This window comes from Bos indicus x Bos taurus, chromosome 16 (assembly GCF_003369695.1).
Source record: "Bos indicus x Bos taurus breed Angus x Brahman F1 hybrid chromosome 16, Bos_hybrid_MaternalHap_v2.0, whole genome shotgun sequence".
NCBI lineage: Eukaryota > Metazoa > Chordata > Mammalia > Artiodactyla > Bovidae > Bos > Bos indicus x Bos taurus.
The window spans coordinates 38,473,631-38,617,809 of record NC_040091.1 but is presented as its reverse complement, the minus strand read 5'-3'; the positions used below and the strand labels follow the sequence as shown (position 1 = coordinate 38,617,809).

At 40.9% G+C, this 144,179-nt stretch overlaps 3 protein-coding genes and 1 long non-coding RNA gene across 18 annotated transcripts in view; 1 reads left to right on the top strand and 3 right to left on the bottom strand.

The window, feature by feature from the left end:
• DNM3 (dynamin 3) overlaps positions 1-18,289 on the bottom strand; it is a 649,041-nt gene extending 630,752 nt beyond the window's left edge. For 7 of the 11 annotated variants that reach the window (XM_027564824.1, XM_027564820.1, XM_027564823.1 and 4 more), the window contains exon 1: positions 17,960-18,289. In XM_027564824.1, the coding sequence (XP_027420625.1) occupies positions 17,960-18,120 (161 nt within the window). In that variant the 5' untranslated portion in view covers positions 18,121-18,289. The remainder of the gene's footprint in view (positions 1-17,959) is intronic. The other 4 variants (XM_027564826.1, XM_027564819.1, XM_027564822.1 and 1 more) reach the window with 1 other exon arrangement.
• A 56,699-nt stretch (positions 18,290-74,988) lies between these two features.
• On the bottom strand, positions 74,989-91,319 carry EEF1AKNMT (eEF1A lysine and N-terminal methyltransferase). Of its 2 annotated transcripts, none has more exons than XM_027564814.1 (8): positions 90,834-91,284; positions 86,570-87,329; positions 85,097-85,296; positions 83,498-83,693; positions 81,207-81,374; positions 79,697-79,912; positions 77,096-77,227; positions 74,989-75,466 (listed from the first exon to the last, which is right to left on the bottom strand). In XM_027564814.1, the coding sequence occupies exons 1-8, from the start codon at positions 90,984-90,986 to the stop codon at positions 75,192-75,194; spliced, it is 2,100 nt and encodes a 699-aa protein (XP_027420615.1). In that variant the 5' UTR covers positions 90,987-91,284; the 3' UTR covers positions 74,989-75,191. The 2 variants fall into 2 exon arrangements, with proteins under 2 accessions (XP_027420615.1, XP_027420616.1); XM_027564815.1 differs by having other exon boundaries at positions 75,003-75,466; positions 90,691-91,319.
• A 6,835-nt stretch (positions 91,320-98,154) lies between these two features.
• LOC113906533 lies at positions 98,155-105,856 on the bottom strand. Its single transcript, XR_003514909.1, has 3 exons — positions 104,742-105,856; positions 98,824-98,968; positions 98,155-98,382 (listed from the first exon to the last, which is right to left on the bottom strand). It is a non-coding gene; the product is annotated as an uncharacterized LOC113906533 (long non-coding RNA).
• A 99-nt stretch (positions 105,857-105,955) lies between these two features.
• VAMP4 (vesicle associated membrane protein 4) lies at positions 105,956-135,191 on the top strand. 4 transcript variants are annotated; one of them, XM_027564812.1, is made up of 8 exons: positions 105,956-106,129; positions 108,893-109,009; positions 114,602-114,648; positions 118,487-118,534; positions 124,037-124,137; positions 125,408-125,487; positions 128,761-128,812; positions 131,087-135,191. In XM_027564812.1, exons 2-8 carry the CDS (start codon positions 108,944-108,946, stop codon positions 131,113-131,115), a joined length of 423 nt encoding a protein of 140 aa, XP_027420613.1. In that variant the 5' UTR covers positions 105,956-106,129; positions 108,893-108,943; the 3' UTR covers positions 131,116-135,191. The 4 variants fall into 4 exon arrangements, with proteins under 4 accessions (XP_027420613.1, XP_027420610.1, XP_027420611.1 ...); XM_027564809.1 differs by having other exon boundaries at positions 118,484-118,534; XM_027564810.1 differs by lacking the exon at positions 105,956-106,129 and adding an exon at positions 106,256-106,439 and having other exon boundaries at positions 118,484-118,534.
• The last annotated feature ends 8,988 nt before the right edge of the window (positions 135,192-144,179 follow it).

Sequence of the window (144,179 nt, the reverse complement as noted above, 5' to 3'; positions counted from 1 at the left end):
CTTCAAAGCACAAAAGTTTTTAATTTTGACGAAGCACAAGTTATATTTTTTAAATTTTTTGTTCATTTATATTTTAATTGTCATAGCTAAAAACCACTGCCAAATCTAAAATCATTAAGATTTACACTTGTGTTTTCCTCTTATAGTTTAAACTTGTACACTTAGGTCTTCTATACATTTTTAGTTTTTGTATATGATTTGAGGTAGGGGTCCAAATTATTCTCAATTAAAAATAAATTTTAAAAAAAGAAAAGTTTTCACCCAGATAATGATACCATTTAATTTTAATTTTGTATCAATCATATCATGGCTATATGGAAGTTAGATTGAAGAGTTATGGATGGGGAAAGCATTAAGTCAATCCCTATAGTCCAGGAGATAAAAGATGCTAACTTGAACTCAGTCAATGATTGTAAGAATTAAGCATCACCAGTTGTAAGAATGAAGCACAGGTGATGAATTTTAGAGATACTTAAAAAGTAAAGCTGTTTGGAGATCAGGGACCTTGGCAAGGGCAGTTTCAGTGTACTGATGAGACATGAAAATACATTTCATTCCTTATCCACAGCTGCAGAAATAATAGAAATTGCAGCAGTGATAAGCAGCCAGACTTTGGGACTACTAACAGGAGCACCAAAGGAGCTTTTGGAAAAACACAGATTACTCTGGTTTAACACCAGACCCAATGAGTCAGTCTCTGTGAGTGGAACCCAGGAAGCCACATTTTGACAAATTCCTCAAGTAAATCATACACGTATATTTACACATGTACTTGCTTTTGGAATGCTGAGATGGACTAGCCTTTCAAATATAATCATCCCTTGTAATTCAAATATATTTGTTCCTGGGCTCAGCAAGAGTTCAGATAGCAAGGGCTGGAAAGATAGGGAACTTCCCGGGTGGTCCAGCAGTTAAGACTCCACACTTCTACTGCAAGGGGTGCTGGTTCAGTGCCTGGTCGCAGAACTAAGATCCCACATGCCAACAAGGCACTGCCAAAAAGTTTAAAAAATGAAAAGATAGGGAAGGAAAGAGCTAAGCCAACATAGCTAAAGAGGGGAGATGACAAAATAGGAGAATCATAAGTAGACTTCTATCATTAAGAAAATGGAAGGGAATTATATCCAGTATCATATAATAACTTAGAATATAATCTGAAAAAAATGAATCTCTATACTGTACCTTGTGGCTCAGCTGGTAAAGAATCTGCCTGCAATGCAATAGACCTGGGTTCAATCCCTGGATTGGGAAGATCCCCTGGAAAAGGGAACAGCTACCCACTCCAGTATTCTGGCCTGGAGAATTCCACGGACTCTATAGTCCATGGGGTCTCAAAGAGTCGGACATGACTGAGCAACTTTCACTTCACTTCACTATACTGTACACCTGAATCTAATTCAACACTGTAAATCAACTATACTTCAATTTTTTTTTTAAATTTTAAATAAGAAAAATAGTAAAGTTTGGGTGAGAGAAGGGACAGTTCAAAAACTAAGGCACAAGGGCTACCAACAGTTTTCCAGCCTTAGCTGGAAGCTCTTAAGCATTCATTCATCAAACATAATGTTATTTCATAAGCGTCAAATAGAAATATCTTTCTAAAAGCCATGATCTTTATGTCCAGTACCAACCCATCTTAAGTTGGGCCAACAATTTAATTCATGAAAATTCAATAAAAATTAAGTGTATAAAACAGAATTGCATAAGTTACTATGCGGAATACCAATAGAAGTTTGCAGTCTGCCTCAGGGACCAAAAACTACAACTCAGTCATAAACCTTGAGGTGCTAAGCAGCATGGAACAACTTAGAGAACCATCCAGAGGTCAGAGAAGGCTGCAGTCTGTGACTTCTGGCCCCATCTCAACTTATCAAAGTCTTATTCTCTCATGTTCATTTCAAACCCTGCTTATTCACTCAGTTGTGTCCGGACTTTTTGTGACCCCATGGACGATAGCCTGCCAGCCTCCATTGCCCATGGAATTTTTCAGGCAAGCATACTGAAGTGAGGTGCCATTTTCTTCTCCAGGGAATCTTCCTGATCCAGGTATTGAACCCATATCTCCTGTATCGGCAGGTGGACTCTTTACCACTGTGCCACCTAAGAAGCCCCTTTTCAAACCCTACTTCTCTCAAGAAATCTTTCCTGGACTCTCCAAAGACATGTGATATTTTCCTTTCCACTCTGCACCTCTAAAGGTGTCCAAATTCTGTCTAAACTTTCACCTCCAGTAATAATCATAAACAAATAACTATGTGATAGCAAGAACCTTCAACATCAAGAACCTTCAAAGACGCTCAACCTGCTTCCCATTTACACCATGCCAAGAAGCCAGTCAGTCTTTATCCCCAGTCTCTATCCTTCTGGTGATGGAATACTTACTGCTCCCCAGGTGACTCATTCGATTTCTTAGCTGTTCTGCTGAGCAGTCTTCCTTACATTAAGTTTAAATCTGTCTGCCTTTAACTTTCAACCATTTATTCAAATTCTGTCTTCTGGGGACACAGAGTCAATTTAATTCCTTTCCAACTAATGACTCCTCAAACATTTGAAGACATCATCCTGATCCAGCCAACTACTTTCTAATAAATGCCTTGCATAAAAATTGTTAGCCTCAGTTCAGTCACTCAGTCCTTTCCAACTGCTCCCAACCCCATGCACTGCAGCACGCCAGGCTTCCCTGTACATCAGCAACTCCCGGAGCTTGATCAAACTCATGTCCATCGAGTCAGTGAGGTCATCCAACCATCTCATCCTCTGTCGTCCCCTTCTCCTCCCACCTTCAATCTTTCCCAGCATCAAGGTCTTTTCCAACGAGTCAGTTCATCACATCAAGTAGCCAAAGTACTGGAGTTTCAGCTTCAGCATCAGTCTTTCCAATGAATATCCAGGACTGATTTCATTTAGGATGGACTGCTTGGATTTCCTTGCAGTCTAAGGGACTCTCAAGAGTCTTCGCCAACACCACAGTTCAAAAGCATCAATTCTTCGGCGCTCAGCTTTCTTCACAGTCCAACTCTCACATCCATACATGACCACTGGAAAAACCATAGCTTTGGCTAGATGGACCTTTGTTGGTAAAGTAATGTCTCTGCTTTTTAATATGCTATCTAGGTTGGTCATAGTTTTTCTTCCAAGGAACATCTTTTAATTTCATGGCTACAGTGATTCTGGAGCCCAAAAAAATAAAGTCTGTCACTGTTTCCATTATTTCCCCATCTATTTGCCATGAAGTGATGGGACCAGATGCCATGATCTTTGTTTTTTGAATGTTAACTTTTAAGCCAACTTTTTCATTCTCCTCTTTCACTTTCATTAAGAGGTTCTTTAGTTCTTCTTCACTTTCTGCCATAAGGGTGGTGTCATCTCCATATCTGAGGTTATTGATATTTCTCCCGGCAATCTTGATTCCAGCTTGTGTTTCCTCCAGCCCAGCATTTCATATGATGTACTCTGCATATAAGTTAAATAAGCAGGGTGACAATATACAGCCTTGATGTACTCCTTTCCCTATTTGGAACCAGTCTGTTGTTCCATGTCTGGTCCTAATGGTTGCTTCTTGACCTGCATACAGATTTCTCAGGAGGCAGGTAAGGTGGTCTGGCATTCCCATCTTTTTAAAGATTTTCCACAGTTTGTTGTGATCTACATAGTCAAAGGCTTTGGCATAATCACTAAAGCAGAAGTAGATGTTTTTCTGGAACTTTCTTGCTTGTTTTGATGATTCAACAGATGTTGTCAATTTGATCTCTGGTTCCTCTGCCTTTTCTAAATTCAGCTTGAACACGTGGAAGTTTACGATTCACACACTGTTGAAGCCTAGCTTGGAGAATTTTGAGCATTATTTTGCTAGTGTGTGAGATAAGTGCAATTGTGAGGTAGTTTGAACATTCTTTGGCATTGCCCTTCTTTGAGATTGGAATGAAAACTGACTTTTTCCAGTCCTGTGGCCACTGCTGAGTTTTTCAAATTTGCTGGCATACTGAATGCAGCACTTTCACAGCATCATCTTTTATTATTTGAAATAGCTCAACTGGAATTGCATCACCTCTTCTAGCTTTGTTCATAGTGATGCTTCTTAAAGCCTACCTGACTTCATCTTCCACGATGTCTGGCTGTAGTAAGTGATCATACCATTGTGATTATCTGGGTCATGAAGATCTTTTTTGTATAGTTCTTCTGTGTATTCTTGCCACCTCTTCTTAATATCTTCTGCTTCTGTTAGGTCCATATCATTTCTCTCCTTTATTGTGTTCATCTTTGCATGACATGTTCCCTTGGTATCTCTAATTTTCTTGAAGAGATCTCTAGTCTTTCTTATTCTATTGTTTTCCTCTATTTCTTTGCATTGATTGCTGAGGAAGGCTTTCTTATCTCTCCTTGCTATTCTTTGGAACTCTGCATTCAAACGGGTATATCTTTCCTTTTCTCCTTTCACTTCCTTTTTCATGTCTTTCACTTCTTTTCTCAGCTATTTATAAGGCCTCCTCAGACAACCATTTTGCCTTTTTGCATTTCTTTTTCTTGGGGATGGTTTTGATCACTGCCTCCTGTACAATGTCACAAACCTCTGTCCATAATTTTTCTGGCACTCTTTCAGATCTAGTATCTTGAATCTATTTGTTACTTCCACTGTATAATCATAAGGGATTTGATTTAGGTCATACCTGAATGGTCTAATGGTTTTCCCTACTTTCTTCAATTTAAGTCTGAATTTGGCAATAAGGAGTTCATGATCTGAGCCACAGTCAGCTCCCAGTTTTGTTTTTGCTGACTGTATAGGGCTTCTCCATCTTTGGCTGCAAGCAATATAATCAGTCTGATTTCTGTACTGACCATCTGGTGATGTCCATGTGTAGAGTATTCTCTTGTGTTGTTGGAAGATGGTATTTGCTATGACCAGTGCGTTCTCTTGGCAAAAATGTGTTAGCCTTTGCCCTGCTTCATTTTGTACTCCAAAGCCAAATTTGCCTGTTACTCCAGGTATCTCTTGACTTTCTGCTTTTGCATTCCAGTCCCCTATGATGAAAAGGACACCTTTCTTGGGCGTTTTTTTTTTTTCCTAGAAGGTCTTGTAGGTCTTCATAGAACCATTCAATTTCAGCTTCTTCAGCATTACTGGTTGGGGGATAGACTCGGATTACTGTGATATTGAATGGTTTGTCTTGGAAATGAACAGAGATCATTCTGTCATTTTTGAGATTGCACCAAGTACTGCATTTTGGAGTATGTTGACTATGTGGGCTACTCCATTTATACTAAGGGATTCTTGCCCACAGTAGTAGATATAATGGTCATCTGAATTAAATTCATCCATTCCAGTCCATTTTAGTTCACTGATTCCTAAAATGTCAATGTTCACCCTTGCCATCTCCTGTTTGACCACTTCTACTAATTTACCTTGATTCAAGGACCTAACATTCCAGGTTCCTATGCAATATTGCTTTTTACAGCATTGGACTCTACTTCCATTGTCAGTCACATCCATAACTGGGCATTGTTTTTGTTTTGGCTCTGTCACTTCACTCTTTCTGGAGTTATTTCTCCACTCTTCTCCAGTAGCATATTGGGCACCTACTGACCTGGGGAGTTCATATTTCAGTGTCATAATTTTTTGCCTTTTCCTACTCTTCATGGGGTTCTCAAGGCAAGAATACTGAAGTGGTTTGCCAAATTTGTTAGCCTCATTACCCTGATAACAATAGCCTGTGCATATCAACCCTTGTACCCTTTGGGGTCACCAAGTTCTTTGAAGGAGCTGTTATATACAAAGAACCTCACATTTTCTTGCATGTAGGGGACTGTAAATGACAGAGTGAGTGAATAATCCATCTGCTAAAAGAATTTTCAAACATGTTCTTTTTCAACTGGTTTAATCACTTATCTACAACCAGACAAGTTTCTTAAACTCTCTCTGCCCTCAAAAATCAGAACGACATCATGTAAAGAAAATATAACCCAGAAATAATCTGTCAGATATGCAGATTAAACACCTTAATAAATAAGAAACCTTGGTGAGAGACAATTTTTACTATATGCACTATTGGAATGTCAGAGGTGTAATCACATAGGCATATTCCTTTTTCAATTAATTTTAAAAAATAAAAATAATAAAATTATCTTCATTTTAACTCACCTAGTAAAATAGTATACTGTGAATTTTGTCTTCTGTTATACAAAGATATGTCCTACCATGGAAATACAGAACAATTAAATAAACGACTAGAAGTAACATTAGATTTAATCTAGTCCAGAGGCATTCAACCATTTTGAGGACAACCACAGTAAGAAATACATTTTATACTGCAGCATGGTACACATAAACAAATATGCAACTAACACAAAAGTTTCACAATACAGAACTTATCATTACCTGGAAAGAACTCTGATACTCTTGTTTGAAAAAAATGTATCCAGTCCAACATCCACTCCAACCTCAATAAATGTATTGATGAAGAACATATGCTTCAGCTTGGATAAACATATACAGTCACACAGCTAAGTCATTCATTTAGCTCCTACTACATGCCAGCATTGTTTATAGAAGGTGACAAATGAAGTGCAAGCACTCCTGACATCATGGAAGCTGCAAATGGCTGGACAGACAAAGGCAACCAACTGTACAGTAAGATCCCCATGCAGTGAAGTATGAACAAGGACCACTAAAAAGGAGCCTCTAAATCAGACAGGGAGAGTGGAGGAAGACCAGTGGGATGACAGTAAAGACCAGACTAATCCTAGCTCTCCTTGATTTCCATCATGTTGCCTCAGTTCATCCAAGGTATTTCTTTTAACAAACATCCAGGGAACATCTACTGTGGGTATAAATTAAATCCACCTCAAACTAAATAACTCACAAATACTCATAACTCCCTCCTTTTTAGATTCTATTTGTGTTTTTTCTTCAAATCTTTTCTCCTTCTTAAAATATATGAAAATAATGGGCTTCTGTTTTATTAACTAGAAAACAGACACACATACACACAAAGCTCTAAGCCTCCTCTGGATAATCCAAAACTATTCTTACACAAAGCTTGAGGCATACCTAGAAACATAAAGAAAATGTAATTCCAAATGGAACCAGTTAACTAGCTCAGAGATAAAACTGGAGGTTAACAAGTTGTGAAAATGTCAATTAACTCAAGATATGAATCTTTCCACTGAAAATAAAGTCATGGGTATTACTTCAACACCTACTTCAAGAAGTTTGATACTTCTGTAAGGTCTAATAGCACCTGACACTATTTTTCTATCTTACCTCCTGATTCCTTGGCTATAGGTCATTTCTCTTCCTTGACCTTCACTAATATTCTTGCTAAGTTGTCCTCCTTCATCAGTCAGACTCAGTTGTTTTTCCCACTTCTACCTTCATCTTTGCCTACAACTTCATCTAACATTTCCAAAAGATAAAGATATGCTAAGAATGGTTTATCAATATCACAGAATTAAATACTTTGCTTAAAATTCATTCTCTAGGAGAGTATCTGAAAATAATTTCAGCAAAATTCCTTTTAATTGTATTATCTCTATGTGATTAATTCTATGTTCATTATCTCTGGTATTTGCCATTCAAACCCTAGCATGTTACTTAACTTTTTCCAGTTCAACCATCCATATTTCTAAATTGAAGTTAATAAAACATGCTTTTACCATACTCTCAGGGATACCATAAGGATTAATAAAAATAAATGATAAGTACTTTGGAACTCTTGGGAAGGAAGAGTATACAAACTGGACTTGTATATATCTGTTTAAATATACACTGGAGTGATGCTAAATGTGGGTAATACTTTCTTTTAAAAAGATCCAAATATACTTTAAGATCCAGAACTAAACTTTGTAATTTTTAAATCTTTAAGTTAGATCTAAAAGTAAGCATTTTGATGCAGCTGTGATCTTCCAACATGCACAAAAAATTTGTAAATAGACATTACTATCTATTGTCTTTCGTAAATTTGCTTTGGTTTCAGAAAATGTCCAGTTTAGATAAAAGACTTAAACTAATAGCAATCATTTATTGAATGCACTATTACAGGTCATGCACATTAAACACTACTATCTTTTCTCCTAGATTTACTTGTTTTAAAAAGTTAGAAATTGTCCATTTCTAGATAAAAGACTAAAACTAATAACCATTAAACAAATGGATTCTAGTACCAATTCCAACATGCAGAGGTGGTTTCTCACGCCAACAATAAGCAGTGCTCTGGACAACAGCTAGGTATCCTACAATTCAACTCAGTTCTGACACGATCTACCTGGAGAAAGCCTCAGACTTCACAGGTTGACAGCTCAGTTCCACAAGACCACCCTCTCCTGCAACTTCAGGCACCAATCTAAAGCCCAGGTTGTTAGAAATGTTTCTAACCAACTAGCTTCAGATTTGGAGAAGGCAATGGCAACCCACTCCAGTACTATTACCTGGAAAATCCCATGGGCAGAGGAGCCTGGTAGGCTGCAGTCCATGGGGTCACGAAGAGTCAGACACGCCTGAATGATTTCACTTCCACTTTTCACTTTCAGGCATTGGAGAAGGAAATGGCAACCCACTCCAGTGTTCTTGCCTGGAGAATCCCAGGGACAGGGGAACCTGGTGGGCTTCCGTCTATGGGGTCAGGCAGAGTCGGACAGGACTGAAGCGACTTAGCAGCAGCTACAGATTAGATGTTCCCACGACCTCCTCCTTGGTCCAAACAACTTGTTAGAGCAGTTCAGAAAACTCAGAGAAGCATTTTATTTATTTTACTACTGTTTCATTATAAATAGGTATGTATCAGGAAGCCATATGGAAGAGACATATAACACAAGGTATGGGGAAAGGGCAAGGAACTTCCATTCCTTCTCCAGGTACACCACTCTCCCCAAATCTCCATGTGTTTGCCAGCCCAAAAGCTCTCTGAATTTTGCCCTTTTTGTTTTTTTATGGAAGCTTCATTACATAGTTGTGATAGATTAAATCATCAGCCACTGGCAGACTTCCCTAGTGGTCCAGTGATTAAGAATCCACCTTGCAATGCAGGGGACTCAGGTATGATCCCTGGTCCTGGAAGATACCACATGCCATGGCGCAACTAAGCCCAAAAGCAGTAACTATTGAAGCCCGCATGCCCTAGAAGCCATACGCCACAGCAAGAAGCCCATGCACCAGAACTAGAGAGAAGTCTCCACTCACGACAACTAGAGAAATCCAGCATGCAGCAATAAAGACCCAGCACAGCCATAAATAAATAAATTTTTTTAAAAAGTCACTGGCCATTGGTAACTGATTTGACTTCAAGCCCCTCTCCTCTCCCTAGAGATTGCAGGGATATTGGGGGAGGAACGGGCACGGGGATGAGACTGAGACTTCTAACCCTCTAATCACAAGGTTGGTTCCCCGGGCAAAGGGCCCTCATGCTTGGGTGCTTTCCAAAAGTCACCTCATTAACCTAACAGAAGACACCTTTTTTCAAAACTTAGGAAATTCCAAGGGTTTGAGGAACTATAAGTGAGAAACTATGAACACAGACCAAATATATTTGAGAATTATATTTTGGTCATGTGAATGATGAAATACATGTTTTTCTAATAAATCACAGTATCATAGAAATCACTTATTAAATGCTTATTATGGGTCACACACTTTACACCATCTTACTTGGAACCCAAAAGCACATAAAACAATGAAATCTGTATTACTGTCTCTATATTGCAAATGAGGAAGTTAAATCTCAGTGAAGTTCAGTGCCTTGCTGAGACGCCATGTTTGTATCCATTATGGAGTCAGAGGTGGGACTAATGTGCCTAGCAGCAAAACCTGCCCTCAATCACCAGAATATGATGACTTCTTTCCAAATTCTGGCTTTTTCAGGGTCTAAGAAAACAAATACATTAAGTGAGATTAAAGCACCCATCCAATTATTTAAATGGATTAGTCTTTTCAATTTTAAGCCACAAAAACAACAGACAATAAAGTCCTGCAGAAGCCCTACTCACTTCTAATAGGTATGAATGTGTTATTCCCAGAGATAGCACGACCTTTAAGCTGTGGGAAATGAAAATAAGACACCATCACAAAGAAGCATTGAGACACACACTTTAAAGTCCTGGAAACAGAGAATCTTCAGCAGGGATGTTTACAGGAAAGACAAAATCTAAAGCAATACTGTATCATTCATATAATTCATGGATTAAATAATTCATTCTTTCTCTCAAAAATCTCACCCACTTCTTACATAGTAACCTTTTCATTATATTACTTAACTTACACACAACGTTTCAGCAGCTTTCCCCAGTTTAAGCAAGGCCAATCAGTGACCAACCCAGGCACGACTTTCTAGATATGCACAACTGGTAGGAAAATATTAATAAAGTGTGAAAACATCCACTATTTCATACAGTCTTTTCCCGGGCCCATCTGTTTCCCAAAAGTTACAATTTACTCTAGTGTATGAGTTGTGTTTGGTTGCTCAGTAGTGTCCAGCTCTTCGAATTATAGCCCACCAGGCTCCTCTGTCCAGGAAATTCTCCAAGCAAGAATACTGGAGTGGGTTGCCATTTACTCCTCCAGGGGATCTTCCCGACCCAGGGATCGAACTTGGGTCTCCAGTGTCTCCTGCATGGGCAGGCAGGTTCTTTGCCACTAGGAACAGTGTATTAGCCTGAGAAACATCCTGTTCCCTGTCTCTTTACCCTATTATGTATGAAGGAAAAAAAAATTCATTGCTGGTCTACCATCAAGAGAAGTAATGGAGAGGAGTAACAAGGAGAAGGAAAGATTGGTCCAATGGAAAGAAATGGGGAAAGAAGGTAGTGAGGATGAGAGGGAGGTACTTTAAAATGATAAGAGGAGAAAGAGAAGATGATGAACTGCCACAGGGCTCCCAGTTCTAAACACCAAGTTCCAAACTCAACTCTGATTCTATTTCTGACCTTGGGCAAATCTCTTGTTTCTCTGTATCCTAATGTAGCTCCAAGAAGTGAGCAAAAGTAAAGCCAGAAGAAAGTTTCTTATAGAACCTATTGAAATGCCTATCTCCACTACTGATTTTAAAAAAGCTAAGCCAGCTCTGACCAAAAAAAAAAAAAACCCACCAATTTAGTATTAATAAACTTTCTAATTTTCTAGAATGGTGTTTAACTCAATAATACAAATCACTTAGTATCAACCTTCCCTCTGCCTGTATCTTCCTTTATAAATACATTCTATTCTCAAGTTTGCTTCTAGAACATTTTCCGTAACATTTTGTCTTCTACTTACTCCACTCCTTTAACTAAATGCCTTATTCTTAAAAAATAGAATTCCACCTCCCTTAAGTATTAGTGCCTTCAAGCTCCTTAGTTGATCTGATCCATCCCACCCTCAGTGTATCCAGTTATATTTTTAATCTCCCCAACCTCTATTCTTTCCTGCTACTCTTCTCACAGGCCCTATGCAACATACAGTGTCTCTTTGTGATAAACTGACAATCTAAATTCAATGCCTTGTTGTCAAGTCAAACACTGAGACACAGATTACCACCTCCCTGCTTTAACATCGATACTTCAGTGCATGCAGCCTTGAGCTAAAATGATACCGGCTGCCAAATGACACTGATATCTCCAATACTGTCTATTTTCCTCTATATCGCAGCTCAATTTCAGAACTGTAGTTTTTCAGAGGTTTTTCTTTTCTGTAGGAATAAATTGACACAGTATAAATTATTTTGTCCCATTTAGTTTTCATTATACCCAACTGTCTTCATTTTTAACAAAATCTTTGAAAGTTGTGGTCTCGTACCTTATGCTGTCAATTCTCTTTTTATATCAGCTTCTGTACATTCATACTTCCTTCTACATTCTTACCCAGGATACCTAGAACTCAATAATACCCACTCATTGACTTTATTTGCCCACATTTCTCAAGAGTTATCAACCAGAATCACACCCAAGACTAAATCCCTGCTTGGCCACTTGCTAGTCATGTGACCTTGCACAAATTACTTGTCTCTCTAACCCTGAATCACCTTCCTTATTAACATGGGGATATGAAAACAAGGTACAGAAGGCATGAAATGTGTCTAACAGCATCCATGCCTGCCAACAAGTAAGGCGAAACAAATCCTGGCCTCCTCCTTCCTTCCACTTTACAATGTTCATTTTTACTATAACACAATCCTTTAGAATTTTTAAATTAATGCTGAGTGTGAGAAAAAAGCAAAGCAGATGTAGACAAACCTTTGGCCATCTAGAAAATAAATGGATTGTTCTATACAGTATACTAGCACTGAGTTCTCTTGATGTGGCTCTGGTGGAAGAGGAAAAGAAAAACTCTTCTATTTCTTTTAGCTGCTTGCAGTCCTTTCTTAAAATTAATTGTAATTTAAGCAAAACATCATAATTTAACTCTACTTATTAGGCCCAGCACAAAGTACTGACTACCTAAGACAAACAATTTACTAAATGTATGTCCCTTTGGTAAAGGACCCAAGAACCTACTCTCTAGAATAGCGAACTATTAAGTTCCCATTCCTTCAAAGTTTTGGGTAACAACATCTCCCCAACTTCATTCTTAAAGAAGTTAATCCAGTGCATTTTTTTAATATCTGTTCATCATAAGTAAATTTCAAAACAGAGATATCCTATCCAGTCCAGTTCACCTAGGCATATTGCTTCTCAGGAATTATTAATAATTGATTGTTACAATTAAATCCTACAAACTGAATTTGTGATAACCTAAAAGAATATTGTACAATGTGAATACAGTAAAAATATCTTTGTTATTTTTATTTATAATTATAATTTGTATTTATAATTTATATTTTAATTTTAAAAATTTAAAAATATAATGTATATTTATAAATATATATTTAATTTTATAAAAATTAACTGTTGGATAAAACAGAGTTCATGTTTCTGACACTTTAAATAGGCTCTTGGGAACCATGAAGTATGATTTTCAACAATTATCACATTTTAATTGTTAGCACTCATTTATCTAATAACTTTAATACTTGGAAGCCATTTGTTGAAAAATATTCACTAATCAGATGCTTTGATATTTTTTTAAATAAAACTATTTCTGAATTAATAAGTTCACTAAAATGCATGCTCTGTGCCTAATCTTATTTGCAATTAGAGAACTATTACTGCTTCAATTTTTAAAAACTCTCTTGAAATCAGTCAAAGGATTTAAGACTAAATTAGTATCTAAGACATATAAGTGGCTTTGAATTTTTAAAAAATTATCTGGTCATGTCTCTTCAACAAGAGCATCAAATGGTTCACTTTTAAGGTTCTCTAGCAAAACAACTCTAATTTGATAAATCAACATACCCATGTTTAGAAACTTTACAACCAAATAAATATACCTTACATGAGATTTTCACATTGACATGAACTCCCCTCAACATACTCACTTTATCTTTTATTTGACCCCCACTCATCAAAAAACCTACTTGTGCACAATGGAAACTCTATTTTACCATTTAAGCTAGAATAAAATAATGTGAATCCTCTGCCTACATAATTAGCATTCAAGAACTAATGTTTCTAACAAGTATATCATTAAAAAGCATTTACACATTAGCAACTAGTACAGTTTCACTTAACACCACTATAAACAAGTTATATTCCCTCTCAACACATACTTAAATAATCCAATTACATCTTAGAGCTCCCTTCAAGAATGTCTAATATAGTAAAGAAAAATACTTATCTCTTAACTCATGTTGCTTCTACTTAAGGGGTTGCCTCAAACTCTCTGTGAAATGAGGCAAGACAGACTGATGTAAATAAATTATGAATGAAATTATTAATATAGCAGTTTCTTATTATTTTAGGTGGTGATTTGAAGTGTGATCAAAGAAAGACATCAAAAGTATTTATCAGAGAAAATGGTAAATCTCAATAGGGAAGAGTTCAATACAGCCCAGAGGTTTTAGAACACAAGTATAAAGCCCAGATACGTCAAGCTGAATCCCAGCTCCATTGATTTTATGTTAAATTAAATTCAACTTCAGCAGCAACCTAAATGCCCACCCACAGATGAAGAAGGTGTGGTACATATACATAATGGTACATTACTCAGCCATAAAAAGGGATGACATTGGGTCATTCACAGTGATATGGATGAACCTTGTCTGTCATATAGAGTGAATAAGCCAGAATGAGAAAAACCAGTTATCATGTATTTACACATATATGTAGAATCTAGAAAAATTGTACTGATGAAGCTATTGGCAGGGCAGGATTAGAGACTGCAGAGGTACAAAACGGAGCTGTGGATACAGCAGGGGAAGGAAAGGGTGGCATGAATTGAGAGAGTAGCATTGACATATATACATACCGTGTGTAAAATAGCTAGCTAGTGGGAAGCTGATGCATACAGCAGAGCGAGCTCAGCTCTGGTCTGTGATGACCTACAGAGATAGGATGGGGCAAGGGGAGGCTGGAGGGAGGCGATATATGTATACAGATAGTTGATTCACATTGTTGTATAGCAGAAACCAACACAATATTGTAAAGCAATTATGCTGTTGTTTAGTGGCTAAGTCTTGTCCAACTCTTTGCAACCCCATTGACTGTAGCCCACCAGGCTCCTCTGTCCTTGAAATTTTCGAGGCAAGAATAATAGAGTGAGTTGCCATTTCCTTCTCCAAAAGCGATTATACTCCAAATTTAAAAAAAAAAAAAATCACCTTCTCAAGTTACTCAAAGTCTTTAAATCTCAATTTCCTCTTCTGTGAAATGGAACTCTTAAGAGTATCCTCCTCTTTGGGAGGTTGAGAGGATTCAATGAGATTATCTATGTAAAAGCACCTAAAACAGCACCTGATGCATTATGAATACTCTATAAACATTGACCATTATCATCATCTCACTGCACTGTTAAAAAAAAGGGGGGGGGGCATGTAACAGTAGTTGAATAAATTCTTCTACACACAAACAAGACCAATGGACAGACCCCATGCCATCTAATGAACCCCTATATTCAGACCACCGAGTCTCAGCTTCTATTCATTAGACCTTAAGCTGCCTCTCACTGAGAGCCTATATCTCATCTGAACACCCAAAAGAACAATTTGGTTTCTCACACTATATTACATTATATTAATATGTAAATTCATCACTTTAACAAGAAAATCACAAACAAATAGTTCATTCAAGACTCATTTTATTCATAACAGTCTCAAAACTTGTCCCTAAAATTGGATTTTAGTTATAGTTAAATGAAGTAAACAAATTCACATCCAAATTCATTCAGTGGTGTCAAAAAAAATCAATATAAACAGACAGAGAAAGAGACAGTCCACTAAACATGGATTGCTAAATGTTAAGAAGAAAATTCATCATTACTTAAGAGGATAAGCTTAAATGGTGAACAAATGCTACTAATTTACCCAAGTAATGAGCCCTTGTTTTATGACTGCATTCAATAACTGCATAGAGGTCAGAGCCTTAAAATGAAAACAGCTATATGTAAAAGAGGAAAGTTTCATTCTTAAAGAACCTTATCTTTATTGAAAAATTTCTGGATAATAAAAAGATAAAAGGTTACAGTGCAATATGAGCAGTTTTTTCCACCTAGAATGAATCTCCTAACAAAATACTCCAAAAAACTTAACTCCTTTTTCCCTAAGGTTTGTTTATAATTAGAAATTAGATTCCTCAATAATTCAATGACTGAAACTTTTACTAAAATCAAATTACTTCTTTAATTAAATTTTCACCTAATATATAAGTTCTGCTGGCAGGTGTCATCTCTACAGATAATAAAGCCTTGCTATATTTATTAAATCAGTTTTTTCTTTATGCTCATCCTTTCCTTTGACTTGACATTCTTATAGTATTTAATTATTGGTAAATTAAATTACCAATAAATTACTAAGGTATTCTGATAAATACTCTGGTGAACATAATATTTACAACGTCCCTATTTTTCATTCTATCATAAAGAGTGTTCAAGCTAAAATATTTTACTCTTTCAGATTTTTAAAATTCTCATTTGGAAAGAGGATAGCTAGTGAGGAAAGATATTTACAATTTTATTAGCATCAGTGACTATGTTCAGGATTTGAAAATCTCAAGAACAGAATCAAGATATGTGCATAAAATCGACATTAGGTTCAAAAGTTCTTGCCGCAAAAAGTGCATTTATAAAGCAGATTCATCCAACTAAATATATGAAAGATGCATAAAATATGGTCATTGCATTTTAATTACTTACAATTTTAATCTTTAAGTATTTGTTTAAAAAACAAAAGTAGTTAAATTATTATTAAGGCTTCCTGTTAAATGCTCTGGAATTTGTAAATCTCCAAAAAAACCTCATCAAACCTCACTTTCACTATAGATACCACTTTAAATTTACTGAATTTCATTGACAATAAATCAAAGACAGTAAAACCCTTATGTATGTGACTGTTTTGTGTACACGTTTGAAATCACATAGTCATCCGTCTCTAGACCTTAAGTCTATGATGACGTAGGCAAAATGCTTTACCATCACTTTTCTCACTACTAAAATTAATGATAAAACTGAGAAAAGTGATTAAGTGACTTAGTCAAAGATAACAGCCAACTGTCAGCAATTTTACTTTTTTTAAAACTAGGTTTCTTAGCTTTCTAGTTCAAACAGGAAGGAAAAAAAATATCCTTAAGAGTATCATCTGAGAGAGAGAGCAACATCTGAGAGAAAAGAATATACACTTTATGGATACTACCATTCCCAAAGATGTGGGAATATCTAAATTTTACACAAACACTAACAAAAAAGAAAAGAAAAGCCAAAAAACAAACCACGAACCTTCTGAATTCCAAATCACTAACTAGTCAAACAGAAAGAGTCAAGTACAGTCTCTGTATTGTACCGTCGCTGGCCCCCTCCCTCAGCTGTTGTACATTTCTACCTAGTTTATTACTAGGAAACAGATTTCAGCCTTCATAATGCTTTCCAATGGGCTTTTCTTAGCAAATGTCTGCACTCCTCAGCCAAGGCCGTTAAGGTAACTTAATCTCTCATGCACTGCTCAGTGCGGGGGGCGGGGATGCTGATTCCCAATTTAAAAATGAATTATTTGGGTTTTTCTGAATTAAGAGTAACTACGAAACCTGGAATCATAATTTCAATTCAGCTGTTAACTTGAAGGTTCGCAGGACAAATAAAAGCTTAGGGAATCGAAGATGATGCTGGGGAAGGGGGTGCAGAGAGAGTACGAGAAAGATGCTGGTCCATTCCGAGATGATGCAGGAATGACATGGCACCTGGACAACACAAGTCCCAGTGCACCCCCCTCTCAGAGTCTCTGCCTCGGTTTCTCTCACGTATGCCTGGAGCTGTGAGTAGGTGCACACGCAAACAAAACCACCTTTTATTGTTGGACTCCTTAGGAAAACGGTGGGGAAGCGTCGCGGGTTAAAGCCTCACCACAACAAACGATTTCTTTCTCCTCGAACCCCGCCTCCCCTGCTAGGGGCAGGCGACGACTGTCTCGAACAGTAGACAGCTGACAGGAGCCGAAAACCAGGGCGAGAAGGAAAGCATCTCCAAGGGGGGAGGGGCAGGGAAATGAACCCCACAGCCTCGCGGAGAGCCCGGGGAGGCTGACAGGAAAAGGAGGAGGATATTGAGCCGGGAAAACAGAAAGGGGACTGGGAAGCGCCCGGGAGCGCTACGCATTCAGGCCGTCCCCCGGGCTGGCGCGCACCGGGCGGGAGGGGGAAGTCATCCTGGGGCGGACCCCCTCCCCGACTCCCAGACCGGAGGACGGGGAGGAAATGGCTTTGTATCGCAGGATGAAAGGCAGACAGGAGGGCCACCAGGCGGGGAGGGACAGAGGATGCCCGGAGCCGGGACGACCCCGCCCGCCCTCACTGACACTGCCGCTCTTCCCTCAGATCCGCTGCAGCCCCTGGTTCAGCCTCGGGCTCCTGCCCTCGACGCTTCAGCGGCCTGAAGAGGGGTCGCCCCCTCCTCTCACCCTCCCCCTCGCGTGCTCACCTGCCCACGAAGTTCTCGAGCACCGAGCTCTTGCCGGCGCTCTGGCCGCCCACCACGGCGATCTGAGGCAGCTCCAGCAGGCAGCTCTGTCCCAGCGCGGAGAAGGCATCCTGCAGACGGTTCACCAGAGGGATGAGCTCCTCCATCTCCCGATTCCCCATTGTGCCTGCGCCGCCGGCTGCCCGCTAGTCCCTGCTAGTCTCTGCGACCTGGCAGGGAGCCGGGGCCGCGCCGCCCTCGCCGCGCTGGGTTTAGTCAGCCGGGTACAGCCAGACGTCGGATCCCGCCACTGTCCGGCCTCTAGTGCGCTCCTGACAGCAACGGCCCCGAAGCGCGCCTGCGCAGGCGAGGGGGGGCGTGGCCTGATTTCGCGACCGCCCCGCCCTCGCCGCGATGGGCGGCTGCTGTGCGCTAGGCTTCGCAGCTAGACATCCCCGCCCGGCGCGCATGCACTGCCTCCCAGCTGCGGCCAGATGCCACCGCCTCTGTCATCTGGTGCCAAGGTTCAGAGATAGAGTTAACAGCACTTGGTCAGGGAACGGCATGAAATAGCAGCACCAGCCGACAGCACCGTTCCCTTTCAGTAGCTACTATAAGCCAAAGTCCAGTGGAAAGCACTCTACTGGTAACAGCTCAGCACTGTCGCCACCGGCCGCAGCAGCAGCTCAGATGCCACCACCAGCGCAATGCCTCCAGAGTGCACCTCCCGAAAGGAAATCTCTTGTTCTCACGGCCCACTCCAGAACCCTGGCTTTTCTCGGGGTGGCCGGCCTTTTGGAGTCTTAAATTCTTCAATCTGACATCCGTTTCAGGCCCTGCGTATTCTGACCCTACCTAATCATACAACTTGAACCGCTGGGTTCTTCTAGCCCTGCAGAAGCAAAGGTAGAGTCCATTGTGCTTACCTGGCACCACTCGCCCTCTTCAAGTTCATTCTGTCCTTTGTGACTCTTCACTCCATTTCTCCTCCTAATCTACCTCCTATGGGCTCTGTCAATAACCATGTATTCTGCTCCCATTCTCTTAAATTTAGCGAACTAAGTGACTGCGTTGGATCTTATGCTTTGTGTTGGGGACACAGAAGGATAAATTGTCATGCTTCTCTCAGCCTCCTTGGACAGATCCTCATTTCAAATACTCATACTACTCAGGATTTAATTCATGAACGTTTTAGTCTACCTAAGGACTTCCCCATGGCATTAACTACACATAATGACTAGTTCAGTTCAGTAGCTCAGTCGTGTCTGACTCTTTGCGACTCCATGAAACGCAGCACACCAGGCTTCCCTGTCCATCACCAACTCCGGGAGTTTACCCAAACTCGTGTCCATTGAGTCGGTAATGCCATCCAGCCATCTCATCCTCTGTCGACCCCTTCTCCTCCTGCCCCCAATCCCCCCCATTATCAGGGTCTTTTCCAATGAGTCAACTATTCGCATGACATGGCCAAAATATTGGAGTTTCAGCTTCAGCATCAGTACTTCCAATGAACATCCAGGACTGGTCTCCTTTAGGATGGACTGGCTGAATCTCCTTGCAGTCCAAGGGACTCTCAAGAGTCTTCTCCAGAACCACAGTTCAAAAGCATCAATTCTTCGGGGCTCAGCTTTCTTCACAGTCCAACTTTCACATCCATACATGACCACTGGAAAAACCATAGCCTTGACAGGACAGACCTTTGTTGGCAAAGTAATGTCTCTGCTTTTTAATATGCTGTCTAGGTTAGTTATAATTTTCCTTCCAAGGAGTAAGTGTCTTTTAATTTCATGGCTGCAATCACCATCTGCAGTGATTTTGGAGCCCCCCAAAATAGTCTGACAGTGATTCCACTGTTTCCCCATCTATTTCCCATGAAGTGATGGGACCAGATGCCATGATCTTAAGTTTTCTGAATGTTGAGCTTTAAGCCAACTTTTTCACTCTCCTCTTTCACTTTCATCAAGAGGCTTTTTAGTTCCTCTTCACTTTCTGCCATAAGGGTAGTGTCATCTGCATATCTGAGGTTATTGATATTTCTCCCGGCAATCTTGATTCCAGCTTATGCTTCTTCTAGCCCAGTTTCTCATGATGTACTCTGCATATAAATTAAATAAGCAGGGTGACAATATACAGCCTTGACGTACTCCTTTTCCTATTTGGAACCAGCCTGTTGTTCCATGTCCAGTTCTAACTGTTGCTTCCTGACCGGCATACAAATTTCTCAAGAGGCAGGTCAGGTGGTCTGGTATGCCCATCTCTTTCAGAATTTTCCCCAGTTTATTGTGATCCACACAAAGGCTTTGGCATAGTCAATTAAGCAGAAATAGATGATTTTCTGGAACTCTCTTGCTTTTTCGATGATCCAGCAGATGTTGGCAATTTGGTCTCTGGTTCCTCTGCCTTTTCTAAAACCAGCTTGAACATCAGGAAGTTCACGGTTCACGTATTGTTGAAGCCTGGCTTGGAGAATTTTGAGCATTACTTTACTAATGTGTGAGGTGAGTGCAATTGTGCGGTAATTTGAACATTCTTTGGCATTGCCTTTCTTTGGGATTGGAATGAAAATTGACCTTTTCCAGTCCCGTGGCCACTGCTGAGATTTCCAAATTTGCTGGCATATTGAGTGCAGCACTTTCACAGCATCATCTTTCAGGATTTGAAATAGCTCAACTGGAATTCCATCACCTCCACTAGCTTTGTTCGTAGTGATGCTATCTAAGGCCCACTTGACTTCACATTCCAGGATGTCTGGCTCTAGATGAGTGATCACACCATCATGATTATCTGGGTCGTGAAGCTCTTTTTTGTACAGTTCTGTGTATTCTTACCACCTCTTCTTAATATCTTCTGCTTCTGTTAGGTCCATATGTTTTCTGTCCTTTATTGAGCCCATCTTTGCATGAAATGTTCCCTTGGTATCTCTAATTTTCTTGAAGATATCTCTAGTCTTTCCCATTCTGTTGTTTTCCTCTATTTCTTTGCCTTGATCACTGAGGAAGGCTTTCTTATCTCTCCTTGCTATTCTTTGGAACTCTGCATTCAGATGCTTATATCTTTCCTTTTCTCCTTTGTTTTTCACTTCCCTTCTTTTCACAGCTATTTGTAAGGCCTCCTCAACAGCCATTTTTCTTTTTTGCATTTCTTTTCAATGGGGATGGTCTTGATCTCTGTCTCCTGTACAATGTCAGGAATCTCTATCCATAGTTCATCAGGCACTCTGTCTATAAGATCTAGTCCCTTAAATCTATTTCTCACTTCCACTGTATAATCATAAGGGATTTGATTTAGGTCATACCTGAATGGTCTAGTGGTTTTCTCCACTTTCAATTTAAGTCTGAATTTGTCAATAAGGAGTTCATGGTCTGAGCCACAGTCAGCTCCTGGTCTTATTTTTGTTGACTGTATAGAGCTTCTCCATCTTTGGCTGCAAAGAATATAATCAATCTGATTTCGGTGTTGACCATCTGGTAATGTCCATGTGTAGAGTCTTCTCCCGTGTTGTTGGAAGAGAGTGTTTGCTATAACCAGTGCATTCTCTGGGAAAAACTCTACTAGCCTTTGCCCTGCTTTATTCTGTATTCCAAGGCCAAATTTGCCTGTTACTCCAGGTGTTTCTTGACTTCCTACTTTTGCATTCCAGTCCCCTATAATGAAAAGGACATATTTTGGGGGTGTTAGTTCTAGAACGTCTTATAGGTCTTCATAGAACCATTCAACTTCAGCTTCTTCAGCATTACTGGTCGGGGCATAGACTTGGATTACTGTGATATGGAATGGTTTGCCTTGGAAACTAACAGAGATCATTCTGTCATGTTTGAGATTGCATCCAAGTACTGCATTTCAGACTCTTTTGTTGACCATGATGGCTACTCCATTTCTTCTGAGGGATTCCTGCCCACAGTAGTAGATATAATGGTCATCTGAGTTAAATTTACCCATTGCAGTCCATTTTAGTTCACTGATTCCTAGAATGTCAACGTTCACTCTTGCCATTTCCTGTTTGACCACTTCCAATTTGCTTTGATTCACGGACCTAACATCCCAGGTTTCTATGCAATATTGCTCTTTACATTATCAGATCTTGCTTCTATCACCAGTCACATCCACAACTGGGTATTGTTTTTGCTTTGGCTCCATCCCTTCATTCTTTCTGGAGTCATTTTTCCACTGATCTCCAGTATCATATTAGGCACCTACTGACCTGGGGAGTTCCTCTTCCAATATCCTATCGTTTTGCCTTTTCATACTGTTCATGGGGTTCTCAAGGCAAGAATACTGAAGTGGTTTGCCATTCCCTTCTCCAGTGGACCACATTCTGTCAGACCTCTCCACCATGACCCATCCGTCTTGGGTGGCCCCACACGGCATGACTTAGTTTCATTGAGTTAGACAAGGCTGTGGTCTGTGTGATCAGATTGGCTAGTTTTCTGTGAGTATGGTTTCAGTGTGTCTGCCCTCTGATGCCCTCTTGCAACACCTCCCGTCTTACTTGAGTTTCTCTTATCTTTGACGTGGGGTATCTCTTCATGGCTGCTCTAGCAAAGCACAGCCACTGCTCCTTACCTTGGATGAGGTCACCCCTCCTGACCTTGAATATGGAGTAGCTCTTCTCGGCCCTCCTGTGCCCATTCAGCCACTGCTCCTTGGATGTGGGGTTGCTCCTCTCAGCCACCGCCCCTGACCTCGGACGTGGGGTAGCTTGTCTCGGCCACCGCCCCTGACCTCGGACATGGGGTAGCTCCTCTCAGTCGCCCGCCCCTGACCTTGGGCATGGAGAAGGTCCTCTCATCCATACTTCTTCACAGTCCATTGCAGCTGCCGCGCTTCTGCATGGTCCATCTAGATAATGACTAGAGACTAGTCTAGATAACTCTTCTGAGCCTTATATTGTATTCCAAGTTGGTCCTAGACCTCACTGCCTGAGTGTCCCACAAGTACTTCTGCTTAATTTATTCATATTTGGACTCATTTTTTCTAGTCTCAACATTTAATGCTATAAACTTCCCTCTAACCATAAAAATACTTGTATAAAAATGCCCATTAAAATCAGAAGACTAAGAACCCAAATGTCCATCAGTAGGTGAATGAATAAACAAGTGTGATATATGCATACAGTGATAGATTTTATACGACAACCAGCAATGACCAGCTCAGTGGTTGGACAGAGAAGAAGCTCCAAAGCACTTCCCAAAGCAAAACTTGCATCAATTAAATGTCATGGTCACTGGTTGGTGGTCTACTACCCATCTGATCCACTACATTTTTCTGAAACCTGGTGAAACCATTGCATCTGAGAAGTATGCTCAGCAAATTGATGAGATGCACTGAAAACTGTAACACCCGCAGCCAGCATTGGTCAACAGAAAGGGCCCGATTCTTCACGACAATGCTCGAGCACACATCACACAACCAATGCTTCAAAAGTTGAACAAATTGGGCTACGAAGTTTTGCCTCATCCACCATATTCACCTGACCTCTCACCAACCGACTACCACTTCAAGCATCTTGATAGCTTTTTGCAGGGATAACTTCCATAACCAGCAGGAGGCAGAATATACTTTCAAAGGGTTCATCAAATCCCCAAAAACAGATTTTTATGCTATAGGAATAAACAAATTTATTTCTTACTGGCAAAAATGTGTTGATTGCAACGGTTCCTATTTTGATTAATAAAAATGTGTCTGAGCCTAGTTATAATGATTTAAAATTCACACTCCAAAAGCAGAGTTACTTTAGTAACAGCCTAATATCTCCCTGGAACCCATCTCCTCTCTCTTCATTTCTTCTCTCCGTGTCTTATTTTTTATTGTCATTGGTTGAACAGCCACCTTCTTCTATGCTTCCCAAGTCTCTGTACCCTGAATAGATAGATCTTCACATGGCACTTGACACGTTGCATTGAGCCTCTAATTTACATCTTTGTCTTCCACTAACCTGGTAGACAGAATAATGGGCCCCAAAATATTCTAACCCCTGGAACATTCTAATCCCTACAATCTGTGAACATCTTATCTGCCGTGGCCAAGTGGGACTTTACAGATGTGATTAAATTAAATAGCTTTGGATGGGGAGATTATGCTGGATTATCTAGATGGGCCCAGTTTAAGAAAAGAAAGCCTTTCCCGGCTATGTCTTCTATGCACCACAGAAGAGTGGTGCAACTTTGCTGGCTTTGAAGATGGAGAAAGTGGGGATCACAAGCCAAGGAATGCAAGCAGCCTCACGAAGCTAGAAAAGGTGAGTAAACAAATTATCTTTATCCCCCAGAGCCTCCTGAAGAACCACATCCCTGCCAATACCTTGGTTTTAGCCCAGAGAGACCAGTGTTGGACTTTCAACCTACAGAACTGTACGTTAATACATTTGTGTTGTTTTGAACCACTAAGTCTGTGGTAATTTGTTAGAGCAGCCATAGAAAGCTGATATACAACTAATGACAAGCTCCTTGAGGGCAAGATTTACCTTTGTGATTCTCAATGCCTAACACAGTGCTTCGTACCTAAAAAGACCACAGTCTATTGGGGACATAAGTTATTACAATACAATGTTCTAAGTGTTCTTAGGGTGCAATGGACTAAATTGTACACTCAAAATCCATAACTGAAGCCCTACCCCCACAGTGTAGCTGTATTTGGAGTGAAGAAGTAATCAGGATTAAGTAGGGTCATAAGAGGAGAGCCTTGATGCAACAGGATTAGTGTCCTTCTAAGAGGAGACACTAGAGAGCTTGCTTGTTTTCTCTCTGTGCCATGTTAGGACACAGTGAGAAGACGGATATCTACAAGCCAGGAAGAAGATCCTCACCAGGAACTGAATTGGTCAGCACCTTAGTCTTGGACTTCCAAACTCCAGGATTTTGAGAAAATAAATTTCTGTTGTTTAAGCCAGCAAGTCTATATTTGTTATGGCAGCCCAAGCTAAGACACAGGTTTGGTTAAAGGAACATGAGATGAAAAGCAGTAATTCTACCTAGAGAGCATCATGGAAGTTTCAGTGGAGAGGTGACTGTTGAGGTGAGCTTTAATGAGTCTGTCCTGCACTCTACATGCTGTGAGGAGTATAAAAGAGTGCTTCATCTGTGCTTCAAGTATCTTGCACTTCACTATAGGAGACAAGGTTACATGCACTAGACAGAACATCTATTGTCCTCATACACATTTGAAGTTCATGTATGGTGAAGCGACGTATGCCATCTCTATGCTCCAGAACTTAGTAAAAGTCAGCCCTGTCCACCTACTTCAAGAAACCATCCTGAACTACTCTTTCTAATTGCTTTCCTTCTTTACTCCCTATTTCCAGAATCAATCCTACAATAACTTGCAACCAAAAGGAATTAAACACACACAGACGCAGACACCACTTTTGCATAAATTAATCTGGAAGAAACAACTAGCAAGGGAAAACTTGAAAAGCAGGGGGAGATTTTGACAGAAAGACAACCTACACCTTTGAGGGTGAGTGCAAAGCTGGAAAGAGGAGCCCTGTCAGGCACCCCAGCTTCCTGACTGTGTCACAAGATATCTCAGCCCTGTTTCAGCCACAAGTAATTAATGCCACCTCCTACTTTCTAACTCTGACACTTGCTTCCATGCCATCTTCTTGGCAAAGCAGAAGATTCCAAAAGTTGACAGCCTTCTTTAGGTGTGGTTCTCTAGCTAAGAAATTAGAATTATTTATAAACACTTCAGAACTCTTATATTTGAATGAATATTTTTCTTCAGGGTCATTTTGAGAAGCAACAAGCTTACTACAATAATACCACATTTCTCTTCTTTTGAAATTGACAAACCTTACCCCAAATATCAAACTCAGTTTTCCACAGTCACTCATCATTTTAGATGAACAGAATGTTAGCCACAATGATCTACTACCTCATTCATAGGACTTAGCACCAAAAAACTTTTGGCTATTTTTAAGAATTAAATATATATCTATATACATGTGTATATACATACTATATACATATTTTTTAAAATGTGCTATAAGCTTGAAGGCAAGCTCTAAGAGAGGAGTTAGAAATTTTTGAAATGATAAAAACATCCCTAGAAAAATGTTTAACCTCTCAAAGAACATCACATACTTCAATATATGAATTCAGGAATTCATTTTTTTAAATCAGTCACATTTCTGCAAAATCATATTCCATATATTTCCTGCAGTGCCTAGCTTGATGGCCAATAAATATTTATGAAGCAGAACTGAATAAAAACTTAAGAATTTGTCATGTTGTCCATTTTGAGCATCATTACATAAATAATATTCTTAATCTGTGTACTATTTAAGACCTATTCTGGTCCTTCGAAACATTATCTCATAGACGGATTTTAGGTCTTACTGCAATATCAGCCTGTCTGAGGGCATCTTTTGAGTTCTATTAAACCCAGTGAACATCCAATATAGGTATACAGACTTTTAATACTGTAGCCATTGTAGTTGACATTTATGCCTCTCAGGGTTTCTCTCCTCTAGCCTGTGGGGTGATGAGAGGGCAAAGACTCCCAGTTTCATTGTCCATATTTTTTATCAGCTGTCATCAAGAAGCAAAATAACTCTGGAAGCACATTCCAATCTCCTACACCTATAACGTCTGTCAGTTTGAGATCCGACAGATGGAAACTCACCAGTAGTCTCATGGAAGCATAGCTAAATCTACACACATGCAGAGCAGAAATACCAATGGGCGAGTATAAGAGAAGGGTTAAGGAGAACTCTCTATATTAAGTCTGATTTAGTAGCCAGTTTGTGCGTCCTTCTGTCAAGTAGGTATAACTGTGTTCTCCTGTAAACATAATCCCTATATACTAACGTTAGAATAGGAATCACATAGGATTCTTTTTTTTTAGGACATAGGGTTCCTTTTAAAAGTGAAGGTCCCTCTAGTGCTTTTAAATTCTCATGTATTGAATTATAAATCTCTCTCTACATACAAATGTGCATATATATAATAACACATATTTCATAAGCTATAAATGGCCATTTAAGGTGTTTGTGAAGACTTTTTAATGACACAAAGAAATGTTATGACTGAAATATTAAATTTAAAGAGCAGGGTACAAAATTTTATATGATGTATTATCAAATTACATAAAAGACCATGTCTAGGAAATAAAACTGGAAAGAAATGTGTCCAGAAATTTAATGTTATTCCCTCCAAATAGGAAAAGGAGTACATCAAGGCTGTATGTTGTCACCCTGCTTATTTAACTTATATGCAGAGTACATCATGAGAAACTCTGGGCTAGAAGAAGCACAAGCTGGAATCAAGATTGCTGGGAGAAATATCAATAACCTCAGATATGCAGATGACACCATCCTTATGGCAGAAAGTGAAGAGGAACTAAAAAGCCTCTTGATGAAAGTGAAAGAGGAGACTGAAAAAGTTGGCTTAAAGCTCAACATTCAGAAAACTAAGATCATGGCATCTGGTCCCATCACTTCATGGGAAATAGATGGGTAAACAGTGGAAACAGTGTCAGACTTTATTTGGGGGTCTCCAAATCACTGCAGATGGTGATTGCAGCCATGAAATTAAAAGACGCTTCCTCCTTGGAAGGAAAGTTATGACCAACCTAGATAGCATATTCAAAAGCAGAGACATTACTTTGCCAACAAAGGTCCATCTAGTCAAGGCTATGGTTTTTCCTGTGGTCATGTATGGATGTCAGAGTTGGACTGTGAACAAAGTTGAGTGCTGAAGAATTGATGCTTTTGAACTGTGGTGTTGGAGAAGACTCTTGAGAGTCCCTTGGACTGCAAGGAGATCCAACCAGTCCATCCTAAAGGAGACCAGTCCTGGATGTTCATTGGAAGGACTGATGCTGAAGCTGAAACTCCAGTACTTTGGCCACCTCATGCGAAGAGCTGACTCATTGGAAAAGACTCTGATGCTTGGAAAGATTGAGGGGAGGTGGAGAAGGGGACGATGACAGAGGATGAGATGGTTGGATGGCATCACAGACTCGATGGACATGGGTTTGGGTGGACTCTGGGAGTTGGTCATGGACAGGGAGGCATGGCATGCTGCAGTTCAAGGGGTCGCAAAGAGTCGGACACGACTGAGCAACTGAACTGAACTGATGAGAAAGTATGGGGGAAAATTATTGTCCTTTTCCACTTATTTCTCAAACTCTCTATAATGAGCATATTCTTACAATTTAAAAAGTTGAATAAATGCCATCTGATGGAACCATAATGGTTTATATACATACCACTGTATCAAAAACAGAAGTGGCATAATGGAAGGTTAAAGGACCTTTGCAAATAGAAGCAGGAGAGTCTGCAAGCTCCCCTATTCCCAAAACTTTGCCATTCACTGACAGCAGATAACCAGCTAACTGTAAAATTTTTTAAGGGGAAACATTTCTGTCTGATTTAAAGAGAAAAAATGTCACAAGCCCAGGCCACCATGATGCCACGGACTACCACTAGCCAAGAGTTCATTCTGTACACAAAACTGCGGACTATTCACGATTATAGGAAAGTAGTTACATGCACTGAATTTGGTTTGCTTAAAGCATAGGCCATAATCTATGGCATCAGCAAGCCAGACAAAAAATATTATACTTAATATAAATACATTTATATGACATTCTAGACAAAGCAGAACTAATCTACATTGACAGAAAGCAGTGTGAAGCTGAGGGTGGGCATGTGGAAACTATGTCTTGACTGATGGTGGTCACCTGGTTGTATGTTTGTTAATACTCATTAACTGTATGCTTAAAATGGGGCATTTGGTTTTATATAAATTATACTGCAATAAAAATAAATAGCCTCTGGCATTCATGAAATGGTAATATAAAGCATGATAGTCTGGGGACAATCCAAATGATAGCCACAATCCAAAATAAAAGCATACCTACCCTTCACCAAAAGCTTGTAATGACTTCAAAATTCTGCCAATGTAGAGGCATTCTTAAGAAATTTTGAAGTATCATGTTAATGGGAAAACATCACTTGTAAATGGGAAAAAAATACCTTAAGCCATTATTAGCTATATGTTTCCCTGGTGGCTCAGACAAGGAAGAATCTGCCTTAATGCAGGAGACCTGGGTTGGGAAGATCCCCTGGAGGAGGGCATGGCAACCCACTCCAGTATTCTTGCCTGGAGAATCCCCATGAACCAAGGAGCCTAGCGGGCTACAGTCCATGGGGTCACAGAGAGTCAGACATGACTGAGCACACACGGCACAGAAAATATTACCATAGTGCCAGCTCAGAAGTGGGGGTCTGGAAGTGGGGCAGGGGGACAAGCCTGGAGAGAGCCTCATAAACACCCCACAGAGAGAGTGCCCTAAGACAGCTTTGCCTGGTTTACCCCATCTCCTCTCTCTTATTTTACAGAAGTGTAAACCTCAGAAAAGTTCATCCCTGATCATACATGCAACGCCCAACTGAACCCCAGTTCCCTCCCTCCTAGACCTTTTGCCAAAGACAGTGGTGATGAACAACACTGACAGCTTTTGTGTACTGCTTTATAGCCTCAAACCATTTTCATGTCAGTTATTATATTTCATTAGACCAACATAGCTGCCTTTGAAGTAATAACTAACAGTCAAATAGCACCACCATTCCCTCTTCTGTTAAGGAAACAGAGAACCTAGAGAGCTCAGGTGGTTTGGCCAGTGGCACACAGCTAAGAACTACTGGAGATCCTTCCTGCATTTTCTTCAGGGGGGCCATACGTGGATCCCCGTGTGAAAAGCTTGAAACAGGGAAAATTTAGTGCCTGAATTTGCCAACCTAATATTGATATTGAAAAATGCATGGTAAACTTATATGTAGAATCTAAAAATACAACAAACTAGTGAACAAAAAGGAAGCAGACTCAGATCTAGAGAACAAACTAGTCGTTACCAGTGGGGAGGGTGGCAGGGGCAATAAGAGGGGGTAGGAGAGTGGGTGGCATAAGCTATTGGGTATAAGATAAGCTACAAGGATGTACAACACAGGGAATATAGCCAATATTTTGCAATAACTGTAAACAGAGTGTACCCTTTAAAATTGCATCAAAAATTTTAAAATAAATTTGAAAAAATACGCAGGAAAGTACTGTTTGTGAACAAGAACAGCTTTTATCTTTACATAAATTATTTCAATTGCCACAAACTTAAGTCAGCATACGGGGATTCAAGTTCCTACTAGCTATGTTATCCACCCTCCTTGCCCTTAATTTCATTGTAAAATTGGTATATTAATATCCATTCCTTTAAATTCATAGAACTATTGTTCTATGAAATCAAATAAATTATGAACATTAAGATAGTCTATAAACTGCATAGTACCAAATCACTATTAGATGTTTTACTTGTAATTATCCAAACCTACACAGGGATTATATATATGTTTTATTAATTACCAAAAGGCTTTTCATTAACTAATTTTTAAATGACTTATGTAAAAAATATCTATATGAGAAAATACCTTCAAGAATCTTACTAATTCATGGGTCTCAATTTCAGGATTCTTTCATCTGGTAAATAAGAATTGTGAAAGAGTTCACTTTTAGGAAGAGCCCAGAAATAACCAAATGGGAAGTGTAGGGGAAAGTAACATTTTGCTAGAGATCAAGCATGACGAAGTAATGGAAACCAAGATGAGTTTTCACAAATAGATAAGAACATCCAGGAAGCAGCAAGTTTGACTGCAAAAATGGGCCAAGATTGACCTTGATGTAGAAATTACAACTAAGTTTAATTGCTTTACAGCTTTTGTTGTTCTCCATGTAGAGCTGAAAAGGGCTTAAAGTAGAATCAAGATAGCCAATGACGCAAGGATATTTTTGTGTGAGACTGAGAATTTTCAGAGTCTCAGTCAAAAGTAGGCAAACACGGTATCTCTGAAACCAAAGATCTTCAGAAATTCCCACTCTCTGTGGAGGCTTCTTTTATAGTTTCTGTAATGACCATTCAAGAAGGAATTCCACTCAACCCTGTTTCTCTCAGCCTGAAGACCCTCCTCCAGCTAGCATCGTCACTTGTCTTCAAAAAATATTTGCAGATCTAAGAATTAGTCCTGTATCCATGCTTTCAAAGAACAATTCATTGTGAGAAGTCAATACTTTGAGGTCTCAGAGCTGAACCTGGAAAAAAAAAAATCAAAACAGTACACTCTTGATTTTACCACCACATCACTATTCCATGCACCAGTCATTCTGATAAAATCTTCTCTGTGCTTCCCTATATGACCTTCAAAATCTTCTTTTAGAGGAGCTAGAAGAAAATTTTCTGTTTTCCTTTCATTCTCACATAAATTTTAGGAGTATAAATGCTGCCTGCTATGTGCTAAGAGAATAGAAAGAAAAGAAATCACATAAAAAGTAATAAGCATCTTGGACCCCATTTATGTAATTTATTTATTTCTATTGGTGAAAAGTTCAGAAAATACCTTATTGCTGAAGAAATATATTCTGAAATTTTTCAACTGGGAAGACTGAATCCCAACCTCAGTGTGCAATGCCTCTGATTCCATTAGGGCATGCTCTACTTATATTCTGCTGCAGGACAGGAATTTGTCACACATACACACACACACACTGGGACCCTTCAGGCCATTGACATCTGCAAAATGACAGCTCCACCAAGGAGGCCATGGAAGCAGCAAGAAAACAATTGCGTTTTCTGTGAATGAGCATGCATATGTTTCAGATGAGGCATTTATCATCTATCCTAATAAAATTTTTTCTTTCTTCCTTTTCTTTTTAAAATCAGTCTTCAGCAGTGGCTCACTGGAGAAGGATCTGGCTGTAGTGTTGGTGGTGGCCCTCCATCCACTGACACCATTTCTCTCACAATCCAAAGGGATTAAACATGGCCATAGAAGGGAAAAGTTTCCAATTGCCAAGTCTTTCATGCAATTGAGGTGGGCTCTTCAAAGATTCTTCTGTCCTATCCAGATGTCTTGATCCAAACAGAAGAAGAAAATCAGAGAAGTCTCTTTTAGGGCAATTGGTTAGAGAATTGAGGGACAATTAAGTCTAGTCTTGTTGGCTGAGGGCTCTTGTATTATCTGCTTCTTCTCCCTGTTCAAAAATTAGATCCATTTTAGACAGGAGAGAAGTAGAACATCTACTACCTGCTGCAGGCAGAGCCCAGTTCATAGAAATAGTCAGAAGCAAATAAGACAAAGAGCTTTATCATGCTATCGTTGATAATCGTTATGTTAAATATAGAACCTATATTATTTTCATAAGTCTGCTCAGCTCTTCTACCTCCATCTCCCCCTGCTCCTGAAATCCCTCCACTGTGCCTTCTGCACCCCGTAGTCTATTAGCAGTAAGTTCTCTTTCACCTTCAACTTTTCTCCAAAGTTACTAACAGAAACCTTATTCTGCCCTGAGGCAGATAGAATCTGTAGAATCTGTCTACAGATTACTAGAGTAGTCTCTAGTGGTAGTCTCCTTCAAGTGATCTAAATTCTTAGGACTAAAAGTAAAGTATGTATAGTCCATGCTCCTCATTGCTATTTCTAAATCATTGTCTTTCCCTTTCCCTAAAATTTTCCAGCTTTGAATCTGTATCTTGGTCTGTTATCACCTCCCCTCCCTTTTGTAGACATCTACCCACTTCTTGGTCGTTTTCTCTCATGTTTCAAGACAACTGCCACTCTAACAACATGCATGTCTTAATTCTTAGTGATTCCAATTCCATGCTGTTGATACTTTCAATGCTGTCCTCTTTGCTTTTCCTCTCTCCTCAAATTATTTTGTCCTCTACCCCATCTCAGTCCATCTCCCCTTGTCATTACCACATCTACAATTACCATAATCTCAGATTCAAACATCCCACACTCAGACCTCCATCCACTTCTCTTTCCAGTTCATTCTCTATTCTATAGAATCTATAGTGCCCACCTGCAATAATCCATCAGCCCCACTAGGACCTACAGTCAATTAATTCTACCATCTGTTCACTGTTCCTCACCCCCATTATGTCTTTGTTTCCATTATCCTGTTTAAATGCCATGATTTGTCATTATAAACACTCTCTTACTTATACCCTCCACCCTCTTGCTTTTCTCTCAATTTATCACACTTAACAAAACCCAGCCCTGGGAAAATCCAACTCTCCTGCTACTCTGTGCCTGCACCCAAGAAGCTGAAAAATGGCTAGGAAAAGCACACAAACAAACATACCATCATGTTGATAAGGAACCACTTTATGTTAATATCACTGAACCTCAAATAGACCTGGCAATACTACAGCCTTTCAATAGCCAATTCACTCTCACGCATCTAGATGCCAATTTCATATTTCCTCCTTTATCCTTGGTGGTGGTTTAGTCACTAAGTCATGTCCAACTCTTGCGACCCCATGGACTGTAGCCTGCCAGGCTCCTCTGCGACCCCATGGAATGTAGCCTGCCAGGCTCCTCTGACCTCCATCTCTTCCCCACCCTCATTCTCAATGAGAAATTATATCCTATTTTTTGGCCATACATTCTGCCTTCCCTAGTTTTTTATAGATGGCCTACTGAAAATCCTAAGACAGGAGCTCCACATATACACTAGATTCTACTCTCAATTCAGTCACAACAATTCTCTTTTCTTTACTGCATGATTAATTTCTCTATTGGATCATTCCATCAGCATATAATTATTTTTTTCTTACCTATTTTAGTTGGTGGAAACTCCCTCCTTCCACGTGAATAAGCAAAAAGAAAAAAGGTCATTCTTGATTTCTGGCTTTCTCTCACACCCCGTATTCAGTCCATCAAGACATCCTTTTGGCTGTATCTTCAAAACAGATCTAGAACCTGACTACTTCTCACCATCTTTGCTATTACACTCTAATCTAAGCCACCACCATCTAGCACCTAGATTATTATAACAGCTTCCTGTATGGCCTCCCTACTTCTATCCTGACCCTACTAACCATTCCCAATGCAGCAGCCAAACTGATCCTTTTAAACAAAGACCCCATCATGCCCCACTTACTCAAAAAGCTCTCAACTGGTTTCCCATCTTACTCAGCCTGAAAGACCTACAAGGCCCTTCACTCCTGATCCCCCCGCCCATCCTGCTTCCCCTCTGCCTTTACTTCCAACTCTCCCTTTTACTCGCTTTGTTACTACAGTGACAGAGTTTCTTGATGCTCCTTGAAAACACCCAACACATTCCTGCATGTGGACCTTTTCACTTGTTCTTCCCTCTGCTTGAAACATTCAATTCAAATGGTCACAGGCTCATCCACTCACTTCTACATCTGTGTTCAAATATTACTTTACCTGACGATTGCACTTAAGATTGTACTGCCTCACACACAATTTCTACTTTCCTTTCCTCTTTTGTTTTTCTCCATCACATTTTTATCTTCTAATATCCTATACAATTAACTCTAAGTTCTTTGTTATCTGTTACACACAGACACACACACAGCTAAAAGTAAGCTACATGAAGAAAGGAATGTGTCTATCTTGTTCACAGTTATATATCCAGTTCTAGTAGGGTGCATGGAGCATCGGTTCAGTTCAGTTCAGTTGCTCAGTCGTATCCGACTCTTTGCAACCCCATGAATCGCAGCACGCCAGGCCTCCCTGTCCATCACCAACTCCTGGAGTTCACTCAGACTCATGTCCATCGAGTCAGTGATGCCATCCAGCCATCTCATCCTCTGTCGTCCCCTTCTCCTCCTGCCCCCAATCCCTCCCAGCATCAGAGTCTTTTCCAATGAGTCAACTCTTCGCATGAGGTAGCCAAAGTACTAGAGTTTCAGCCTTAGCATCATTCCTTGAGCATAGTATATATTTAAGTACGTGTTGAATGGATGATTTTAATACCTTAACTAGGAGTTCTATATTATTTTATACCTATCTGTGTGTGCAAGTCTGATAGTATTATAAGCTTCCTGATGTTCAGAATCATGCCATCTACTTTTCTGACTTCCCTCCACAGCACAAATCATGGCTTCCACAAGATGAGTTTCCACATTAAATACTAACTGAATAGAACTTCAGTATATATAACATCCTGATAATCCAAGCCTTTCCCAAATTCCTCACCAACAGAACCTGAGAAAATAAAATGATTGTTGTTGTCTTAAGCCACTAAGTTTAATCAGAGTCAGTGATTACATAGCAAGAACCTATTGTCACACTTTTACAACTTTTACTTTTGGAAGACACAAATAATTCCCATCTTAAATTAGCTATTCCATACTAAGTTCTCTCTTTCTCTAGCCATTAAGTTGCCAATAAAATCACTTAACCCCCTGCATATATTTATTGGTCAAGTAAACTATTTATGTTCCAAATATGATAGATTCCCAAACTACATAATAATCCAATTACAATAAAAATGTATTCTTTGCTCACAAAGTATAGAAAAGTGAGTAAGTTATGGCGTGGTCTTCCTTTGTGCAGTCAGTCTAATAGTAGCCCCACTAAATTCAATATGTGGTTTCCAAAGTCACCCTAGAAGTATTCCCCATTCTAGCCAATTACAAAAAGGAAAAAACATGCAGAAGCATACACGGGAGGTTTTTATGGGTCAGTCTTAGAGGCACACCACTTTCTACAAACATTCCCCTGGTAGGATTCAGTCCCATGGCCAGCCCCAAGTGTTAGGAACACTGGGAAGTATAATCCACCTAAGTGCCCAGTAAGTAGAGTTGCCAGTCTAAGGTAAACTATAAAACAAAACAGTGTATCCTGTATTTCTCTGCAATCCTACAAGGAGAAGACAACATTTCTGTTGAACAAATAATATCCAAATGAGAAGCAGGAATGAAATCTCACTGTATATTCTTAATATGTCACAGTCTCGATTGACATCTACACACTACTATATTTAAAATATCAATAGATAACCAACAAGGACCTATTGTATATCACAGGGAACTCTGCTCAATATTCTATAATAATCTAAATTGAAAAAGATCTATTCTTGAAAAAGAATAGATAATGTATAACTGAATTACTTCACTGTACACCTGAAACTAACACCACACTGTTAATCAACTATGCTCCAATATAAAATTGAAAAGACAGGACCCAGTCTCAGAATACTTAAGACCAGACACAACAACTCAAAATCAGTGCAATTGCAGATTGCACTTGAGAACTCAAAGGAATGGTAAGACTCACTTATAAAAACACAGAAGCAGGGAACTGCAAAGAAATGGAAATGAAGTCTCTAGTTCTGCTAAAGATAATGATCATATCTGGAAAGACCTTGTAACTCATCCACAGAAAATCATCTAAGCATCTAATGCAGATTCATGCAATGACTATTTATCAACCTGATTTATTTTTCTGGCAAAATGACCTTATATGTTGCTAATAAGAGACAGAAGATAGCAGAGAAATGACAACAGATTTTAGGAAACTTCTTATGACATGGACACCATCAGTTCTCCTTATCTGATTTCCTCTCCTGACTAAGATAATCGTTTTGACATATCTGGCCTCCAGAAAAAAACAATTATTCTTACAATTTTCATTCAAGCAGGCATGTTCAGCCTACAAGATGCCCCCTACTGATTAGGTGATTAACTTCAAGAAAGCTGAGTTCAGGTGACAAAATGAGAAGAAGATCATTCTTCTTGAGAGTGAGACTGAAATGCTATTTGTATGAAGATCCAGTCTTGGATCTGGTGATACAGTGGTAAGAATCCACCTGCCAATGCAGGGTTGATCCTGTATCAGTTGCTCCCTGATCTGGGAAGATCCCACATGCCGTGGGGCAACTAAGCCACAACTACTGAACCCTACATGCTCTGGGACCCAAGAGCTGGAACTGTTGAACCCACACGTTGCAACTAATGAAGTCTGTGAGCCCTAGAGCCTGTGCTCCAGAAGAGAATCACCGCAATGAGAAGCCTGCACTCTGCAGGCTAGAGAGTAGCCCCTGCTTGCCAACCATTAGAAAAAGCCTGAAGGCAGCAACGAAGACCCAGTGCAGCCAAAAAGTTAAAAAATAAATAACAAATTCTTTTAAAAATTCAGTCTTGGCTCTCAAAAACATTTCAGAATATTTCCAATTTTTGGAGGAAAAGATAAATGTTATGGATAAGAAGTTGAGCTCTAGCCATAAGAAAAAATTACAATCAAGATAAACCTAATCAGGGTCTGATTGGAGACATGACCTTAATACCTGGTCCAATACCAAATCAAGTGAGGAGCTTAGTGCTATATTATTTAGCTTTTTTAATCTCTTCTAAATCTAAGAATTCTAACCTACTTATAAAAAAAAACTAGCACACAATATGGTTTCTATTTTCATACCATTTTCGACATTGTTTTAATGTAGGTCTATTTTTGTAGCTAACAAACCTAGCTGTGAAACTATTCTGGGAATGATACGAAACTAGATATGAAACTATTCTGGGGATGCTAAATTTCCTCTTTCCCTAATTGGATACATATTACCCTACCCATTTGCCTCAAGAAGTTGGCATAAAAAGAAGGAATGGCCCTAATGAAGGAGAAATCCAGTCCAAGCCAGATGTATGGAAATGGATGGCTTCCATGGGAAGATCCTTACAACTCACAATGAGTTCACTTGTGGGTTTCTTCTTGAAATTTCTCAAGGGACCTGCCAATACTTATAGGAGCTCATCCTTATCCCCCACACTAAAGCCAATGGGAAATTCTATATTAAGCACAGAAGGTTGTCTTAATATAGAATACAAGTCAGAAGTACCATCAAATGTCAGAGGTCGCTCAGCAACAATGGCAAGATGGAAACTCGTGAGTTTCAATTGCCCCATTTTAAGAGACATTCAACTCCATGAAGTGGGAAATTTGCTATCCGTCTCATTTGTTTTCCTGGAGTAGATTTTAAATAAAACTTCAGAGCCAAAAAATTCAATGTTCTATTAATTGCATTTGTTGTTGTTTAGTCACTAAGTCCTGTTTGACTCTTTGTGACCGCATGAATTGTAGCCCACCAGGTTCCTCTGTCCATGGGATTTCCCAGGCAAGAATACTGGAGTGGGTTACCATTTCCTTTTCCAGGGAATCTTCCCGATCCAAAGATGGAACCCATGTCTGCTGCATTGGCAAGGGGATTCTTTACCACTGAGCCACCAGGGAAACCCATAATAGCATAGTTTTAATAAATATTGCTTCTGAAATGTTTCTTCATCTATTTCCATATCCACACCACCATCCAGGAGTTTTTATTAGGATCTATTTGCAAATAGTAGCCTATTCCACTATGACTTAAAGAGAGCTAAGCAAATCCATATGAGAGAATTTACCATGTAAATTATAGTACAGATCCACCCAAGGGCAGAAATGTACAGCTCTAGAATATTTCTGTTGAGTTAAAAATCTAACAGAGAATGAAAAGATGCTCAGTCACTACAGAAATGCAAATCAAAATAACACACTAAGATGGCCAAAATTTTTAATGGGAAATAAGTCTTGGTGAAGATGTGGAGAAACCAGAATCCTTCTACATTGCTGATGAGAATATAAAATGGTGCTATTGCTATGGAAAACAGTTTGCTATTTTCCTTAATAAGCTAAACACTGAATTATCATGTTAACCAGTAAGCAATTCCACTCCTAGGTATATAGCCCTCCAAAACTGAAAATAGGTATTCAAAAATGCCTGGTATACGAATTCCATAGCAGCATTATTCACAATAGCCAAAGGTGGAAACAATCCAAATTTCCATCAGCTGATGAATGGATAAACACATTATTTAGCCATAAAAATGAATGAGGTACTGATATATGCCACATCAGGGATGACCCTTGAAAATTTTATGCTAAGTGAAAAAGAAGCCAGACATAAAATGCTACATATTGTAGGTTCCATTTATATAAAATATCCGGAATAGATAAATCCAGAGACTAAACCCAGACTGGCAGTTACCAGGGACTGAGAAGAGCAGGAAATGGGGAATGCAGACTTAATGGGTATGGAGTGTTTTTTAGGATGATGAAAATGTCTTAGAACTAGATTATGGTGATGGTTATACAACATTGTGAATGTACTAAATGCCACTGAATTAAATACCACCATGTGTAAAATAGATAGCTAGAAGGAAGTTGCTGTATAACACAGGCAGCCCAGCCCAGCACTCTGATGATTTACAGGGGTGGGATGGGGAAGGGGTGACGGAGGGGAGAGATATATATATATATATATATATAATTATGGCTGATTTGCATTGTACAGAAGAAACCAGTACAACATTGTAAAGCAATTATTCTCCAATTTAAAAAATAAATAAAATGGTTAATTCTATTTTATATGTAACAAAAATAAATGGAAAAAAGTAAACAGGCAGAGCCCACTTAGGCATACACACACACACACACCCCCCCACCCACACACACACCCCGGTCACTTGTGGTCCTTTACCAGGGTTTGGCAGTCTCGTATGTTAGGTGGACAAATCATTCTCTGGTCACCAGAGGCCCCCTGGTAACCCCCACACCCTCAGCCCTGAGCCTGGGGGAGAGCTGGGGTTGAAACAAACATCCTCTATGACCCCCAGGCTTCTGAGTGGGTGATGTTCTCCTTTTTCTTTTTCAGGGAGATGACAGGAAGTGCAGGCTGTGCTTTTGTTCCGCAACCTTCAGCCTGTTTCAAGAGCTCCTACCAGCTACAGACTCATCTCCAAGCCCAAGAAGCCTCAGCATGGCTCCAGGATGTCCAGCTTGTGTCCCCAAGAGCTCAGTGCCAATGCTTTGTGCATTCATTGCAGTGTTTCTGAGCAGTTCCACATCAGTATCATTTCCACTGATATTTGCACAAACAAGTTTGGACAACGTTACTTTAACATTCCTTCTCATTCCTACATCCTGAATTCTTGACTAGTAACATAAACGGGACAAGTGCTTGAGGGCTAAACACTGCCTCTACGTTTTTCAATAACGTGACAACTATTTGAGAAGACTATCACTGCCCTTACTCATCTCTTTCTACTGAGTCCCAGAAATGAAGAATAGACAAAACATGTCTGACACGTCATAAGGCTCTTAATAAACTAAACATCTTCCGGAGAGCAATCATTTTCTGTCTGGAAATTTTTTAAGATTGCAGTCTATGCACACACTAATCTTATGCAAATCACTTATCAAAAGCATATGCTAACCTCACTCACTGTGGCTCCTCTTTTGCATGCAGTGGTTTTTGAAACACCCTTGGAAGAACTCTCAGAGCCCAGTGCTGAAGAGAGTGCTGTAATCATATGTATTCTCTTACTTAATAAAATGGCACAAATACCAGATACTTCTTTAATGTTTCAATTAATAAACATTTCTTGAGGGCCTTCAGAATACCATGCCTGGCACTGGACATAAAAGAAACAAAAGAGACAAGTCAAAAGAACGCAAATATTTCATTCTCTTTTTGAAAAGATCTATTTCTAAACATGGAAGGAGAACAAGTCAACAACCTGGACAGGTCAAAAGCTGGCACCTCAGGATCTAGATTCCAACTCAAACTCCATTCTTCTGGACCCCTTTTCTGACTGTCCCTAACCAGCTCTAGTCATCTCTAACTGTACTGCTTCATTTTGTATATGTGACTGCATTATTTTGTGTGTGTGTATGTATTCACATGATAGACATGGATATCATCATCTCTTTCTATGCACTCCATATATAGATAAAAGAGTACATGCACAGGCACCTTCATATCTTTCTAACTATAGTACAGGCTTTTGAGGGATAAGTGGCTATGCCTTGTATCTGTCATCACCTTTTTTTTATAGCCCACCCATCTTCGTGCCCATGTTCAGCATCAGGTGTGGGATATAAACTTAATAGGGTCTCAAGAGGGGCTGGTGCCATTAAAAAGAATGAAACAATGCCATTTGCAGCAACACTGATGGTCCTAGAGATTATGCTGTGTTTGGCTGTGTTAGTAGCTCAGTCATATTCAACTCTTTGTGACCCCATGGTCTGTAGCCCGCCAGGCTTCTCGGTCTATGGAATTCTCCAGGCAAGAATACTGGAGTGGGTTTCCTTCTCCAAGGGATCTTCCCAGGAATCAAACCTGGGTCTCCTGCATTGCAGGCAAATTCTTTACTATCTGAGCCACCAGCCCTGTGCTATTATACAAAGTGAAGAGGAAGACAATATCATATGGTATCACTTATATGCAGAATCAAAAAAATATGCAAATGAACTCATCTACAAAATGGACTCACAGACTTAGAGAACAAACTTATGGTTACCTATGGGGAAGGATTTGGGGGAGAGATGGAATAGATTGGGAGTTTCGGATTGACATGTACATACTGCTACATTTAAAACAGAAAACCAACAAGGACTTACTGTATGCCACAACGAACTCTGCTCAATATTCTGTAATAACCTAAATGGGAAAAGAATTTGAAAAAGAATTGATACATGTGTATGTATAACTAAATCACTTTCCTGTATACCAGAAGCTAACACAACATTGTTAACCAACTGTTCTCCCATATAAAATGAAAAAAATAAAATTAAGGGCTGGTAAACCAACTTGGAAGTAAGGAAATTACTTTGGTCACTACATTCTCTTCCTTGAAACATAACAGCTATTCAACAACTTCATATGCAACCTTTACAAAACCATTTGGGGCTTTTCAAAACTTTTTACCTACATTATCTCATTTCATTCTCATAACAGAGTAGGTTGTGCAATTTCCCCATTTTACTGATGAACAAAACCAAGAGCCAGAGAAGAAACTAGCATTTCTAGCTAGGAGGTTGTACTATTCTGTTTGCCCTTCCAGATCCTCTCTCCTCTTTCTCCACCTGCTCCCTTTCCCAGGAGGCTGACCTACCTCAAATGCCCCCTTGCTCACTGGCTTCCAGTTAAAGTTGGCCAGTGGAAGGATCTAAGGAGAGAGAGCCGAAGGAGAGTAAGGTTGGATATTTGTTTCTCTTATTCCTTTTCTATGTTGACCAGAAATCAACTGTGACCCTTAAATGATGACAACAGCTCCTCTCAGGTGGCCCTCTCTATATTTCCCCTCCCTCCCAACTCCAGTAACCACTCCCTCTCTTTGGTTCTTCAACCTGATGATGGCTCCTCACTTTTGCTTTCCAAGAGACCCCACACCATCCTTGCTGTTTCCCTCAACCCAGGCCACACCTTGTAAATAATCTTTCTTTTAAGTGCTCCTCAACTGCCCAGTATGAATGTGCCATCTTCCTTGCTAGGATCCTGAGCAATGTAATTAGTACTAGTCACACTTTCTACCTCTTGCTCAATCCTTTGGGTTCCGAGTCTAAATGCTTGCTCACAGTAATATCAAATCAAAGCGAGGGGCATTATCACATCACATAGGCCACCTGTTCCACATCAGGAACTTCCAGGAGTGCTGCTGCTGCTAAGTCGCTTCAGTCGTGTCCAACTCTGTGCGACCCCAGAGACAGCAGCCCATCAGGGTCCCCCGTCCCTGGGATTCTCCAGGCAAGAACACTGGAGTGGGTTGCCATTTCCTTCTCCAATGCAGGAAAGTGAAAAGTGAAAGGGAAGTCACTCAGTTGTGTCCGACTCTTAGCAACCCCATGGACTGCAGCCCACCAGGCTCCTCGGTCCATGGGATTTTCCAGGCAAGAGTGCTGGAGTGGGGTGCCATTGCCTTCTCCATCCAGGAGTGCAAACACTCCCAAATGGAACCTGCTGGTTCTGCTGGTGAGGTCTGTAGCATAGAAGCCTGTACCTGCAGACAGCTGTAACTTGCTCTCAGTAAATAAGTCAGCCCTGGCCATCAACATTAGTGGAAGCAAGACAATGACTCATCAGAGAAGCTGCAGTCACTTGACCCCCCATGACTCAGACATATATTGTTAACAGTCCGTTGAGCTGCATAAAAGCTGAATAAACCAAGGCTCTGGTTCATCCAGGTTCCTGGCAATTAGTGAGGTAAAAAGCACTAGAAATCCGAGTCTATTTGGTTCTGTCCTCAAATATTCTCCCCCATCAGTCCTTCAGTGTCCTTCTGTCATCCCTCCTCTTTCCACCCCACGCACACAAAAAAGCACATTGCTGAAAATGAATCAGATAGAGGTACACAAGGGCTGCACTTCTGAGATAACAAGCACAAGGCCACCAGCCAACACTGCATTTTGCTCTAATCATTTTGTGATGCACAGAATCCACAGCTCCAAAGTCAGCTTTCTCTTGTCTTCCAGTTATAGCTTCAGCAAGGAACTCAGTTTAAGAGGCAAGTACACTCGGCTGACAAGTTTCTCATCCAATTTTTCCACCTCAGTTCCTCTCTCAGTTGAGGATTTCTCAGATTTTATGAGTTTGAGACCTATACCATTGATCTGACCTTGCAAAAGTTTTGTTATATTAAGTAGATACCATGTTCAGAAATAACATGTTCAGTGAAACAACACTAATTACTCAGTGCCAGGCATTGTGCTAAGGCTTTTACTTTGTTATCCCATTCAATTGTCTTACTAACCATCTGAAACCAATGTGTGTGTATACATGTGTGCACATATGTTTTACAGGTTAAAAAACAGGCTCAGAGAAGTGATTTAGTGAAGGTCACGCAGTTATTGGTTTTTAAAAAAAAGGAATTTGAGTCCAGGTCTACCTGTCCCTCAGTTCCTTACTCTTAACCATTTTTCCATTTCTGTGTATATGTCATCATTTAATTTTCAAAATTCAGAGTTCTTCTCCAGACAAAAACACTTAAGGAAGCACATGCCCTTTTAAATTTTTTCAATTAAGTTTAATACTCATTTACTGAGCCCCTACTGTGTACCAGCCACTGTGCAAGGTACTAGGGCCGCAAAGGTAAAAAAGACAGTTTCTGCTTTCCAAGAGTTCACAATATGAGGAAGAGCTTGTGAATTTCTTTTAAGGCTTCTGGTTTCCCTTTGACTCTGGTACTATGTAAGAGTGAGTTTTTGCCTTTTGTTTATGTCAGCCTCATTCATAGCTGAGGGATTTCTGCTTCTTACTCTATGATTGAGATAACAGAATAGGTGATAACATATGTGTATATTTTAGAAAGAAAGAAAACAAAGAAAGGAGGAAGGGAGGGTGGGAGAGAAGTATTAAAAGAAAGAAAGGAAAAGAAGGAAAAACTAAGTTAATCAAGGTAGAAGGGAAGGTGGGGGGGGGGGTGGTGGTGATTAGTAGGGAAACTCCAGAAAAGAGGTGAGTTTTGCAAAGAGAGATGTAAGAACCCCTAGGACTTTTATTGGAACGCATTGGACGCATGCTTGATATTCACCCATTAAAGTATGAAAAGGCAAAAAGACAGGACCCTGAAAGATGAACTCCCCAGGTCGGTAGGTGCGCAATATGCTATGGGAGATCAGTGGAAAAATAACTCCAGAAAGAGTGAAGAGATGGAGCCAAAGAAAAAACACCCAGTTGTGGATGTGAATGGTGACGGAAATACAGTCCATTGCTGTAAAGAGCAATATTGCATAGGAACCTGGAATGTTAGGTCCATGAATCAAGGCAAATTGGAAGTGGTCAAACAGGAGATGGCAAGAGTGAACATCAACATTCTAGGAATCAGTGAACTAAACTGGACTGGAATGAGTGAATTTAACTCAGATGACCATTATATCTACTACTGTGGGCAAGAATTCCTTAGAAGAAATGGAGTAACCATCATAGTCAACAAGAGTCCAAATGTTCATAGTCAACAAGAGTCCAAAATGCAGTACTGGGATGCAATCTCAAAAACAACAATAATCTCTGTTCATTTCCAAGGCAAACCATTCAATATTACAGTAATCCAAGTCTATATCCTGACCAGTAATGCTGAAGAAGCTGAAGTTGAACAGTTCTACAAAGACCAACAAGACCTTCTAGAACTAACACCCAAAAAAGATGTCTTTTTCATCACAGGGGACTGGAATGCAAAAGTAGGAAATCAAGAGATACCTGGAGTAACAGGCAAATTTGGCTTTGCAGTACAAAATGAAGCAGGGCAAAGGCTAATAGAGTTTTGCCAAGAGAAAGCACTGGTCATAGCAAATACCCTCTTCCAACAACACAAGAGAAGGCTCTACACATGGACATTGCCAGATGGTCAATACCGAACTCAGACTGATTACATTCCTTGCAGCCAAAGATGGAGAAGCTCTATATAGTCAGCAAAAAGAAGACCGGGAGCTGACTGTGGCTCAGATCATGAACTCCTTATTGCCAAATTCAGACTTAAATTGAAGAAAGTAGGGGAAATCACTAGACTATTCAGGTATGACTAAATCAAATCCCTTAGGATTATACAGTGGAAGTCACAAATAGATTTAAGGGATTAGATCTGACAGAGTGCCTGAAGAACTATGGACAGAGGTTCGCGACATTGTACAGGAGGCAGTGATCAAAAGCATCCCCAAGAAAAAGAAATTTAAAAAGGCAAAATAGTTGTCTGAGGAGGCCTTACGAATAGCTGAGAAGAGAAGTGAAAGGTATGAAAAAGGAAATGAAAAGAGAAAAGGAAAGATATACCCATTTGAATGCAGAGTTCCAAAGAATAGCAAGGAGAGATAAGAAAGCCTTCCTCAGCGATCAATGCAAAGAAATAGAGGAAAACAATAGAATGGGAAAGACTAGAGATCTCTTCAAGAAAATTAGAGATACCAAGGGGACATTTCATGCAAAGATGGGCTTGATAAAGGACAGAAATGGTAGACCTAACAGAAGCAAAAGATATTAAGAAGAGGCGGCAAGAATACACAGAATAACTATACAAAAAAGATCTTCATGACCCAGATAACCACTGTGGCTTGATCACTCACCTAGAACCAGACATCCTGGAATTCGAAGTCAAGTGGGTCTTAAAAAGCATCACTATGAACAAAGCTAGTGGAGGTGATGGAATTCCAGTTGAGCTATTTCAAATCCTGATAGATGATGCTGTTAAAAGTGTTGCACTCAATATGCCAGCAAATTTGGAAAACTCAGCAGTGGCCAAAGGACTGGAAAAGGTCAACTTTCATTCCAATTCCAAAGAAAGGCAATGCCAAAGAATGCTCAAACTATCACACAATTGCACTCATCTCACACACTAGCAAAGTAATGCTCAAAATTCTCCAAGCCAGGCTTCAACAGTATGTGAACCATGAACTTCCAGATATTCAAGCTGGATTTAGAAAAGGCAGAGGAACCAGAGATCAAATTGCCAACATCCGTTGGATCATCGAAAAAGCAAGAGAGTTCCAGAAAAACATTTACTTCTGCTTTATTGACTATGCCAAAGCCTTTGACTGTGTGGATCACAACAAACTGGAAAATTCTGAAAGAGATGGGAATATCAGACCACCTTATCTGCCTCCTGAGAAATCTGTATGCAGGTCAAAAAGCAACAGTCAGAACTAGACATGAAACAACAGACTGGTTCCAAATCATGAAAGGAGTACATCAAGGCTGTATATTGTCACCCTGCTTATTTAACTTACATGCAGAGTACATCATGAGAAACTCTGGGCTGGATGAAGCACAATCTGGAATCAAGACTTCAGGGACAAATATCAATAACCTCAGATATGCAGATGACACCATATGGCAGAAAGTGAAGAATTAAAGAGCCTCTTGATGAAAGTGAAAGAGGAGAGTGAAAAAGTTGGCTTAAAGCTCAACATTCAGAACCCTAAGGCCATGGCATCTGGTCCTATCACTTCATGGCAAATAGATGGGGAAACAGTGGAAACAGTGTCAGACTTTACTTTCTTGGGCTCCAAAATCACTGCAACCATGAAATTAAAAGATGCTTATTCCTTGGAAGAAAAGCTATGACCAACCTAGACAGCATATTAAAAAGCAGAGACATTACTTTGCCAACAAAGGTCCATCTAGTCAAAGCTATGGTTTTTTCAGTAGTCATGTATGTGTGTAAGAGTTGGACTATAAAGAAAGCTGAGCACCAAAGAATTGATGCTCTTGAACTGTGGTGTTGGAGAAGACTCTTGAGAGTCCCTTGGACTGCAAGGAGATCCAATCAGTCCATCCTAAAGGAAATCGGTCCTGAATATTCACTGAAAGAACTCATGCTGAAGCTGAAACTCCAATTACTTTGGCCCCCTGATGCAAAGAGCTGACTCGTTTGAAAAGACCTTGATGCTGGGAAAGATTGAAGGCGGAATGAGAAGGTGTCAACAGAAGATGAGCTGGTTGGATGGCATCATCAACTCAATGGACATGAGGGTGAGCAAGCTCAGGGAGTTGGTGATGGACAGGGTAGCCTGGTGTGCTGCAGTCCTTGGGGTTGCAAAATGTTGGACACAACTGAGCAACTGAACTGATTGAACTGAAAATCACCCAGGATTTTTTTTTATTGATGCATAGTTATTTACAATACTCTGCCAATCTCTGCTGTACAAAGTGACTCAGTTTTACACATATATACATTCTTTTTATTTTCATTATGGTTTAGAGAAGGCAGTGGCACCCCACTCCAGTACTCTTGCCTGGAAAATCCCATGGGTGGAGGAGCCTGGTAGGCTGCAGTCCATGGGGTTGCTAAGAGTCGGACACGACTGAGTGACTTCACTTTCAATTTTCACTTTCATGCATTGGAGAAGGAAATGGCAACCCACTCCAGTGTTCTTGCCTGGAGAATCCCAGGGACAGAGAAGCCTGGTGGGCTGCCATCTCTGGGGTCACACAGAGTTGGACACGACTAAAGTGATGCAGCAGCAGCAGTGAATATAAATGCCTGTGCTATATATTTGGAACTTGTTTATCCATTCTAATTGTTTTACTTTAATGTTTTAAAATACAGTCAAGATTCAAAATTAGGACAATATAAAAGAGTGTGCATTTTAAAATCTTGTTCCCAGGTCTCTGTTCATCATCCCATCTACTCTTCCACATCCCATACTCCCATCTCCATCCCTGTGGTAAGTATTTATAGGTCTATTGTATATCCTTTCTCTGTTCCTTTATGCAGATAAGTGAATACAACTATACAAACACACACATTCCAAGATTTCCTGAAGATGCATGCATTTTTTTTACTATGCTAAAGCATATGTATTAATTGGGAAAATAAAATATTATGCATTTTAACATCTGAAAGAATGATTTTCATGGGTTATTGTTAGCCTTCATGGATGGAGTACCTCCTACATACCATTATATCTAATGCTGACAACAATTTCATTGTATAGATGAAGAGAAATGCGAGTTGAAAAGGTCAAGTAACTTGTCAACTTCAGACAGCTAGTGGCAGAACCAGGAGAATGCCTCCTCCTTCAGCATCCTATTTTGGGGAAAAGGTCCAAGCATTCACCTAATTACTTAAGCAAAAAAAAAAAGTCCTATATCCAGTCAATCACAAAGCATATCCAGTCTTATTTGCATGAACCTCTATATTTCAAATCTATCCTTTCCTCTCTATTCCCATTACTAGCTCCCTCAATGACCCTCATCATTATCTGTTTGATATACCATCATACCTGGTCAAAAACATTGGCTTTCTCACAGGTCCTTTTTCCTCTAGGTGATGTTCCCTGCAATTTATCGTCCCTTCTTCTCCTAGAGTGAGCTAATACACAAATACAACAGTGTCTATCTGCCTCAAATACTTCCATGCTCCCAATTGCTAAGAACATGAAACCTAAACATTCGTGTGGCATGGTTGGGTCCCAGACATGTTTCCTGACCGGATATCCCACCATATACCTTATGATACAGAAAAAAAAAAAAAAAAACAAAGTGCTACAAGTCTCTAGAGCCCTCCAGCTCTCCTGCTCTGGGGTTTTGCCCAGCTGAATCCTCTGCCTAGAACACATTTCTTTTTCTTGGCAAATTCCTCATCCTTCAGCTTAAGTGATGCCTTTTCTGGAAGCTGTCCTTGCCTCCCCCAAACAGACCTAGATACTTTCTCCCTGTGCTCCCATTGGTTTTTGTTCATACCACATGACAGCAGTCATCTCATCTTAATGAATGGACCAGAAATTTCCTTTTCTAAACAAGCAACCCAAGTAATGGTTGCAGTGGTCTACCAGGCTCCTCCGTCCATGGGATTCTCCAGGCAAGAATACTGGAGTGGGTTGCCATGCCCTCCTCCAGGAGATCTTCACAACCTAGGGAACGAATTTTTGTCTCATGTCTCCTGCGCTCGCAGGTGGGTTCTTTACCACGAGTGCCACCTGGGAAGCCCCTTTCATTACGCACTACAAGCATTTTATTTTCTTATTTTTAAATTATATATTTCTATACTTATAGATTAAATGCACTCAAAATAGAAATGTTTAAAAGGTAAGATACAAACAAATCTAAATAGAATTTAGAATTTCTAATATTTTCTTTTCACACATAAGTGGACTGTCTTGCGCATCCTCACTATGGAATCTGCCTATCAATAAACTGAGCATCTTTTTTAATGGTCTCAAGGGCCACATGTAAGAAGATCTCCAACTACAAAAAAAAAAAAAAAAAATCAAACAAACATCTATTGAGGTCCTTCTATGTACCAGACAATGTGTTGGACAATTTCATTCATATTATCTCACTTAATCTTTTCAAAAGCCTTGTAAGATAAGTATTATTGATCTTTAAGATTGACATTTCATGAGATCCATGTAACTTGCCTAATATCTCATAAATAAATGATGAAAAGAGAATTTAAACTCAAGTAATATTTTTCATTATATTGTGTATATCAGTTAAGAGTGTATCTTGCTACAAGTAACAGAAATTCAATTACAATGATTTAACCAAATAGTGGTTTATTTTTTCCTATGACAGAAAGTTCCCATGGGTGGAATCAAGAGTGGTAAAAAGTATCTAGAATGGCATCAGATGCGACAGGTTTTTCTTTTTTTCTGTCTCACTATCTTTTAGCAAAGTGGGTTTTGTCACAAAATGGCTATTCCACCTCCAGGCATCACAGCCATGTTCTTAGCGTAAAATAAAAGTTGGAGAGGGGACAAAAGATAAAATGTAAAAATTGAAAAGGCACTTATCAGATGCCTCAGCCTCCTTTAACAAGCTGTCTCAGAAGCCCCACTTGGTGACTTGATCTTGCATCTCACTGTCAGAACTATGTAACAAGGTCATCCCTAGTAGCAAGCTGAGTAGCTTGAGCTGGGCATAACTGGGACAAACTTGGATTTCTCTTACTTAGGAAAGGGAATAAATTGGGGGGAGGCAACCAGGAATATCTGCCAAGTCGTTTCTGCCTTAACGCCAGAAATACCAGTACATTGTAGCTGCTGCATGAATAGTCCTTAGCATTCCAGCAAGAGACTATTTTCTGGTCATGTAGTCCCCATCTGATGCAAGAATCCAGTCATGACCAGATGGTTATTCAGCTTCTGCTTGAAATTTACAGAGACAGGAAAGTTCATGACTTTACTTTGTAACCTATTCTAAATGAGGAAGCTTTAATTGTTGAAACTTTTATTCTAGTAATAATCACAGTGTATCACATTTACAATTTTACATTAGACCTAGGGGCTGTTTCTTATTCATCTCTGTATCAGGTCAGTTGATTGCCATAAAGAGGTGACTTGAGAAAAGACCTGAGGCATAAATTGAGCTGTCTTTTTCATATTGAGATTAAATGATTCTTTAAGCCATTAAAATCTTTTCTCTCCCAGGCCTATCCTACTCAACTAGGCTGTCATGTTCACTTAATAAGCAGTACGAAGAGTGAAATATTAGGGTCACATCCCAGGAGATGGTCAGGATGTAGAAGAAGCCCTGCAGAGCTCTGGAAATAAGCACTGTTTCAGGAAGAGGTGAATGTGCTTTAGGCAACAGCTTGTGATCGTGACCCACACTGTTGAGAAGAAATGGGGCCCCTGCAGAGCAGTTCCCAGTCCAGCCACCCGTCCTCTCTGCTCATCTGGGTTTCCAGTATTACCTTTGGAAAATTTTTGCTGCCAGGGAATGACCAGGAAATCAGCAAACATGAGAAATTCCAGTCTCCAGGATTGTGGTCTTTCTCCACTTCTTCTCCAGGGCAAGAAGCTCTCAACCCAGACCACAATACCACACACCTGGTGTGTTCGCCTACAGAATGAGTTTGTATTCCAGAGTGAAATATGTGGAGGAAAACAAATTAAGTGGAGACATAAGCTCCCAAATTTCTAGAGAGTAGGACATAATGCTTATGAGTTAGGATCTGCAGTCAGGCCAGAACAAGATCTGAGGGCTTCCCTGGTGGCTCAGTGGTAACAAATCCGCCTGCCGATGTAGGAGATGCAGGTTAGATCCCTGGTCCGGGAAGATCCCACATGCTGTGGAGCAACTAAGCCTGTGGGCCCCAAATGTTGAGCCTGTGCTCTAGAGCCCAGGAGCCACAACTCCAGAGCCCATGTCTGCAGCTACTGAAGCCTGTGTGCTCTAGAGCCCATGCTCCACAAAGGAACCACGACAATGAGAGGTCTGTGCACCACAACTAGAGAGAAGCCCACGCAGCAGTGAAGACACAGCACAGCCAAAAATAAATAAAATAAAAATTAAAAAAGAATAAGAGCTGATCTTGTGATGATTTAACTTCTCAGTGCTTCTGTTTCTTCACCAGTAAAGTGGGAAGCGCAGTATTGCCTATCTCAGAGGTTGTTGTGAAAATCAAATGATACAGACTGGAAAATACTTACCATGGTGCCTGGTGTATATATGCTTGGTAAATAGCTAATCATTGGCACACGGCCCCTTGGATTAGCACAGGTTCTACTCCTGCTATGGGTGCTTTCTGTATCTCTGACCCCTCCAGATCATACCTATTTCTTGTTCTTCCACCCCACATCCCAAACCATCTTAACTCTCTCAATATTCTAGTCCTCTGAAAAAGCAAGCCTTTTTATTTCTGATTATGATCCTCCTCTGCACTTGGTTCATAAACTTGCTAGTATCCTCAAGTGTCCTTCCTCAAATTGTCTTGCTCACCTTTTTTTCCCTGACTCTCTATAAGCACAAATTGGGTAACTCCAAGTTAGCTCTCTTTTTATTTACTTCATTTTATTCTTCTCTGTCTTTGTAAAAGTAGAACAAGGATTTAAATCCTTCTTACTAAAAATAATTTTTAAAAGATTTTATAGCACATTACCATCTACCAAGCCAGGCTTCAGCAATATGTGAACCGTGAACTTCCTGACGTTCAAGCTGGTTTTAGAAAAGGCAGAGGAACCAGAGATCAAATTGCCAACATCCGCTGGATCATAGAAAAAGCAAGAGAGTTCCAGAAAAACATCTATTTCTGCTTTATTGACTATGCCAAAGCCTTTGACTGTGTGCATCACAATAAACTGTGGAAAATTCTGAAAGAGATGGGAATACCAGACCACCTGACCTGCCTCTTGAGAAACCTATATGCAGGTCAGGAAGCAACAGTTAGAACTGGACATGGAACCACAGATTGGTTCCAAATAGGAAAAGGAGTACGTCAAGGCTGTATATTGTCACCCTGCTTATTTAACTTATATGCAGAGTACATCATGAGAAACGCTGGGCTGGAAGAAGCACAAGCTGGAATCAAGATTGCCGGGAGAAATATCAATAACCTCAGATATGCAGATGACACCACCCTTATGGCAGAAAGTGAAGAGGAACTAAAAAGCCTCTTGATGAAAGTGAAAGAGGAGAGTGAAAAAGTTGGCTTAAAGCTCAACATTCAGAAAACAAAGATCATGGCATCCGGTCCCATCACTTCATGGGAAACAGATGGGGAAACAGTGTCAGACTTTATTTTTTGGGGCTCCAAAATCACTGCAGATGGTGACTGCAGCCATGAAATTAAAAGATGCTTACTCCTTGGAAGGAAAGTTATGACCAACCTAGATAGCATATTGAAAAGCAGAAACATTACTTTGCCAACAAAGGTTCGTCTAGTCAAGGCTATGGTTTTTCCTGTGGTCACATATGGATGTGAGAGTTGGACTGTGAAGAAGGCTGAGCACCGAAGAATTGATGTTTTTGAACTGTGGTGTTGGAGAATACTCTTGAGAGTCCCTTGGACTGCAAGGAAATTCAACCAGTCCATTCTGAAGGAGATCAGCCCTGGGATTTCTTTGTAAGGAATGATGCTAAAGCTGAAATTCCAGTACTTTGGCCACCTCATGCGAAGGGTTGACTCATTGGAAAAGACTCTGATGCTGGGAGGGATTGGGGGCAGGAGGAGAAGGGGAGGACAGAGGATGAGATGGCTGGATGGCATCACTGACTCGATGGACGTGAGTTTGAGTGAACTCCGGGAGTTGGTGATGGACAGGGAGGTCTGGCATGCTGTGATTCATGGGGTCGCAAAGAGTCAGACATGACTGAGCGACTGATCTGATCTGACCATTTACTCAACACTTGCACTTAATAAAGCTCATAGGAAATGGCAACCCACTCCAGTATTCTTGTCTGGAGAATCCCATGAACAGAGGAGGCTGGTGGGCTACAGCCCATAGGGGTCACAAAGAGCCGGACATGACTGAGCAACTTTCTCTTCACTTGTCTTTATAACAGCCTGGCAAAGAACCATTATCTCCATTTTTAAAATGAGCAAACAGATTCAGAGGGCTGATAAAACTTGCCCAAGGACCCAAAGATTGTCAGAATGGATGTAAGACTAAATGTCTGATGCTCTGAAACTCATGGTTTGGTCTCACAGCCAGTGTGACTCAGTGCAAAGGTCACTGTGGGCTGGGCAACCTGGACAGATGATACATAACCAAAATCACTTATCAGACAGGTGAACAGGCACCTATAAATGCTGCCTTTATCCTCTCAGTCTCTACGGTATGAGCTGGACATGTTAGCACAAGCCGGTGGCACTGGGATAATCTGCCTTCTTCCTTCTACTGTGACTATAAGATATACCACCCAAAGAATCTAAGCCATTGCACTCCATCAGGTATTTATTGCACACCTAGAATGTATTCAATACCACAGAACAAACAGAGAGCTCAGACCTAGTCCAGTGGCTCCCCAGAGCTTCCACACTAGTCAGGGACAGAGACTAAGAATATAAAGTAGTAATTAACTGTTAAATTGAACAGCAGGGGTTGTAAATGCTGAAACAACTCAGAAAAGACAGATTCACGAGGTCTGAAATAATAAGGGATGGTTTGATGGAATACAGTTTCAAGTGGGATGAGAGGATACACTGTGAAAGAAATGGGAACTGTATGTCTAGTAATAGTTACTCCATGTATTTCGTGTGCCAGGCATTTATATACATAAGGTCTCAGAGTATTCAAAATAATCCCCCTGGAAGGCAAGTGCTTTTATTCTAAAGAAACAGAGTCAGAGAAGTTAAACAGTTTGCCCAAAGTCACAAAGCTTTTAAGTGATAGATCCAGGATTTAAAATAAGGTTTATCTAACGCTAATGTCTGGAGAAGGCCATGGCAACCCACTCCAGTGTTCTTGCCTGGAGAATCCCAGAGACGGGGGAGCCTGGTGGGCTGCCGTCTATGGGGTCGCACAGAGTCGGACACAACTGAAGCGACTTAGCAGCAGCAGCAACACTAATGTCAGTGGGGTTTTTTCTACCTATGCTGCTCACTATTGACAGGCAAATCCAAGAACTAAAACAAATGTTACTGGCCCATCAAGAGGTCCCTCTGAGAGGAAAGGGTATAGTGAGAAGAACACTGGAGCTAGAATCAGCAGACTGAATTTTAATACATTTCTGTTTCTAACCTATTTGGTAAATGCCTTAACCCTTTTCAGCTTCCTTATTTAAAGAAAATGGAGAAAATTCTGGCATCTATCTCAAATAACTACTGTAAGTATGAAATGAAAAACATGTAGATATGACTAACACACACAAAATATCCACTTTTAAGCGTGAATTTTAATAAGCAATTAAGATACAGATTGAAGCCCTTAAAGTATGTGTTTCATTGGATTTACTTCAACTAATTTCCAAACACTGTAGCATTTTCAGGCCTTTCAGGGGATGGGAGTAGGGAGCAGGGTGGGATCAGAAAGGGGAGAGAACCTTCTGGGCATTTCTCAAATTATCAGAAGCCCTTATGTTATTGAGCTACCAGTCCCTTTGCACAACTGATCCTCCCAGGCCCCAGCGTGTTTCCTCTCAGTGTTCTCTCCTCAGAAAGAAGAATTAAGGAGTGAGCTATCTACTAAACAGAGAGCCAAAGACCACCTCAAGCAGAGCACCAAGCTGAGCACACAGCATATGGTCCATAGACAGTGGTTAAACTTAATTGGATTCTCAAGGATCCTAAAAGCCAGCCTCTAAGACTAACCATTCTGTGGAATTCAGCAATAAATTGGGATGTCCCCTGCCTGAAGGACAGAGAGGTGTGCAGGGGGTTGAGCAGAACTTTCTATTCTGGCCCCTCCTCTTCATCCCATAGCCCACTGAGCTGTCTCCAAGGAGGTGAGTCCTCCTGGTAATGGCCGAGTATGCCAGACAGGGACCTTGACTCATCCCATCGCCTGGTCAGCAGGAGCTATTTAAGCCAGAAGGATCTTAGGGAAGAAAAATCATTTTATGAATTTCAAGACTTTCTTGCTGACTGGTGACATTTACAGTCCAAAACTAGTACAATCAGAATTTCAGGCTTTGGTTCATGAATTGATGAAACAAAAAAATGACCACCTTCTATTTATGCAACTATAAGTGCCTTTTTTCCCCAACAGTTCAAAATACTGAATAGAATTCCCTTCTGAACTCTTAAAAATTCAGAAATAATGTTACTGGATGGGGGGAGAGTTTCAAGAGCCCTAAATGGCCTGCTTGACTGAGTGGAGCCAGACTCTGGGGGTCGCTGATATTAATGTGATTCCACTGATGTCCAGGGACCCTCCTGCTGAGCTTGCTGGGAGAAGACAAGTGGACAGTACTCTTCTCTTCAGTCAATCATACATGCACCCATTTATTTATTCACTCAATAAGCATGTATTGAGGACTTTTTTGTGTGCCAGGCTCTGCGCTAAGCATTTGAGAGAGAAAGGAGTTTTAAAGGAAAATAACTTTACAGGTAGGGTTAAAGGGGACAGAAAATCAGGCTGAAAACTGTGGCCTATAGGAAGAGAAGTTAGTCATGGCCTAAAGCGTAGCCTTGGAACAGAGCAATTGAAAGTTTCCCTTGGGTTCCCCCACACAGAAAATATTCATGACTTGACTAAGATCATAGATATCATTGAAATCAGAGACTGACCTAAATCCAAGCCTGGAATGTCATTCTGACAACACCATGAGCCTAACACAGTGAGAATTCAGGCTTTGGAAAGAAACACCTGGATTTAAGCCCTGGGATTACCTTTAATTAGCTCAGCTAAACCTGTCTGAACCAAAATATTCTTGTGTGAAAATAGGGATAAAAAAATACTCATTGTAAAATGAGGTTGTTAGGATTAAGTGATATACTGTGATTTACATTTCCAATAAAAAGGAGTAACAGGGACCAAATTTTCCCTCCCACTTGAAACAACTGAAATACAAGACAAAATATTAATATATAATGAAATGGTTTCTAAGACATTGGACATCAAGCAATTAAAGACAAAGGAATACTCCAGCTGCAGCCAGGGCCAGCCTGCCCAGTGATGCACCTGATCAAGATTGATGGTAAATAAATGATGTGAGTCCCACAGCTGAGCCAGCTTACTGTTTTCAGAGAGTTCCCAGGCCATGGAGTCAATGTGAAGCCTGCTCAACTCTGAAGACACAGAGATTAGACTCCAGAGATCAATTGACTAGCAATTTCAAGGTTGAGGGTCACTTTAAGTATGTAATAGAGGACTTAAGTCCATGGGGTCGCTAAGAGTCCGACACGACTGAGCGACTTCACTTTCACTTTTCACTTTCATGCATTGGAGAAGGAAATGGCAACCCACTCCAGTGTTCTTGCCTGGAGAATCCCAGGGACAGCAGAGGCTGGTGGGCTGCCGTCTATGGGGTCGCATAGAGTCGGACACGACTGAAGAGACTTAGCAGCAGCAGCAGCAGCAGCAGCAGCAGCAAAGGACTTAAAGATCAGGGAAAACAATACCCAGAATCAGGAATAATACACAGAATCAGGAATAATTCTTTCATCCTGAGCAGAGAACTCCGTAATTCAGAGGGCATTAGAGTATTCAGAAGGATTTTGCCTCAATAGTAAGACAAAAATCAACCTTACACTAAAACACCTCTGTGTTTCTAACAAAGCTTAAAACATGACCAAAATATCAAATTGTTTCCAAGTAATTTAACTTTGTCCTGAAAAAAAGCTCAAGAATATTTACAGGTATACATATATATCCAGCACTCAAAAACACAAAATTCACACTGTGAAGCATCCAATCAAATATCAACAAGCATTTAAAGAAGCAGAAAAACGCAACCCATAATGAGGAGGGAAAAAATCAGCCACAAAATAGCACAACTGATACAATTAGTGGACAAGGACATTAAAACAATTATTATAATTGTGTTTCACACAACTAAGAACTTATAGGAAGACTAAATATGTTTGAGATTTGTAGGATATAAAAAGACCCAAACTTCTAGTGGTGAAAAACCATAATATCTGGGATAAAAAATACAGTGGATGAGATCAATGGCACATGGAAAATTACAGGAAAAAATAAGTGAATTTGAAGACTGAACAATAGAAATTATCAGAAGTAAAAATGAAAAAAACAAAGAATCATTGAGCTGTAGAATAACCTCAAGAATCCTGACATATACATAATTGGAGACATCAAAATAGGGGAGAGAAATTTCTTTAAAGACAGAAATTACCAAAGCTCACTCAAAAAATTTGTGAAGCCTGAATATCCCTATATCTACCAAAGAAATGGAATTCATGTATATTAAAACGGTTCCATAGAGGATATTCCAGACCCAGAAAATCCACCAATGATTTGCACTAAAGGAATAAAAAATTCCAATTCTGCAGAAATGCTTCCACATGGTTAGAAATAAGTGAGAGTGAAAAAGTACAGTGTGAGTAGCTGTGTCCGACTCTTTGTGACCCCACAGACTGCAGCCTGCAAGGCTCCTCTGTCCATGGAATTTTCCAGGCAAGAATACTGAAGTGAGTAGCCATTCCCTTCTCCAGTGGATCTTCCTGATCCAGGGATCGAACCCAGGTTTCCTGCATTGCAAGCAGATTCTTTACCATCTGAATCACCAGGGAAGCCCAGAAATAAGGGAATATTTCCCAATTCATTCTACAAAGTGAGCTTTAACACTGATACCAAAACCAGTGAAAACATTTAAGAAAATAAAATTATTGACTATTTTTCATGAACATTGATATAAAAATTAACTTTAGCAAGGAGCTTCCCTGGTGGCTCAGCTGGTAAAGAATTAGCCTGCAATGCAGGCGACCCTGGTTCAATTTCTGGGTCGGGAAGATCTGCTGGAGAAGAAATAGGCTACCCATGCCAGTATTCTTGAGCTTCCCTGGCTGCTTAGATGGTAAAGAATCCGCCTGCAATGCGGGAAATCCTGGCTTTAATCCCTGGGTTGGGAAGATCCCCTGGAGAAGGGAAAGGCTACCCACTTCAGTATTCTGGCCTGGAGAATTCCATGGAATATATAGTCCATGGGGTCACAAAGAGTTGGACACAAATTAATGATTTTCACTGACTAATCAAGCAATATTTTAAGAGGATAATGCATCACAATCAAGTGAGCTTTAGCCCAGAAATGCAAGGCTGATATTTTTAATCAACTAGTATAATTCACCATATTAACAGACAAAAAGGACAAGAAATCTAAAGAAGTATTTGACAAAATTCAACATCCATTTCTGATTTTTTTTAAATCTCAGTAAACTTGTGTAGAAGGAAAACTCCTCAACCTGAAAATCTATGAAAAACGTACAGCCAATGGCATTTTTTGATGGAAGACAGAATGCTTTCCCTTCCGCAGAAACAAGGTAAGGATGTCTGCTCTCACCATTTCTGTTCAATATTGTACTGGAGATTCTAGTCAGCCCAATAAGGCTATAAAAACACAAAAAATTTAAAATTGGAAAGGAAGAAGTAAAGCTCTTTACTCACCAGTGACATGATTGTCTACAAAGAAAATCCTATGGAATTTTGTAGGGGGGGTGGGGGGAAGTTACTAGAGTAAATGAGTTTAGCAAAGTTTTAGAATGTAAGACCAATATACAAAAATCAATGTATTCCCCTATGCTGATGACAAATAATCAGAAATTGAAATTTTAAAATTCTATTTATAATACTATGAAAATATAAAGTATTTAGAAAGAAATATGACAAAGGTATATAATGCTTGTACATTAAAATTTACAAAACATTGCAAAGGAATTTAAGCACATCTGAATAATGGAAAGATACATTGTGTTCATGGATTAGAAAACTCAATACTTTTAATTATATAAATTCTCCTCAGGTTGATCTATAGATTCAATGCAAACCCAATCACAATCCCAGCAGACTTTCCTGTGTGTGTGAACATTGACAATCTGATTCTAAAATTCATTTGGTCATGCAAAAGACCTACACAAGCCAAAGCTACTTTACAAAAGAACAGCTTTGGAGAACTTATACTATTTGACTTCATGACTTAGTATAAAATTATATTCATCAAGACTGAGTGATATTGGCATAGAGATAGACAAATAGTTTGATGGAACAGAGACTAGAAATAGACCCACACATATCTGAACAATTGATTTTGACAAAAGTGCAAAGGCAATTTAGAAAGAAAAAGACAGTCTTCAGCAAATGGTACTGGTATAAAAGGATGTTTTTTTTTTTCAAATTGGATCTATACTTCATACCATACATCATATTAACTCAAAATAAATCCTAGACCTATATATAAAACCTAAAACTATAGAACTTCAGGAAGAGAAAAGAGAAGATAATCTTTGTGACCTTGGGCTAATAGCCAAAGATTCTTTGTGTGTGTGTGTGTGTGTGTGTGTGTGTGTGTGTGTGTTAATCACTGTCATGTCTGTCTCAGGGATCCCATGAACTGTAGCCCACCAGGCTCCTCTGTACATTGAATTCTTTAGGCAAGAATACTGGAGTTGGTTGCTGGTCCCTTCTCCAGGAGATCTTCCTGACTCAGGGATTGAATCCAGCTCTCCTGCATTGCAGGCAGATTCTTTACCTATTGAGCCACCAGGGAAGCCCAAAGATTCCTTAGATATGGGTCAAAAACACAATCCACAAAAGAGTAAATTGATAAATTGGACTTAATCAAAATAAAGAATCTCTGCTCTTTAAAAGTTACTGTTAAGAAAATGAAAAGATAAGGTACAGACAGAAAATTTCCAAATCTCTTATCTGAGAAAAGACACAAGTATAGAATACTTAGAGAACTCTCAAAACTGAATAATAAGAAAATAATTTAATTTTTTGAACAGGCAAAAGATTTAAAGAGATACTTCACCAAAGAAGATACACGCATGGTAGACAGACACATGGAAAGATACTCACCAACATTAGCTATTACCACCACATACCTACTAACAATGTCTGAAATGAAAACTACTGACCAAACTTAAGTGTTGGCAAAGACATGGAGCAATGGGAGCTCTCCTCATTGCTGGTGAAAATGTAAAATAATACAATCATTTTGGAAAACAGTTTAGTAGTTTCTTAAAAAGTGACATATACACTGACCACAGGACACAGCCCATTCCACTCTTAGGTATTTATCCAAGAGAAATGACAGCATGTGTCCATTCAAAAACATAGCAGCTTTATTTTTAACCATCAAAACTGTAAATGACATAAACAAGAGACGAAAGGATATAAACCACTTGTGGTGTATCCAAACAATGGAAGACTCCTCAGCGATGAAAGTGAATTAACTATTGACACACACAACAATACGATGAATCTTGAATTATGTTGAGTCAAATAGAGAGTACATTCTGTATGATTCTGTTAATATAAAATTCCAGAAAATGTAAATTAATCTATAGTGACAGAAAACAGATCTTTGGTTACTTGAAGATAAGACTTAGGGTGGGAAGAAATAGAACCAAGGTATTACGAAGAGACAGAATAATTTTCTTCTGTCTCTTCTGAGGGTGATGGCTACGGTCATTATCTTGATTGTGGTGATGGTTTCATGGGTATATACAAGTTATAAAAGATTAAATTGCATTATTTAAACATGTGCAGTTTGTGGCTTGTCGATTATACCTCCAAAAGGCTGCTTCTTAAAAATTACATATTTGTATGGAATCCCCCACATAGTGGGCCATAAATAAATGTTAGTTTTCTTTACCAATTATGTTTTGGAACTATGGACAAATAAGATCTTAATTCCTGGCTAGGCGAGCTCTTTTTTCACCAGAAAAAGGGCAGAAACTGTTTCTGAAAAGCTAAACTGCTCAGTCATCTTTTCTTTCAATTTTCCTAAGCTGGCAGCTCTGTATCAGCAATGCCCTAGAGATTCAGGCAATAAGAGAGGCCAGCCCAGCTTCACTTCTCACCACCCTCACCTCCCAAAGCCATGGTCTTTGACAACCTAACCCAATTTGGTGGCTTATCAAAATGCAAGGGTCTTGATTATATATCCTACTGCCCCAGAATGGGGTCTGGGATTTAGCTAGTGCTTGATAAATGCTGAGAAGATATTAAAGATCATGGTTTCTATCCCTCTTCCTGTGTGCCTGCATGGTGACCTCTGGTCCTCCGTCTAATATAGGTCCCAGCAGAAACTCAGTAAAGAGAAATCTGAGGAGCCCAGGCACATCCGATATGGGTGAGGAGTGCTCAAGGCTGCAGCCATGGCTTTGCTTGTGAGGGGAGAGTAGGTCTATGAGGGCAAAGTTGATGCAGAGAAGTTGGTGCCACCCGAGGGCATTCCAGGCAGAAGCTGACAAGCTTCTGAAAGGCCTGACCTGGCCCCCGGCAGCACTATTTTAGAAGATGAAGAAATACCGCTGAGTACAGGAGAGAGAATCCTTCCCATTTCTACACAGGATCCATTTACAATGGCATTAAAAATATATAAAGTCTTTAGAGAGAAATCTGTACAATACTTGTGCATTCTAAGTTATAAAACGGCTGAGAGAAATTAAACTTGAAAATTGCACTTCATGGCTTTTGTGAACTAATTTTCAGTGAGAGGTAAAGGTGGGTTTTCTGCAGGACATGTTGACATAGATGCCTTTAAAATTAAATTAATACATGGAGAAGGACATGGCAACCCACTCTAGTATTCTTGCCTGGAGAATCCCACGGACAGAGGAGCCTGGCATGCTATAGTGCATGGGGTCGCAAAGAGTCCGACACGACTGAGTGGCTAATACTTTCCACTTTCAGATTTAAGAAAAGAATTTAATAAAATTCAATATCTATTTATTATTTTCGAAAACATTTAGAAACTAGAAATAGTCTTTAACTTACTGAAAGGTATCTAAAAATAACCAATAGTCAACCATACTTAAAGCAGTGGTTTCAGGACAAATACTGGGACTTCCCTGGTAGTAGAGTGGTTTGGACACCACACTTCCAGTGCAGGGGGCATGGGTTCAATCCCTGCTCAGGGAACTAAGATTCAACTTGCCATGTGGTATGGTAAAAAAAAAAATTTTTTTAATTTTCAAAAAAGAGCAAATACGGTAAGATTTCACTTATATGCGAAATCTAAAAAAATAAAGCTAATAAACATAACAAGAACAGACTCATACAAAGAACAAATATTGTCACCAGAGGGGGGATAGCATGGTGAAGGACAAAATAGGTGGATTAAGACATATAAACTTGCAGTTATAGAAAAAATAAGTTATGGGGATATAATGTACAACACAGGGAATATGGTTATTAATATTTCAATAACTTTGTATGGTAATAGACTGGTTCCAAATTGGGGAAGGAGTACATCAAGGCTGTATATTGTCACCCTGCTTATTTAACTTATATGCAGAGTACATCATGAGAAATGCTGGGCTGGATGAAGCACAAACTGGAATCAAGATTGCCAGGAGAAATATCAATAACCTCAGATATGCAGATGACACCACCCTTGTGGCAGAAAGTGAAGAAGAGCTAAAGAGCCTCTTGATGAAAGTGAAAGAGGAGAGTGAAAAAGTTGGCTTAAAGCTCAACATTCAGAAAACTAAGATCATGGCATCTGGTCCCATCACTTTATGGCAAATAGATGGGGAAACAATGGAAACAGTGACAGACTTTATTTCTTGGGCTCCAAAATCACTACAGATGGTGATTGCAGCCATGAAATTAAAAGATGCTTGCTCCTTGGAAGAAAAGTTATGACCAACCTAGATAGCATATTAAAAAGCAGAGACATTGCTTTACCAACAAAGGTCCATCTAGTCAAAGCTATGGTTTTTCCAGTAGTCATGTATGGATGTGAGAGTTGGACTATTAAAAAAGCTGAGCACCAAAGAATTGATGCTTTTGAACTGTGGTGTTGGAGAAGCCTTTTGAGACTCCCTTGGACTACAAGGAGATCCAATTAGTCCATCCTAAAGGAAATCAGTCCTGAATATTCGTTGGAAGGACTGATGATGAAGCTGAAACTCCAATACCTTGGCCACCTGATGTGAAAAACCGACTCATTGGAAAAGACCCTGATGCTGGGAAAGATTGAAAGCGGTAGGAGAAGGGGACGACAGAGGATGTGATGGTTGGATGGCATCACCGAGGTAATGGACATGAGTTTGAGTAGGCTCCAGGAGCTGGTGATGGACAAGGAAGCCTGGCATGCTGAAGTCCATGGGGTCGCAAAGTCAGACATGACTGAGCGACTGAACTGAACTGAAGGTAATAGATGGTAACTAAAATTATTATGGTGATCATTTTGTAATGTAAAAGGACATCAAATCACTATGTTGTACACCTGAAACTAATACAATATTGTAAGTCAATTATATGTCAATAAAAGTATAAAGATAAAACTTTAAAATGTAAAAAAAAAGTCAATATAATCCATATAATAAGCATGCTTCCTGTGAAAAGCACCTGCTGCGTACTAATGAAGCTATGCTTGTTTTTCATCAGACACATAATGTTCATAAGAACAGGAACTAGAACAGTACCTGGCACATAGTAGACACTCAATAAATGTTTATTGAATGAAAGAATCATTTAACAAGGTATTTGTCAATTGAATTTGTATGCAATGCTTTGGAGAATTGCCAAAGTTATGTAAATTTCCTTGATCAAAATTGTGGTAACAACTTTATTTAAATACCCTCGCATTTCCTTATTCATTCCTTCACGGGGGGGGGGAGGGGGGGGGGGAAGGGGGGGGTTCTATTAGCATCCCCAGGAGACTGGTAGAGATCCCGACCTTACCGTAAAGAAGAAAAGCTAGAAACAGTTGTTTCAGAACTGTAGATTACGTCTCAATTTAACCAGTATTATCCCTGGAGTATGGTATTCCGCAGGCCCCATCAGCAGTTCAGTAAGGACCTCAGCTTGTTCCCATTCACCACCAAAACAGAGAAAAAAGGTTTTATGAATATACTGTCTAGATAAATAAAATATCTCACTAACATAAATTGGCTGTTATTTCTCTGCTCTTATTAAAAGGAAATACTTTGTTGGCCACTCTTCACTTGTAGATACTTAAATACAACGAATTTAACATATTTCAAACCCTTAGTTTTGCAAAATGTTGCAAATCATTCCAATTTTATTGAGAAAAACATTTTAAAGAAACAAGCTTCAAACATCTCCAGTGGGATAGGAAATTCATACTTCAAGAATCACCTGAGAGCTTTGAAAAATGCAGATTCCTGGTCTCTACATAGCCAAGATTCTGATGTAGGCGGTCTGAGATTCAGTCCAGAATCTGCATATGGAAAATGGTCTCCAGGTAGTTTTATTGAGCAACCAGATTTCAGAACCACCTTTTACATTGTGTTGCTTTATTAAAACCTTCCATAATCACTGACTGCAAAATCAGGGGCTTCTTTCCTCTTATTCTAAAAGAGAGGACAGGATCTTTTAAACACACCAAGCCTGATGCATATATAGGAGCTACAATCTCACATCCCTGCAAGACCAGGTATGTAGCATAGATACATGAGGGGGAGATAGAGCACAGTGGGGATGGCAACAAACATGACTGATCTAAAAGGGACAGATATTTACCAGTTCGAGCCAAAGGTCAATGTGAGCATTGCATTACCAGAGTTTCTACATTTTCCAAAGAAATCCATTTCACATAAAATGTCCCGTGAAGGCTAAACTAAACACATCTGCAGGTAACACGTGGCCCAGAGACCAAACAATCTCTGGCTCTGAAGAGTGGCGGGGACAAAACCCTGTTAGACCATTGTATTCATTTACTGGTGGCTCAGCAGGAAAGCAGCAGCCTGCCAATGTAGGAGACCCAGGTTTGATACCTGCGTCAGGATGATCCTCTGGATAAGGGAATGACTTCCCACTCCAGTACTTCTTGCCTGGAAAATCCCATGGACAGAGGAGCCTGGCAGGCTACAGTTTATAGGGTCGAAAAGAGTCAGACAAAACTTCGTGACTAAACAACAACAACGTTCATTTACTGAGGCTGCCAGAACAAATGATCACAACTAAGTGGCTTAAAACTACAGAAGTTCATCCTCTCAGATTATGAACCAGATGTCCTCAGTCAAGGTGTTGGCACAGCTGGTTCCTCCTGGAGGCTGAGGGGGAATGGCTTTATGCCTCTTTCCTCACTTTTGGTGGCTGTTTATAATCCTTGACTTCACTTGGCTTGTAGATACATTTCTTCAAACTGCCTCTATTCTCACGTGGCCTTTCAGTCCTGTGTGTCTCCCCTCTCCCAGTCTGTTTCCCCATCTATTCTAAGGCTTTGTCATAGGATTTAGAATTGCCCCAGTCCAGGATGATCTCCGGAGAAGGTGATGGCACCCCACTTCAGTACTCTTGCCTGGAAAATCCCATGGATGGAGGAGCCTGGTAGGCTGCAGTCCATGGGGTCACGAAGAGTCGGACATGACTCAGCAACTTCACTTTCATTTTTCACTTTCATGCATTGGAGAAGGAAATGGCAACCCACTCCAGTGTTCTTGCCTGGAGAATCCCAGGGATGGGGGAACCTGATGGGCTTTCGTCTATGGGGTCGCAGAGAGTCGGACACAACTGAAGCGACTTAGCAGCAGCAGCAGGATGATCTCATCTCCAGATTCTTAATTACATCTGCAAAGACCCTTTTCTGAATAAAGCCAAGTGTGTAGGTTCCAGGGGTTAAGGCTTGGATGTTTCTTTTGGGGAGCCACTGTTCAACCCACTACAGGCAGGTTTACATTAAAAAATATCCAAACCATTATTTCAATGAGGTTTGAGTTTTTTAAACCCACCTTTTTCTTATCTAGTAATTTACTACAATAGAAATGACATCTGGCAGAAAATTTAACATGCCCAGGTGAGTATTGTTACAGTTTTATTTCTTATATGTTTCCTAGCTTTAAGCTGTTAGAATCATCCCATTACTCCACTTTCAACCATTGTTTCTAAAATCAGGGATGCTGGGCAAAGGGGTTCCTCCCTCTATGCAGTGCTCTACCATTGCAGACCTTCTTGACTGGAGAAAAATCAGTCTATGTCCATGGGAAGGAAAACAAAAAATTATGAAAGAGCAGAGTGGATAGAGTATTGGGTAGAGAGAAAAATAGGCAATGGAGGAATCTGTCCTCAGACACGAGAGAAAAAAAAGCAGGAAATGGGATTTGGGTAGAACAAGTCCTTGAATGAGAGCTGCCTCTCCCAGGGAAATTTTGTAGCCACCTCAGAACTTAACTGATTTCTAGCGCCATCTACTGGGAAGTATAGGAAGCAGCTCAGACGGGAGCTAGAAAAAAACCGAACAGTTGGCCACACCTTCAGTCATTTTAAGGGGGCCGCGTTTACCGGGACTTGACTCTTTCCTGTCCGTCCTAATAAGGATCTAAGAGGATTTACCAAACACCTGGCCGTCTTCTGTACATTCTTCAGTCTTTAAGTACATGCGGGAGCGGGAGGCAGGACGCAGGTTCCAGAATTCATCCAGGTGTGGCAATTTGTTAGTGAGGCTTGTAACAACAGGGTTTGTATCTCTTTCCTCCGCGGGTCCTTACCAAGAGCATGGTGTCTGGCACAGAAAGTGAAAGTGAAGTTGCTCAGTCGTGTCCGACTCTGCGACCCCATGGTCTGTAGCCTACCAGGCTCCTCCATCCATGGGATTTTCCAGGCAAGAATACTGGAGTGGGTTGCCACAGAGCAGCCTCTCAAAAAAAAGAAAAAAAAGCCTATTGAGTATAAAAAAGAAAATCCCAACTTAAGAATTCTACTGCTTAGCAGGGTGGGATGGGGAGGGAAGAGGGAGGGAGATTCAAGGACATATGTGTACCTATGACGGATTCATGTTGATGTTTGGCAGAAACTAACACAATACTGTAACTCAATTAGACTTCAATTAAAAATAAACATAACAAAAAGAATTCTACTTCTGGATTTCCCTGGTGGTCCACTGGTTCCTGCAAATGCAGGAGACACAGGGTGGATCCCAGGTCTGGGAAGATTTCACATGATGCACAGCAACTAAGCCCATGCTCCACAAGCCAAGCCACTGCAATGAGAGGCCCGCACACCTGCCTTTAGAGAGTAGCCCGAATGCACCAACAGAGACCCAGCACAGCCAAAATAAATAAATCATCTTTTTAAAAAAAGAATTCCACTTCTTGCTGACCATTACTTGTGGACAAATTTGTTAAAAAACCAAATGGCAAGCCAAGCCACAAGAGAAAACTGGATTACCTATGACTTACTCTATTCAAGTCTTGGGATTTTATTAAGCAGTCCTTAGGATGCTCGCTCAGAGAAGGCAATGGCACCCCACTCCAGTACTCTTGCCTGGAAAATCCCATGGATGGAGGAGCCTGATAGGCTGTAGTCCATGGGGTCGCTAAGAGTCAGACACGACTGAAGCGATTTCACTTTCACTTTTCACTTCCATGCATTGGAGAAGGAAATGGCAACCCACCCCAGTGTTCTTGCCTGGAGAACCCCAGGGATGGGGGAGCCTGGTGGGCTTCCGTCTATGGATTCGCACAGAGTCGGACACGACTGAAGCGACTTAGCACCAGCAGCAGGATGCTCTCTGAGGCCCAGTTACAGTAGAGAGAGTGGCCCCTGTGCTCCATGGAGGAAATCACCCCTCAGCACAGCCGACCTTCTCATCCTACTGTCCTCCACTCAAAGGGCAAAGAGCTGAGGTGTGCACCAGTGTACAGGTGTGTGAAATACTAATATAAGTCTCTTTCCAGGTGGTGCAGGGGTAAAGAATCCACCTGCCAATGCAGGAGACTCAAGAGATTTGAGTTTGATCCCTGGGTTGGGGAGATTCCCTGGAGAAGAAAATAGCAACCCACTCCAGTATTCTTACCGGAAAATTCCAAGGACAGAGGAGCCTGGTGGGCTACAGTTCATGGGGCCTCAAAAAGTTAGGACTGAGCACACAGAGACTCATATTGGTCTCTGACCTGCCATAGAGAGTTGCCATTGGTACTTGCCATAGAGTTCCTAAAACTTCTACCATTTCCTGGGTGATAGGATAATTTTTCATTCTAAGGGGTGACTCTTGGTAAGTGCCTGGATGAGAGCTAGACATCAGAAAGACCGAGCTGAGGCAGGCTGGGACCCAGAATCCTTAACTGCAGTGCTTGCACCTGGACACACATCTCCTGGAGCAACAGAATACAAAGAAACTATAAGGAACTAAAAATAACTGCCTGCATGTGCAGTTGGGGCAAATTATTAACAAGATACAAAAAGACCAGAACCCAACTGCCACTTCTGATGAGCCAGGAGCAGAAGCAGGGGGCTGTGCATGACTCCTGCACACAGCCCCACCAAGGGGTGGGCAGACCACCTAAGCCACCCCTCCAGCCTGACCCGCAATCAGCCCCAAACTTCACCCTCTTCAAGAGACCAGCTTGCCCTGTTGGAGAGTGAGTCAGGCACCTGTTACTTGTCCTCGCTCCCTCCTGCTGCAACACAACTTCCAGTAAAGACTTGCCTGCCATCCTTGTCAGGCCTCCTACTCATTTCTGTTGATTAAAGACTCCAAGAACCTGGGCCAATAATAAAGCCTTGATATGATAGAAACTAGGAACTTCCACCCCCAGCCCAACCCCCACCCACTGGGGAATGGAGGCTTAGTAATCGCTGGTGCCTCCATGATAAGGACTCCAAAAGCTCCCATGAGCACAAGGCTCTGAGTGCCTTTAGGTGGGTGAACACATGGAGATACAAGGAGGGGGGCTGCTCAGAGGGCATGGAGCCCCACACCCCTTCCCACAAACCTTGCCCTTTGTAGTGTTTCCATCCAGCTGTTCTGAGTAGTGTTTTTTGATAATAAACTGGTTATCTAAGCAAACTGTTTTTCCGAGCTCTGTGATGCACTCTGACCAATGATCAAACCTGAGGAGAGGGTCATAAGAACCTCAATGTACAGCCAGTTGATTAGAATGCCATGCTTGCATGCTTAGTCATGTCCAACTCTTTGTAACCCTTTGGACTATAGCCTGCCAGGCTCCTTTGTCCATGGGGTTTTCCAGGCAAGAATACTGGAGCGGGTTGCCATTTCCTTCTCCAGGGGATCTTCCCAATCCAGAGACTGAAACGGCGTCTCCTGTGTTTTCTGCTGAGCCATCAGGGAAGCCCATTAGTTGATCAGAAGCACAGGTAACAACCTGGACTTGCAATGTGGAGACAGGATCTGAAGTGGGGCTGGGGGACAGTCTTGTGTGGTCTGCACTAACCCCAGAAAGACAGTGTCAGATATGAATTGAATTGTATAACAGAGTCAGTATCAGAGTTGGAGAACTATTAAGTATGGTGGTTGGGGGGAAGGAGAGGGGACCCACACATGATATCAGAGTATTGTGACTGTGAGTAAAGACAAACCACAGGGTGTTTTTCCTAAACAAGGTGGGAGACCACAGTCCAGTTACCAGGTGACAATTGCTGCTTGCATCTCAGAGCTAAGCTATAGTCACTGATGAGAATAACATCCCATCAGTTATGGCTTCCCTGGTGGCTCAGATGGTAAAGAATATAGGAATATTGCAGGTAGGAATATCCTACCTGCAATATAGGAACCTGGGTTCAATCCTGGGTTGGGAAGATCCCCTGGAGAAGGGAAGGGCAACCCACTCCAGTTTTCTTGCCTGAAGAATCCCCATGGACAGAGGAGCCTTGTGGGCTATAGTCCATGGGGTCACAAAGAGTCGGACATGACTGAGCAACTAACACTCCCCCTTACCTCAGAACACAGCCACTCATAGAACCTACCCCTCAGTGGGCTTCAACTTTGGCTGCACAACATTATCACCTAGAAAGCTTTTTTAAAATTCTGATGCTGCACTCCCATGTCCACTGCAGCATTATTTAACAGTAACCCACACATGGAAACAACCTAACTGTCCACTGATGAATGAAAGGATAAAGACGCAAGATACATGCACACACACACAATGGAATATCATTCAGTCATTAAAAAAAAAGAATGAAGTAGTGCCATCTGCAACAAGGACAGAAGTTGAGGGCATTATGCTCAGTGAAATAAGTCAGGCAAAGAAAGATAAATATGTAGTCTTGCTTAGAGGTACAATCTAAAAACAGGAAAACAAGCTCACAGATGCAGGAGACAGACTGGTGGCTGCCAGAGGCAGAGGGGCAGGGGCAAAGAGGCGGCAGTGGTGGCAAAATGGGGGTCAAAAGACATAAACTTCCGGTTAAAAAGTAAGCAAGTCATGGGCATGTAATGTATAACATAGTTAATAATACTGTATTAGTGTTCGTTGCTCAGTCATGTCCTACTCTTTGTGACCCCAGGGACTGTAGCCTGCCAGGCTCCTCTGCCCATGGAATTCTCCAGGCAAGAATACTGGAGTGGGTTGCCATTTCCTACTCCAGGAATAATACTGTATTGCATATTTGAAAGTGGCCAAATGAGTAGATTTTAAAAGTTCATATCTCACACATCGCTCTCAGTTTCCTATTGTTGCTATAACAATCTACCACAAACTTAGTGGCTCAAACAACCCAAACTTATTACCTTATAGGTCTACAGTGTAGAAGTCAGAAATTTCTCTGGACTGAATTATTGGCTGATTTGCGTTCCTTACTGGAGGCTCTAGAGGAGAAGTGGCTTTCTTACCTTTTCCAGCTTCTAGAGGCTCTCTGAGTTCCTTCCATCTTCAAAACCAGCCAAGCATTTCTCACATCACACTGATTTGGCTTTACTGCCTTGCTCACCCACATTTAAAGACTCTTACGATTATGTTAGGCCCACCTGGATAATCTAGGATAATCTCCATATATTAGAGTCAGCTGGTTAGCAATGTCAACTCTGCTGCCTTAATTCCCCTAGCCAAGTAATGTAACATATTCCCGGGTTGCTGGAATTAGGACGAGGACGTCTTTGAGGACCATTTTTCTGCCTATCTGGGCTTCCCTGATGGCTCAGCAGTAAAGAATCCACCTGCAATGCAGGAGACACAGGAAACGCAGATTCTATCCCTGGATCGGGAAGATCCCTTGGAGAGAAAAGCAACCCACTCCAGTATTCTTGCCTGAAAAATCTCATGGACAGAGGAGCCTGGGGGGCTTTAGGCTATGAGGGTTGCAAAAAGCCAGACACGACCCTGAGACTGACCACGTGTTCTGCAATCAACATGAAGCTGAGAACTACTGGTTTATCTGTAAGAAGAGGGACTCAAGAAGTAGCTGTCACCAAGCTGAGCCATGAAGGCAGATTGGAGACACACATTGAAAACTTGATGTTGGGGTGAGGGTGGGGGTAGCTACAGCCAGCCTCAGCAACTTTACACTGTTGCAGAATGTGTCTCGGTGGGGAAGGTGGTGGTGTTGTCATGTGATATACTCACATTCACTTCTCTGATAGTCCTGGGAAGTTTCAATTCAGTTCAGTAGCTCAGTCATTTTGTGACCCAATGGTCTGCAGCACACCAGGCTTCCCTGTCCATCACCAACTCCCGGAACTTGCTCAAACTCATGTCCATTGAGTCGGTGATGCCGACTCAACCATCTCATCCTCTGTTGTCCCCTTCTCCTCCTGTCTTCAGTCTTGCCCAGCATCAGGGTCTTTTCCAATTAGTCAGTTCTTCGCACCAGGTGGCCAAAGTACTGGAGCTTCAGCTTCAGCATCAGTCCTTCCAATGAATATTCAGGACTTATTTCCTTTAGGACTGACTGGTTTAAACTGGGAAGTTTAATTGTACACTATCCCAGAGGTGACAGGGACCAGCCTCACTGAAGAATAGCCGTTACAGAAAATGTAGGTCATAACACAGGATGCAACTTTTCCAGACTTTGAGACTGGTACCTATCAGCTTGTTCTTTGTTTTATGCTCACTGTACGTGTACCAGATTCTCAAGTGCTCCGCAGGCCATCCTGTACAGTGGAAAGTGACTGGCCAGCTGGATGAATGTGGCTTGAAGACAGGTTCTGATTGGCCAACACTTTAATATTCACACATACATATCCACTCAGGATTTCTGGGGTCTCTTAAAAGATCTAACACTCCTGCAAGACAACACTCAGCTGGAAGAACAGCTGCCGCCTTTTGATGGGGCATTTATTCTCTGGTTCACAGTAGGCTTTATCTGAGCCTTTCTGTTTTACACCTGGCTCACTTCACACATTTGTAACTTGCCTGATCTGGAAGGAATCTGACTTTACAAACTTCCCTATCCTCCAGAGTTCATATGCCTTTGTCGTTGTTTAGTCGCTCAGTCGTGTCCAACTCTTTGTGACCCCATGGACTGTAGCCTTCCGGACTCCTCTGTCCATGGGATTGTCCAGGCAAGAATACTGGAATGGGTTGCCATTCCCTTCTCCAGGGGATCTTCCTGACCCAGGGATCAAACCTATCTCCTGTTTGGCAGACGGATTCTTTACTACTGAGCCACCTGGGAAGCCCTTCATATGCCTAAGTTAGGCAAAATTCTCATAAAGACCCATTTGCATCAATGCAAAAGTGAATAACATACTGTGATCATTTCACAGTATACACAAATATTGAATCATTGTGCTGTACACCTGAAAGTAGTATAATGTTGTGTCAGTTACACTTCAGTTTTTAAAAATATGTAATAAAATGAAACACCACTCCCACAAACACATTCTCCACAAACACATACACCCACACAAAAGTGAATAGCTCTCCAAAGAGAAAGATGGCATACAGCCAATGGCATTGCCTTGTATACACAAAACCCTTTCCTCACAACTTAGCGAGCCACACTGAGCAGAGTTAGTCTACAGTTTGAGAAAAACCTGAATCACATGTCCTGGTGAACACAGTGGTCTCTATTGGAACAAATCTTCTAGGAAATTAAGCTGAAAGATGCCCAACTATAATTTCTGCCCATTGGTCTTTCTTCAGCCTTTAAAGTGTTAGTTGCTTAGTTGTGTCCAACTCTTTGCAACCCCATGCACTGTAGCCTGCCAGGCTCCTCCATCCATGGGATTTTCCAGGCAAGAATACTGGAGTGGATTGCCATTTCCTTCTCCAGGGGATCTTCCTGACCAGGGACTGAACCCAGGTCCCCCGCTTTGCAGGCAGACTTTTTAGCGTCTGAGCCACCAGGGAAGCCTTCAGCCTTGAGACACATGTAACCAACCTTACTCGTCTTACATATCCAGTCTTTCAAAAATTTAAAACGATTATCATCACCCCTGAATGCCTCTTCCCACCTCCAAATGCTTCTCTCCAGTGAGACCAATTCCTTGGACTTCTCTTCCTAAGACATAGTTGAGACTTCGTCATCATTCTGGTAATTCTTTAGCTTGGCCATGCCACCAAGTGTGCTGTTGAAAGTCTGCAAAGCACTAGGGGGTGGTCTGACTGCAAGGCAGACGGGACCCTCCAATGCAGACCCTCTATAACCTATCCTAATACCAGATGAGTTTACAAACTAGAAAACAATGGAGGATGCCAAAGCTGAGTCCCTTGGGGTAGAAGGCAAGCCAAGAGATAACTTTCCCTTTACATGGTGGCAGGGAAGACCCTCTCCTGAAGAAGACCTAGTATTTCTAATGGATGTGATCTAAAAACATTATTCTGCACATATGGACTTCTTCTCAACAGGCTGCAAACTGTGTAAGGATAACAACACAGTTCTGAAATATGCTTTGCCTCGAGAGGGTAGAGTCATTTAAAGGGCCTGTGGGGAGAGGAGCTGTGGTGGTGGATTTCCCATAGCACTGCTATGAAGTCAGTCTTGGCTTACTTACTATTAGAAGAGATGAATTGGCATAATAGTTTCAATTGGCTCAAGTGAGATTTGGGTTAGATGCAGTTTTGGTTTAACTATCCTTTATCTGAAATTATGAGACAGTGTACTGAATCACTCACTTAGAAATGTTCCTGGAACATGTTCATTTTTATTACTAATTTGTGCTTTCTGGCCATTCTTCAACATCTTTACTTCCACTACAACTTTTTACAGTGAGTCTGGCATGTAGCTGCCACTCAGTAAATGTGAGTAAACCAATACCAGAGACTTCAGACTGCTAAGACTCTGACACACGAGGTCATGGGGCCAGATATATTCACTCCCTCTGGGGGAACAGAATAGACAGCTTGGGCTATGAGAAAAATTGTTAGAATGGGTCGAACTTATGGTTGCAGGGGGAAGGCTGAGGGAAGGGTTAGGAAGTCTGGGATGGATAGGTACCCACTGCTATATTTAAAATGGATAACCAACAAGGACCTACTGTATGGCACAGGGAACTCTACTCCATGTTATGTGGCAGCCTAGAGGGGAGGCAAGTTTACAGGAGAATGGGTACCTGTATGTATATGGCTGAGTCCCTTTGCTGTCCACCTGAAACTATTACAGCATTGTTAACTGGCTATGCTCCAATGTAAAATAAAAAGTTTAATAAAACATTGAAAAAAATAGAGGAGTGCGTTACCAGATTTTTAAAACGTAGGAGCATGTCAGCAGTAGTTTCATCTCCAGGAAGACAAAGTAGATGTTCTCTTAAAACTGTCTCATATCTATAGAGAGGCTACCCTATTTATAGTCTTTTGGCACAAAATGCTCTACTGTCTATCTCACTTGAGATGGTTCCTATAGGACCAAGAGAGGGAAAAAGCAAAGCAAACCAGTAATCACGTGTGATGTCTCCAGTCCTAAGGAGCTTGGGACACACTTGTTAAGGCATCACGCCTGCTGGAGCTCCAGCAGGAAACCTACTCAAGGACGCGGCACAGGAAGCAAAGGCAATCAACCCAAGCAGTACCGAAGAGGACAGCACAGCAAAGACTTTTTTATTCTCCCAGACCTTCAGGCAACCTCACGAGCAGGAGGGCACACGTAGATGAGTATGAAACTAAGAAAAATACGAGGCTTAATACACATTGTATTTCTTCTGGTCTCTGGCAGGCCAGCAGCCTGAGGTCAGTCTGGCAGGAAGCTGAGAGGACAGCCTGGTCCAGACACTCACACGATCTTCACAGTGTTGAGCATGTCGGACAGGACATACGTGTCATCCCAGCCCTTTCCGGGCTTCCTCAGGGTCTGCTCCAAGGCCCGAGCCATTTCCAGGAGCTCTGGTGTAGCGAGTTTGCACTCAGAGTGCAGCTGACAGAACAGGATCTCGTTGACTTCACCCTCGATTCGCCGGACGTACAGGAGGGGGAACACAGCCTTGAGCCCGGCCAGCACTGAGTCCTTTAGCCCCAGGTCTCGGCACACAAGGTTGAGGATAAAGACACCTGCAGGGTGAGAAAGGAGAATGACCGTGGTTCAGGGAACACAGGAGACAAGGTTCTGCTCTGAGGAATACCACCATTCCTGATCCCGGGAGGCAGGTGGAGCAAGGGACACATCCATGGCAGCAGTGACTGTGCCGAGAACACACAGCATATGAAGGAAGAGAGTTAGGGGATGCGTGAACCATAAGGCTTCACGCTCATTTCTTGCTCTCTTGTGCTGCTAACAAATATGACCATTCTCTATGCCTCTGTTTCACAAAGGACAGTTTCAACTCTGTATGCAATCCAAATCAAAACACCTGGGAGGTGGTGAACATACGGATTAACAGCTCCAGCTTTTAAGTCATAAGGACCTGGGTTGGAGCCCTAAGTCTAATCGTGAGTCACTTTGACAAGTCTCTACTTCAGTTTCCTAATCTGAAAACAGGCGGCTCTGAAGATGAAAAAGCAGACTGCCCAGTCCAGGACATGTGGGGTTGCTAGCATCACATGCTGGCAGGGATGTGAACTGCTATTAATACAACTGCATTGTGACAATGTGTGATTGCATCTACAAACTGAATAAATGCATAATTTGTGATCCAACAATTACAACCCCACATCTATGCCCAACAGACCTGCACACACACTTCACCAAAAGGCATCTACCAGAATGTTAATGGCATTTCAGTTCAATTCAGTTCAGTCGCTCAGTCGTGTCCGACTCTTTGCGACCCCATGAATCGCAGCACACCAGGCCTCCCTGTCCATCACCAACTGCCGGAGTTCACTCAGACTCACATCCATCGAGTCAGTGATGCCATCCAGCCATCTCATCCTCTGTCGTCCCCTTCTCCTCCTGCCCCCAATCCCACATCTATGCCCAACAGACCTGCAAACACACTTTACCAAAAGGCATCTACCAGAATGTTAATGGCAGTACTTCCTATTAAATCCTCAAAAAAGAAAAAACCCCAATGCCAACAGCCAAAGGGATAAATTAATCGTGGTAGTCACCCAGCGATACACCAGAGCAATAAAAAGGAATGATGTCATCACAACACCATGAGTGAACCTCACAAACATCATGTTGAGTGGAATAAAAGCAAGAACATTCCATATGGACAAAACTAAGCTGTGCTGATAGAAGTGAGGGTGGTGGGCTTCCCTGGTGGCTCAGTGGATTAAGAATCTGCCTGCCAATGCAAGGGACATGGGTTTGATCCCTGGTCCGTGAAGATCCCACACGCTGTGGAGCAACTAAGCCCATGCGTCACAACTATTGAGCCTGTGCTCTAGAGCCCGTGCTCTACAACACGAGAAGCCACCAGATTGAGAAGCCCATGCATCACAAAAAAGAGCAGCCCCCATTCTCTGCAACTAGAGAAAGCCCAAGTGCAGCAACAAAGACCCAGCGCAGCCAAAAACAGATAAATAAAATTATTAAAAAAGAAGTGCAGCTGGTGGTTATCCTTGAGAGGAGGACAAGTTACTGAAAGGAGCTAAGAGGACTTGTAGGGGTGCTGGTAAATGGGTATGTTCAATATGGGAAAACCAATCAAGCTACACACTTACGTGCATTTTTCATTAAAAAGAAAATCTTCCTAAAGGGCCCGTCCCTTCTCCCTCGCCACCTTCTGTTCTTCATACCTTCAGGAGTCAAGATGCTTTTGACCTTCTGCAGGAAAAGCTGGGCCACAAATGCTGGGGGTGGACAGCTCATTCCCAGGGTTGGGTCCTTACTGTCCACATCGAACATTATGACGTCGTAGTGAGGCCGTGCTGGGAAAGAGAAGCAGACAAGTCTCTGTTTTTTGCTGGATAAAATAATACCATTCACATTCCTCCACATTTCCTCTGCGATCTGTGGTTGGCATAGGTGGCTAAGTCAACAGGAATGACATGGAGGATGTGGCGCCTAAGGGCACCAAAGTCACTGTCCAAAGCAGTTACGTCATCAGGGCTCTGCTGGGAGTGCCCACGTCTAAGACAGCATCATCATCTCATCTGCCTCTACATTTTAAAGCCCCTCCACAGACACACATTTCTGGGGTCCACTCCAGCAGGATCATTACTCAGAGTCCATCTATACCAGTGATTTTCAACCCTGGCAGGACACTAGAGCCAAATGGGAAAATTCTAAGTACTCAGAGAACCTGGGCTCCACTCCTGAACAACGGAGTTAAAAACTCCTGGGGTGGAGAAGAACAGATGGGACAGGAAGTGAGAAGCCTCTGGTACTTTTCTTAAGCTCCTCAGGTGATTTGAAATAGAGAGATGAGAACCACTAATTTAGACAAAGCAGCTGCCTCTGCCTGTAAGGGCTGACCCAGCACATGGTATCTTTAACTTAACTCTGGAGAAAAATGTTCTCAAATTAAAGTCAGCAAATCTTTTCTAGTTACTTAAACAATTACTGGCTCTAAGGAATTTGTTCAATGGGTGAGAAAGAACTGATGATGAATCTGATCCACTCCTTAATAGAATGTTAGTTTTTTCAAGGGGTAGGCCTACAATATGAACAACTGGTTTTTAGCAAACTGAGACAGTGCTAATGATTATTCAATAATCAATATATATTTACTTAGGACTACAGCATGCCCATCACTGTTCATAGCACAGATTTAATTTTGGTTTTTCAAGAGCAGAACACGTTGGCTCATCAAAGTTCAAGGACAACCATGGCCCCCACCTGTGGCACTGAGTCCTCCAACAACCTGAAAGGTTGTTGTTAGAGACAAAGGCCAGGGCTGTTCAGATCCGGTTTAGAGGTCCTAACAACAGCAGCACATCCTGGACTGAGTACCTACCACATGCCTGGCACTCTTTTAAGTGCTTTCACATGTATTAGCTATCCTGGGTCTGGGCCCCCACCTTGGCATCAGCCACAGAAAGCAAAGCTGGGAAACTCTGATAGAGTTCAGCTCACTTTGCAATTAAGGCAGCATTTGACTATCTTCTCTATACCTCAGAGAAGGCAGTGGCACCCTACTCCACCCTACTCTTGCCTGGAAATTCCCATGGATGGTGGAGCCTGGTAGGCTGCAGTCCACGGGGTCGCCAAGAGTTGGACACGACTGAGCGACCTCACTTTCACTTTTCACTTTCATGCATTGGAGAAGGAAATGGCAACCCACTCCAGTGTTCTTGCCTGGAGAATCCCAGGGACGGGGGAGCCTGGTGGGCTGCCGTCTCTGGGGTCGCATAGAGTCGGACACGACTGAAGGGACTTAGCAGCAGCAGCAGCACCAAAATACTTAACCCAGGCATCCCGTTTTGCCACACCCTTCCTAGAAAATGCTCTAACCCAGTGAGAACCAGAGCAACTATTACAGAAGAGCAGACTAGGAAGGGTAGGTGGCCTGGACTCCCCAGGTTCAGGCAGGACTGAACCAACCTAACTTCTCCTTAAGAGGCTCACACTCTGCAAAACATCAGTCACCAGGAGCCTATACATTAAGTTTCAGAAGCATCAGCAGAGCTTTTAGAACATATTAACATGCCTTTTGTCCAAGTCTGGGATACAAATTATTAGAGAAAAATGGAGCCTTAATCCCAGCAGCAGCAGGGCTATTAGAATTCCCATCAACACCTGCATCAGGGTTTAACCTCAGCACTGTTGACATTTGGATCAGATCATTCTTTATTATCAGCAGCCATCCTGTGCATTATAGGATGTTTAGCAGCATCCTTGGTGTCCACCCACTATTATGCCAGAAGCACCCCTACCTAATGGTAGGCTGTGCTTTTACAACCAAAAAATGCCTGCCGACATTGCCAAACACCCCTGGGTTAGAACCACTCATCTACATGAATGATGTTTTACTCCATTTCTGGCTTCACCTTGAGCTGAAAGATTTACAGAACACATCTCCCAACACACCCCCCCAACATTTCTTCCCCTTTACCTCACTCAGCTCCAGACACTGACTTTCTTGGGATGATGAGGTGGTGGCAAGGTCACAGGGTCAGAAGAGATTCAGAAGAGGAGCCCGCTGATTTTTTTAGCACAGTGAGGGCAGGAAACAGTCTGTTTTACTTGTTGCCACAGCCTAACCCCTAACAGCACTGAGATTATGATAGATACTCTATATTTACTGAATAAATATGTCAACAAATGAGGGAACAAATGAACAAGTGAAAGAATGGGATGATGCTCATATCTGTGATGAATTCTACAGGCCCTTGCAGACCTGACAACCTTGGATCAATCTTTCCTCAACACCCCTCCAAATTCTCCAACAGCAGTACCTTCTTCTTCTGCCAGGCGGGTTATAAAGTCCAGGCCATCTGCGATGTGGACCTTCATCCGGTCGCTCTGGGAAAAGCCGAACCACTGGGTAGCCACTTCCAACATAGAGGGGTCGATCTCCACAGCATGGATGCAGGACTTTGGGAAATGATCGTGGATAAAGAGAGGGAGGCTGCCCCCGCCCAGGCCTACCACCAACAGTGCCAGTGGGGTCTCTGTAATAAAGAATAAAAGCATTATGTTACCATCTGCTCACTGTAAAGTTCTGCACCAGCCTTAGAGAGGACAAAAGAGACAGTCGGATTGTTTGCTCTGGCCAGAAGATACAAGATTTAGAGACTTGGCCTCCCTTGTCTCTTTCTAGAAATTCAGGAGTCAATTTAATATATGTAAACTCAACCCTGGCCTCATGATCCTTCCTTTACTAGTTCCAGAAGAGCAATCAGTATGTTATTATTATGGTTCCTTAAACATTGCAAAGCCCTCAGCTGACTTTACAGCAATAATCCCCACCATCAGCATCATTAAACCCCTCTAGGAAACGGGAGGGACAATGGGCAACATCTTGTCCATGATCACAGGGCGTGTAGATGTGATGCCCTCTGCCCAGCTTCCAACTCAAAGGCCACAGCTGCCTTTAATCAGACACATCCAACACGTGAAGGAAGTCCACCCAAGTTCCAGAAGTCACAGGAAAACAAAGGCCCAAATCCTACACTCAAGTTCAGAGAAATAGGGGATGAAAGAAGATATGAAACAAGAAAGAATCACCAAAAAGAGAGAAACCCTGAGGATTAAATGTAACAACTGAGAATCCAGTGACATACATCAGCACCAAGATAGACCACAAGTATAGGGTATTTCAACAGGACATACTCAGAGACTTCAAGGGAGAGACAGCTACAAGAGTGGACAGAAATAAATATTTTTGCTCCTGTGGTTAGATCCTAACCTATTATCAGCGATAAGGCTATGACTGTACTACCTACACTATGGATTTTTTTAAAAGCAGAAATTTAAGAAAGAATTACATCTGGCACTCAAAGAATACATCACTGAAAAGCCAGAAATTTTCCTAAAGTACACAGGTATTTCTCTGGAGATGTGATTTTTAAATGTTCCACCTGGTTACAGGGTATATGGATATGCAAAAATTCATCAAGCTGAACAACTTAAGATCCGTTCACTTTATAGATTTCACTGAAGACATTTCATACATTAATTTTTAAAACTGTAGTTAATTTTACACTAATTTTTAAATAAATGAATAGAAGAAAAAATTTAGATATCAGCACATATGTCTGTTTCAAGATTACAATTTGAATTTGTGGGAAAAGTTACTTGGATGTTCATAAATGATGCAGAAGACAGTTGGGAATAAGAAACACATGAATATATGCACATCTGTTGATCTGTAATCATGGTTCTTAAGCTGCAAGGCAGCCAACTCTGATGACATCTGTAATCTTACACATTTCCTACTGTGGAAGGCTGTGGCGACTTCCTCACCTAGAAGCAGCTCTGGGTTTTTCAGCAGCGCAAGGCCGGCGATCATGGCTTTGTGGTGTTCGCAGCACAGGTAACTCTTATCAATGGACTGCCCCTGAGCTGCAGGGAGGTCCTCTGGGGTATCAGCAGGCCGATGCTTCTTCCTGTCCTTTTTCCGTTTCTTCTGGGCTAGATCAGAGACAGAGACGAATGAGCTTGTGTGAGGTATGCCACTCCTTGGAAAGTAAGGCACGCGAGCAGCAGTGTGCTGCAGCTGGCTGGCTGAGACTCGGGAACCAGTGGTGAAATATGCAGGCATTCTGTGAACAGGCTGACATGCTGGTAGCTTGAAATCTGTCCGTGGTGGCCATTTTTATGCACAGAAATTAGCGAACAGTACAATTTGTGGCTTTTTTTCCCCAAAGAGTTGGTGGTCCAACATTTAACACATGCCAGGGTGTCAGAAAAGGGAAGTGGCAAAGAAAACACCCAAAAACTGAGAACACTGGGATACTTGAGTGAGGGGAGCTAATACTTCTTTAGGGAACATAAAGCTGCTCACAGGAGAGGAGTTTATTCATGAGTTTTTTTAAGCAGAAAAGAACTTAAAGTTACTAATTACTGCCTCTGTGCCAATTATTGCACCAGGACTCTTACTCCTGTAGCTTTTATAACCCTCTTATTCCAATTCTCAGCAGATAGAAAATCTGGCAGTGCAGCTAGGATTTGAATATGGGACCGCCTGTCTCCAACACCTACCATCTTTCAACTGCATCGCACAGATGGTAATGCACACCACCCCAGTGGACAAGGACACTACAAATGTTCACAGAAGGGGGAAAATCCTACAAAAGGTCCCTTTACATTTCCTCTCCCTACTCTCTCAACTGAACCAGGACAGAGTGAACAGCTGGTTTTGCTGTTTTCCTAGGGACCAGCTGCACTCCACAGCAGCGCAGCGATGTGTGAGGGGCAGCCTGATTTAACATAACAATCAGAAAAGTTAAATCACTTTTTAACACATTCTCCTTCTTCTCACCAATACCCCCCGTAGGAAAATCACTCCCATGAGAATTAAGTGACTAGGATCTTGACAACAATGGGGGGGGAAAAAAACTTGAAACCCAAATTGGAGGGGAATATCTTCTTTGAAGCAATTTTACTCATTTTTTTGGTGAGATGAAGCTGAACCAACCTGCACCTCAAGTGACCCAACGACAGCTCAGGAACCCAGCAAACACAGGTGCACTTGACCAGGGGACACCCCTCAAGAGAAAACCGTCCTGCAGAGAGTCACCTGACCCTGAGCTCTGGGCAAACCCAGGACCTCATGAGGTTCTGAACTCTCTCTTTTCACTCTCCTTCCAGATGGCCTTGCCAACACGACAGCATGGTCATCAGGCAAAGGAAACTTCCAAGAATCAGAAAAGCCAATTTCAAATTCCAAGCCTGAGTCTCTGGGCCTCAAAAGGGAAGTTATACTGGAGAGGTGGAAGGGAGGAACGTTCACCTCTACTCTATACATCTGATTTGTGAGCTGATTACAATAAGCAAGTATTGCTTTTGAAGTACAAATATATACACCGGGGAAAACAGCAGGTGAAACAAACGATTGCTTTCCCCCTTAGGGGGTGTTTCTGAGCAGCACCTGGGAGATCACTTAAAAGGGATCCTAGAGAACATGGTCTGGATCTACCCTGTCCAAGCCTGTAACCCTGGCTACCTGTGTCTATTTACATTTAAATATAAGTTCATTGGAAATAAATAAGATTAAAGATGTAGCTCTTTAATAGTCATACCAGCCATGTTCCTAATGCTCAGCATCCACACTGGACAGCTCACTGGGTATTAAATATTTCCTTCACTGCAGAAAGTTCTACTGGACAGCACTGGACTAGGTGACGTCCAGGGCACCCACCAACTCTACAATCCTCTAAACCAGGTGCTAGGAGGTGGCTGTAAGGAGGAGAGCAGGCCTACTGAATTAATATACAGACGCATATTGAGCAACTTATAAAATAGGTGGTCTCTGAACTCCAGGCATTAAGGCGATGATCACATTTATTTGGTAAACTACCACACCGCACTCCTTATCATTTTAGAACTAGGCTTTGCTCAAGAGGAGAATATCGACCCCTTTCTGTTCATCACCACTCACACTCTAACAGCCCAGAAGATAAGAGGATGACCCACGGAGCCATGTGCCTGTGGTCTGTCCTACAACTCCGCCAAGCTCGCAAGTCTTTCTGGCCACCCCACGTTGTCCATATCGCATCCTCAGGGACACCGCCACCACGTCCATGACGCCTCACCTCTGTGAGACACATCCTGCAGCAGCCTGGCTTCTGACTGCACCACGTTCCTGTTGCTGAGGAAGATGAGCCGCCGGAAGTAGCGCTTGTCATCTCCCTGCACGTCCTCGATGACGTAGTCGCCGCTCAAGGGGCTGCAGGCTTGGTGCTGAACGATCCGGACCCCAATGTCCCCACCCACAGACAGGAAGGGCACCTGAAGGAACAGCAGAGCTGTCGTCGAAAGGCCAGCTCCATTGAGAAAGATGAGAAAGTCTAATCCCTTGCCTTTGTGTCTCTGTGAGGAATCCCCACACCGAGGTCCTGTGTAGCAATGACTCCAAAGATTCGCCACTCCGTCAAAGTACTTTTCTGGGGCATTTGACTAGATCTCAAAAAGCTTAATCCATCTTTTTGAAAACCAACTGAATAAAGATTCCCCAAACCATTAGTGAAATGCAGTTGGTTCTCCACAAGAAAAACAGGAGTTTCTCAGGAGTAATTTCTAAAAGGACTTTAAACAGTCCAAGACAATGAAAGTGAGAAGCAACCCTGAAGAAGGACCAGAACCATGAGAGAAGGAATGTGAGCTGGGATAAAGGTGCCAAAATCCACGGGCAAAGCAACCTTTCCAAATCTGGAGAAATTTCTCCCTTCCCCCAGTGATTCTCATCTTTTTCCTGCATTTTACTAAACAGGAAAAAAAGAAAATGAGGAAAAAAATACATTCCCCCCTCAACTTTTCCATTCCTTTCCCAATCTTCACACTTAATTCTTTTTAAAGACTTACAGGAATATTTAATCATCATGAGGGACTCCAAACTTTGAGAGAAAATTCACAAAAGAACCTTCCCACAAGCTCTGGGTCTCTCTAATGACACTAACCCCAGTCTTCAGAAAGCATCACAGACTTACTAATCTGTAAGCACAAAGTCAGCCTTGTGGGCAGAACCACAGGATGAGAACCCAGGAGACTGGCTTCTCTTCTTTCCAGGTCTGTTACTATAGCACCAAGACTCCAGGTAGGTTGTCTTTCCCATCTATCAAGAAGGACAAACTTTTTCTATAAAGTCCTTGCAGTAAAGTCAATTACCCTGTCTTATGACCAGGATAGCACAAGACAGACAGTGTCAACTGATAATACCATATCACCATTTTGGCAAAAACCTTCAGTTCCCTTCCTAGAGAAACATCAAACCCACGGAGTTAATATTCTGAAAATTAAGGTGAGCTCTTTTGGCCCTTTCCCATTCTACCTCACACAATGACGGTTCTAAGGAGGAAAATGGCCAAGGAAATCCTGTGCAAAGTGCATTAGGAGAAGAACTGTCTGAGTAATCCACAGTGTGAGGAGCTGGAGGTAGAGACTTCCTTCGTGCTGTCCGAGAGGCCCTGCAGACAGATGCTACTATGGGTCTCAATAAAGGCAATCACTCACCTTCCACTCACTGCCTGGGACATAATTTCTACCCACTTAGCTCTTAGCTGCCGATATGCCCTCTGGGAACAGTCTAGGGTCACAGACCCTAGTCCTAGCTTCTTCCAAGACAACCTCTGCCTTCCTGACTCTTAATACGACTTCTCCAGAGACCCTGAAAGCTGCTCCCCAAGCCTTCTTACCTGCAGCTGGGCGGGCATCCCGGCCGGGGCCAGCTCCATGACTCTGGCTGACAGCTCGGCCTGGATGCTGTCCATGCCTTCATACTGCTGACCTCGGTGAAGGGCCACTGTGATCAGCCTCCTGAAGCCTGCACTGGCTGCCAGCTGCTTCCGGCCCTCCTCCATGCCAAACAGCCACTCTGTCTCCCGACCCTGGGGGACTGGAAAGAGGCATTTCTTGACAGGGAGTCCTGGGTTCAAGCCCACAATCAACATGCCCCACGTGGCAGAGAGCCAGGCCATCCCTTCCAACTGTGACCTACTGAGGGGCTATCAATTCCCCAGTGCACAAGGCCCACTGCCAGCAGACCTATGGCAGGACCCATGGGAAAAAAGTGTGGGTGTGTAAGCGGAGGGAGGCAAGTACCAAGTGTAAGTAAAATAGTAATAATGCTAACATTTCTTACATGCCAGGCATGATTCCAAACAGTTTACAAACAGAAACTAATCAAATCTTCACAAAAGCCCAAGATGCAGGAAGCATTATTACTATTTCCATTTTATAAACGAGAAAATTAAGACGCAGAAGTTACTGTATTTGCCCAAGTTCACGCAGCTAGTAACTGGCTAAGCTAGGACTCAAACCCAGGCAGTCCAGCCCCAGAATCCATGCTCACATCCACTACACTATTTGTTCCCACAGGTGGACAGTCAGGATAAGGGAATACTTGGAAAAATGGATTCCATGTTGGGAAACCAATTATCAGCATGACGTATCAACACTTCACATTTGTCTAGAATATTCTACTTTTGAAAGCATTTCCTCTTACTATCTCTGTTGATCATTACTAAAGTGAACCTGGTATCATTTACCCCTTTCAATAAAAACACTAACATTTGTAAAACCTATCACGTGCCAGGCACTATTCTAAGACCTTTTATGCTTTTCACAACTACAGAAGACAGTTATGACCTCACTTTATAGAGGAGAAAACTGAGGCACAGAAAGAACACTAACTCATCCAGTAGCATCCCAAAGGGACTGAGCCAGGAATGGAAACCAGCCTGGTCCCAGAGCTGCCTTTTTCAGCAGCTACTCTGTCCTATTTGCAAAAACTCAGCAGAGAAACACAGAGACTTCTCCAGGTCATGCTGCTCACAGGCTACAAGGTTCCTTGCTTCTATTACTCTGTTACAAAGTAACATCTCTACAACAGCTTGACCTGCCTAAATTTATCTGTATTACTTCTCCCTACTCCAGGCCAACCCCATTCTCACACTTCATCAGGCCTTTGCCATGGAAGATGGGAAGACATAAACTTCAGATTCAAGCAGGCAGCTCCCGCTTCCTTATGCCGTGGCCAGTCTAACCTCTCAAAGTACAGCCCCCTTGCAAGATCAAGCCAGCCAAGGCATACCCATCCACCAAATCCCCAGATCCAGCCCCGGTAAGCCAGCCCCCTTCAGGAAAGAGAGGGAGCAATCCCAACTCACTGATGAAAATGGCAAAATGATTGTCCCGCGATGGTTTCACAGTGGGGCTGTCCACCACGTGGAGGGTGTAGCGTGGCTCCCCCGTGTCCCCATTGCACAAGTCCAGGGACACACTCCCCAGCCCGGCCTTGCGGTACAGCTGGCTGCACAGCCAGGCATATTGCTGCCGCTCCCGCACCGCCTCGGCCAGCTGCTCAGCACTCTCCAGCCGCACAGGCTTGCCCTGCTCCTGAGCACACAGCTCAAAGATCTGAAGGGCAGAGCCAGTGACCGGCCTGAACTTGGTCATGATGAAGGCAAAGACAGGCAGGGAGAACCGAGGCTCTGCTTCCAACAGCTGGTCCTGGCTGCTGGCCACCTGGTGCACCCTCACCATCCACCCCTCCCGAGAGAAGTGACCCACTGCTTTCTTCAGGACGTGAGCCTGAGCCAGGGAGATGCAGAGGTAGCGACCGCCCACCTGCAGGACACGGCCAACCTCAGCCAGCATCCTGTCCACCTGCTGCAGGGTCTTCTCCTCCTCATCTGTCAGGACAGCGTCCAGGGTGCCCTTGTCCAACACCACCTGGAACGAGGCGTCGGGGAACTCCATCTGTGTCATGTCCATCTTCAAGAAGCTCATCCTGGGCCGTCGGCTGGCATTGCGCTCCTTCATTTGCTTGATGACGACCTCGCTAATGTCAATATTCACTATATCCTGATAGCCCACATCATACAGCTGCTCACTTAGCTCTGAGTTACCACACCCAACCACTAGCACCTAGGGAGAAAAAAAAAAAACAAAAAAAAACAAGATGGAGGTGATCAAGGCAAAGGAATGAGAACACCATTACAGAGTTGATTCTAGGCTCTATCGGAATTCACTAGTAACAAATCAGATTTAGCCATAACAATGCAAGTTACACAGAAGCCGACTAACCAGGGTTGTTCTTTTCTCTGAATCAAACATTTACTACTCAAGAATTGATAGAAAGTCACAGAATCCAAATTCAGTAGTTACAACTGAAATCTCCTATTTGTTTTACAGGTGAAAATGTAACTTACAAAACAGAAAGAGACTCACAGACTTAGAGAAGGTACTTATGGTTGCAAAGAGGAAGGATAGGGGCAAGGAATAATTTGAGAGTTTGCAATGAACATGTATACACTGCTATATTTAAAATGGATAACCAACAAGAAACTACTGTATAGCACATGGAACTCTTCTCAATGTTGTGTGGCAGCCTGGATGACAGGGGAGTTTGGAAAATGGATAATGTATATGTATGGCTGAGTCCTCTTTGCTATTTACCTGAAACTACTGCAAAACTGTTACTCGCCTAGGTGGCAAGAATACACAGAAGAACTATACAAAAAAGATCTTCATGACTCAGATAACTACGATAGTGTGATCACTCACCTAGAGCCAGACATCCTGGAATGTGAAGTCAAGTAGGCCTTAGGAAGCATCACTATGAACAAAGCTAGTGGAGGTGATGGAATTTCAGCTGAGCTATTTCAAATCCTAAAGGATGATGCTGTGAAAGTGCTGCACTCAATATGCCAGCAAATTTGGAAAACTAAGTAGTGGCCACAGGACTGGAAAAAGTCAGTTTTCATTCCAATCCCAAAGAAGGGCAATGCCAAAGAATGTTCAGACTACCACACAATTGCACTCATCTCACACGCTAGTAAAGTAATGCTCAAAATCCTCCAAGCCAAGCTTCAACAGCACATGAACCGTGAACTTCCAGATGATCAAGCTGGATTTAGAAAAAACAGAGGAACCAGATATCCATTGGATCATAGAAAAAATCAAGAGCATTCCAGAAAACATCTACTTGGGTCTTATTGACTACACCAAAGCCTTTGACAGTGTAGATCACAACAAACTATGGAAAATTCTTTAAGAGATTGGAATACTAGATCATCTTACCTACCTCGTGAGAAATCTGTATGCAGGTCAAGAAGCAACAGTTAGAACCAACATGGAACAACAGACTGGTTCCAAATTGGGAAAGGAGTACGTCAAAGTTGTATATTATCACCCTGCTTATTTAACTTCTATGCAGAGTACATCATGAGAAATGCTGAGCTGAATGAAGTACAAGCTGGAATCAAGATTGCCAGGAGAAATATCAATAACCTCAGATATGCAGATAACACCACCCTTATGGCAGAAAGTGAAGAGGAACTGAAGAGCCTCTTGATACAAGTGAAAGAAGAGAGTGAAAAAGTTTGCTTAAAACTCAACATTCAGAAAACCAAGATCATGGCATCCAGTCCCATCACTTCATGGTAAATAGATGGGGAAACAATGGAGAGAGTGACAGACTTTATTCTGGGCTCCAAAATCACTGCAGATGGTGACCGCAGCCATGAAATTAAAAGACGCTTGCTCCTTGGAAAAAAAGCTATGACCAACCTAGACAGCACATTAAAAAGCAGAGACATTACTTTACCAACAAAGGTCTGTCTAGTCAAAGCTCTAGAGAAGGCCACGGCACCCCACTCCAGTACTCTTGCCTGGAAAATCCCATGGATGGAGGAGCCTGGTGGGCTGCAGTCCATGGGGTTGCTAAGAGTCAGACACAACTGAGCGACTTCACTTTCACTTTTCAATTTCACACACTGGAGAAGGAAATGGCAGCCCACTCCAGTGTTCTTGCCTGGAGAATCCCAGGGACTGGGGGGAGCCTGGTGGGCTGCCGTGTCTATGGGGTCGCTAAGAGTCGGACACGACTGAAGCGACTTGGCAGCAGCAGCGGTCAAAGCTATGGTTTTTCCAGTTAATCATGTATGGATGTGATAGTTGGACTATAAAGAAAGCTGAGCGCCAAAGAATTGATGCTTTTGAACTGTGGTGTTGGAGAAGACTCTTGAGAGTCCCTTGGACTGCAAGGAGATCAAACCAGTCAATCCTAAAGGAAATCAAGTCCTGAATATTCATTGGAAGGATTGATGCTGAAGCTGAAACTCCAATACTTTGGCCACCTGATGTGAAGAAATGACTCATTGGAAGTGAAGAAATGACTCATTGGAAAAGACCCTGATGCTGGGAAACACTGAAGGCAGGAGAAGGGGACAACAGAGGATGAAATGGTTGGATGGCATCACCGACTTGATGAACATGAATTTGAACAAGCTCTGAGAATTGGTGATGAACAGGGAAGCCTGGCATGCTGCAGTCCTAGGGGTTGCAAAAAGTTGGATACAACTGAGTGACTGAACTGAATTGAACTGAACCCCAATACAAAAAGTTAAAAAAAAAAAAAAACTGGGTCTGGCATAATCCTATTCCACTCATGCCTTGGGTTCCAGCTCATGATATTCTGCTATTTCCTGAAGCGAAACTTAAAACACAAATTGTTGCCTCCGTCTCTACTGAACAATCTCCCATTGATCCTTCAAAATTCTGCCCCATCTCTGGAAAAGCATGGTACTGTGACAATTGCATAAGCGTTTAAGCTAGGTAGGCCTAAGTCTAAATCCCCACATGAGCATTTACTACATTTATGATCTTGGGCAAGAAACTGCCTCTCAGAGCCTCAGTTTCTGCATCTGTAGAATTCTTGTACTATCCACTCACATTGAAATGTATTCTGAGAACTCAATGACTGCACACACACACACACACACACACACACACACACACGCACGCAGCCCCCAGCATAAAGTCTGGCTCTTAAGACTTTCTTCCTTGAATGTTCGTTTTCTACCCTCTTCCTTCCCTACTTCCAGTACAACCCCATTTCTGTCCAACCTATTACTGTACTTATCACTTCTGGAATGTGCCCAGGGTTTATATATCAACGCATTTGCCGCTAAAGGGATGAGCACAGCGCCTTAAAGTGTGGGCTCACAACAACTGTTTGATAACAGATTAATTTATCAGTAAAGCCACGGATTCTACCAGTTCTCACAAGAACTATTTGGTAACAGATTAATTTATCAGTAAAGCCACGGATTCTACCAGTTCCCCGGGCATTCACAGTGACAGAAAAGCACACTTTCTTCACTAGGAGGAGCTTCCTAGGTTCCACTACTTAGTAAGTCATTCTTCCTGTGAGGTTACTAATTCAAGAATGATCTGGGGGTGGAAGCTGTTATCTGAAAACCGTAGAAGGATATTTTGTAATTACCTTTTAGCCGAAATGTTGCATGAACTCCTGAAAATACCGGCCCAGTTAGGGCCCCCACGCCGGTCACGGTCTACCAAATGCAGGATTTCTGTTTTCAGTTCCTACTTTCCAGAGTACACACCGGGCTGCCAGGCCGCGCTTACCTTTTCCCTGGGCTTGATGTATTTGTGCAGCACCCCGCACAGTTCCAGGTAGGTTCCATACCACTCGAAAGCTTTCTTTCCTCGCTGCTGGAAGAACTTCTCCCAATAGTCAACGGAGCCAAACTCCTTCGAGCTTTTAGGTAAGAGATTCATATTCCCACTACCCGAGCTGCGTCTTCAAGATTCCTGCTCCCTGTGTGGTACCATCAGAGGGGCTTTCCCACACGTTGGCTCTGGGACACCGCTGCGGGAATTCTTTCCACGGACAAACAGCCTCATTTATTTGTTTCCAACTCCAAATCCAAAGCGATGATCCTTACACGCTCACCGCACCCGCGAGACACTGACCCTAAGAAACGTTCATCCCTTGATCCACGCCCAGTGCCCCGACCCACGTGGGGAGCCCCTCACACTTTTTCAGAGTTCGGTTTCAGAACCGGCTATCATATCCGGGTACGAGGCTTCGCGATTGGTCGGTTGCCCAGACCATCCAAGCAGCTCATTGGTCAGTGATTTTCGTTCCTGACACCTAAGTGGCTACAACGACCTCGCCTCACACCCGCGACTCCGTCGCTGGCTCCTCGCGTTTATTTACGTGAGCCGGAACGGGGCGGGGCCGCGGGCCGGAGGCGGGGCGGAAGCCGGGCTGTCCCAGTGAGCTCGCCACGGGGGCAGCCTTCTCAGCTCTGGGCGCTCCAGCCTTGGGAGAGACCTCCGCCCAAGCTCGGTGCTCCTGACCTCGGTGTTTCGTCTCTGAATTCTCTTTCTAATCAACAGCCATCCAAGGGCTGAGCGCCGCTGTCAGGTTCACACTGGAGGAGGGGACCTCCGAAAGGAAAAACCTGTAGATTAGAAGGAAGGGGCCTGTGCCGATTCACCAGGTCTATTTCCCAAGAATTTGCATTTCTAACCAGTTCCCTGGTGTTACCAATGATGTGATACCCAGGGACCACACTTTGAGAACTGCTGTTAAGAGATAAGGTAAAATGGATGTTTCCAACTCCACAATTTTAAGAGACTATCTAAAAGCCCTCTACGAGAACCTGAAAAAACATGTATTTTCATGTACCACTTGCTGAGTGCACATTATTTCCTCTCTACTTAAGGTGAACTGGAAGGAGGCTTGTCTTAGGTAAGCCTCAGAGGCTTCAGCTACGGCAGCATGCAGGGTTCCTAAGGGGTGTGACATCTGTTCTTTCAAAGAGCGCTTATTGAGAGCAGAGGACACTGTGCTTGAATTGTTCCCCAATACCAAAGTGACAAAACAACATAGCCTCTGCCTTCTCCCCTCAAGTATTGATTCAACATTTTAAGGGTGTAAATATGCGTCCATCACTGTGGTGAAAGCTAAGGATGCAGTAGTAAGGAAGACAACAGTATGGAAGAACACATCAAACAGTTATAAAAAAGAATCTGTAATGAGGATCTGAGAATAAGTGCTGTGAAGGAGAAGTATAAGCGTCCACGAAAGTAGATCTCTTTCGAAATGTCTTAATTGAGGGGGTGACTAGAGAAGGCTTTCCTAAGGAAGAGACAAAAAGATTTTAAAAGATTTTGTAATCTTGCTGCTGCTAAGTCACTTCAGTCATGTCCGACTCTGTGCAACCCCATAGACGGCAGCCCACCAGGCTCCCCCTTCCCTGGGATTCTCCAGGCAGGAACACTGGAGTGGGTTGCCATTTCCTTCTCCAATGCATGAAAGTGGAAAGTGAAAGTGAAGTCGCTCTGTCCTGCCCTACTCTTAGGCTGCATGGACTGCAGCCTACCAGGTTCCTCCGTCCATGGGATTTTCCAGGCAAGAGTACTGGAGTAGGGTGCCATTGCCTTCTCCTTTTGTAATCTTACTGCTTTGGTAAATATTGCACACCTAAACTTGTTCCTGTAGTATCAGGATGACATAGGAAAGAACCAAGAAGTATTCTCAACCTCTGGAAGTCTTTTCAGGAACCTTTAGCTGCTGCTTTTCCCTCTGTCTCTATTGTCATTTCTTATAAGGAAATGATACTGGAAATGGTCATAAGTGATTTCGATCACAGCCCAAGCTCCAGCCCCTTATTTAATGCCCTAAAAATACAATTAATTTTTGCACTGTGTCTAAGACCAAGAGGGGAAGTAACTCACCTGTCACCATCTGTGTGCTTGCTCCCTTCTTTAAGCTTAGGAAAGCAGTAACAACCAAAGCACTTTAAACTAAAAAACATGTAGGGAAGTTTCCTAAAAGTGTTTGAATGACTAATGCAGAAATACTTTAGATATAACACTAGACTCTCTTTTTAAAATACCCATAAGTAAAACATTTCTTTCAAGTTTTGCCAATGAAATGTAATTAGTCCGTGTGTTGTCATTAGTATCATTAATTTAAGCCAATTAGATATTAAAATATTTTGTTTTATTAGGATCCTCTGAGTGGTTACCAGTATGTATGATTTTTTTAAATTGAAGTATAGATGTACAACATTATATGTTACATGTATAAAATACAGTGATTCACAACTTTTTAAAGTTATATTCCATTTATCAGTTCAGTTCAGTCGCTCAGTCGTGTCCGACTGTTTGCGACCCCATGAATCGCAGCACGCCAGGCCTCCCTGTCCATCACCAACTCCCGGAGTTCACTCAGACTCACATCCATCGAGTCAGTGATGCCATCCAGCCATCTCATTCTCTGTCATCCCCTTCTCCTCCTGCCCCCAATACCTCCCAGCATCAGAGTCTTTTCCAATGAGTCAACTCTTCGCATGAGGTGGCCAAAGTACTGGAGTTTCAGCTTAAGCATCATTCCTTCCAAAGAAATCCCAGGGCTGATCTCCTTCAGAATGGACTGGTTGGATCTCCTTGCAGTCCAAGGGACTCTCAAGAGTCTTCTCCAACACCACAGTTCAAAAGCATCAATTCTTCGGTGCTCAGCCTTCTTCACAGTCCAACTCTCACATCCATACATGACCACAGGAAAAACCATAGCCTTGACTAGATGGACCTTTGTTGGCAAAGTAATGTCTCTGCTTTTGAATATGCTATCTAGGTTGGTCATACCTTTCCTTCCAAGGAGTAAGCGTCTTTTAATTTCATGGCTGCAGTCACCATCTGCACTGATTTTGGAGCCCAAAAAAATAAAGTCTGATAGTTTCCACTGTTTCCCCATCTATTTCCCATGAAGTGATGGGACCGGATGCCATGATCTTCGTTTTCTGAATGTTGAGCTTTAAGCAAACTTTTTCACTCTCCTCTTTCAATTTCATCAAGAGGCTTTTGAGTTCCTCTTCACTTTCTGCCATAAGGGTGGTGTCATCTGCATATTTGAGGTTATTGATATTTCTCCTGGCAATCTTGATTCCAGCTTGTGTTTCTTCCAGTCCAGCGTTTCTCATGATGTACTCTGCATATAAGTTAAATAAGCAGGGTGACAATGTACAGCCTTGATGTACTCCTTTTCCTATTTGGAACCAGTCTGTTGTTCCATGTCCAGTTCTAACTGTTGCTTCCTGACCTGCATACAGATTGGCTATATTGTACAATATATCCTTGTAGCTTATTTACTTAGTTAGTTTTTAATTTGGGCTGCACTGAATATTCATTGATATCCACGGGCTCTCTCTAGTTGCAGGGAGTGGGGGCTACGCTCTAGCTGTGATGCACGAGTTTCTTTTTTTGGTGGCTTCTCTTGTTGCAGAGCATGGGCTCTAAGGCCTGTGGGCTTCGGTAGTTGCAGCTTGTAGGCTCTAGGGCACAAGCTCCATAGTCATGGTGCACAGACTTAGTTCCCCTTGGCATGTGGCATCATCCCAGAGCAGGAACTGAACCTGTGTCCCCGGCATTAGCAGGAAGATTCTTAAGCATTGGACTACCAGGCAAATCCGTGGTACCTTATTTTATACCCAGTAGTTTGTACCTTTTAATCCTGTACTGCTATTTTGCCCCTCTCTCCTCCCTCTTCCCACTGGTAACCACTAGTTCTCTACATCTCTGAATCTACTTTTTTATTGTAGTCTTTAGTTTGCTGTACCTTTTAGATTTCACATATAAGTTATACCATATAGCATTTGTCTTTCACTGATTTATTTCAGTTGCATAATGCCCTCCAAGTCCATCTACATTGCTTCAAATGGCAATATTTCACTGCCATTTTTTATGACTGAGTAGTATTCCATCCACTGTGTGTGTGTGTATACTACATCTTCTTTATCCACTCATCTGTTAATAGATACTTAGGTTGCTTCCATATCTTGGCAATTATAAATAATGTTGCTATGAACATTGGGGTACATGTATCTTTTCAAACCAGTATGATTTAAAATGTTAACTGAGCTTAGATAGAGACATTCAATATTGTGAGTTTTTTTCCCTAAAAATATAAATCCAGACCTCTGAATGTGTAATTTGCAGTTAGTCTTACTTAATTGAAACAGAAGGATTTTTGTAATAACATTCAATTAATTGATTGTTGCAAAATGAGGAATAGATAATTAAAATCACTTCTGACAACTTAGGGGGCAGAGGATGGGAAAGAGTTTGTGTTAGGCAGAATAATGTCCCTCCAAAGATGTTCATGTTCTAATTCCCCAAATGTGAATATGGTAGGTTACATGGCAAAGGGTAAGATAATCAGCTTACATTAAAATAGAGAGATTAGTTTATCCAGATGAGCCCAGTGTAATCACAAGAGTCTTTAAAAGTGGAAGAAGTGGAAGAGGGAGGCAGAACCAGATAGGTGGTAGCATGAGGAGAAGGACTGGCTTAGTGTGGCTAGCTTTGATGATGGGGGAGGAGGACCATGAGTCAACATAAGTGCTTCTAGAAGCTGCAGAGGTCAAGGAAAAGGATACTTTTCTAGAGTCTTAGAGGGAGCACAGCCCTGTGGACACCTTGATTTTAGTCGATACTTTCAGGCTGCTGACTATAAGGTAATACATTTGTATTGTTCAAGTTACCAAGTTTTTGTTAATTTGCTACAGTAGCAACAGGAAAAGAACAGAGCATAAACATGAGAGGAAGGGTGTGGTTGGGCAGGTTAAAGTGGAAGGGGAGCAGCAGAAGATAAAGCTAGAAACTAAAGTGAAGGTCAGGTTTTGAGAAGAATAGAATTCTTCTGTTCCAAGCATTTGGACTGAACTTGTCCAGCTGCAAGAAGCCAATGGAGAACCAAGTTTGTTACAGTTGAAAAGAAGTGATAATATGAGAGATGTTCCTAGGAAGAACAAAAACATTTTGATGATTAGTTATCTATATAGGGTATAAAAGACCCTATATAGTGGAAACAGTGACAGACTTTATTTTGGGGGGGCTCCAGAATCTCTGCAGATGGTGACTGCAGCCATGAAATTAAAAGATGCTTGCTCCTTTGAAGAAAAGCTATAACTAACCTAGACAGCATATTAAAAAGTAGAGACATTACTTTGCCAACAAAGGTCTGTCTAGTCAAGGCTATGGTTTTTCCAGTAGTCATGTATGGATGTGACAATTGGACTATAAAGAAAGCTGAGTGCCAAAGAATTGATGCTCTTGAACTGTGGTGTTGGAGAAGACTCTTAAGAGTCCCTTGGACTGCAAGGAGATCTAGCCAGTCCATCCTAAAGGAAATCAGTCCTGAATATTCTTTGGAAGGACTGATGCTGAAGCTGAAACTCTAATACTTTGGCCACACTGGCCTGCTCCATCATCTACAAAAATACCAAACTCCTTGGTATTGGGAAAACTGGATATGCACATGCAAAAGAATGAAATCAGACCCTATTCTCACCATATACAAAAATAACATTTGCATCTTTAATCCATTCTGAGTTAAGACCTAAAACTACAAAGCTCCTGGAGGAAGACATAGGAGGAAAATTTCATGACATTGGATTTGGCAATGACTTCTTGGATATGACACCAAAACACAGGCAACAAAAGCAAATATGTACAAAATGGACTACATCAGACTTCTGTGCATCAAAGGAAACAAGAGTGAAAAGGCAACCTATTGGGGGGACAGGGGACTTGCAAGTCATATGTCTGATAAGAGGATTAATATCCTGGCCACTCCTAACACTTGCTCTGTTTCGGGTTCCCGGCCACGCTGATCTTGCTGAATGATCATGCCCAGTACAAACCCTTTCACCTGGCCTCAGGCAGCCAGAGCCCTCCAGGCCCATAAAGCTCAGGCCAGTTCCCAACCACCTGCATAATCTCAAGGGTAAAGGGAGCCCACTACCTGAAAACTCCTCTGATGTGGCAGATTTAAACTGGTGACACTCAGTCCTCATTTGGACGTGCTGCCTGATGGAGTCCTGGGCTTCTCCAGCATAGTTCCCAGTGTGTCCTATTGGAGGATACTCTGGCTAGCCTGCCCAGCCACACCCTGCTAAGACCAGATTCCTCTAGCTCTACCTTTAGAGGGAATATGCGTATTTGTGTAGGTTAGGGTTTGGAATTAGGCAGATGACTTACATCCTTAAGAGCCCACTCCATTGACCTGCACCTCCTAACACCTGCCTTGTTCCAGATTCCTGGCTGTCACTGAGTTGGTTGTATGGAACTCCACCTGGCCCCTAGCTCAGTCAAAGCACCCTGCCTGAAAGGTTCTCTTTCCATTCAGATTTGAACAGCCAATAACAAAACCTATGGTGAGAGTGAAACAGCACAGCTTTATTCAGTGGCCAGAGAATGGAGAGGTGGGAAGCTAATTCAGAAATCAACTTCTCAACTCAACTTGGGTTGAGACACCACATTTATGGTGGGCCAGGGTAAAAGAGAGGGAATTGAGTAAAGAGAGGGAGGACTATTCATGACTCATCTGAGAACAGGAATGTGGTTTGCTCAGAATTCGAACAACATTCCATTTTAGTCCTTGTGTGGATTCTTCCAGGGCTTCCAGGTCTGTGGTGCTCTATCTGGCCAGTCCCAGAGGCTGAAAGTTCAGCTTCTCTGTACGCCAGTGTCGAATTGAATCTCTGAGACAGGGTTATGAGTGAAGTAGAAAAGGATAGCTTTATTACTTTGCCAAGCAAAGGGAGCCACAGCAGACTACCGCCCTCAAAACTCTTGAGTCCCAACTTGGAGAAAACGGTGAGAAATTTTATAGTAATTGTTCAAAGAGGGCGTGGTCAGCTCACGGACATTCTTCTGATGGGTTGGTGGTGAGTTAAGTAGGAGCATAATCAACCTTCAGGTCCAACTGGCCTGGGGTCTACATGCTTGTGGACAGCATAGCAACATTAATTGTTAATCTCCCACCTGGAGGGGTTTTCAGTATCTGCAGTATAGCTCAAAGATATTGTGTATATCCGGAGAAGGCAATGGCACCCCGCTCCAGTACTCTTGCCTGGAGAATCCCAGGGACGGGGGAGCCTGGTAGGCTGTGGTCCATGGGGTCACACAGAGTCCGACACAACTGAAGTGACTTAGCAGTAGCAGCATTGTGTATATCCCTTGATGTGGAAAGAGGACCTTGCCCCAGGGATGTTCTTGACAGTCCGTGGTCTCTCATCCCCTCCCTTCCCTAATTAACAACTGCTTGAATCCGCCCGTTGGAACTCAGGGAAGGTCGGGGAGGCTGAATGAAGGCTGTTTCCTGTAATCCAAAAAACAGGGGACACATAAGGCCTTCTGCCCAGGAGCCCCACAGGGCCCTGCATAGTATCATCCCCACCACCTGCACAGCCTCCAGGAAGAAGCCCACGCCCTAAAGATCATTATGAGGTGGCAGCCTTAAACTGGTGAGAGTGAGCCCCCATTTGGACTTGGTGCCTGACGGGTTCCAGGCCTTTCTAGCAACCAGAGCTCCCAGGTGTCTCTTGATTGAATGATACTCTAACCAGTCCGCCCAGTCCTTCCCTCCCAAGGCAGCAATCATCTGGAAATCTGTCTTCTGAGGGAATATCCCAATTGGGTAGATTAGGGTTTTGGATTATGTATATGCCTTGATCCCTAAAATGCTGCTCACATTGACCTGTCTCTCCAGACCCTTGCCCTCTTCTAGATCCCTGGCTACCTTGAGCTTCACCTCACATACCTGTGCAATATGCACCTCTTCAGCAGGGACTGGGCAGCCTGGGCCCTCACAAGTATTGCTGAGGAGGTGGAGAATTTGGAACCCTGTGCACTGTTGGTGGGAATGTAAATTGGTGCAGCCACTATGGAAAACAGTATGGAGGTTCCTCAAAAAAGAAAAAAAAAAATTAAAGATAGAATTACCATATGATCCAGCTATCCCACTTTTGATTTTTTATCTAAAATAACTGAGAGCAAGATCTCCAAATGATATTTGCACACGCATGTTCACAGCTGCACTATTCACAGTAGCCAAGAGGTAGAGAAACCCAAACTTCCACTGATGGATGAACGGATAAAGAAAATGTGGTATATTATATATACTTTTTAAAAAAGTATTAGTGTTTTTAGAAAAAGGAACTCTGATATGTGCTACAACATGGATGAACTTTCAGGATATTGTGTTAAGTGAAATAAGCCAGTCACAATAAGACATCGTATTATTACACTTATATGACTTATCTAAAGTAGCAAAATGCATGGAAACAAAGTTGAGTTTTCACTGCCAGGGGTTCGAGAGAGGGAAAACTGGGGAGTTGTTCAATGGGTGCAGAGTTTGAGTTTTTCATGAAAAATTTCTAGAGATCTGTTGCACAATAAAGTAAATGTAGTTAACACTACAGAACTATACAGTATAAAATGGTTAAGATGATGAATTTTATATCATGCATTTTCTACCACAATTTAAAAATGCCAAATTTTCCTGCCTAATAATCTTTGCTCCTGCTATTCTCTCAACCTGGAATACTCTTCTCTTGCTTTACGCATGACTGGTTTCTCTTGCAGATTGTGACTGCAGCCATGAAATTAAAAGACGCTTACTCCTTGGAAGGAAAGTTATGTCCAACCTAGATAGCATATTGAAAAGCAGAGACATCACTCTGCCAACAAAGGTCCATCTAGTCAAGGCTATGGTTTTTCCTGTGGTCATGTATGGATGTGAGAGTTGGACTGTGAAGAAGGCTGAGCGCCGAAGAATTGATGCTTTTGAACTGTGGTGTTGGAGAAGACTCTTGAGAGTCCCTTGGACTGCAAGGAGATCCAACCAGTCCATCTGAAGGAGATCAGCCCTGGGATTTCTTTGGAAGGAATGATGCTTAAGCTGAAACTCCAGTACTTTGACCACCTCATGCGAAGAGTTGACTCATTAGAAAAGACTCTGATGCTGGGAGAGATTGGGAGCAGGAGGAGAAGGGGACAACAGAGGATGAGATGGCTGAATAGCATCACTGATTCGATGGCCATGAGTCTGGGTGAACTCCGGGAGTTGGTGATGGACAGGGAGGCCTGGCGTGCTGCGATTCATGGGGTCGCAAAGAGTCAGACACGACTGAGCGACTGAACTGAACTGAACTAACTCTCTTGACAACCCTAACTTTTAAAATAGGTCCCCTTCATTCTCAGCCACTTGTTTATTCTTTTCAAAACAAGTGTCCTTTTACATCACGTTACGTGATTATGTAACTTATTTCTGCTCGTCTTTCTTGCTGTATTATAAAGTCTGAAGACAGCAACTGTGTCTGTATTTAAACCACTGCACCTAATTTAGCAACAGAGACAACAGATATACTTTTTCGGAATGAAAAATGAGTTACAAATGAGTCTATGTAAACTGGGAGTAATAACATTTGCCTCATGGGGTTGCATGATAATTGGGTGCATAATGTATATGGCATAGGGGCTGATACTTAATAAGAACTCAGCCTGTATTTTCAGGGAAGGATATTTTCATTGTACTATGCCAGGGACCAGCCCCAGCTGATCCAGGGTATTCAAAGGGGAGACGGCTTAGGCCACTATTTAAATATTCATCAAAGATATAAAGAGTAATAGAATGAGGATAGCTCAGTAGGAAAATTCAGTGGAGAAAAGAGGCTGAGTAGCTTGGTTTACGCGGGAGACCAATAAAACTTCAAGACAAGAAGTTTGCACCACTTACGTAGGCCGCAGGCATCCTTCCGTTCTCCCGAAGGAGAGGAGACACTGAGGCCTCCCCAGTCGGATCTTAGAAACCCAGGCATAATTAGTAAGCATGGCGGGTTCCGCGCTCCAGATGGAGACTCAGCCAGAGTGAGAGAGAGAGAGACATGGGGAGACCAGTATTTCGAGAAACTGATCCCAATTCTTTATTTTCCATGGTCTACTTTTATACACTGAGATGTTATGCAAAAGTCACATGGGGTCAGCAGTCCTGACTTTTATCAAAGTCAGGTGCTTCATACAAATGTATACAGAGGTCTTAAGGGTGTTACATCATCTTCTGGCCAGGGGGGCCTGCTGACAATTTATGACCCTCTCCTTGTGACAGCGGTCAGTCAACCAGGACACTTATTTCTCCAGGGGTGATTATTCTTAAAACAGACACCACCCAAATAAAGTTACATTCCTATAGGGGGAGGGTATAGTGGGTTTTAGTTAAGGAAAGAATTTACTTAGCCTAAGGTCTAACGTGATTAATATCAAAGGTTAATACTTATTTCTTCTATATATTCATTAATGTGTGTAAGGGCAGGGGATGTGGAGTCTTAGCAACAAACATTGGCTCAACAAATGAAAAACCCTTTACCAATACAATTTCTAATCAGCCCATTATACTAATAGTTTTCTAACTTTTCTAAGGAACCTGTTTTTAGAAGGTTTAAAGCATCTCATGCCTCTCATGGTTGGGAGGCTGTGAGCAATCACATGTGGCCGGACAAGCCTGTCAGACAGGCTAGAGAACCTTCAGAGGAGTTTGTAGGTTAAAACACTCTTGTCACGCCCAGGAGTTTTGATTAATTGGAGCTCTAGGTTAACTCCTTCTCCGAAAGAGGTGGTGGGGGACAGCCCCCCGTAAAGTCAGAGGTGTAGGGGAGAGCACAAAGTAGTAAAGTAGGCAGGCTCTGGTTATGGGGGTAGATGCTCGAGAATTTCCAGGGGGACTCCTGAGGCTCGATCCCGCCTTTGCGTATGTTGAGCCTCCTTCCTCATGACCTTTGTCATGGGCGGAGTGCCTCACGCCGGCCCCCAACAGTACTATACTCCAGGATTCTCAGGAATGGTGCAAGGACTCTGGGCAAGGCAGAGCTATGAGCATGTTAATAAGAAGTATTCTAATCAGGAGGGGCAACGTTCTGTGCCTGGGTGTATAAGAGCAGAAACAGTTGTTTATTCTTTGCTCAGAAACTTTTCTGTACCCAGTGCCATCCACTCTGCAGGAGAGGATGAAATACTTAAAGCATGAGTTCCAAACTGGGGGACCCTTGATGACCCATGGATAGAATTCAAGGGTCTGTGAATTTGGATGGGAAAGAAATTACACCTTTATTTTCCCTGGTGGCTCAGAGGTTAAAGCGTCTGCCTGCAATGCAGGAGACCTGGGTTCGATCCCTGGGTCGGGAAGATCCCCTGAAGGAAATGGCAACCCACTCCAATATTCTTGCCTGGAGAATCCCATGGACGGAGGAGCCTGTTGGGCTACAGTCCACTGGGTTGCAAACAGTCAGACATGACTTCACTTTCACTTTAATCTTTTAACAGAAATTATTAATTCCTTCACTATATAGCTCAGTTGGTAAAGAATCTGCCTGCAAGGCAGGAGACCCCGGTTTAATTCCTGAGTCAGGAAGATCCGCTGGAGAAGGGATAGGCTACCCACTCCAGTATTCTGGCCTGGAGAATTTCATGGACTGTGTAGTCCATGGGGTTGCAAACAGTTGGACACGACTGAGTGACTTTCACTTTCACTTTCAACTATAAATGGAGCCCCTTAAAACCGCTCAGTAGTGCTAGTGACTGTGTCACCAATAGAAATCTCTAAGATTTTCATATCACATTACAATCAGATATCCTGAAATACTGTTTATGCTCATTACTAATTCAAAACAATGGTAGATGTTAGTCCTGACACTAGATTTTTTTTAAATTTGAGTTCATAAAGAAGTATATATCTTTGCATATAACAAATTTTGCTTTTAAAATATTTTATAACATTATAAATTTCCTTCCTTTGTAATTCTGTATATTTTATTCTGAGGCATTTAGAAATATGATTTTATTAATAATAAGCGGTCCCTATTCACAAGATTGCCAAGGTTTTTGGTATATGTGTATATACAGTGCCTTTCATTTAATAGGAGGGCTTTGAATGATTCTTCATGGTCATGAGAATTTTTCCTTTGGGCACTGCCTTAAATCTATAATTACATAAAGAATAAACAAGAGAGGCCAACTTGATCCCTAGAGAAAACTTGACTATGTTTTTTTAAAAACTGGTACAGAAAGATTTCTTTCACTTTAACTTTTCATCCTCTGAAGAAAGTTTGAAATGTATCTATGCTAGGTATTCTGATGGCATAATTTCATTCCTTCTAAATAACAGCTCAGATGCCACTTGTGACATAGCACCTAAAACAAGGAACTATGATAAAGGACCCTTGTGATTTCTGATGTCAGTGAAGTGTGACTGTGACTCTGAGACCAACTTCATGGATTGTGTTACAGGCTTTGAAATGAGTGTGAGCAGAATATGTGATATTTTCTTTGCTGAAAAAAAAGATTAAAAATGAAAAACATAAAAACATTCAGAGTCTAATAAAGGAAAATAGGAATGATAAATGTGTATATATTATGCACAAAAGGTTTAGATATAGCCTATACATGTATATATAGAGAGACAAAAATGTAAAGTAAAAAGAGACCCTACTTGTCTTTCTACTAACTCTGTAACATGTGGCAGAAGGGGCGCTGACCCAAGTATTTCTGATTAAACAATGCTGACTGAATGTGCCTTCATTGCCTAAAGAAACCAGAATCTTCTCATTCTGGCTCACCCCCCTTCACCCCCCCTACCCACTCCCCGAGTCAGAGTCTATAATAAGTAATGAGTTCTAAGTACCCGCCTGTATGTGAGACGGCATAAGAAATTCTTCCTTTTGGAAACCCCTCCTTCCCATTTTCTTGTGTAGTCATGGCAAGTAAGCTTATCTCTTTATAGTAGTGTAAGAGTGGTTTGGATATAACCAAACCACTTTCAGGTCTGATGGAGTAAACTGAGACACACCAATTCTCTAAGAATAAATGGAAAAGCCAGATAAATACAAACAGCATCTCTATAAAACAATCCAAGAGCTGCTAGAGCATCGAGGCTGGAGGGGCCAAGATTCCAGAAGTGGAACTGCAAAATGGAGAGCTTTTTCCTTGGCCAGCTGGAGGTGTTTACTGATTCTAGGTAGAAGGCTGAGCACCTGGGCTTTGCCTGGGTCAAAGGTCATCACTGGGAGGCGGGGAGCAAAAGAAAATAAAGCAGTTATATTCTGGGATCTCACAGGACTGAAGACACAAAACTGAAATCTTGGAGAGCCAGGATTTCAGAAAGAAGGAAGGAAGGAAGAACTGAGGGACCCTGATGGTTTCCCCTCAAAATTTTGCTGAATTAGAAAGCTGTAATACTTGGTATAGGAAGTAAGGATGAGAAAATCACTGTTTTTCACAAGTTTTCTGCTTGGCATCTTTACCTACCCAGCAGAGATGAGAGTCATAGTACCAAAATCCAAGAAAAAAATACACACTATAAACCGGCCCACAGGTAATTCACGTATTAGATTAACAGACAAGGACTTTGATTCAAGTATTCAAAAATGGAACTTCCCTGGTGGTCCAGGGGTTAAGATTCCATGTTTGTAATGCAGGTGGGTATGGGCTCAATCCATGGTCGGAGAACTAAGATCCCACATGCTGCACAGTACAGCCACCCCCCTAAAAAAATTCCCCCCAAATGACAAAAACATAAAAGAATTTCTCCAGGGCATCAGAATCTATTTTTAATGGAAATTCTGGAACCAAAAAATACAATCACTGAAATCAAGAGCAGTCTGGGAAATCAAGAGCAGGTATAACTACCTCTGTGCACATAGATATTGACGTTGGCTCAGGACGTGACTCAGTTGCACCTCCGGAGCCAGGTCTCAGTGCTGGAATCCTAAAATCTAGTGCAGACTCAAAGGGTTTGTGCAGACATGAAGGAAAAAAACAAACAAACAAACAAAATCAACTCTTCACAGAGCGGAAGGAGTGGGTAGGATGATCTGAGAGAGTAGCATTAACATATACATACTACCATGTGTAAAATAGATAGCTAATGGGAAACTTCTACATATGACACAGGGAGCCCAGCCCCTGGTGCTCAGTGACAACCAAGGTATCTTTCACTTAGTGTTTGTTTGGCTTAAATATGCACTACATCAAAACACTATTCAACAAAGAACTTAAAAATATTTGGTAAAAATGACATGTATAAAAAAATGATAGAAAAAAAAGATTAAGAACAATTCAGCTGGGGCATATCTGGGAGGAATGGGTAATAAACAAGACAAAACAAAAACAATATTGGAACCGTTATGGATTACTATGCCCAGGCACTACAGGCTTAAATAAACCACTAACTCGGGGGGAGAGCAAGTGGGCAGAGTCAAGAGAACAGGAGAATGGATGTGCAAGGTAGATTTCCCACTATAAGGCTCCGGTGCCTGCGTGGTGTCTGGACCCAGGCATTTTTGGTTAGAACTCTACAACATAGTGGGGGAAAAAACACTGAGTCCTACCTAGACTCAAATCTGTCCACCGAGCTGGGCAACCTCAAGGAAATATCTTTGTACGAGAGATTGCTAGTCTAAAATAGGGAGACGGGATTAGTAACCCTGAAGATCTACACGTCTAACTCTGAAGCTATAAACAAGGGATCACACAGATCTCCTTCCTTCAGAAAAGGCCAGTCCTCAGGCTTCGAGCCGTCCCGGTTTTTCGGCACATCTGCATTAGCTCGGGGGATGGACCCCGCACAAAGCACCGCCTCATTAACGCCTCATCAACCCGTCTCGAGCAGGCCTTCAGGGCCCAGCGCTGGGTTTCTCAGTCCTTCCTCCACCTCCCCGGAACGGCCGACCTCGGCTGGGAACCCGCGACTGTGTTTCCTCCCTGAACAGACAAAATCACCTGGGCCATCCAGGCCTAAGCTTCGCGTCCGCGGCGGCCTCCGAGAGGAGAGCTGAGGGGAAATCGACTCCCTCGACGATCTCCGCGGCCTGGACCCGCCCCCTCAGCCTGGAGCCAGGCTGCGGAGGGCCGATCGGCTCGATGAGCGGGGGCGCAGCTGCGGCTAAGCGGCCGACGCCGGGTCCGCGCCCACTGTCTCCCGCTCCCCGCTCTCTTCTTCCGATTCCCACTCCTTCCCCCGCCCGTCCAGCGCCGCCCGCCCGGGAGAGTTGCCGGGAGCTCCCAGGGAGGCTCAGGTACGGCCGTCCTCCTGGGCCCGACGGGAGGGGCGGATGTGCGGAGGAAGGAAACGGAGACGACGTCCGTGCCCCGCCGCCCCCAACGTCCGCGTCGGGCTGAGGGGCTGGCCCCTGGGGTCGCCGAGTGGGAAAAGGCTGGGGTCGGAGGGGCGGGTTACCCTGAGGAAGAACGATCAGGACCTGGGTGTGCAATGAGGGGCGGTTAAGGGGGAGAAGAATAGAAATTGTAGGGTGCTCTGGGGAGATGGGAGGACAACAGCGGCGGGGATAGGGAAGCCTGGAGAAGAGTTGGGAGGCAGCCCGGAATGTGAGTGCGTATCTTGGGGTAAAAAGGACTAGAGTCAGGAGCAGATGGCGGGGGACGTGACCTGGTGCGACTGAGGCGGGGGCGGGTGAACGGGGCTGCTTGCTGGAGGGATAGATTTGTTTCTTTATTCAAAGACTGGGGAGAGAGCGCGCCAATCCCGTTGCGTTTATAATGACCGGAAGGGTAAGGTGAATCATTAACACTTTGACAGCTTTTGTGAAGAACATCTTCAGGCTGTGTCCATCCAAGTCACTCATTTCCGTGAAACTGTACCAACCAACATTGCTGATGAGAGTTGAGGAATCAGAAAGGGAACGGAGGCTGGGAAAAGGGAACCCTCTATACAGATTTCAAGCTTTTTCTAAAATGAAATACTAGGCGTTTTGGTGTGCTTGTTGTTTGCGTAAAGCAAAAAAGAAGCCAACATTTACTAAACAACAGGTTAGAAGTATATTACGTACTGCCTCTTCAAAAAATACAGGAAATTGTGAACGTATGATGATGGCATAAGATGCTTATGGTGATGTGACATTATAAAAATGTATTGGTGATGTTGAAATACATCACTGAAGGTTCTGTTGTTTACATATATACCTAGACACAAACACCTGAATTTATATGTATTTTGGGCAGGAGAGATCTAGGGAGAATATATATAAGTCTAATTTCTGAGCATGGTTTATTTCTACTAGTCGTCTGGTGCAAATATCATCATTTGCCCTATCGTTCATCAAGTGCAGTTAATAATCTGCCTGCTGCCTTGTTGATGGCTTTTATGTTTGTCAGTCGCTGATTTCTTGCTTTCATGAAGCTGATTCTTGGATTATGGGCCCTGAATTTGGGTTTGCTCATCGTTAAACTTGTAGTTTTACTGTACGTTTCACAAAGATGTTATGTAAGTCTGCCTGCTATTTGTTTTTGGATGTTGAAGCAGCCCTTTTGTAGGGTTTAAAATATAAATAAAATGCAGGTGTAATTAAAAGCTCAAGTCCTTTGGTTGCTTCTTTTGTCATCTGTTTCTCCATACTTTCTGTAACATTTCTGCATGAATGAATTATTCAGAAATCGAAGTATGAGGAATAAAATGGGTCAGATGCCGGGTGTACGTGACAGAAATATTGTAGAATGAAGAACTCTAGAGCTGTTACTTAGGTAGCAAGTACTTGGTTTTTGTTACAAGTGATTACGTTTCTGGTTTGGAAAATTATTTCTTATCAAAGAAAAGTTTATATCAATTTGTTTGGATGGGAAGTCACCTTAAAATTTTACTTTATCTGGTTTATGAAACTGGACTCTGGGCTTGTTTTTTTCTTTTTTAAGTGAATGATTAACCACCATACTGATGTCTAATTATGCTTAAAGATCTTAGAGGTTGTTGTTTGCAAAGGGAAAGAGGGCTGCTGGGTTGTTACAGGGAAACGGTCTTTATAGAACAGAATTGTGTAACCTGATAGACAACTTATTGAATAAATACTAAAATTGATCATGCACAGTTATTAATAATTTAGGCCTGTGTTTCTGCTATTTCAATCAGTAGAGTGACTAATGCTGTTACTTATCTTTTACCAAGCCTTAGTTTTCTCTTGATTTCTTGGTGCTTACTTCAAAGAAGTGTTGTAAAGAATTAAAAAATGTGTGTAAGTTACTGAGCACAGTGCCTAACACAGAGTAAAATATTCAGTACACCTTAACTATTCTCGTTATTCATCCATCTTCTTGTCCAAGATACTGAAAACTTCTGTTTGCATATGTCAGCTTTTCCTCAAGAAAATTTTGAATATGTTGCATATTCAAGCATGTTCCTGAAAAAACTCAATGCAAATAAGCATTTTAAAAACAGATCTTCTGTAGCAAACAGAAAACCTGACTTTGTTTAACCCAGCACTTAGCAAACATATCCCTTTCCTTGGAACACCTGGTGTTATGCACTGGAACAGGGCATTATAATTTACAGAATGTTTTTGCATGTATGTATTAATCTGATATGACCATCCCAACTCCATGCAGAAGCCTTGAAATCACTATTTTACAGATGAGGAAATGGAATCATTGTTGATACAACTCACTAAAAGTGAGTGAGAGAATTTGAAGTGTTTTCTGTCTTCTCTCTCCAAATTAAAATCTTTAAGCATTTGATGTCTTACTTGCAAGGGGACAGCCTCCTGTTTTTCCCTCCTCTCCTGTGGAGTCTTCTGTTTCATTTTATAAAAATGCTGTCTATCACTGATTTTCTGCACATGTTCTCTAAAAGTTACCTCCATTTTTCTCAGGGTTTTAACTATTTTTGTGTATTGAGTCCTCACATGGAGGAGGTGTGGAGACCCTGTGAGAGAGAGCAGTTGAAGTCAGAGAAGTGGAGGGGGCCCCATCACATCGGGCCTTGTGTGCTGTTTTTACTACTTTAGCTTGCACCCCAAAGTTTCACATCTGATGAAATTTATTTTCTCTTTAAGGTGGTAAAGATTTATCCTGCTGGGAAGTAGAAGAGTACCTCATTAAAAAAGATGCCTCCCAAGTTCAAGCGCCACCTAAATGATGATGATGTCACAGGTTCTGTGAAAAGTGAAAGGGTAAGTTCAGAATCTTAATCTTTAAAAAGGAAAGATTCAAAATTTGTTTTCTTTTGTAAATAATTTTAGAAAAATCTAATGTTAATGGCTGTATTTGAATCCTGTATGTTTTATTCACAGTAAACATTAAAAAGTATATGTTACTTAGATTGGGACTCAGCCAAATTCTATTTCTATTAGTGACCACATTTTGTTCCCAGCTTCTTTCTAGTCTTTAAAGGGGAATTTCATATAAATACACAATATCTTCTTTTGGACTCTGGAGCCAAATGTGGTTGGAGTTCCTCAGAATTTTTCAGATTTTACAAAGGTAGTTAGTGCACATTTTACAAGAGCCTTTTGAGGGAGTCTAGAGCAGCACCTCCAAACATACTAATGTTTCTCAGTGAAATGTCTGGTTATTCTAAGTATATAAATAAATTAGCAAACATTAATTCAGGTCAGCTTTTCCCTGAAGTGAGTTTTGACTCCAAAACTTACAAAATCTCTTGGTTTTCAAAACTTCTTAGATTTTGGAATTGCAGATAAAGAATTCTGGTCCTGCAGTTGCCTCAGAGCCAGAGTAGCTTTTATATAATGGTCAATTTCTTGTTTATTTTGGAATATTCTATGCAGAATTGTAAAAATCTAAAAATTATGCAGCATTTTGGAAGACAACATTGATATGAATATTGTAGATAGCTTTCTTTTAGAATAAGTAATCAATAAGGATTTATTGAGGGAAGGAATTAGAGCTGTTGTTTTTCATTCATCCACCTGAAGCCCTTCCTCACTTCCTGTCTTCCTGCCATTCCTTTATTTGCTGATTCATGCAACAGATAAACATTGCTATCCATTATATGCTGGGCATTATGCTAAAAACTGGAGGGCATGGTTTCTCCTCTGTAGAGCTCATAGTCTACTTGACTTCATTTTACACACTCCTTTTTCACACCAAGAGCTTCTGTCCAGCATGTTATGATATAGAGGTATCTTGAAGTATAGTATAGGAATCATTTGTCATCCCTTTATTCTCTTTCTGCAGTTTTTGTTTTTGTTTTGCTTGAAGGAGGGTAGAATCCACCAGTAGACAAATTGCTCGTAAACTTTTAAAATCAACTTTATGTATATACTCAACAGTATAAGATATGCAGTCTCAATCAGTTCTACTACAAAGAATGGCACTTCCTTTCTACATTGTTGGTTGACTACTACCACAATTTGCTATAGAAATAGGATATTAGATACCAGAATTGAACAAAATTGGCTGTTTAAAGAGAGTCCTCCTTTTGAATGTTTATCAGATCATGACATTTGATAACTGGTTATAAGAATTTATGAATCACTTTTATGAAACTTTAACTTTTGTTCCTCTTTTCTATTATACTTTTTTGATAATAGCTTTATTGAGACATAATTCACATGCCATACAATTCACTCATTAAAAGTATACAATTCAGTGGATTTTAGTAATTAATATTTAGTACAGAATTATGTAATCATCACCACAGTCAACTTTCATCATTCCAAAAAGAAACTCTGTACTTTTTAGCAATCAACCCCTGTTCTCCTCATCCCTGCAACCCTAGGCAACCATAGATCTATAGCTTTGTCTATTCTGGACGTTTTATACAGATGGGAGCATACACTATGTTGTCTTTTGTAAATGGCTTCCTAGCATGATGTTATCAAAGTTCATCCATGTTGCAGTATGTATCAGTTCTTCATTCTTTTTTATTGCTGAATAATATTCCAGTATATGAATGTCCCACATTTTATTCATTCATCAGTTAATGAACATTGGGGCTTATTTATATTTTTTGGCCATTATGAAGAATACTATTGCTATGAACGTTCACGTACAAGTTTTGTTTTCATTTCATTACGTATATTTTCATTTCTCTTGGGTAAATATCTAGGAGTAGAATTACTTGGTACTATAGTAACTCTGTGTGCAGCCTTTTGAAGAACTGCCAAACTGTTTTCCAGAATGGCTGCACAGTTTTTACATTCCCACCCAGAAATGTGTAAGAGTTCTAATTTCTCTGCATTTCTCCTCAACACCACTCTCTCCTCACCAACACTTGTGTTATCTGCCTAGTGGGTGTGAAATGATATCTTGTTGTATTACGTAACCCTTTTTGTGATAATGTATACTTAGCACTTGTGTTTGTTCAGTGGATAAGTGTAAAAACATTGGTTTTCATTGTGTTTCTCATTCGGCAACTATAATAAACACTGTATCTTTAGTATAGGGGGCAAATAAGCTGTGTTATGAATGTAATGATTGTTGCTTATTAGCTACAATAGAATTCTAGAAATATTTGTTAAAAGAAGTCACTAATGTATCTTCCTAAATATTAACTTTGAACATCTTTTCATGTGGTCATTGGCCATTTCTTTTCTGTTAGGAATTGTCTGTTTCTCTCCTTTGATGATTTTTCTGTCTTGTGTCTTTTTGTCAGAGATCTTTATTTAATAGAGATATCAGACCCTTTAGTCTGAAAGTATGTTGCACATTTCTTTCCCAGCCTGTTACTTTCTGTTGGAATTTGCTAGTATATCTTCTCCATCTCTCTCTTTTTTCCATTCTTTATTTGACATTTATTTTAGGTCAGTTTCTTATAAACAGATACTGGCTGGAATTTTTTTGAACTTCACATATAGTTTTTACTTTTAACAGGAGCATTCAGACCGTTCATGTTTATTGTGATAACTAATTTATTTGGACATTTTCTGCACTAGCTGGTTCCTCTTCTGGCAGTGAATGCGCTTCACCTTAATCTCTGGTTGGCTCTTTAATATTGTTTGGATCTCAGCCTAAATTTCACCTTTTGAGAATGATTTTCCTTGACAGCCTAATCTCATTTAGTCACCCTGTCACTTTTTATCCCATCACTGTTTTAATTCTCTGCATAACTTTTATCATCATCAGATGTTTTTCTGTAAGAGCTCAGACCTTATCTGTCTTGTTCTAAGCTGGTGCTTGGTCCTTAGAACAGTGCCTGGTACACAGAAGATGCTCAAACATATTTGTTAAATGAATATTGAGCAATCCTCTTTTCATTTTTCTTGCTCATTGTGTATTATTTATAATAATATATAGAGATAATGATATTCATGATATTATTTTTATTTATTTATTTTTTGGCTGTACTGGGTCTTTGTTGAACTCATGGTTTCTTTGTTGTGGCGCATGGGCTTTCTCTTCAAGAAGCAAGGGCTTCTCCTTGAGGTGCGTGGACTTAGTTGCGCCACAGTGTGTGGGATCTAACTTGGACCAGAGATCGAACCTGCGTCCCCTGCATTAGCAGGCAGATTCTTAACCACTGGACCACCAGGGAAGTCCTTCATTATATATCTTAGGTTTTCCCAAGTTTCCCTAACTTCTTTTGCTAAGTTGATTATTTTTCCTTACTTTTCCCCTATGCTCAAGACCACTAGATAGTTAAAAAATTTCTTCCCTTTCTCCCCTTTTCCTTCTCTTTTACTAACTTTACATGTTAACATGTGTGTGTGCTATGTTGCTTCAGTTGTATCCGACTCTTTGCAACCCCGTGGACTGTAGCCCACCAGGCTCCTCTGTCCATGGACTTTTCCAGGCAAGAATACTGGAGTGGGTTGCCATTTCCTTCTCTAGAGGATCTTCCCATCCCAGGGATTGAACCCATCTCTCCTGCATTGGCAGGCTCTGTACCAATAGCACCACATGGGAAACCCAGACATGTTAGCAATAATGTTTAAATTTGTGTTTTCTGTCAACATGCTGAGAACTGGGCCCCTCTGGACTACTTTTCATTCTAGGCCTCTTCCCCCTTCCTCCACTTCTCTCCCCACCAAGATGAGCATGTCACTTTGCTTATTTCCTCACTTTACTCTCCTCTTCCTGCTTTTGGGTTTTGTTAGAAAAGTTAGAGATTCTTTTAAAGTTTTTCTTTATATTACATGTTTTCTTTTTCAATAGCTGTGCATTATAATTCATAATCACATTATCATCTTCCCTTTCGGTTTGACCACACATTTGATTAGACTTACTGAGTATATCAGTCTCCATCTTAAGATCTTTGTTCTGATTGAATTTTCTTCTTAGCCAGTGTAATTCCTTGGGTAATTTTCTCAGAAAAGGTACATGGGTGGTGTATTTGCTTCCTATGGCTGCTGTAACAAATTACCACAAATTTAAAGTGACACAAACTTATTATCTTGTAGTTTTAGTGACCAGAAGTCCAAAGTGGATCTTACTGGGCTACAGTCCAGGCACTGACAGGACCGTGTTCCTTCAGGAGACTAGGAAAGAGGCTGTTTTCTTGCTTTTTCCCAGCTTTTAGAGGCTGCCTGCCCTGCGTGGCTCATGCCCCTTCCTATATCTTTAAATCCAGCTGTGTAACATCTTCCAGTGTCCCCCACCTCTTTCACTTCTGCCTCCCTGTCTCTTTTTAAAAAAGTTTGTTTGTTTACTTTTATCTATTTGTTTTTAGCTGTGCTGAGTCTTCATTGCTGCATGTGAACTTTCTCTAGTTGCAGCAAGTGGGGACTCCTCTTTTTGAGGAGCACAGGCTCTAGAACACACGTGCTTCAGTAGTTGCAGCATGCGGGCTCAGTAGTTGGGGCTCATGGGCTCTAGAGCGTGGGTTCAGTAATTGTGACACATGGGCTTAGTTGCTCAGGGGCATGTGGAATCCTCCCAGACCAGGGATCGAATCCTTGTCTCCTGCATTGGCCACTGAGCTACCAGGGAAGTCCCTGCCTCTCTCTTTTTTAAGAACACTCTGATGACTGGACTCACATGATTAATCCATATTGACCTTCCCACCTCAGGATCCTTGGTTTCATTGCTTCTGCAAAGTCCCTTTTACCATTCAAGGGAACATAGTCAAGGTTTCCATGATTAGCATGTCGACATCTGTGGGGAGGCGCTATTCTACCTATAAGGTATATACTGTTGGAGGTCTTGTATGCTGAAAAGGTTTCATTTTTGCTCTTCTTTAGCCTCCTTTTGGAACTTTATATCTTCGCCTTTGGGGGAGAAGGTGAGACATTCCTCATTTTAAGAAAAACAGTTGTATCTTATAAGGTAAAAGTATAAAGTTGTTTTTGTTTGGAAGTTCAAATATGTGTAGAGGGCTGTTCATGGGCTGAGTTGCTATTAGGTGCCAGTTGTTAAGCCTTGTCTCTGAGCTCTAAAACCTACCTTATATACTCCTCTCTCTCTGATGCCAGAGTTGGACTCTGCAACTGCAGTACATTTCTCCTTTGCCTCCTGACTCCTTCTTAGGTTCTGTAAATAGATAGAGACTGGAAGGCCGAGGGAGGAGAAAGGACTTAGCCCTTCCTGATTGCCTGCATTCCTTACTCCCACTCCAGCTTCAGTGACCTCTCTCTACCTTGTGGTCAGTCAGAGGATTGTGTGTTACAAGCATTTTCTTAGAAAGTCCGCACTGCGGTTCTATATCTTTTAGCTTCTGGTGAAGCACATGCAATTACCCTTCCCTCTGTCTGGAAGCTTGGAGTTAAGAAATTTCACCAGGATAGAACTTGTTTCACTGCTCTGTCCTTAACAATTTGTAAGCCCCTGGGAATCTGAAAACTCAAGTCTTTTTCTTTTTTTGACAGAGAAATCTTTTAGAAGATGATTCAGATGAAGAAGAGGACTTTTTTCTGTAAGTTATTTTTGTTTGTTTTACAGCTTTATTGAGGTCTAACTGACATACAGTAAAATACATATAAAGTATACAATATGCATTTTGACATATCCATTGTATGCCTGTGAAATCATCAGAAAAATCAAATAATGAACATTGCCATCACCTCAGAAGTTTCCTCAAACCTCTTCACTTTTCCGGTCCGTGGGCAGCCACTAGTCTTCTTTCTATCACTGTAGCTTGTATCGTCTAGATTTTTTTGATAAGTGGAATCCTACAGTATGCTTTTGTTTTTACTGGCTTCATTCACTCTGCATAATTATTTTGAGATTCACCCTTGCGGTCACATGTATTAGTAGTTTCACCCATGCTGGCCCATGTATCAGTAGTTTGTCTCTTTTTATTTTGGGGTAGTTGTCCATTGTATGAACATTTACCCATTCACTTATTGATGGATATTTGGGGTGTTTCTAGTTTTTAGCTATTATAAATAAAACTGCTGTAAACATTTGTGTACAGGTTTTATGTGGACTTATGCTTTCATTTCTCTTGGGTAAATACTTAGGATGGTAACTATGTTTACTTAACATACATAACATTAAGTTTATGTTTTAATGGCTGGTATATGTTTACAGCTATTTCCCAAAGTGGTGTGTACCACTTTATGTTCCCACCAGCATTGTACGGGAGATCTGGTTGTTCCAAAGCCTCATCACCACTGTGTATGGTCCGTCTTAATTTTAGCCATTCTTGTTGGTGTATAATGGTATCCCGTTATGGTTTTTATTTGCGTTTCCCTAACTACAGATTATGCTAAACAACTTCTTTTGTGCGTGTTTACTGTTCTCATGTTTTCTTTCATGATGTATGTGTTAAAATCTTTTGCCCAATTCTAAGTTTGTCTTATTAAGGTGTAGGAGCTTTTTTTAAAATATGTTTTACAAGTTCTTTATCAGATAAATGTTTTTACAAATATTTACCCCTAGTCTGTAACTTAATTTTTTTCTTTTCTTTTTTTAGTCTTTTTATTTTCATAAATATCTTTTGAAGAGCAGAGTTTTAGTCAGTTTATTAAATTTTTTCTTTTATTGTTTTTGCTTAAGAAATCTTTGCCAAACCCAAAGATTCTAAGATTTTCTTCTTTGATTTCTTCCAGAAGTTTTAACATTTTGGCTTTTACATTTAGGTCTATAATCTGTAGTACATTAATTTTTTACATATGGTTTAGGTAAAGGTGAAGGATAATTTTAGGGGGGACCAGGGGGACCAGCCTATGGCTATTTGTGCCACCACCATTTGATAAAAAGATTATCTTTTCCCCATTGAATTGCCCTGATGCTCTGTCAGAATTAATTAACTTGATCCATCCTTTGCAGTTATAATTAGAAAGGGCCTAAGTTTTAATTGCAAAGACAGGAAGGATGACATATTGTTGCAGGAGTTTTCTCTGAAGGTTGATGTAGCAGAGTAAGCCTGGGAGGAAGCATTTACCTCCCTCTGCTATAATGTTGTGGAGTTTTTTGTAAAGACTTTTTTCCCCCCAAATAAAAAATACTTTATGAAAGTAATTGACAGCCATGAGGCAATCACAAAAAGAGCGTACAGGATGGAAAGCAAATCCAATAAGAGGAAATAGTATCATTTTTGGCGGGAAGGTCAGATGAAGTGGGAAGAATGTTTCCTATACGTAACAAAATTTCCAGTGTCACAAAGCTAATTGCTAACAGTGCCAATTAAAATGAGAAGACTTAGACTACAGCAATAGCTACCTGTGAACAAAGGACTCATTATTGAAAAGAAGGTCAGATGCTTTGGCCAAATAAGTGAATACCTGAATGTAAGCAAGAAACAAACTTTTCAGGCCAACTCTGTACACTGGAGATTTACTCCCAAATAATGCTGTACAACTTCCAAAGGGCCTGATGACAAAACCGGCACACTTATTCAAAATCAACTCCCATACACTGTGGTTCTGTCTGTGTATTGAAAGGGAGACAAAGCAATAAAATTCCGAAATAATTTTTAAAGATTATTCAACACTACTTTCATAGCAGGATTATTCATAATTGCCAAAAGGTATAAGTAACCCAAGTGTCTGTCAATGGATAGATGGATAAAATATGGTATGTACACACAATGGAATATTACTGAGTCTTAAAAAGGAAATTCTGAAACACGCTACAAATAAATGAACCTTGAAGACATTATGCTAAGTGAAGGAAGCTGGTCATAAACATTTTACATGATTCTTCTTATCTGAGACACCTAGAGTAGTCAGATTCAGAGACGCAAAGTAGGATGGAGGTTGCCAATGGCTGGGAGTAGGGGAAAATGGTAAATTAACCTAGATAGCATATTGAAAAGCAGAGATATTACTTTGCCATCAAAGGTCCGTCTAGTCAAGGCTATGGTTTTTCCAGTGGTCATGTATGGATATGAGAGTTGGACTGTGAAGAAAGCTGAGCGCCGAAGAATTAATGCTTTTGAACTGTGGTGCTGGAGAAGACTCTTGAGGGTCCCTTGGACTGCAAGGAGATCCAACCAATCCATCCTAAAGGAGATCAGCCCTAGGTGTTCATTGGAAGGACTGATGCTGAAGCTGAAACTCCAATACTTTGGTCACCTCATGCGAAGAGTTGACTCATTGGAAAAGACCCTGATGCTGGGAGGGATTGGGGGCAGGAGGAGAAGGGGACGACAGAGGATGAGATGGTTGGATGGCATCACCAACTCGATGGACATGAGTTTGAGTGAACTCCGGGAGTTGGTGATGGACAGGGAGCCCTGGTGTGCTGCGATTCATGGGGTGGCAAAGAGTCAGACACGACTTAGTGACTGAACTGAACTGAACTGAATGTTTAATTGGTCAGAACCTATTCTTTGAGTTTTGTGGTTTATACCTTGTTTTCTATCATCAGAAGAAGGAAAATTACTTAAAATATCCAAAAATTTTTATTTCCAGCATACTAAAATGGATATATTTAAATGATACAATACTTGACTATAATGGAGAGATAATTTGAGAAATGTTAATATTTTCATAGACTCCATTTCCCTTTAGTTATGTTGCTAAGTTTAAGATGAGTAATCAGAAAACATACTTTAAAAAACTTAGTGTTTTGAATGGATTTTTCTCTATAGTCATCCCTGAAAATTAGCATTTCATTAGAGCCTAAATTCAAGGTAATTGGACTTACAGTGTTCTATGTGCTTAGTTGCTTAGTCTTGTCCAACTCTGTGCAACCTTATGGACTGTAGCCCACCAGGCTCCTCTGTCCATGGGGATTCCCCAGGCAAAAATACTGGAGTGGGTTGCCATGCCCTCCTCCAGGGGATCCTCCCCACCCAGAAATTGAACCCAAGTCTCCCACATTGCAGGCAGATTCTTTACTGTCTGAGTCACCAGGGAAACCCAAGAATACTGGAGTAGGTAGCCTATCCCTTTTCCAGGGGATCTTCCTGATCCAAGAATGAAACTGGGATCTTCTGCATTGCAGGCAGATTTTATAGTTGATCATAAAGTTATTTATAATCCCTAGCACTTTGGTTGTTGTGGTATTTCAAAGCTTAATGATTAGAATATCTGTGTATAACTAAGAATTATATTGAAACTGATAACATTCAGAAGAATTGGGTTGTGACAGCCTGTACTAAGTACCAGTCAAATACAGATATGATTATATATCGTTAAGTTCTATCAATACTAGTAAAATCTGGTTCCTTATGATGAATGATCCATATTTAGAATTCAATGTGTATGTGTGTATTTTTTGCTTTGGTGTTTGTTTTAATGCTCTCCTTATTAATTGTATTTGGTGTCTCTTGGGTTGTTTTTTTTTGTTTTTTTTTTCAGAAGAGGACCATCTGGACCAAGATTTGGACCTAGAAATGATAAAATTAAGCAGTAAGTTTGTGAGATACTTATTTGTTTAAATGATTATCATATTTGTACCTGGACCAGGGGTTGGCAGACTACAACCTATGGGCCAAATCTAGTTTTTATGAAGTTTTATTGACACAGTCATTCCTGTTATCTTAGTTGCTTTCAAACTATAATGACAGATTTCAGTAGTAGTGACAAGAGACTTTATGATCCACAAAATCTAAAAACTATTCTCTTATCTTTTACAGAAAAAATTTGCTAATCCTTGAAGTAAACTAATATTCTAGGTTGTAAAAACCCAGTCTTTTTTTTTTTTTTTTTCCCACAGAGCTACCTCTTAATTATAGCTAAGGAAATGCAGTTCCGGGTTGTTGATTTTTATTACTGTATATCAGATTCATTTACTTAGCATAATCTCAAGGTCTATTTTGGTTTTAAATCTATAACATGATTCCCATTTTCAGCATGAAAATAAAAGCAACATAATAGATTTAGTTTTCTGAAGTACAGTATCTTTTTTATATACTTCCAGAATTTATTCATACCTATTACTTACCCTAACCCAGTTATTGATCTAAGGATTTTTTTAATGATTTTATTTATGTATTTTTGTTTGTGCTGGGTCTTTGTTGCTCCGTGGACTTTTCTCTAGTTGTGGCGAGCGGGGGCTACTAGTTTGGTGTGCAGGTTTCTCATCATGGTGGCTTCTCTCGAGGTGCATAGGCTTAGTTGCTCCAAGGCATGTGGGATCTTTCCAGATCAGCGATAGAACCCATGTCTCCTGCATTGGCAGGTGAATTCTTTACCACTAAGACACCAGGGAAGCCCTGATCTAAGTTTATGGCTCATTAATTTTCAGTTTAAAGCTTTTCTGTATATATTATTGGTGGTAGATGGTGGGTATTGCTATAGTGAATGTACTTAAGAAGTATATGAGTCCAGACAAGAAGGGAGAAGGAATAACTGGAGAAGTGAAATAGCCCTGGAAAATTACCACACTATAAAAGATAAACTGGAAGATAAACTGAATGGCCCAGGTTCAAGATCTAAAGAGGGGTAGTTGCTCCCCTAAGTCTGGATGTAGATGGCACATAGTGAAAAGTATGCTATAATGTAGTGTCAAGTTATTGATGAGATACTTGGGTTTTAGTCACATAGCTGTTGGAATGAAGAAATAGGCCCACACTTAGCCAAATCCTAGTTAATGGATTCTGAAATACACAGTCAAGGTACCAACGAATTAGTATACTAAATGGGATGTTTTCATCTTTTCTTGCTGCATAACAAGTTACCCTGAACCTAGCAGCCTGAAACAACATTCATCAACCCACATTTTCCACGGGTCAGGGGTTCAGTCACTGCTTAGGTGGGCCCTCTGTGCAGGGTCTCACAAGGCTGAAATCAGGGCATCACCCAGGCTTTGATTTCATCTGAAGCTGCTGACCAAGTTCAGGTAGTTGTTGGTAGGATTCACTTCCTTGCAGGTGTAGAACCCACAGTGCTTGCTCCTTTGAGGCCAGCGGAAGAGAGTCTCTGCTGCTTCAAGGGTCTGTTTCGACAGTCAAGATACAATGAGCCACTTAGGTCCAGACAGTTTATCACTCACATAGATTGTCAAAGGAGGAGTAGCCAAAGGTACCAGTTCCCTGGGTTCTTGTCCTATACACCAAAAATGATTATAGGAGGCTGCAGTCTGAGTTGTGAGATACCCTGTTACAAAGGAGCAAGTTCTAGCCCAGGTTTATAGAGGTTTATAGTCTGCAGATATATCCTGCAGAAAGCTTCATGTGTCATCAGACTCATGACAGTCTCCAGAGAGAGATGGAGAGGTGAGTAAGAGATGGCCTCACAAGTCACTCACCCTCTCGTATTCCGGAAGTACCACAGCACATTCAAGGTTGCAAGGATGCCATCGCAGAGAGGTTTTCCTCCTTTGAGCTGGAGTGACTTCTCTGTCCACCCACATATATACACCTCACCTGCCATTGGAGGAGAGGACTCCACAGATGACACATCGTTTTTTCCCTGCCAATATGTTTCATTTCCTGTCTGACATCTTTCCCCAGACTGAGCCTGGTAGAGTATGACCCAGTGAATCTTCTCAATATGACTTCCCGGCTGAACTCCTAAACCAGTGTTGGTTGTACATAATAGGCATTACAGACTATGTCTATGTTAGTAAGTGCCAAGCACACATATATGTGAATATGGATATGTGCATAGTAAATTATCACAATAACTTTGATCACAGAATTTTAGAACAGTAAGGGACGGTTGAGTTCTTACTCTAGAGCTGAAGGTTTATCAGATTTACTTAGAAGGTGATCAGTCATCAAAACATACAATTTAAACCTTATTGGTACAACCCCATGAATACTTATCTAACCAGAGTATGACTCAAACGTGTGTCCAAAATGGCCCAAAATCGTGCAAAATGGCCCAAAATCGTGGAGCATAACATGCCACACCACTTGCCCAAGGACAAATACCTGGCATTTGTTTATGAATAGTAACTAAAATTGCTAGCACTGGTGAGTTTCTTTAAGGTGTATTATTACCACTTAATATGTAACATTTCCATACAAGGCGTGGGTCAGCAGCATTGTTGCTTTGTTCAAATTTGATTGACATACTGATAACATTAATTCCACAAAACAGGCCCAGTGTCCCTTTTTTTCCTTTATTGAAGTATAATTGTTTTACAGTGTTTAGTTTCAGGTATACAGCAGAGTGATTCAGTTATATATACATACATATATAAAGAATCTGAAAAAGTATATATATTCTTTTTCATATTCTTTTCCACTATAAATTATAAGATACTGCATATAGTTCCTTGTGCTATACAGTAGGTCCTTTTAATGGGTTTTTTAGTATACCAGTGTCACTTCTTAGGGAAGATTTTTGGGAAAGATCTTAAATATTCACATGCCTATATAAAAATTTATGATTCTCTTTAGAATGTTTCCTTTGCTTTTAAATTATAGCATTATAAATGCTACTCTAGTGAATTGTAGACATTCTTTTCCATGGGTAGGAAATCTAACTATATATAGGCTTGGTCTAACCAGTTTTAATTTTATAAGGTCCTCAAGGAATATTCCATGATGAACAGCAAAAATATAAAACTGCAAAAATACAACAGACCTTTTAAACTTCTTTTGTCAACAGTACCTTAAGAGGCCACAAGATGGGGTGTTAACTGTGCAAATAAATTTTTTCTTTATAAAATAAGGGATGAGCGTATGTAGCAGAGCATGACCTTTTTTGTTTTCTTAATGGAAGAACACTGACATTAAACACACACTAAACATTAGGAACCATGCTAAGTGTTTAAAAAACACTGTCACATATAATTCTCATAAGGGAAAGATTATCATCTTCATTTTAAAGGCGAGAAAATATGAGGCTCAAAGAGGCTTGCAAAATGACTTGCAAAGCCACATACATAGTAAGTGATGACACTGAATTGCAAACCCAGATCTGTTTGCATCCAGAGCCTGGTCTCTCTACACTACACCATGCAGCTTCCCTATAGTGATAATTAGAGACATTTCAGGAGCTCAAGTGCTGTCAGACTCGAAGGAGGATTAAAAACAATGTTAAAATGTCTTCTCTCTGAGTACCTTTATATTTTCCAGGGTAGATTCTCTCTTGTGTCCTTTCTTCTACTGCATGACTCTTTAACTGGAAATGAGATAAATCTCCACCCCTTCCTTCAAAAACTTGCTTTTCCTTTGAGTCCTTAATTTTCTTTTCCAGTTAGTGACCATCATCTATATCTACTCAGTTGCTCAGTTTATAAATCTAGAAGTTCTCTACCCTTTTCTTGCCCTAACTCCTTCACCCATATCCAGTTAATCATTGGTTCCTGAAATATCCCCTCCTCTTATTCCTTTAGCCTAGAAATTTCCCACTATCCATCACCTTTTTCTAACTATGCCCAATTCACTCTTAACCCCTTAAAACTTAGCACCAGGATGTGGATGGCATCTCTGGTCCAGGCTGGACTGATCTAGGCTGCATGACAGCTACCATGGACTTCCTTCCATTATAGCACTTAACATATGGTAGTATAATCCTAGCTACCAGTGTTCCCACTAGACTGTGATCTTGCTGAGGATCAGGTTCAAAACATTCACATGAGTGTCCACAATGAACAGCATAATTCCTTCGTAAGTAGTTTTGAATAAATGAAGTACATAATTCAGATCAGAAAATATTTGTTGAATGCCTATTTTCTACCAGGCACATTTCGCATGACCTGGGAAACAGATGAGTGAGTATGACAATTTCTGTTTTTACTGCATTTATGGTATAATAGTGAAGATAAGACCAACATAAAATACAAATAGAAATCAAAGTATTGTGATGGCTGTGAAATGTAAAAGATCATGGGGAAACATGTTTTTACTTAAAAAAAATCCTTTTTATTAAAGTAAATAAGTATATAAATTTTTTTCTATAAAAATAGTGTTCTGGCATGAAAATATCTTGAAATGTAGAAGCACAGTCATGACGTTTTCCATTACCCTAATTGAATGTGTATTGTATTGAATGTATTGGATGAAAGTTATACGGTAGCTGGATTAAGAAGGTTATACCAGTGGATAGTATTATCTGAAGGAGAGCATAACAGTAATTTATTTGTCACTTGATAGAAAAATTAAATGTTGGGTAGTTTCCATTAGCCATGGAGATTACATATATGTCATACTGTTGAGATAATGCCCCTAGGTTTGTGATCATCTAGTAAGAATTAATCTGGAATTTTATGAGTTCTATTCCAATTAATCTGTCTATATCCATGGAGTCTTTTGCTTATAGGGATTCTAGGACATAATGATTCCTTCAGTTACGTTGGTTTTGTTTTAAAATCACATGTGGCGTAGATATATTGATATAAAGAATAGATATAATCTGATCATGGGTAGGAGCTGCCGTACATTTTGTCCATTTCCACCCTGCTGCGCCTTATTTAGGCTATTGTCTCTTGCATCTGATGGAAGATAACTACCTAGAAATTTCAAGATTGGTCCTTGATGAACAATAGCTCTGCTTCCATTATAGTTAAATGCAGACCTTGACGTTCACTGCCTTATATCTCTTTCTCAAGTAGCTGGATGTGCTTGGCAGGACTTATACCCAAATTGTTCACTTATTGAACTGATAAGTCCTAAGTGCATACTCTGTCCCAAGCAGTGTAACAGGTACTGGGGCTATAAAAATGAACCAAATAGGCAGTTACTGAGCTTTCTGACAATGCATTTAATTTGTAGAAACCGGACTAAGAATAAACTATCTTTAAGTTAAATATTACTTTTATTTATATTATGTTGTCTTTTAAGTTCATGAGTACTCAAGCCCACAAATGGGAGGAATGTTGCCACAAGCCTTAAACTTAAAAACTTTAGACTTGAATGATTCTGAGAACTTGTTATTTTCTACAGTGTCTAATGAAATTTTCAAAAATTGTAAAATTCTCAAGAATACATTATTTTTTAATCTTTTTTTTTAAACTAGTGTTCAGAATCAGGTGGATGAAGTCATTGATGTCATGCAAGAAAATATTACAAAGGTAATAGAAAGAGGGGAGAGACTAGATGAACTACAGGACAAATCAGGTACAGATACCTCATATATTTCTTGAAATTCTTAATCTGTATTTTGATAGTGTACTTCTCCCATTTTTCTAGCCAAAGTTTAGGAATCTTGTCTTAGGAAAAATGGTATTTATGGTTTTAATGTTTTAACTTTAGCTTCCTTTACTTTTTTAAAAAATTATTTTAATTAAGTGTAGTTGATTTATGTGTTAATTTCTACTGTATAGCATTTATATATACACACAAATATATATACTGTTTCATATTCTTTTGCATTATGGTTTATTCCAGGATATTGATTATAGTTCCCTGTGCTACACACTAGGACCTTGTTGTTTATTCATCTTATATATAATGTTTTGCATCTGCTAATCTCAAAACTCCCAATCCATCCTTTCCTACTGCCTTCCACCCACTGCCCACCCTAGGCAACCACAAGTCAGATTTCTACTTAGGTCTTCTGTCCGTTTTTCAATTGAGTTGTTTGAAACTTCATTGTTAAGTTGTATATATTAGCTCCCTTTACTTTGAAACATCTTATTGTTGCATTATTGCTTTAATTGATTGATTGCCAATGGAAAAATTAAAAATTCATTATTGAAGAATTAGAGTATTTTCTTTTGTCCTGTTTTGTTGATGTACTTTGCATCTCTCCTGATCTCATGGAAAATAGGTCTGATCACTTCTGTTCAAACTTACCCAGCTTTTTTATCTCACGCTTTGTCTGGTAACTTAGTAACCTTTCTTTACTGACAGATGTTAGTCTCTGTTCTTATAACAGTTCCTGGCACTTATTAGGTACTCATATATTGTTTAAATGATGAATGGCTGAATGACTATCTGATTAATCCTTGACAGACTTGTTTAACAAAAAAAATTATTTAACCATTTTTAAAATTCGTACTGTTTTGCTTCAGAATCACTTTTGATATCATCTAAGAATCTAGCCTTCTCCAACTTGTAGATTTTTTCTGTAGTTGTGCCAAGTATTTGAGTTTTTAAAGAGTATTTTCTAACAGAATTCATAAGTTTATTGAAAGCACTGAGGCCCTAGAAGACTTCTCTCGTTCTTATCATAAAAGTGGGTTGAGCAAACTGACCTGCATTCTTTTTTTTTAAGAATACAGAATGCCAGAGTTTGTGGGTGGAGGAAAGGAAAGATGTTGTTTTCATGCTTAAAGGGGAATAAATTTGCAGAAGTAGAAATTAATATTTTCTTGTCTTTGTGTGACTAGATAAAAGAATCCTGTTATGTCGTTTAATCCTTCTCTCCATCCTCTATGTGATATAGAAAGCTTATCGGATAATGCAACTGCTTTTAGCAACAGATCCAAACAACTTCGAAGGCAAATGTGGTGGCGTGGATGCAAAGTAAGTAGATCAGAAGATGTTGGATTGGTTGGTTAGCATATCCAGTGGTGGTCAAAGACATAAAGGAAAAAGGGCCTCTAGATTATAAGCTCTGTAAGGACAGGGGCTACAACTCTCTTGCTCATTATTATATATTCTGAGCCTGAGACACGGTGGAACTCTGAATATTTGTCGAATTAATATCTTTGGGGTTAGAAATAACTAAAGGAATCAAGCAGTGCCTGAAAGGATGTTTTCATGGGTTTCTTCATAGAGAGTAAACCACATTTTATTAATAATTTAGCTTCCTCTAGACTTAACTTGGAGAAGGCAATGGTACCCCACTCCAGTACTCTTGCCTGGAAAATCCCGTGGACGGAGAAGCCTGGTGGGCTGCAGTCCATGGGGTCGGTAAGAGTTGGGCACAACTGAGCGACTTCACTTTCACTTTTCACTTTCGCTTTTCACTTTCATGCTTTGGAGAAGGAAATGGCAACCCACTCCAGTATTCTCGCCTAGAGAATCCCAGGGACAGAGGAGCCTAGTGGGCTGCCATCTATGGGGTCGCACAGAGTCGGACACAACTGAAGAGACTTAGCAGCAGCAGTAGCAGACTTATCTTACAAGAAATATTAACTTATAATTTATTATTAGTACCTTTTTGGAACAACCTATACCATTACATACAGATGTTTAAAAAATAGAGTGCAAGCTAGAGAAAAGTATAATTTTCTGTTGGAAAGGAGGGAAAAAATAAAAGCAGTTGAATGTGTCAAAATTCATATGGCAAATGGGGGGGGGGGTCTAAAAAAATCCCACTGTCCCTCATTATTCTAGAGAGTCTTCTGCCATACGAACCTGAACCCATCTGCCTGATCTCAGAAGCTTGGCAAGGTCAGGCCTGGTTATTACTTGGATAAGAGGAATAGGAAGTAAAACATTTTAACAGGGAAAAAATTAGGAATCATTATATGCTGATATATTCCTGCAAAACATTTTATGGAAATGAATTTACTTCTTAAATCAAGTATGGCTACTGCTTATCAAGCAGAAAAATGTTTCTCTTAAGATTTTATAGAAAATTTCATATGAGCACATCTCATGTTTTTCCTCCTGATACTTTGTATCATTTTAAAGTCTCTCATTTTCCAGTTTAGGAATAACTTTGAAAACATGATGTTGACATATGCTAAGGATTTCTTCCAAGAGTTTCGTTAGATTTACTTCTTTTTATCTGTGTACCTGTTGAATCCTCTTATTTTCAGAAATAGAACTTAGGGAAAGATATAAGTTTCATTGCTCCTCTTGTCTAGAATTTAAATTTTCTGGGTTTTTTTAATGAGTAAATTTTCTATTTCTATACAAATGTTCTGTTCTGGAAATTAGTTTGGTGGAACAAAAGGTCAACGAGCCATTAACCTCCTCTCCAGTACATACACGTGACTCATTCATGTGGCCATTAACAAAATGATAATGTACATTTTGTGTAGCTTTTTTTAACCATAGCTAAAGATTTTCATTTTGTACTTTATGGGGTCCAGATCAAAGAAATAGCATGTTTTTAAGGGGAAAAATTAGAGTATATTTTTAATTTATATTTTTTAATAGTCTGTACATCACTGCCATTTTTAACTGGTTTAACTTCATAATTATTATTTAGGAAGGACTAAGAAAAGGGCTGTAGAAATGGAAAAGAGATTAGAGGTTGCCACTGGCTAAGGGTCGATGAGTAGAGATTGACTACAGCAGGGTATGAGGGCACTTTCTGAGTGATGAAGTGTCTTACGTTCAACTGCGATTGACAACTAGATGTCAAAATGCATGAAAATGAACTTTAAAAGGGTGAGTTTTATTGTATGTAAAGAATCTCTCAATAAACCTGACTTCTAACATAAATAAGTGAACATGTTTAATGAGAAACAGATTTTTGTCCATGTCATTTGGAAGAAGTGCACTTTTGACATGCGTGAATACTGTCATTTTTGGTTGTAAACATTTCCTGGCCAGTGTTAGAAACTGTTTATTTAGGTGTTTTTAAATTGTTATTAATATTTCCATTTAAATCTTCTAAATGTTAAACCTAGCACAAATTAATAGGGCAAATTAATATGTATTTTTGGTAAATTTGAAAAGCTATTGTAAAATTCAAAATTACTTTAGAAATGTTTTCAGGTTTAAAAAAAATGAAAAGCTTCCATATATTCTCTGGATCACTTTCATCACTAAAGTACTTTATAGTGTAATGTGGACCCAGACACCTATTGAAAATGTACCTATATTCATTTGATCTGAGTCTGTGTCTACATTTTTTGGTTATCATACGATAACCAAAGCTTCCGTGTATTCTCTTGGTCACTGTGTTCTTGTCATGAATATAATGCCACTAAAACGTCAGCAGTATTTTTATCTTAGAAACATTTCATTAGCTGCTTCTAGTTGCTATTTGTGATATCCACTGGAATGTTTCATGTGTTTATAACAACTGGGTACCTTTTTTCTGAATGAACCATCTTTTATCAATTATCTGTGAAAATTGTTGATGATAACACTTTCATTTGAATTCAAATCAAATCAATTTATAATTGCATTTTAGGATTTATAAATGCATTTTAGGATTAGATGAGGAATGTGACAATTTTATAGAGAGAGATGATGTGGACCTAAAATATTAAGTAGCTAAGGACTAATCTTAAGATTTCTCCTATCTGTAAAACTGACACACAGAATGCTCTTAGACAAGTTATTTATTAAATAAGGTTTATTCATAAAAAGTTTAAATTATATTTCTCAAAATGGAGATAAAAATGCTAAGAAAACAAGGGGAGCGCAAACTAACAGAATTCTAATATATTAATACTTTGAGAATAATTTGTATAAGAAATGCTGCTTTATACTATGTATATTGAACCATCTGTATTGGATGCCAATGGTATTCATAGAATCCTGACATTTTTGGACAGAGTTGCTAAAAGATTATTCTTTTACTAGCCTTACATTAGAAATATGTGTGAAATCAGAGACAAAAAGACCAGGCCCATGAAGGCTTTGATTATTACTGTTTACTCTGTAGCCTTGAACAGTAAAATCTACACAAGCATAACCCCTCAAATTTGGGGAACTCTGATTATTACAGAAAGATGCAAATAGTCAAGTTTATATGAAAAAAAAATTTGGAAACCTTTCATAGAAGGAGATTGTCTGTTGATGAGTTAGTGTAATGTGGTAAATAGAATGACAGATACTCTCTATTATAAAGACGTGAAACATTAATCTTTTCTGTTTTTTGTGTTGTAGATAAAAGCCATCATGGCTTTGGTTGCTGTTATCCTTTTGTTAGTGATTATCAGTAAGTATTTACTGGATTATTAATTTAGAGGAGTATCATTTGAAGTTTTTAAAATTTTCCTTTTTAATTTATTTTCAGTTGACCTAGCATGATTGATGTCAGGGTTCAGTAATGGTTTATGGCCCAGACAGGAGCTCTTAACCTAGAATCTGTAACTCTGAAAATGCATATAAATTGTATATAAAATTTTACATGAGTATGCATATGTACGGGTTGTGTTTTTTTTAATAAATATTTATTTGTTTTGGCTGTACCAGGTCTTAGTTGCAGCATGGAAACTCTTAGTTTCAGCATGTGGGTCTAGTTCCTTGACCAGGGAACGAACCTGGGTCCCCTGCATTGGGAGCACAGAGTCGTAGCCACTGGACCACCAGGGAAGTCCCCATATGTACGTTTTTATAGTGAGAGTCTTATCTTACATCAGATTCTCAACAAGAATGACAGGGCTGCATGATTTGTTTGAGGCCATATATGGCTACTGTTACACTCAAGACCATAACACTCATTTTCTATTTATTATTAACTTTTAGGTATGGCAGCTCATTTCATAATACTGTGTTTAAAGAAAATCTAGATAAATTCTCTAGATGATAATTTTTGTTTTGGATTTGAGCTTCATTTCCATCATTGAAGCATAACTCTTGCCCTTCCTTTTTTCCCCTTTAATATCCTTTTTAAAGTCAGATCATTAAAAAAAATTTTTTTTTAGTATAGTTGGTTTACATTGTTGTGTTAATTTCAGGTGTATCACAAAGTGATTCATTTATATATTTTTTTCAGATTATTTTCCACTGTAGGTTATTACAAGATGTTAAACATAGGTCCCTATGCTGAATAGTAGGTCCTTGTTGCTTATCTATTTTATTTATAGTAGTTTGTATCTGTTAATCTCATTTCCTAATCTATCCTTTCCCCCTCCCTTCCCTCTCCCTTCCCCCTTTGGTAACCAGAAGTTTGTTTTCTATGACTGTAAGTCTGGTTCTGTTTTGTATGTAGGTTCACTTGTATTAGTTTTTAGATTCCACGTACAATTTATATCATATATTTGTCCTTTTCTGGTCAGATCATTTTTAATATCTCCTTTTCTCCCAAGATTCTTGTTCTGTGTTTCAGGGATTTTATAAAGATCTGGACAGTATCTCAGAATAACCATTTGAAAAATTCCATGGTGATACTACTTTTAAACAGAAAAAAAAAAGTTTTGTTTCAGAGTCAGTCCTCATTATTTGTGGATTCTGTGTTTGTGAATTCATCTACTGGTTAGCATTGATCATTCACCCCAGTGCTTTTGGAGTCATTGGCAGATGCAGTCAGAAAGGTGAAAACTTTGGATCTGTTGATGTGCATATCCCAGTTGATGTCTAATGTCATGCTCTGCCTCAGTCCCACCTCATGAAGTAAACAGGTGTCCTTCAGAGTCTGTTCAGTGCCACATTGCTCACATTTCTGTCAATCTCGTTAATGGTTTTGCTGTTTCAAACGTTTCAGGTGTCCCGGTGCTCTGTGCTGTCTAGTGTTGCTGAGTACAAGGCTGTAAGCCTTGTGGAGGAAACGTGTGTTAGATAAGCTTCGTTCAGGCATGAGTTCAGGCCAACTCCTGTTGGCCGTGAGTTCAGGGCTAATGAGTCAACACTGTAGTAAATAAGGTGTCTCTACCCAGAAACTTATAAAACAAGGTTATGTACTGACTGGTTGTCAAAAACCTTGTAGCCAGAGGCTGGTAGGAATTTAAGCCTATGTTCGCCCTCAGAGCAGTGGTTCAGTATCCACTCTCTCAGTGTTTGTGGTGACTTTATAGAAAATAACTATTGCCATTACCAAGAATCAACCAGTGGTATGTTGAATGGCATAAAGAAGAAAATAAAATCCAGCTATTCGCTTAGCACACAGAGATAGCTACTATTAATATAACTATTGTATATACTTCAAGTCTTTTCCTATTAATAATATATAAACATGTTTTTCAAAAACTAAGATTATATGTATACTTTCTAATAAATATTTTCTAAATTTTCCCGTGTTATTAAATATTTTTAAAATATTTTAGCCTCTTTATACTATGATTTTGTATTAATCTATTTGATCAAAATGCTAATATTAGACATTTAGGTTGTCTCATTTTTGCTCCTCCATTCCCATGTGTTATCTATCATTTCAGATTAAAATTGTCCCCGTTACCTCTTTTCACAATGAAAACTACGTTTAGGAATATTGTTTATCACGTAATGTATGAATCTGATTTTGATGTTTCTTTTCCATTTTTGTCTCTTGCAGTTCTTATAGTTGTGAAATACCGTACTTGATTTGATGACAGATCTTCATTAAACAAAATCTGGGACAATAATAATAAAAGGTTGCTGCATAATTTAAATGAAACCCATGTATATAACTTTCACAGCTTCTTTTTCAAGAAATTACGAGGCAAGTATCACTTCAAATTGGAGCATTGAGAATGTCCAATTATCTCCCTCCCTTCCAACAAAATGTTGCTTTTAATAATTATGTTTGAGGCAAAGATAACCAGCCTTGATTTTGCCATATTCCAAGGGTCTAATTTGAAACTAGATACTTGCCAATTCACTATTGTATATATAGTTAAACACTGATAAGGATATTTCATACTGTTATTTTAATGGCATAAGGACTTGAATTTGGTGCATTGAGGTAGGGATCAAGCTGGTGGTCAGGGAGCCTCTGCAGAGTACCAAATTATCATGCTGAAAGATGTGTATAACCATTCCATCGATATTTGCAAGATTCCTCTCATATTAACAATTGCTTTGTAAGCAATGTTCACATGTTTATAGATGTAACAAAAGCTAAATGTTGTAAATGTTGCTGCCTTCAGCTATAACTAAAAACATTCCAGTAAACCTATTTTTGATTGTATAAGGGAATGTGTAGTGATTTTTTGACATTTGGATTATGGAAATGGGAAATTTAAAGTGTGAAAAGCATAGTATGGCGTCATAAACTGGAGGTAATAAAATTATTGGAGAGCGTCATTGGAGTATTTGAAAATGCCGAACATACAGCTAAAAGTCATGGTCCAGTCTGTTTTCAGTTAGCCTCCAATAAGGAGGACCAGTCCTAATGTGAGTAAATGAAATCCACAGGTAACTTGTCCCTATAATTTTCTGTTTATTAGTAGCTTTCTTCTTTAACTTCAACTAGCTATTTTACCAGAAATGCTAAAAGTAGCAAAATCACCTGCTTAGGATTTTTGATTTTTGCATTCCCTGATTATCTCCTGGGAAATGCATATTATACATACAATCAAATGTGAAATTAGTAAATAATAATGAGTATAAGAAGTCAGGAGCCTAGCTCATCAGTCGGTAACCAAATGCTAGGGTCACTATTAATCTCAGTCTGTTTTAATAATGATAAAGAGTGATAACTTTAAAGTGTGCCAACTTTCTTGGGTTGTTTAAACATGTGAAAATGAAAATACAGTTTGCTAGTGTGTGTGTGAGGAAGTTTTATAATAAAATTGGAGGTTCTGTAGAGACTTGTGTACATGGACGTCTTCAGAATGTATATATAACTCTAAATTTGAAATAGGGTTAATAGAAAGTAGCAGTATTTAAATAGGAAAAAAAAATAGTCCATATAGGGTTTATTTCTTTGGTCGTTTTCATTCAAAATGTATGAAACATAGGATCTTTTTTTTTTTTCTTCAATTCTACAGGATTAGTACTAAGATACAAAAATGTTCTCTTTAGAATGAAAAGACATTTGAAGGGAGAAAGCAGATTAAGAGATATTCAATACACCCGCAAGTTAAGAAGGTCTAAATATATTTGCTTAGCATTATAGTCCACTAAGAACATTTAAAAAGAGGTAAAGGTCTTACATACTATGGAGTGTGTTCTCTGGTTTCTCCGTCCTTTGTAAATGTCAGTTACTGTAAATAACATAATAAATACTAAACCCTTTGACAGAGGATACCCAGGAGAATGAGCATTTTTAGAATTTCAGTAGCTAATGTAGTTCAGGAATGGAAATGTTTTAACTGAGTGTACAGAATCAGTCCTAACATGTTTATTTTGTGTGTCCTTCATTCAGGATTGAAACTAGACTCACCAATGCTTAATTTTCTATTGGTTAGTATAGAAATTTGGTTTCTTCATATCATCTATCAGTGAAGATGATTATTTCTCAAAAAGAATCCACATTTCCAGTGTTTCTTTAATAAAGTATGCTTTTAAAGAAATAAAAACAATTTTTAAAACTTTTAAAAATGAAAAAATAAAAGGAAATATTTATATGATAATATCATATATATGTAGTTCTCTTTGTATTTAAATATATTGCTGCTGAGAATACTGGTGGTGGATATGTTACTCTGTTAGGGATCTGTTAGTGGTAGCCTGTTTAGTGGTAGGTCAGTTTATCATTTCATCCTCAGTCTTCATTAGTACTAAGACCCTTAAAGTGACTGACATGTTTATGATTTTATTATCATAACCTTGGAGACACGCACCTTAGGAACAAGAAAAATGTGTTCAAATTGATGCCAGGCCTGCCTTCCTTCCCTCCCTTAATCATTCTTTTTCTCATTCAGCTCAGATCATCCTACACTTGAAAAATGAAGTTTCCCCATCATCAAAACTCTCATTACTTAACAACAATGAAGAGGAACAGGAAAATTCCAAGTAGCTTTGTAAATACCAGTTGATACCCCAGTGAAATCAGGTCACCCCTTTTACAATGCCGGAAACAGACCCTTGTGGTTTATGTTTAACTACTGAAACCTGTTGCCCTACAGTAGTTTTGTGATAATGCTGATTAATTAGTTTTTCCTACAGATATGAGCCAGTAATACCTGTGGTCTTTTTGCTCCTCTGTCCTGATAAAGCTCACTGGAAATCACCCTCAGGTTTTTATAAACTTAGGGATTTCTTGACTAAAGAAAAGTTCAGTATTGAGAATGGAACATTATAAAATGGAGGAGGATAGGTAGTAGTACACGTTAAATTCAGAAATACCTTCTGTTAGCACTCCTGTGGGTGGCTTCTATATAGTCTTTACGTGCAGTTACTCTGCATTAAAAAATTATAACTTCAGCATTTTCTTATAGCAGAATTGGGCATCTTTCAATTTTGTATGACGTGGGTATCCTGGAAATGATTATACATATACAAACTGAGAAGGAAAAAAATTGAAATTTCTCATTATCAGTACACTCCTAAACATGCTTGATGGCCTGTCAGCATTTTTATCCACACTCTCTACACTTATGTGTATGCATACTATGATTAAAAAATATGCTAGAAATTGTTTTCTCATGTTGAGAATGAGTGCCATTAGAAGCTAACTGTATTGAGTCAGTATTCCTAAGTCTAGGAAAAGCAACTCTCCTCTTAGTCTGATTATATGTTTTCATGTGGAAATGTGATTGGAGTCATTGAAGTCAATATTATTTTTCTGTGAGTGAGGAGTTAGAACATAAATCAGTCGAAAAGCATTTATACACTTTTGTTTTAGAATGCAGTAGAGTACTCATATTTGTGTAGGAAGTTGCCACAAGGCTGTGTGAAGATACTGAATCAGAAGGAGCTGGAAGGTGCCCTGTTTCTCAATCCATCCACTGTTTTTCCCATATTGTAGACAAATGGAACCATAGGGGACACAATCTTTTTATTCTGGCTCCTGTTTTAAGAAGCTGCTTGGAACAGGTCAGTAGGAACTGAAGGGAAAGCATGACCAACTCAATTGAGGGGGATAAACGTAAGCTTGGGAAAGCACAGATCACATCATACTTGTGTCCCCACAGCAGCCAGCCCAGTGCCGTGCACCTGGCTAGATGAATGTGCCTAGGAAATCACAGACACCCTGGTGTGCTTGTTCATAAAGCGTCAGCGTCCATGGCCCTCCCTGCAGAGGTGACACGACTGACATAACTGTGGGTCTTTTGCCTTTACCAGGAGATAGTAGTGCTCTTTTATAATGGGTAAAGAAATATTTTGATTTTACATTATTTCATTAGGTTCTTTTCATTTGAAAAGGTCTTGAAATCAGACCGTCTATTAAATATTTTAGGGCTACAAAGTAAATTGCATAAATCAGTCAAATGTCAGAAATCAGACTCGAAGAAAACTCAAGCACTTGATCCTCTGCCTGGGGTATGTGTCATTGTTTTAAATTCCACACTCCTTTATTTAATCGTTTTGATAAGTGCCTTTGATGTTTTCAGATGTATGGTGGGAGATGAGCAATGTAAATGGCATGCACCCTGTGCTGTAGACTCTCAAGTCTTCATATCCATTTTCACCAGTGTTGCAAATCTTAGTCCTTGGTGTTCCTGTCAGATACGTATTTGTAGCCCCTCCATAGTAAACAGTAAAATAAACTATTTCATAGAAAACAAAATTAAGCACTTTTTGGCTTATTCAGTCTGTTACCTGTTGCCTTAACTTCATAGCGTAACTTATTTGAAATACCATCTGGCTTACCTGATTTGGGCTTCCCTGGTGATTCAGCTGGTTAATAAGCTACCTGCAATGTGGGAGGCTTGGGTTCGACCCCTGGGTTGGGAAGATCCCCTGGAGAAGGGAATGGCTACCCACTCCAGTATTCTGGTCTGGAGAATTCCATGGACTGTATAGTCCATGGGTCGCAAAGAGTCAGACACGACTGAGTGACTTTCACTTTCACCCTGGTTTAGTCCATCCCAATTTTCCAATAAGGTACATGAAGGAAAAATAAATAGAAGATGTCCTGTCACCAAAAACCATGCCAGTCCCCAATCTATTGACAGAATCTGGTAAGAATGTCTTAGTGTAAAATTACTGAGTCTCAACTGCAGAAAGAACAATTGGAATACTCATGCTTTTGAAAGAGAGGACGGGGGACAAATTTCTCTTGCACTTACACTTAGGTGTTCCAATCAGAAAACCTGCACCCACCCCTCAGCTGCATAAGCTGCTTTTAGAGGCACCTGGAGCAGTGTTCATTCTCTTCAACCTCCCTCCACCCAGAAACTAAAGTTTGTTTCTTTAATACTCAAGAAAGGTGTGGGAGGGGGTGATATTGGGGGAACATTGTACCCAGAAATGTATAGTCTCTACTAAAAGAGGACTGTGCTCAGGAATGGAGATGGGAAGAACTCGGGTTTGTGCATTCTGAGAATGATGGTATTTAATGTAATCCAACCAGTCATTGTATGAGAGAACCAGGCAGGGAGGTCAGATCCTCCCTGAATCCAACAGTCACACTTTATGAATACCTATCCAATGCTGGAAACTTCTGTGGAGCAGTGAGCAGACTTTGCTTTTCAGCTGCAGGTGTAAGAAGAAGTTTGACTAGACGCCAGATGCATAACTGAGCAGGGCCAGGCGCAGTGCACTCACCATGTGTATTGAGTAAAAAGACTGGATCTTGTCTAAGGATGTGTAAGAAGATGCACATGAAGCCTATGAACACATCCTCCAGGAATCCCCTGTAACATACAAAAACACCTCTCCTCCCCAGTTAGCCTCCACCGTCTAGCTTTGCTTCTCTTTCTAGCAATCATCCTTGAAAAAATATCTATGCTTGTGATTTCTAGTTCTTTTTCACTCATTCTCTTAAATACTTCAGTGGAGTTTTTGCCTCCTAACTTAAGCTCTTGTCAGGATCACCAGTGACCTCTGCATGGCTAAAGTCGAAGGTCCACTCTCAGCCCTCTTCCCTGCACGTCAGCAGGGTTGGATGATGCAGCTGATTGCTCTTTTCTCATTAATGCTTCCTACCTGGGCTTGATTTGTTCTTACCTCACTGACTGCTCCTCTTCCCAACTTTTAACATTGGACTGCTCCGGGATTCATTCTTGGTCTGAACCACATATATGCCCTTAGGTAATCTTATCTAATCTCATAATTTGTATAACATTTATGTGCTGATGAATCCCAAGTTTATGTCTCCTGCTTGACTTCTGAATACAGACTTTATCCAGTATTCTAGAGGACCTCAGCTGAGATGGCAGAGTAGGAAAACCCTGAGCTCACCTCCACTTGTAGGCACATCAAAACCACAAGTATTTACAGAGTAACTGTTGATCTAGCAGAAAAGACCATCTCCAAGAAAAGTTATAAAGAAGGAACCACAACGAGATGGGTAGGAGGGGAAGAATTGCAGTAAGCTGAGACCCACACCCCTGGGTAGGCGACCCACAAACAGGATAATTACAACCGCAGAGGTTCCTCCCAAGGAGTGATGGGTCTGAGCCCCATATTGTGCTCCTCAGTCCATGAGTTCTGCACCAGGAAGATGAGCCTCCAGATGCTTGGCTTTGAGGGCCAGTAGGGTTGACATTTGGGAAAACCAGAGGCTTGTGGGAAATAAGGTCTCCACCCTTAAAGAACACAAACAAATCTCACATGCTTTGGGATCCAGGGCAGAAGTCATTTGATAGGAACCTGGGTCAGGCCTCCCTGCTTATCTGGGTGAGCCTTCTGGAGAGGTGGGAGACACTACTGGAGCTCCCCTTGGGGACACAGACGTTGGCAGTACCCATTTTTGGCCGCCGGCTCTAACACGAGGACGCTAGTGCTGGCAAGCGCCATTTTGGAGTCTTCCCTCTAGCCTATTGACACCGGGACCTGGCCTTGCCCACCAGCCTGCTGGCGCCAGTACTGGGAGACCTCAGGCCAAGCAATTAGCCAGGTGCGCACACAACTCCACCTACCAGCAGGAAACTACCTTAAGACTCCCTGAGCCCACAGCCTGTCTAGGACACAATGCTGCCCACCAGAGGGCAGAGGGCACAGGACCCAGTCCTCCACCCAAAATGCATTGGCAGGAGACCACAGGACATGGCTCTGCCCACCAGTGAGCCAGCACTAGCCTCAGGAACAACATCATACACCAGTGGGCAGGAACCAGACATCCTGGGCCCTAACCCCACCCACCAACAAGGGAACACCAGCCCCAAGACCACCATAGCCCTGCAGCTTGGCATGGCAGGACCCAGCTCACACCAGCAGGTCAGCACCCACCTGAGGGCTTCCCAGACTGCAGCCCCACCCACCATCAGGTCAAACCAGCTCTAAGACACCTTGGAGCCTTCAGCCAGCTGCCCCAGGGTCCAGCCCTACTCATTAGTGGGCCAACGCCAGCTTTGAGACACCCCAAAACCCACAGCCAGCCATGTCAGGAACCAGCCCTAACCATTAGCAGGATGACACTAGATCCAGGAACACTGGCCTTGCACCTACATACATCAGAACCCAGTTATCTCCACCAGCAGGGCAGCACTAGCCCCGTACCCACCCAAGATTCCACAGCCAGCCACCTTGTGACCTGGTCCTGCCAGTCAGTAGCTGCACCCTCTGCACAAGGCAGGGCCTGCAACCAACTGGTCTGGGAGCCAACCATGCCTACCAGATCACCCACAGTAGTCAGCCTGCCACAAGAGAAGGATCCATGCAGCCCACAGCAGGCACCTTTAGAGCATATAGCTCTGGTGAGCAGAGTAGAGTGCACATCAATGACTAGATCATCCAGACAAAAATAAAATAAGGAAACTAGTCTTAAATGAGACATTACACCAAATGGACTTTATATATATATAATATTGCATCCAAAAGCTGCAGAATACACATTCTTTTCAAAGCACATGGAACATTTTGCAGGATGAATCTTATGTTAGGCCACAAAACAAGTTTCAGTAACTTTCTGAAAATAGAAATCATTCATCTGTACCAACCACAACACAATGAGACTGGAAATCAACTACAAGGAAAGGACTGCCAAAAGCATAAACACACATAGGCTAAACAATATTCTACTAAACAACCAATGGATCACTGAAGAAAACAAATCAAAAAATACCAGAGACAAAAAGAATTAACACAATGGTCCAAAACCTATGGGACTCAACAAAAGCAGTTGTAAGAGGAAATTCTGTAATACTATACTCCTACTTCAGGAAACAAAATTCTGAAGACAACAACCTAATCTTACACCTAAGTGAACTAGGAATAGGACAAATGAAACCCAAAATTAGTAGAAGGAAAGAAATCATAAAAAAAGCAGAAATAAATTAGAAATTTTAAAAAGCAATAGAAAAGATCAATGAAACTAAGAGCTGGTTCTTTGAAAAGATAAAACTGATAAACCTTTAGCCATACTCATTAAGAAAAACAGTGAGAGGGCCCAAATCAATAAAACTAGAAACTAGAGATTTCCCTGGTGGTCCAGTGGTTAAGAATCTGCCTGCCAATGTAGGAAACCCAGGTTTGATCCCTGATCCGGAAAGATCTCACATGCTGCGGAACAACTAAGCCTGTGCCACAACTCCCAAGCCTGCACTTAGAGCCTGTGAGCGCAACTACTGAGCCCACGTGCCTCGGGCTCATGATCTTAAACGAGAGAAGCCACCACAGTGAGAAGACTGCACACCGCAACAAGGAATAGGCGCACACTCACCACGATTAGAGAAAGCCCGCGTGCAGTAATGAAGAACTACCCAGCACGGGCAAAAAATATAAATAAAAGTTTTAAAAATAAATAAAATCAGAAATTAAAAAGTTACAGATACATCAGTGCCGGGGACCAGCCCCGGCTGATCCAGGGTATTCGAAGGAGAGACGGCGTAGGCAAAGATCAGGAAACACTTGCTTAATTAAATGTTAATTAAGGATATAAAGAGTAATAGAATGAGGATAGCTCAGTAAAATTCAGTGAAGAAAAGAGGCTGAAATAAGGATAGCTCAGTGAGGAAATTCAGTGGAGAAAAGAGGCTGAATAATTCAGCCAGAAGGTAAGAGAAAGAACGACATGGTGAGACCAAGTTTCGGTGAACAAGGCCCGCACTTTATTTTCCAAAGTAGTTTTTATACCTTAAGTTATGCATAGAGGATAATGGGGGAAGGGGTAGAGTCAGGCAGCAAGCCAGGCTTTCTTCCTGCAAACCTATCATATGCAAAAGCTTAGGTGATTTGCATCATCTTCTGGCCCGGAGGCCTGTTAACATTTTAAGACCCTTTCTTCAGAAAACTTATTTTTCTCTAAAGGTGATTGGTCAGGAGCCACCCTCCAAAAGCATTAGATAAAGTTGCATTCCTACAGAGCAAAGGTGTGGTGGGCTATAACAAGAAAAAGAATTCACAGGTTACAAACATTAAAGCTACTACTTACACCAATTATATTAATCAATACACTGCCAGGGACACAGCAGGTAAGGGATATGGAAACTTAGCAGCAAACATTGGCCCAACAAGTGAAAATCCCTCACCAATACAATTTCTAATCAATCTTTTAACTACTCAAAAGAATCTGTGTTTAGACAGTTTAGAACATCTCCTGCCTCTCACAGTTGGGAGGCTCTGAGCAATCACATGTGGCCGGAAAAACCTATTCAGGCAGGCTAGAGGATTTCCAAAGGAATTTGTAGGTTAAACACTGTCACACCCAGGAATTATTAACTGGAGCTGTAAGCTAACTCTTTTTTCAGAGAGGTAGTGGGGGACAGCCCCCCGTAAAGTCAGAGGTGTAGGTGAAAGCACAAAGCAGAAAGTAGGCAGACTCTGGTTTTGGGGGTAGATGCTCGAGAATTTCCAGGGGGACTCCTGAAGCTCGATCCCGCCTTTGCGTATGCCGAGCCTCCTTCCTCATGACCTTTGTCATGGACGGAGTTCCTCACGCTGGCTACCGGCAGTGATAGAATTCCAGTTGAGCTATTCCAGATCCTGAAAGATGATGCTGTGGAAAGTGCTGCACTCAATATGCAATATGCACTCAATATGCAATATGCCGGCTCCCGGCACATCAGACATGCAAGGGATCATAAGATTACTATGAACAATTATATGCCAGTAAAATGAACAACCTGAAAGAAATGGGCAAATTCTTAGAAAGGTACAATCTCCCAAGACTTAGCCAGGAAGAAATAGATATATGAACAAACCAATTACCATTAATAAAACTAAACTGTTAATTTAAACTCTCCCCAAAAGCAAAGTGCAGGGCCAGAGAGCTTCACAGCTGAATTCTATGAAATGTTTAGAGAGGCATTAATATCAGTTCTCAAACCATTTAAAAAAGTTGCAGAGGAAGGAACATTTCCATACGCACTCTATGAGGCCAGAATCACCCTGATACCAAAATGGGGCAAAGGTCTCACACTCACTCACACACACACACACACACACACACACACACATTACAGTCCAGTATCACTGACGAACATAGACATAAGAATCCTGAAATATCAGCAAGTCAAATTCAACAATACATTAAAAGGATCATAATTGTAATCAAGTGGGATTTATTCCAAGGATGAGAAGATTTTTTAATATTCACAAATCAATCAATGTGATAAACCACATTGACAAATTGAATAAAAACCATATGGTCATCTCAATAGACACAGAAAGACTTTTGACAAAATTCAACATCCATTTATTGGATGTTGGATCCACTGTACTCAACAAGTGGGTACAGGGGAACATACCTCAACATAATAAGGAGCCATATATGTTAATCCTAGAGCTAACATTATACTCAGTGGTGAAAAGCTGAAAGGACTTCCTCTAAGATCAGGAACAAGACAAGGATGCCCACTCTTGCCACTTTTATTCAACATAGTCCTGGAAATTCTAGTCACAGCAGAGAACAAATAAAAGGAATCCAAATTAAAAAGGAAGAAGGAAAACTGTCATTTTTTGCATACATATAAAATCCTAAAGATGCCACCAAAAAAATACTAGAGTTCAATGAATTTGATAAGAGTTGCAGGATACAAAGTTAATGCACAGAAATTTGTCACATTTCCATACACTAACAACAAACTATCAGAAAGAAGAAAATAAGGAAACAATGGCATTTACCATCACATTAAAAAGAGTAAAATATCTAGGAATAAGTCTGAGGAGGTGAAAGACCTCCTTGGAAAACAATAATACACTAATTAAAGAAATTGAAGATGACACAAATAGATGGAAAGATGTACTGTGTTCTTATATTGGAAGAATTAATCTTGTTAAAATAACCATAGTTCCCAAGGCAATCTACAGATTCAACGAAATCCCTGTCAAAATACCATTGGCATTTTCACAAAACAAGAACAAAAGTTTTTAATTTGTACAGAAACACAAAAGACTCTGAATAGCCAAAGCAATTCTGAGAAAAAAAGAACACAGCTGGAGGGAGATATCATGTTCCCTGACTTCAAATTATAGTACAAAGTTACAGTACTCAAAACAGATGCATAACAATGGAACAGAATAGAAAGTCCTGAAATAAATCCATGAACTTATGGTCAATTAACCTATGACAAAGGAGGCAAGAGTTTACAATGGAGAAAAGACAGTTTCTTCAATAAGTGGTGCTGGGAAAACTGGACAGCTACATGTAAGAGTGAAATTAGAACATTTTCTCACACCATATACAAAGCTAAACTCAATATGAATTAAAGACCTAAATGTAATACCAGAAACCATATAACTTCTAGGAGAAAATATAAGCAGAATGATTTGGATAAATTATAGCAACATTTTTTCAGATTTGTCTGCTAAGGCCAAGGAAACAGAAGCAAAACAAGCAAGTAGGACCTAATTAAAGTTAAAAGATTTTGTATAGCAGACCAAACAACCTGACTAAAAAAGGAGCAGAAGACCTGAACAGACATTTTTCCAAAGAAGACATGCAGATGACCATCAGGCACATAAAAAGATGCTCAACATCTCTAATCAGTTCAGTTCAGTCGCTCAGTCGTGTCCGACTCTTTGTGACCCCATGAATTGCAGCACGCCAGGCCTCCCTGTCCATCACCAACTCCCGGAGTTCACTCAGACTCACGTCCATCGAATCAGTGATGCCATCCAACCATCTCATCCTCTGTCATCCCCTTCTCCTCCTGCCCCCAATCCCTCCCAGCAACAGAGTCTTTTCCAATGAGTCAACTCTTCGCATGAGGTGGCCAAAGTACTGGAGTTTCAGCTTCAGCATCATTCCCTCCAAAGAAATCCCAGGGCTGATCTCCTTCAGAATAATCAGAGATATGTAAATCAAAACCAAATGATACATCACCTTGCATCTGTCAGAATGGCTATTAAAATGACTACAAGTAAGAAATATTGGCAAGGATGTGGAGAAAAAGAATCCTTGTACAATGCTGGTTGGAATGTAAATTGGTGCAGCCAAGAAAATATGTCAACAATTTCAAATCAATCAAGTGGTACTCACAAACCACTGGCTATCCATTTTACATATAGTAATGTCTATGTTTCAATGTTACTCTTTCAATTCGTCCCTCCCTCTCTTTCCCCCACTATCTCCACAAGTCTATTCTCTTATGTGCATTGCAAGTTTTAAATGCAAATTATAAGAGCTTTTCTCTTGTGTCCAGATTCACCAAAATTACAGTTTGATTTTAGTTCTGACATAGAGCAATTGCTTCACATTTGTTGCATGATAATCGATTAATTATCTTGTTTAACCCTCATAAAAGCAAATATCCTGAGGTGGTTCTTCTACTTGTCATGCAGTCCAGTATTCAGTCACAGATACATATTGAACACTAATCTGTGTAGCCAGGCACTCTCCTTTCTCATCTTTCCACTCACCTTGCCCTTTGGAGCACGGATGAGGAGTGGCAATGATCCTCATCAATGTCAAAGTGCAGAGAATTTACTGCCATATTTCTACCCCATTCCTCTGAAACTAATACCCATTAGTTACTAGCCATTTATCCTATGTAACTGGAAAGTTTATCTTAATATTCCACTCACCTTGGTGTGATCTGAAAAGCTTATGGAAATTTATTTTATTAGAACTTGGTCATTAGCTAAAAGAATTAAACACACTAGCCTGAGCAATATATTCAAAAAATTCAAAATGTTTTAAAATATTTGAGAGGACTGGGCCCAGGATCAGGGCGGGACCCTCAAAGGTTCAGGGCAACAGCTATTCACCAAGGAAAAGAAAATATGTCAACAATTTCAAATCAATAGAGTGGTACTCACATCTACAGCCTGGCAAGACGATAAGGTCCTGCTGCCATGCTGTGAGTCCCTTTTCTTCTCTTTGGATGATGCAAAACCAAGATGGAGTCACCTTGCTTAGACCTCTCCGAAGGGTTGTACCTCAGAACCTCGGTGACTCAAGTGGAAGTCCACGTGAACTCTTGACCTCTGATAAGCGAGCAGCAGGATGCTACTGAGAGGCTTCAGGGACTGAAAAGGAGGGATAGAGGAAAAGAGAGACCAGAGAGGTGTGAGGAGAAATTTTGCTGTCTGCCATCTCTCAGGAGCTGTGGTTCACCTGTGCTGAGTTTTAAGCACACAGTTCATGAGGAGCAGCTGTGGGATGGCAGGAAGCCCTGTGCTCACATGTGAGGATAATCCCAGACTCACCTACTCATTTAACTAGCTGAACTTGT

Bases quoted from the DNA above. Each gene is read 5' to 3' on its own strand.
- EEF1AKNMT (XM_027564814.1), bottom strand. From the start codon at position 90,986: ATGAATCTCTTACCTAAAAGCTCGAAGGAGTTTGGCTCCGTTGACTAT. The intron at 79,913-81,206 runs GTGAGGAAGTCG...TCTTTATTACAG, and splicing joins AAACCCAGAGCTGCTTCTAG to AGACCCCACTGGCACTGTTG. The intron at 75,467-77,095 runs GTATGAAGAACA...CTCACCCTGCAG, and splicing joins AAGCATCTTGACTCCTGAAG to GTGTCTTTATCCTCAACCTT.
- VAMP4 (XM_027564809.1), top strand. From the start codon at position 108,944: ATGCCTCCCAAGTTCAAGCGCCACCTAAATGATGATGATGTCACAGGT. The intron at 114,649-118,483 runs GTAAGTTATTTT...TTTTTTTTTCAG, and splicing joins GAAGAAGAGGACTTTTTTCT to AAGAGGACCATCTGGACCAA. The intron at 118,535-124,036 runs GTAAGTTTGTGA...TTTTTAAACTAG, and splicing joins AGAAATGATAAAATTAAGCA to TGTTCAGAATCAGGTGGATG.